General features: G+C 43.1%; 1 protein-coding gene and 1 long non-coding RNA gene across 3 annotated transcripts; one reads left to right on the plus strand and one right to left on the minus strand.

Annotated features, from left to right (window-relative positions):
- Positions 1 to 360: 360 nt before the first annotated feature.
- On the minus strand, positions 361 to 98758 carry ADAMTS3 (ADAM metallopeptidase with thrombospondin type 1 motif 3). Of its 2 annotated transcripts, XM_061345817.1 has the most exons (22): positions 98629 to 98758; positions 97754 to 97781; positions 90053 to 90453; positions 63765 to 63921; positions 34985 to 35184; positions 28894 to 28977; positions 23031 to 23187; positions 21653 to 21758; positions 20550 to 20693; positions 19265 to 19397; positions 18646 to 18759; positions 17492 to 17637; positions 16774 to 16949; positions 15742 to 15875; positions 15088 to 15211; positions 11816 to 11896; positions 9912 to 10075; positions 8716 to 8881; positions 7875 to 8007; positions 7397 to 7604; positions 5984 to 6101; positions 361 to 3104 (listed from the first exon to the last, which is right to left on the minus strand). In XM_061345817.1, the coding sequence occupies exons 1-22, from the start codon at positions 98695 to 98697 to the stop codon at positions 2557 to 2559; spliced, it is 3591 nt and encodes a 1196-aa protein (XP_061201801.1). In that variant the 5' UTR covers positions 98698 to 98758; the 3' UTR covers positions 361 to 2556. The 2 variants fall into 2 exon arrangements, with proteins under 2 accessions (XP_061201801.1, XP_061201802.1); XM_061345818.1 differs by lacking the exons at positions 8716 to 8881; positions 9912 to 10075; positions 11816 to 11896.
- Positions 80561 to 83626, plus strand: LOC133208129 (uncharacterized). The gene is made up of 3 exons (XR_009724254.1): positions 80561 to 80683; positions 81234 to 82845; positions 83381 to 83626. It is a non-coding gene; the product is annotated as an uncharacterized LOC133208129 (long non-coding RNA).
- Positions 98759 to 144179: the final 45421 nt, after the last annotated feature.

Genomic DNA, 144179 nt, shown 5'->3' on the forward strand with positions numbered 1-144179 from the left:
GGAGCCTCCTCTTCTCCAGACCAAACAAGCCCAGCTCTCAACCTGAATGTAGCATGAACAAGGTTATGCACAGGAATGCTGTAAAGCAGAGGTTTAGCTGAGACCTGAAGCCAAACTGAGAGATACAAACTTCTTTTGTCAATGCAATGGGTTGGAAATTTATGTTGTATCTTCTTAGTATTAATTATACGAGTTTTGTTTAAAAAAAAAAAGGGGGGGGGGCAAAAGAAGGGTCTTACCTTGACAGAACTGGCTGCAACAGTCATGCCTGGGATATAAACAGCCCTTCATTTTGCAGAAGACACAGCTTGAAAACACAGAAGCCGGATCCTCCCATGTGAATCAGACTAGAGAAAGGCATCTTATGTGAAAGATTTTATTGTTACGTGCTCCCCATACAACAAACGGTGTCAGTAGTGTACATTTGACAGAAAGAGAAATTAGCTTGGTAGAAAAGAAATCCAAGAGGTACAAGGATTATCTACACCCACATTGTGTACAAGTAAAAGAAAGACAGAGAAAAGAGAATTTGCTTTTGGGGGAACTGTAAAGAAACAGACACATTTCTGTTTCTGTTTGAGGCTCTGCACCATCTGCTTAAAGCTGATTTCTTGGCCCTTCAAAAGTCCTGTGGAAAGGCAGCAGCAGTTCTGTAGGGGTGTCAGTACTTTGGTAGGTTAGATGGCATACTGCGTGATGCACGCTATGACCCTGGACTTCCCCCAACAGCATCAACCTACCGACATTCTCCTTTACTTTGAAAGTCTTCATCCTTAATTTTCCACAATTTTCATCCTTATTGCTTTCTGGCAACTCTGCATAATCACTACTGAGGTTTCTAGAATGACATCTTTGGGGTCCTGATCTACTTGACAGCATTTTAGGGGGACGTACGCATTGGCATTTTAAATGGGTGGAACATGAGGGCTCTTTATGGGGAAGCAAGAATTGCTCATGAAACTTTAATAACCTGTTCAGAAATTAAAGATGCTTGGAATAAAAAAGCTGTCATAAGACTTACTTAATTTTAAAGCAGAAGATCAACAATTTCTCTACAGTAGTTTAGTTAGCTTAAATTTCTGTTCTATCCATATGACATAAGATGTACACATGGCTAATTACACATCTCTATTTTATCTTAGCAAAAAAGAATAGTCAATTGCCCTTAGTGTAAATATTTAGTACATAAAATACTATCAAGAAATCCACTTTTAATAAATATCTTTAGTTCTCAATCCTATATACAAGTACTTTACAGCAACACACAGGAGAGAGTGTGATTGGGCGGACTGTGAACACGATGGGTATTGACATAAAGTACTAGCATGTTCTTGCAGTCAGATGCATTGTGATTGTGGAGCTTTGAGGTGAACCCTGCTGAAATATAAATACCTCTCTCACCTTGAAATCAATGCTTCCAGTTGGAAAAACCATAATAAATCTGATTTCTTCTCACAGCTATTTCTTGCTAGTGCCTATTCTAGCTCTGTGATGCTTTTTCAGCTTCAGAAATTACAAAGAGATCAGCTGGAGAACAGAACTCATGTTTGACTGGTGAACACCACAGTACTTACAGTATTTACATGGCTTCTTCCTACTCCAGTCTGACCCCTTCAGGAAAGAGAGAACTACAGGATGGTACCACTGCCCTGACACCGAGGCGATGCCAGCTCAGTGCTCATCTCACAGGCACATAAAATGCTTTTTCCAGCCTGTGACTCGAATTATACTGAAGTTTCTAAACCTACTTTTCATGGGCTAGAAGTAAACCTTTAGGTTCACGTATTTTCCCCAGTTTCAAAAGAAAGCATCACGCTGTTGGTAAACACCTTTTCCTAGTGTCAGGAGATATAATTAATCTGAAAATGGAGCTCCTCCTTTCATGATAATGCTGCTTTACACACCAGCTCTTGGAATGCCAGTAAGGCAGCACTCAGTGGCAGGCACCTAGCACTTGTCTAGAATGCAACATAGGTCAACAGTTGTCTGACAGCACAAACCTCTTAAAAATAATACTGCTTTTCTGCAATATACAGGATTTACACAACGGTGCAAAGTTGCTCGTACAAGATCCATTCCTATAGATAAATTAGCAAAACAAGTCTTACAGATTCCCTTTTTTCATTGCAAAAGTATTTTGTAGAGTGTAAACATCTGGTACCTCTTGTGGTAGGGCCTTTTCTACGTGGGAGTGTTTAGAACCCTGAGGTCAGGGCTGCTTTTCTGTACTAGAGCTTGACTGATGCTCTCAGCAACATCTGCTCACCATGAGAAGTATCCTTTGGTGCATTCCTCCAATGTATTCAAGCCAGCCAGGTAATGCAGGATGGGAGAAGGACAGGAGGAGCAACTAGAAAGTGAACCAGCACTTCTCGTTCTTTGTATTTACAAGGAAAATGAGTTGATGACCTGCAGTGTCTTGCTTGTGGAAAGCAGCATGCACCATAGTGTCTAGAAGTAAGGAAATGAAACCCAAAGCACCAAACCAAGCTTCTTTCCAATGTTATCCTTCTGAGGCATTCAGATTCATTGTTCCACAGTGGAGGACCTTGAAGGTCATCTTTTCTCAATATGCTTCGCACTCTTCCTTGAGGTTCTTGATAGAGAAGGCGCCCCCACTATGGTGTTATTAGCTGCCACAGCAGGAATGGCTGCTGCTAACCCAAGAGCATGGTGAGGACTGAGACTGCTGCTGTTGGCAGGTGACTGGCGTAGCAAAGCCAACAGCCTAGAAGTCTTCTTTGCTGGAGGGACTCTCCATTGTGGGAACTCAGCCCCACTGGGCTTGGTGTTGGATGGGGAGATGTGTGGATTGGCATCTTCTTCTCCAGAAGGAAGCCTGCCCAGATTGCTCCTTCCAGACAGGTACTGTGCGTGGTGGGGCACTACCAGTGTTGGCATCATCAACATCCCAGGCAAGTGGCCCTGATCAAATGTTGTTTCCTCTTCAGCTGCAGCAGCTTCGGTGAGGAGTGATGGTGGGAGGGTGCTGCTGCGTTTACCACAGGACTCACAGCACAGCTTGTTGTAGCCAGGGATGGAACAGTATCGTGCAAGCACCTCCATCTGACAGAAGATGGATTTGTCTCCCAGGCAGGGCTCATCTGCAAAACAAATATCATGTTGATGGCAGATCTAGTGAAGAGCACTGAAATGCTCCAGCATGTTTCACAAACGATAGGCTGCTCTAAATAGACAACCTGAGATGCTTCATGCCCTGAACCACCGACAGAAATAACCCTCGTTTGGAACCAAACAAATTGGTCATCACTTGGAAAACATCAGGCTCCGCATAGATCAGAAGCAAAGAGTTGTGGAAAGGCATATTATATTTGGGCTACAGACAATTTCCAGTGCTGATCTACTAGAGCTCCCACATACCAGGCCAGATATAGTTCTACCCACCCCCAGGTCACCTCTAGTCTGAGGACATACCTAGCAATAGTATTCAAAACAATTAAACCACCCCCTAAAGAAGTAAATCCCAAGAAGTATCTCTCAAAGATGCCTTTTAGATGACATCTTAAAATGTTATAGTTGGATAAAGCTTTGTTTGCATAGTCTGAGCTTTTCAGTGACTGAAGAAGTGAAGGAAAGCTCTTAACAGATAGGGGAGATGTACGATGCCTTGAAGTTAAGTGTGTGGCATTGCTTTCAGTCAGGGAAAAGACCTTTCATAGGTCCAAGATCTGTCAGAGATGCCCAAAATGTCAGCATTTCTTTAGGCACTTGCTGGACATTTGTTCCACAAATGGAGAAAAGTACCAAGGTACAGTCAGTCCATACATGGTCAGTACCCCATACTCTGGGTGCTTTGGTATTCTGTATGGGAATGTGAGCAGAAATTTAAACTTCACTCTCATTTCACAGAAAACAAGTCCAATTCTCAGTTAGTATCTGAGCAGAGCTGTGTCACAGCACAGGGGAAGGTGGAAGGTTGGCTCTGGGCATTTGAAATGAGCTGCATATTTTACAATAAGGAAGTTTAATACTTCCTTTTTATTCTCCTCCTTGATGCTAACTCATCCTACTGCTCATTTATGCTGTTATCCATGCAGTTCGGAATACTGTGCACCTTGGCAGCATGAATGCCCAACTAAGTAATGCAGGAAGGCCTCGCAGAAGGCCACTTTGTCGAGGCCTGCAGCAGGGTCAACACCAAACAGAAAAGCATCTTCCTATTTTAAAATCAGTAATTCCCTTCCCACAGACCTCTCCAAGGACCCTCAAACAGGCTACGTGCAGCAGTGTCGGGTTCTACCCGAACATGTCTCCCTGTGAGAGACCAGCAAAGAGCTTCCACTAGCTGACTTTTTCCCAGATAACATGGCTGGCTTGAAATGCTGTTGATGGATTTCACTTACAATAGGATTATGCAAAACTCTAATGTGGAAAGCCAAAAGTTAACCCCAGCTATTGAGAAAGTCTGTTCCACGTCTTGTTTCCATTCACTGTTAGCAGTTATGTAGTCCACATCTCACTGAGCAACAGATGGCATGTGACACCACTTATTCAGCCCTGAAATGAAATTTGCTTTCTGTACTGTGGTATTTTGTCACCTGTGTACAGATGCTGCCTCACACATGTCAACACTATGTGAGGTGACCAAGTTTTCCTGTTTTCCCATATTAACTGGAGCCCAACGTCTCCATCAATGTCAGTCAGTTTAATTCCACTGAACTCAGTTGAATTCCACACATACATCACAGGGGTTGTAGGACTTTCTTTAGAAATAGCATATTATATGACTGGCAAGTCATATAAAAATTGCCCTTGCTTCTAACCCTGATGTGCTTCCTTGGATAGATGTTTGGTGGTTCTTGCAAGCTTAGCATTAAATCCACAGCTTTGCACAGGGACATACTCATTGCTGACAATTTTCAGCAGGAATTTTGCACAAATAATACAAAGACAGGGACACTTTCCACTAGACCAGGTTGCTCCAAGCCCTGTCCAACCTGGCCTTGAACACTGCCAGGGATGGGGCAGCCACAGCTTCTCTGGGCAACCTGTGCCAGGGTCTCATCACCTGCAAGAGGAAGAATTTCTTCCTTACATTTAAACTAAATTTCTCCTCTGCTACTTTAAAGCCATTCCTCTTGTCCTGTCCCTACACGCCCTTGTCAAAAGTTTTGACAATGCTTTAATATCAGATTTCTCACGGGGAAAACCAGGGGTCTGAAACTTGTACTTGTTTAGTCACAGGTAGTGGTTTGCTCCCACCTAGTGGGTAAAACATTTTATAACTCCTTAGAATTGTTTTCTGCCTGAGTTCTTTCACTGGTAGAAAACAAGAGCAAAAGCAGGCACCTTGACCAGACTTAGGGAAAAAGTTAGAATCACTTTTTGGGAGAGCACGCTGCACCTTCAAAGAATCCTTACTCTATTTTTTCCTACCAGCTAGTGATGACTACCATGAGGGATTTAAAAACCAGCTAACCCCCAAATCTCAGACAGTCAAACGAAGAAAGGCTTTGTTGTCATCAAAAGCTTAAAAGTCTGTTCAGAAAACACTACAAGAACAATGCAATGAGATTCTCAGGAACCTTACCAGTGCTCTGTGCCTCCATTTTTATGAAGGTTTTTTTTTTTTTCATTTCCTCAATTGGTGGCTTGCAAAACTTATCCTGGGATTTAGATGTCAATCAGGGTTTAATTTGGATTGACCCTCACCAGCATTTCAGCCCATGCACCTCTGGCTCATGCGTTTGACCCCCTATTTTATCATCTTTACAAAACAAGTGTGGGAGAAGCACAGGTCACCTACAGCTATGGTATCAGTAATGTGCTGGACTAAACAACAGGGAGCCTTTAGCTGGAAAAAAGTGGGATAATCTCCAAGGAAGGATGCCTAGCATCTCTACCCAGCACTGTGCTCCCTTGACAGGCTGCATTGAGGCAGGAATGTCTGTGACCCTCATCCTGTAAAACTGCTACCCACCACCCATAAAATGCCCACAATCATTCTGAGACATTCTCTTACCATTACAAGGAGCGAGTTTACAAACCCTCACTGCTTCTGGTTTTTCTCCATTGCACTGATCACCAGCACGGCACATGACCTGCCGGCTTTCAGTTCCCTCCCCACAGGTCACGGAACACTATGGAACACAAGACAAGACAGGATATTGAGCTTTCACAGCCATGTGCAAAAATTCTTGTGTCTAAAATAGCCCAAGGTTGGCTTTCAGGTCAGGCTGCACATTCCAGCAATTGGTTTCGAAAGGAGACTAGGGTGAAGGCTGACATTATGAAGAAGTAGCCAAAAGGGGATGGTTTTTCCTTTGGTTCTTGCTTTCTGTAATGTTAAATTTATTATTAGAGGATATTATTAATTTTCCTACTTTTTTTTCCTCTAAGCCAATCCCTGATCTTGACAACAGGATCAATACAAAGACAATACAAAGGGCAGAGAAACTCAGTGTTCGCTGAGTTAGCTGTAGGGTTCAGCTGTTTGCTCCAAAGTCATTACAACAATGGCAACACTTGCAGAAACTCTGATTCCAAAACAGCCCAAGTGATTAAAAAATATTACGTGACCCTCAGAAGCAGGGAAGTGAGAAGTAGGCAACTTGGAGAAAAACAAGCAAACTTCCAACATTTCTTTTGCAGGACTGTGTATCTGATATTCATAGAATCACAGAGTGTTTTGGGTTGAAAGGGACCTTAAAGCTCACCCAGTTCCAACCCTCTGCTACAGGCAGCAACACCTTCCACTAGATCAGGTTACTCCAAGCCTTGTCCAACCTGGCCTTGAACACTGCCAGGGATGGGGCAGCCACAGCTTCTCTGGGCACCCTGTGCCAGGACCCCACCACCCTCACAGGGAAGAACTTCTTCCTAGGATCTCATCTCAACTTCCCCTCTCTCAGGTTAAAGCCATTGCCCCTGTCTCCTGTCCCTGCAGGCCCTTGCCCAAAGCCCCTCTCCAGGTTTCTTGTAGCCTCTTTAGGCACTGGAAGCTGCTCTATGGTCTACCCGGAACCTTCTCTTCTTGATTCTGAACAAGCCCAGCTCTCTCAGCCTGTCTCCAGAGCTGAGGTGCTCCAGCCCTCACAGCATTTCGGTGGCCTCCTCTGGACTTGCTCCAACAGCTCCACATCCCTCTTGTGTTGCTGCCCCAGAGCTGAATGCACGGCTGCAGTGGGGGGTCTCCCCAGAATACAGTAGAGGGGGAGAATCCCCTCCCTAGACCTGCTGCTCACACTGCTAGGGATGCAGCCAAGGACATGGTTGACTATTGTGAATGTTTTCCTTGCTGATTTCTGGAGAACTCTGGAGAGCTATAGAAGCCCATGAAGCTCAAAGGCATTATCTGCTGCAAAATTCCATGGTTTTGGAAGCTGTCTGGCACAGACCTGACCTGGGAGAGATGGGATGTTCATGGCTCACCTACCTCAGACCAGGGTCCAGCCTTCCACTGTGCAGGGCACGGTACGCGGTTGCATGGCCGGCGGCTCTCAGGGCGGTCTCCACTGCAGTACTTGGAATGGACGGAGCGGTTCACACCATCATGAAGGGGCTGGATGCAGCGCACCGTACGGAGCTGGTACCCAGAATTCCCACAGCTTTTGGTGCAGTGCTCCCACTCATCTGCTGCCCAGCTGGGAAGAAACAAGGAAGGAGATGTCACGACAACTTGTACTGATGATCCATACTGCTGCCAGGTTGGGCAGCCATTAGTACACAATATTTTTGAGATGAAACCATTCAATAAGATCAATAACCTTTCTTCTATAGAAAAAAACCCACAACACAGCAACTCCAGCCTAGAAAGCTATCAGCTTCCTACCTACCCGATCTGGCATGGGTCACCTTTCGACTGCAAGGCACAACCATTTCTATCCTTAAGTACTTACTTAAGGCCTACTTACAGAGGCTGGGTGCATTCCTGAAGGTTGCACATTCTACGGATAGGCTTGGGCTTTTTGCTGGCCTCACAGAAGCTGCGATGAACCATTTTGTTATCGCTTTTCCTGCGACACCCGTATTTGGTGTACTGAAACCCTGAAAATAGTTCAGAAAAAAAAAATAAGGAAAACCAGGTCCTTGTTAGAATTTATGGCTTAAATATCCGTTTATGGACAACTGATAACACGACACTGCAATAGGTCTTTAAGGCCAGAAGGGACAGTTATGACCCCTTAGTGAAACCTCTGCACTACACACAAATCACACCACAGCAGGGGAGAAATTACCTCCTTAACATCAAGCAGTGGGTCACCAACTAACATGGGAATGAGCCCAAGTCTCCTTTTAGCATTTTCACTACCACAACACATAATCTGTTCAACACAGCACTGCACCAGCTACTAAGAAGGAGAAAAATGACTGCTACCACTGAAACCAGGACATGTATGGAAGAGTTAAAGTTATTTTGACATTTGCATTTCCTATTCTTTACGCAATAGTGATGTACATGCCATAACTAAAGTGAATGCTCAGTAGCATGAATGTCTGAGTCTGTACTTCCCCAACAGATTTGGGTATTGAATTTAAACACCTAAAAAAGACTTTTTCTTCCTAGACTGCAAACGTGACACACTGAATAATCAGCCATGTAAGATATTTTAAGCTGGGGCATGCAAAATAACAAACTGCTTTTAAAGAAATGGAAGGCCAAGAGTTGTAAATTATTCGCTTCCCCCACCTTTTACTTTTCCACTTCGGGTAACTGGTCATTCATGACCAGAAGGTGCTAAACCATCTGTTTACCTCCACCACAGGGTTTGGAGCACTGTGACCAACTCTTCAATGCCCACTCAAAAGTATCTACTTCTTCCTGAAGGACGTTGTTGCTGTTGATAGTTGGCACCGAGTCCTCATGAATGATGTACTTGTAAGTCAGGCTGGATCTTGTGTCATTCTCCCGAGGAATGATCTATTAATAACCAAAAGTAAACAGTGGTACAAAACCAGACCTATTATTTATTCCTCAGCAAAATAAAGAAAGTGAGGCCTGGCTTTTTGGGGAAACACGAAAACGGCTCGTTAACTCACTGGGGAAGCAAAATTGGGGTTTGTCTTGGAAGTTAGAACTAACAAAAGTAAGATCAACATAGAGCCGTTTAAAATGAGACACATTTCTAGGCTAGGGTTCTAAGCTGGATGAAGGGAGGGCCACGAAAATGGTCCAAGGGCTGGAGCACCTCTGCTCTGAAGGCAGGTTGAGAAAGCTGGGCTTCTTCAGCCTAGAGAAGAGTAGGCTCCAGGGAGATCTTAGAGCAGTTTCCAGTGCCTAAAGAGGCTACAAGAAAGCTGGAGAGGCACTTTGGACAAGGGCTTGCAGGGACAGGATGAGAGGGAATGGCTTTAACCTAACAGAGGGGAAATCAAGATGAGATCTTTGGAAGAGATTGTTCCCTGTGAGGGTGGTGAGGCCCTGGCACAGGTTGTCCTGAGAAGCTGTGGCTGCCCTATCCCTGGCAATGTTCAAGGTCAGGTTGGACAAGGCTTGGAGCAACCTGGTCTAGTGGAAGGTGTTTCTGCCTGTGGCAGGGGATTGGAACTGGATGAGCTTTAAGGTCCCTTCCAACCCAAACTCTTCTGTGATTTTATGATTCTACGAAAGGGTAGTGTGGCCCCATCATTATCTGACAACAGAGCAGGGCTGGTCTCAGAGAGGGTTTGACATGCAACGTCCTTTTTCAGCCCACTGAAAGCATCCCAGTGATGTCCAAGAATGCAATATGTTTGGCTGCTGCCTGCATGGCCTGCATGAACAGGCAGCAGTTTAGATGAGGGCAACAACTCATGAGAAAAGGCTTCAGGGTATTAGCCACCTCCTTGCATGCACTCTTCAGAGAGTCATTACACCACAGAGATTTATCTCAGCACAAACTCCATGCTGGCCACCCATTTTTTATAGAAAACAAACCCACCATATTCTCACTCTGTGATATGCAACCTACCAGCACAACCACCGCATCATGCAAGGGCCCATCAGTGTGGAGAGTCTCGATGTCATCTTCGATGTTGTACTCCCACTCCACACCCAGGTCGATGAAAGATCGGGATCTGGTCTCCTCCCCTTTCCCGTTCAGAATGTAGTGTCCTGTAGCCTGGTTCTTAATTGCTAAAAGTATTGAAAACAGGGCCAGTCATGCCTCACAAACAACAGCCATCATGGGCGCTTATGTGAAACTTGACAGGAGATATTACAGAAGGACTTGTGCAAAAAAACCCCAACATGCTAGCAAGCCAGGTTTGGACTTTGAGCAAGCTGGTCTCGTGGAAGGTGTCCTTGCCTGTGGCAGGAGGGTAGGAACTAGATGAGCTTTAAGGTCCCTTCCAACCCAAACCACTCTGTAATTCTATGAACTGCTACAGATGTCCTGGCTCAGAGAAAGGCCCTCCAAGGCTGTCTCATGCAGCCTTCAAATCCCAGTTTGATGACAGATGTTCTCGTGTGTTTGCTTCAATTCTGTATTTCCTTATCCACGTGAATTAGATACAGATCTAGAGCTAGACTGAAGCACCTCTTCTCATGTAATGTTCACATTTCCCATACTAGTTTAGTTCCTGAGAAGCATGGATAGTAGCAAGGAACTCAGGTCAAATCTTCATGATCACCCGCCTTCCTTATTTGCCCAAGACCAAAATCAGTATTACCCACAATGCGCAGTAGTATAACAGACACTCAGCAGACTCCAAGTGCATTTCTTATTTTCCTCAGTTTATGAAAATGACAACTTCATCATGTTGTAGTTTCTTTTGCATACATGTATGTGTACCAGATGCTACCATCAGTAAGTAAAGAGCTGAGGCACTGGAACTGCTGGGAAACTATGAGTTTTGGTTTCCTAGACCACACCTTGAAAATTAGGTAGTGTGGGAATGATGATGATGATGATGATTAGTAGTAGTAGCAGTAGTATTATGCTCCAATCAGAAGCCAATACATCAGATATGTGAAAGACAGACTCTTATGTTTTCTTTTATACAATTCTTACCAATGCATCATAAAACATGAGAAGACAAACTATGCAGAAATCTGACAAGTTCCTATGATTATCGTAATCCAAATGCAGAAGCTGTGAGTACCTGGTGAATAGCTTCAAGAAGCCACTTACTGCCAAAGCAAAGCTATGCTTCTCTGAAAGTTACTATCAGGCTATGCTTGGTCCAAAATGCTGCACTTGGATCTCAAAAAAAATTCTTTATTTTTTTTTTTAATTTTTCCTCTTTTCTTTTCTATTCCTAATTTTTTTTAGTTACTAATCCAACTCTGCCTGAAGGGTTTACAAAAGACATTGCCCTGGCACATGGGGAGCTGATTAAAAGACCATTAAAATCCATGGAAGATCTCACTCTTCTCCCTTAAGAGTTAGAAAATGGTAAGTAGTAAGATACAAACTGATTGACAACACTATGTGAGAAAAAATAAATTCAAAAATAAAAATAAATAAATAAATAAACAAATAAATAAATGGACTGCAAATCTTTGTTCCATTAAACCAGCTGTTGCGTAAAATCTGCAGCAAGTAAGAATAATTACAGGTATCAAATTTGATTCACATACCAGTAAACAGAACTTTTACCCTGGAAGCGTCCATTTAAATGCGAGTGATGACAACCTTTTGTTAGTAAACATGCAAACTGGGATCAGTTTAATATTTCAAAGGATTCAAATGAGAGGTAAATGTTTGCTTGCTGAGCTGATGCTGTAGGATACAGTCCTTGACATGCAATTCTGAGTGTACGTATTTACCCAGAATACTTGAATTTGATTATCTCATTGCTCAAGTTCTTCTGTATGACTGCCCTGTGCTTCTCATCATGCCTCAAAGCCAACCCTGAGGAGACAAACACTTACCAAGAAAATGAGGAGAAGCCTCGTCTTCTTGGATAAACACATGTCGAGCACCGGGAGGGATGTCAAACATCTTTAAGTACCCTTCAGCATGTGTAGTAGTCAATGGAGAAAGCAGAGCCAGAAAGAAAAAGTGACAGCTATGGTTAGGAGTGTGCTACATGACCCAGATTCTACTTGCAGAAGAGGGCATCCATCACCAAATGAGAAGCAGTGCCAGAAAGAAACAGAGCAAATAGTTTTGTAACCTGTTTGGCAGGACTTCCTTGCGTTTTTTCTCTTCCAGAGGGAGAAACCAGTTACAAATCTATTTGTCACTTGACTAGCTACACTGCTATAGGCTGTGTTAACCAACAAGTCAGGCAAAAATGTTTCCTATGCTTTCTCAGTACACAAGGTGAAAAACACAAGTCCTCCTGTTTATATTTTCCAAATCACTCATCAGCCAGGCTGTTAGAGTGGAATTGACTACTGACATACTATTAGATGTTAATGTCTGAAGTGTGTCTGCTTACTTCTGAGACATCAAAGACTGGAGGAAGGAGGGTGTAGCATGAAGGGTGTTGCCCCTACACATCAGAAAAGGCTCATCTGTATGGAAGCCAACACAAGTTATTTACAACTGTGAATGTAAAATTGTCCTCAGTTCAGCAGTAGCAGTCATTTTTCTCCTTCCTAGTAGCTGATGCAGTGCTGTGTTTTTGACTTTCAGCCTGAGAACAATGCTGATAACACCGATGTTTTTAGTTGGTGCTCAGTAATGTTTACTCTGATCGAGGACTTTCTGAGTCACATGCTCTGCCAGGAGGAGAGGCACAGGAAGCTGGGAGGAAGCAGAGACAGGACACCTGACCCGAACTAGCCAAAGAGGTATTCCATACCACAGCACATTATGCCCACTGTATAAACTGGGGGCAGTTACCTGGAATGGTTAGATGGGTATCGGTCAGCGGGTGGTGAGTGGTTGTATTCTCTTCCCTTGTTATTTCCCTTGCCATTATTATTATTGGTGGCAGCAGCAGTGATTTGTGTTATACCTTAGTTACTGGGCTGTTCTTATCTCAACCCATGGGAGTTACATTCTTTCGATTCTCCTCCCATTCCCTCTGGGAATGGCAGGGAGGAAAAGGTGGGGGAGTGAACGAGCAGCTGCGTGGTTCTGGGTTGCCGGCTGAGCTTAAACCATGACAAAAATGCATCAATTACTTTGCTGTTGCTTTAACTGAATTCAACTCTCTACAGTTAAAAGTAAAAAGCTGTTCCCAAAGAACATGATCCTTATTTCAAATGACAATGATTCATCAGTCCAAACCACTGGTAACTAGTATAACATTAAATACTTTCATTAGGAAAACTAAAATCTCTCCTAGTGATCTGTCAAAAGGCACTGCTACATCAAGTTTTACTCAAGAGCATCACAAGCACTCTGAGTGCACAGTATTTTAATAGTTCTATTATTTTCTCTTTACCAAATGCAGATTTAATGGTGACAAATCTCTGCAGATCCCTTTTTTTAAGAGCTGAGCAAATTTCTCTGTTTTTTTACTGGCGATCTTGAGACTAGTGAATACATTGGTAGCTTGTTGTGCACCTGTCATACTACAGCTTCTTGGAAGATCTAAGTGATGAAAAGGAAGAGCTAGGAAAATGTAAAATCATGCTCTTGGCTGACAAGTGACTGTGCAAACAGCACGTGCCAATCTTTTCACTGATCATCCTTTAAGCATATGAAACATAAAGCTTTTGCCTGATTTGGTATTATCTGTCAGTGTCAGAACAGAGATGTGAACTGCAGCAAGAACTTGAGTTGCCATGGATGCCTCTCATCCTACAAGCCTTTTGAACTTACCTAGCATGTTTTTATACTCTTTTGTTCCAAAGAGGGAAATATTGCGAGCTCCTTTAGGCAATATAAATGCTCCTCTTGTCTCCCCTTAAACAGAATGCCTGTAATTAGTGCTATGGGAGACAAGGCTTGTGGTTTCATTGACTATGTTTCTCAGCCAGATGGTCTTTCCAAGTGTAAAGTATAAGTGACATCGTGTATTCAAATGAGTTTAAACCAGAATTAGACACATCCAGCAAACGTTAATAGCCAATGAAGGCCAGACCAGTCAAAATTCAGGTAGGTGATTTTAAGTTGGATACTTGCAGATTTCATTTTCCAGAAACTTGAATTCTTTTTGGCACCTCTTGCTTAAATGTTTTCCTGTTGGAAGAGGTCAATTAGGCTTTTTTAATGACTAGATTGTCAAAGTTATGGTAAAACAATAAACATTTCATAAACACTTTATCACTTCCATAATAATTTGCAACTAAGTGGCTGATTAACAGCACTCTGCCCTGAACGATCTCCTAGCTGTTTTAGTCTTGAGCCTCAATATCAGGCTTAAGTTACACTCTTAAGTCCATTGCTACCCAAGTCTGAGTAATGCTTGCATTATTCTGTGTCCAGTCCACCATCCTCCAGGGAAATATCCTTTTTCAAAAGGCTCTCTGCTGTAATTTTGTAAGTACAATCAGTAAATTTGATCATTACAATCAGTATTTTTTTCCAATTGGTTTGTAAAAATTAATAAGAATTTCAGCAGCATACTTTATTTCATTTCCAGTTGCACACTAACTTATCTTGGTCCAAGTTTAATTTAGCTACTTGCTGTATAAATTTAATTATTAATGCTTCATGGCAGCAATTAACCAACATCTAAACCATTAATGCAGATACTGGCATTTATCTTGCCCTTAGCCTTTCTCTCCTGTCTTCTGAAATACCTTCTCCCAGCCATACAGAAGATACATTTCCCTGAGTAGCATCCTTAGAATGGACAACAATAAAAAGTGATACAGGAAAGCCTTAAAATAGAAATAGTCACAACAAAATGTTTCCTTTAGTCCTCCTACAGACAAAGGCTGTAGTGCCAGATGATGTCTTCTGCATTTTACTGCTCATTTTTGTTTAGCAAAAATCTGTGTATCCTCACTCATCACAAACATGGTCTAGTTGGGCTTCAACACTTCAAAAGAAGAACTAAACATGCTCTGCATGGTATTTCTCCATACACTGAGACTGATGAAGCTTTTTCCTAACAGTCCCTTTAAAGGACAATAATACTATCTGTCATTTTAAAGACGGCATTTCTTTATCAGGGACTAAGCTGGTTTTGCACATTAGCTCACAGCTTGCGTTTTGCTAGCTAAAGGCAGGTCTGCAAAAACAGTAAGTATGACAGAGACACCAAAAACTGTATCCAGATGCAGGAAAAGGCTGTTCCTACCAAGCTTTTTGGGAGTGCGGGTGAAGGTTCCCTTCACAGTCCGGCAATGAGAATTATCGCCGCCACAGACGCCGCACTTATCTTCAACCTTATTGGAGCCAATTTCCTTGTCACAACCCACTTTCTGCAGAAGGAAGAGCAAAAAACACAAAAAATCAAAGACTGTTTTGTCACTGGCTGTCAGTTTTAGCTATGGTGGGAAGCCAACCCAAAATTAATGCAAAGAGGGAATTAACCACCCAGTGCTGATCTATTTTTTCAAAACACCAATTACTTGCAAATCTAGTGCTGGATAATGGGTTTCATGTGATAAACAGGAGGTGATTATTGCTTTATATTCACTATCCATCAAGATTAAGATGTGAAAGGCAAACGAATAGACACAATTCTTTTCCGACATGAAACAAAGCGTGAAAAAGGGAAAGGAAGTGATCAGTTGAAGAAAAATTGAGTGTTTCCATGGACCAGGTCTGTGCCGTTGCTCTAGTTTAATTAAAATCTCAAGGCCTAATGAGGAATACGATGCTGCAAATACTTAATTCAGAAACATTAGCAAAGTTTATCTCTGCACATTGAGCTGTTGTGATTGACTCTACCCACTGTGTGCCACAGCCCAGCTCCAACTCAGGGATGACCTTGGGAAGAACCACTCACCACACATTCTCCACGAACACAAATGCTGTAGGGATCCTTATAGGAACAGCGAGTCCCATCGTGTGCCAACTGTTTCATATAGGCAACACCTCCAGTTTCTTTGGACTGGCAGTACAAGTGGCATCTCTTATTAGCTGTGTAGCAAGGAAAGGGAAGGAACTGCATAAGCTAAGAGCAATCTAGATGTGCTTCAGAAAAATATCCCACTCAAGAAGTGAATATAAGAGAGGTGGAAAGGACCTTTAGTAGACAACTGTAGGGAAAAAAAGCAGCTAATTTGCTTTTCTGAGAATTATATGCTACCACTTTGAGACGCTATTCCCACAGAAACCAGTGCCCTTAGAAAAAACACCCTTAATACTTTCATCAGCTGCTATCAAAAGTTGACACATTGCACTCAAGTGCAAGATGAAGAGCTGTACTGAAGGGAGGGTAAGAGACCCAACCAGCAGCTTTCCAAGCTTTGCCCCAGTGGCAGAGAGCTGGATCTGGGCAGTCCGGCATGTTGAATGCAATGGGCATCTACCACCTGTCCAACAGGAGCTGTGAGCTTCAAGCCTCTTGCTACACCATGTTCTCACCAAGAGCAGGATGAAAGTGAGGGGAAGCTAGTTGGCCTAAGGTGGGGAAACTACAACTGTTTCTACTCTTTCCTTATGGAGCCATCTTTTTTACATAGAATCATGGAATGGTTTGAGTTGGAAGGGAGCTTACAGCTCATCAGTTCCAAGCCCCTGCCACAGGCAGGGACACCTTCCACTAGATCAGGCTGCTCTAAGCCCTGTCCAACCTGGCCTTCAACACTGCCAGGGATGAGGCAGCCACAGATTCTCTGGGCAACCTGTGCCAGGGCCTCACCACCCTCACAGGGAAGCACTTCTGCCTAATTTCTAATCTACTTTCTGCTTTTGTTTTTCTGCTCACCTATACAAGGCTCATGCATCAATTATTTTTGTTCTCTGCATGGCTCAGGAACAAGACTCATGGGGATGCCAGGACTTACTTGTAACCAAGGCAAATAACAGAACTTACAGTCAGGGTGCTCGTATGGCAGCCAGTGGTGCTTGCTGCTCTGATACTCAAAGTGGGAATTGCGTTGCTGGCATTGCTGCGCTCTGAAGTCCTCAAAGTGCTTCGGACACTCCTCTGTATTGCAAAGTTGAAACTCAAAGTTGACGCCAGCACAATCCTCACCTCCATTAATAGGCCTGTGATGAGAAAACATTCAAAACATTCTAAAACCCTCTAGATATGAGCTCTGGGGATTTTTCTTTTTTCTTAGGTGAAACTTCATTTAAAAGAGACAGTTTCATAAAAAAAAGGGGTGGGAAGAGACAGGAATGGGAACAGAGCAGTTACACTGTGGTGTAACCTCAGCATGTGCCCATGCATCCCCAAGGCACACACTCAAATGCACCAGTGACATGTGTGCACATCTATGCTATCAGTAATAGTTAATTTACAACTAGAGGTTAACTAAGTTGATCCTGCAGCTTGCTCAGCTCACACACCATGTACTCTTCACTCTTACACATCAGCTAAATCTTTGGGATGGTTTTCTGCGGGCTTTCCTCTGGAAGTTCTTGGATTCTCCCAAAATGACCCTGGCTCCCTGCAGAAAGCTGCATTTCAAGGGGCTTGAACAGAATGTGAATTTGGGCAGACTCCATCCACAATGTAAATGCCATTTAAACTGCCACCTGTAATGACTGCCCACTGACTGGACCTGCCACCCAGCCAGAGGACCTACATTGGATTGTTACACTGGCGAGTCCTAAAGCGAACTCCAGTCCCACAGGTCCGGGAGCAGGAGCCGAATTTTGTCCAGGGTCCCCAGTTGCCATCCTGCTTCAGCTGGTTAGCATTCTTCCACATGCAGTGACCTTTATAGCACCACTGGGAGACATCAAGCAAAGAGAAAGAGACGAGATGAGAAGCAAACCCCAAATCAAATATGTAATTGCAGTGACATTTAAAGCACACAGAGGTGAACTCACAGGCTGGGAAGGGGCATCTCAGAGAACCAAGTACAATAACAGACTGTCCTGGGGACAGAGGGATGAGGTTCCATGTACTCTGGGCCCAAGAGTACCCTCCCTGAAGGCCTTCTGTTCCATCAATGAGCAGGCAGTGCTAATAAACCCAAGCCTGAACCCTGCCATGGGCAGGCATGTGAAGCTCAACATGTTCCACCCTCCTCAAGTCTTTGTTTCATCTGATCTCAGTAACTACCACTTTTTTGGAAGGGATTTTAGTATTCTGAATATTAGCAAGATAAAGGTTTTGCTGAGGATTAGATCATTTCTTTCTTTTTTGTTTTTTTTCCTCATACTGGCCAAATATCACACTTATCCAGCAGACTGGAACACAGGGCTAGTCTCTGGGCAGGATGTTGTTTTGCTGCTGGCAAGGGCACATTCAGATGGTCTGAGTGGCTCTCCTGTATCTCAAAATACATGGAGTTTGCTAAACAAACATTTATCTGAGTGTAATTTTATAATTAAAAATAAATTAGCAGCAGAACACCCACTAATGGGCATACTGAAAGAGAAACATAAAGAGCTAATCCTAAGCCTACACAAACATTTAGCCACAGGATATCTGGACCACAGGCTTTAAGAAGTGGTCCTGCAGTGATGGCATTATCTGCTACCATGGATTTGTAAAGACACTTCAAGTACACTTTGCAGATGAGACAAGAATAAAAAAAAAGATAATAAAAAGGCCACAGAAGAGGCTGAGAATGGGTTACAGCTCAACTGGAGTTTCTATGTCCAGGATTTACTTCCTCTGGCTCCACCCAGAGGATGCCAGGCAATTCCCTGTTTCCCTTCTGTGCCCTTTAACCAAAATGAATGTAATTGGCTCTTTCCAGTACAAACACAGTGAAAACACCTCACTCACTTTTCCAGGGGCACATTCAGTCCCATCAAGTGGAGGTCCCTTCTTAGTCTTACAGAAATATGGGTTGTCTGGATGGCTGCACCACAACTGCTTGCACGGATCAAAGGTTCGGAACTGAAATACAGGACATTTATGAGATCAAATTCAGCGTTAGATTACTAATATTCTTCAGATAAGGATTCATCCCACCCAGTCAATTCATCTCACATGCACAGCTATCGGTAAGTAGAGTATCTTCAGAGACAGAAGGGCAAACGTATCTTCAGAAAGAGAAGGGCAGTGCTTATTCCCTGCATCCTGTAGCTCTAAGCTGGTGAGAAGAGGAAAGGAGGAGACACCCAGAAACAGGAGGAAAATGAGACTTCTTTTCCTCTTCTTCTTTGGGTTCACCACCACAAGTCTGTGTCACGTGGACTGTGCTGCTGTCCACTTGACCATTAAAACAAATGACCCATACGACTGGGTTTCACCCATAAATATCTCACTCCTCTTCCTAGACCTGTTTAAACTACTCCGTTAAGTGCTCTTCAGTTATGAGAAAATGCATATACTGGAGCTCTTAATTAAGACCAACTTGCTGCCTGGCCATTTGTCTTTGCAGGGACTTCCTTGGACATACCGCTGTGCACATTTTATAGCCAACACCAAAATCAAAGCGGCACTGTTCATCCATGGAATAATTGATGCCTGGCAGTTCAGGAAGCTTGGGCCAGTCATGTTCGAAAGGGTCATCAAGAAGACAGTCATAAGAGCTGTGGAAAGGCAGAAATAAAAATAATGAGATTTAGTGATTTGGGTTTTTTTACCAGCACAATTGAAGTACTTATTTTTAGCAAGGCAATATTCATCTTCTCCAACCTGTTTTCTGACCTGTTGACACAGTTATTGCTCTCCAAAGCACAGAAGCACTCTTTCCACTGACTTGATGGAGCTCTGAAACAGGACAGTAGCCTGAGAACAGGCCTTCTTACCTGACATCTCCTGCATTCATGGGGATGAAGCCCTGACTACAGCAAGAATATGAATGAGGCTTGCTTTCTTCTCATTCCTGTTTAACTCTGGTGCCTTAAACCAGGAATACTGGTGGGCTGGGATATTTCACTTGAAGCTCTAAGGTCTCAACCAATTACTATTTTATGCTTTATGTTATGCACAGGGTTTCTTCTGTAGGAGATGTGGGTCAACCCATTACATTTTTACTGTTTTTATTGACAAAGCTAGGTATTTGCAATGGAGAAGGAAGCCTGAGTAAGAAATGGATGAACAGGTACATACATGGAGGGATACTACATTAGGGTAGATATTTGTAGGAGTTCTCCTTTTCTCCCTAATTCAGACGTGCATACATGTCACCTCCTATCTTCCACAACTTTTGCAAGCTCCTTTTCTGAATTCAGGGCTTCATCCTGACAGTTTCACAGCATAACTCTTAGAGAAATCAAACACCCTGGGAAAACACCAGCTACCTGAGATGAAGCCTCCATCATTGTCATGGAGAAGGCAACAGGCTTTGAGAGCAGCCCTATGTGAGGAAGCCTTATAGCTTTTCTCATATAGATTTGAAGGGGAAGAGCATGGAAAAGAAGACGATCAGAAGTGATGGTGATATCTTGCTGCTGCTGCTGCCCCAAAGCCCAGAGCATCCTACTGGGGTGCCTTTAAAGGCAGAATCCCTTTGGGCCACCCTGGGGTATCCCATTCCTCAGTACCCCTGTGTTTATCAAAAGGAGCTCCCACAGCCAAGGGTTCCCCTTATGATGCTTGTGCCTGCTGCATCACACTGGGATGGCCTCTCCTCTCTGCTGGCTAGCAGAGGGCAGCACACTGGCTCCACATCCCAGAACTGCCAAGACTTTGATTTCCTATAGGAAAACAACTACTGCCAAGTGCTGTCAGGTCCTTACTGTATGTATCTTTTGAGTTCTTGGCCGCTGCATCTGGACCAGTGGTAACGATGAAAGGCAGCCTGCACCAAGGGAGCCATCACACTTCCCATGGCTGTCTCATCCCCACATCTGTTCCCTTGCCCATCGTGCTCCATTCCCAGCCTATAACAAAGAATCAGCATCAGACCCCAGGCAGTGTCTGTTCTTCAATGTATAAAACAACTGTGAAGAGAACAGTTTCTCATGCACAAGTAATCATGCTAAATGAAATCGTTTTTTTTGCATTCTACATACACCACCTGCATTTCAAACTGATCCTCTCTGTTACCAAAACATATGGATTCTCTCAGTACTCTTTAAGTTATACTTCGTTGTATTTGTTAATACCGGGAATGAGATCACTAGATGATGATGATGATGACTTCTTATGCATCAGAGAAAGGAAAACAACAATTCAGCTCGTTAGGGAGCTCTTCATTCAGGCACTGAATTGTTCACGTTTGTATACTCATTGACCCAAAGCATTTATTTAAACACAGAGCTAAGAGTTACCCTTTTGCATCTTCAAAGAGCTAATATGGTTACCATGTCTCATCTCCAAACGTGAATCTGAAACATGTTAATATGCAAGTGGTCTGGTCATCTCCAATGGGGCTAAGTTCCCCGCAGTGAACTGAATAAGCAGCCTGTGCTGCTTAAGGAAGACAAAAATCAGATCGTCAGTACCTTGACATTAATTCATTCAGACAGCTATCAGAGACCTTTGCTTAACCAGTTACCCACATTTTATCATTCCTGATGAGATGCCAAATCTAACAAATCAGCACTTTCAGTCAATGAGAAGAAAGAAGTTATGGATGCTGGATAAGCTCCTGAATCCACTGCCTGGGCCTTCCACATTCCTCACCCACCTCTGCCTCACTCTTGAGAAAACGAACTCCCCCTCTCTCTTCTTCTTCCTTTCTTTCCTGACTACCTCTTCATTCCTTAAATCCCTATGCATTCCAAGGGAATGGAGATAAAATTAGGATACCTTTCCATTAAAATTAAACCACCTTATGCAAGCAGGAGATGCAGCACCAGATTTTGTTGGCAATCTAACTGTAAAAGTTAAGACTTACACGTGACCCGTTTCATGAGCAACAACAAAAGCTGATGAAAACCCATCCTCGTGGTTGAGGGTACAGCTTCGGACTGGGTGACACATGCCAGTAACAGGGGCATATCCTGTTGAAAGAAGTCACATTTGATTCTTTTACCCATTATATTTATTGTAAATGAGACCCCCCCCCCCCCTCAATAATCTTACAAAGTAAGAAGAACCTAGGACTATTTTCTGGACTATTTTCTTCTGATGGTTATTTTTTCTCTGCCTTTGCAATTGCTGTCAAACAGAGTAAATGGCTAAAATCTTTCTGAAGTCTGCCTGACATCTCAGTTTCACTTCAAAGCCTGGACCCAAAAGAGAACTCAGACCCTCATCTTCCCCTGCAAGGTAAAGGGACCTCAGAAGTACCAAACACAACTGGACAGCCAAAACATGGTCTAACCCGGATTCTCCTTTATCTGCATTGATATAAATCACATGCTGTGAATTTACTTCCCCTTCATTGAGTCATAAAGATTATTGCAGGTACCAAGTAGCTGGTGTGCTGTCTATAAAAACAAATCTACAGCCAAAACAAACCAAAATAAACCAAAACAAACAGCAAAACAAAAGCAAAGTTGAAAGCAAAGTGCATGGAGTGTTCCTACTGATCCCTTCACACACACACAAACTGGTGTTAGAGACAGTAAATAGCTGGTTTTATACAATGTAAAGTAGCTTTTTATATAATAATAGTTGCTATTTTTATTATATCTAATAATAACCAGAGCCTTTTCTAAAGCCAGATGAGGAAACTGAAAGTTATGATCAGTCTATCTGCCCACCCCAACAAGACCAGGCTTCAGTACATCTTTAAAATTGAACACTTAAGTATTTGCTGAATAAAAGCCTACATTGCTTTTTGTCTCAGGATCACATAACAGCTTTGATGCTCCCAACACAAGAGAGACGTGGAGCTGTTGGACCAAGTCCAGAGGAGGCCACGGAGATGCTGCGAGGGCTGAAGCACCTCTGCTCTGGTGATATGCTGAGAGGGCTTGGCCTGTTCAGCCTGGAGAAGAGAAGGCTTCAGGGAGACCTTAGAGCAGCTCCCAGTGCCTGAAGGGGCTGCAAGAAACCTGGAGAGGGGCTTTGGAAAAGGACCTGTAGGGACAGGACACAGGGAAATGGTTTTAACCTGACAGAAGGGAGACTGAGATGAGATGTTAGAAAGAAGTTGTTCCCTGTGAGGGTGGTGAGGCACTGGCACAGGGATGAGCTTTAAGGTCCCTTCCAACACAAACGAGTCTGTCATGATGCTGTAATAACACAACTGTCAAATCTTCCTCTTTTCTGACAGATGCTAGGTGAGAAACAGAAGCCCAGACAGTTATGTTCCAGGTCAGCATTACCTTGCATACCAGCAGGCCCAAAATCTTGCCTGGTTAAGAAGATGGCATGATCGTGGTGCTCAGAGTGGTTGGGGTCTGACTTCTGCTGCTGATGTGCCCAGCGGCAAACGTTCTCCAAGCTTCTGGAGGGATTCCCCCTTTCAATCAAGCTAATGGACTGAAAAAGAGCAACACATTAGACACAGGAGCTTCTAAAGCAGGGATTTCAGACAAGTCTGGATTTTCTTGGAGCACCAACCATGTCCCCACTTCTATTTTCCTAATGCCCTGTCACTGTAGTCATGACAGTCTTCTCTCCTGTGAGAAAAGAGAAGGGGTATGTTAACTGTGACCATGCACATGTAATAGTACATCTTTAGGGCTTTTTTTGGTCATGGTTTTAGCCAGGCTGGTAACTCAGAACCACACAGGCACTCATTCCCCCCACCCCAGCCCCTTCCTCCCCCCACTCCCAGAGGGATGGGGAGAATTGAAAATATGTAACTCCCACGGGCTGAGATAAGAGCAGTACAGTAACTAAGGTATAACACAAACCACTGCTGCTGCCACCAATAATAATAATGATAAGGGAAATAACAAGGGAAGAGAATACAACCATTCACCACCCACCGACCGATACCCAGCCCGACTCAGCAGTGATTTGGGCCTTCCAGGTAACTGCCTCAGTTTCTATACTGGGCATGATGTGCTGTGGTATGGAATATGCCTTTGGCTAGTTTGGGTCAGGTGTCCTGTCTCTGCTTCCTCCCCGCTTCCCCTCCTCCCTGGCAGAGCATGAGATTCAGAAAGTCCTTGGTCAGAGCAAACATTACTTAGCAACAACTAAAAACTTCGGTGTTACCAGGCTGAAAGTCAAAAACACAGGAGTGCACCAGCTACTAAGGAGAAAATGACTGCTACTGCTGAACCCAGGACAGTATCCACCCCTTATTCCATACCATTCACGTCATGCTCAGATCCCACATTTTTCAATATACCATCAATCACTCTTGTCTCGTATACATATATATACATATATACATATATATACACATCCACACACAGACGAAGAGAGAGATATTCTTTAGTCCACAGACCAATCCCTATAAAGCTGCTGAGTTCATCTGGTCCATGATGTCGGGCTCCATCTCTTGTAACAGTCTTTCAGAGCAGGACAGACAGTGTACAGTGCGGGACTACTGCCTGCTGATGACATCGCAGAACTCGTCTGGTCGCTGCTGAGCTCCTCTGGTTTCGTTAAAGTTCATTCTTTGTTGGGATAATGGTTGGAGGGAAGTCAGGGTCAGTCACTGGTGACCTGAAGACATCTAGCTGGTGGGCCATAAAAGTGCTACACAGCAGGCAACAGCATATAATTGAGTTCATTGGCTGTTTTCCCCTAAAATCAAATCCCCTTGAGGTATACATCGGACTTCCCCATCTTCCCGCATTACCCACCAAGTATTTCCGGGTCCCTGAGAAAAAGCAGTCCCACCAGTGGGTTTTCCTTTACCTGAAGCAGGAATAACCCAGACTGTCTTCCCCAGCAAATTTTTTATATGCACCACAGGAACTTTCTCCCCTTCTACAGTACGTAAAAGTTCTGATGGGGCTGGGCCAGCCCTGTTGGCAGATCCTCTGGTGTTGATCAACCAGGTGGCCTTTGGTAAGTGTGTATCCCATTGTTTGAAAGTCCCACCACCCATTGCTCTCAGTGTAGTTTTTAACAGCCCATTGTACCTTTCGATTTTCCCAGAGGCTCGTGCATGGTAGTGGGTGTGATATACCCACCCAATGCCATGCTCTTTGCCCCAAATGTCTATAAGGATGCTGTGGAAATGAGTCCCATTGTCTGACTCAGTTCTCTCTGGGGTGCCGTGTCACCACAAAATCTGTTTCTCAGGGCCCAGGATAGTGTTCCGGGCAGTGGCGTGGGGCACAGCGTACATTTCCAGCCATCCGGTGGTTGCTTCCACCATGCACTTGCCTTGGCAGGTTGGTGGCAGTGTGATATAATCAATCTGCCAGGCCTCCCCATATTTGTAATTCAGCCATTGTCCTCCATACCAAAGAGGCTTTAACTGCTTGGCTTGCTTAATTGCAGCACATTTCTCATTCGTGAATAACCTGGGCAATAGTGTCCATTGTTAAGTCCACCCCTCGATCACGGGCCCATCTCTATGTTGCATCTCTGCCCTGATGGCCTGAAGTGTCATGGGCCCACTGGGCCAAAAATAATTCACCTTTATGTTGCCGATGTAAGTCCATCTGAGCCACTTCAATATTAGCGGCTTTATCCACTTGTTGGTTGTTCTGGTGTTCCTCAGTGGACAACTCTTGGGTACATGGGCATCTACATGGTGTACCTTCACCACCAGCTTCTGCACCCAGGCAGCGATATCTTGCCACAGTGCAGCAGCCCAGATGGGTTTACCTCTACGTTGCCAGTTGCTCTGCTTCCATTGCTGCAGCCACCCCCACAGGGCATTTGCCACCATCCATGAGTCAGTATAGAGATAAAGTACTGGCCACTTTTCTCATTCAGCAATGTCCAAGGCCAGCTGGATGGCTTTCACCTTGGCAAACTGACTCAATTCACCCTCTCCTTCAGCAGTTTCTGCAGCTTGTTGTTGGGCACTCCATACAGCTGCCTTCCATCTCCGATGCTTTCCCACAGTATGGCAGGACCCATCAGTAAACAAGGCATACTGCTTTTCACTTTCTGACAGCTGATTATATGGCAGGGCCTCTTCAGCACGCATCACCTCCTCCTCTGGCGACATTCCGAAATCTTTGCCCTCTGGCCAGTCCAAGATGACTTCTAGAATGTCTGGACAACCGGGATTTCCTATTTGAGCTTGTTGAGTAATTAGTGCAGCCCATTTACTCCATGTAGCGTCAGTTGCATGATGTGTAGAGGAGACCCTGCCTTTGAACATCCAGCCCAGCGTGGGCAAGAGGGGTGGCAGAAGGAGCTGTGCTTCAGTGCCAATCACCTCCAAAGCAGCTCGAACCCCTTCATAGGCTCCCAGTATCTCTTTCTCAGTTGGAGTATAGCTTCCCTCGGTTCCTTTGTATCCCCAACTCCAAAAGCCAAGGGGTCGACCTTGAGTCTCGCCTGGAGCTTTCTGCCAGAGGCTCCAGGTAGGGCCATTCTCCCTGGCTGCGGTGTAAAGCACATTTTTTACATCTGGCCCGGTCAGGACATGTCTAAGGGCCACTGCATGAAGTATCTCACATTTAATTTGCTCAAAGGCTTGTTGTTGCTCAGGGCCCCATTTAAAATCATTTTTCTTCCAGGTTACATGATAGAGAGGGCTTACAATCAAACTGTAATTTGGGACGTGCATTCTCCAGAACCCCACAGCACCCAAGGAAGCTTGTGTTTCTTTCTTATTAGCTGGGGGAGACATTGCGGTTATCTTGTTGATCACATCTGCGGGGATCTGGTGACGTCCATCTTGCCATTTTATTCCCAAAAATTGAATCTCCTGTGCAGGTCCCTTGACCTTACTTCGGTTTATGGCAAAACCGGCTTTCAGCAGGATTTGGATTATTTTCCTCCCTTTCTCAAAAACTTCTTCCGCTGTATCACCCCACATGATAATGTCATCAATGCATTGCAGGTGTTCTGGGGCTTGCCCCTGTTCCAGTGCAGTCTGGATCAGTCCATGGCAAATGGTAGGGCTATGTTTCCAGCCCTGGGGCAGTCGGTTCCAAGTGAACTGGACACCCCTCCAAGTAAAAGCAAACTGTGGCCTGTACTCTGCTGCCAAAGGAATTGAGAAAAATGCATTGGCAATATCAGTTGTGGCATACCACTTGGCTGCCTTTGACTCCAGTTCATAATGAAGTTCTAGCATGTCTGGTAGGGCAGCACTCGATGGTGGTGTGACTTCGTTCAGGCCAAGACAGTCTACTGTCAGTCTCCACTCTCCATTAGACTTTCACACTGGCCATATGGGGCTATTAAAGGGTGAACGGGTTCTCCGATCACTCCTTGGCCCTCCAGTTATTGATCAGCTTATGGATGGGAATCAGGGAGTCTCTGTTGGTACAATACTGCCGCCAGTGCACTGTTGTGGTCGTGACTGGCACTTGTTCAGTGGTGAAGTTCCAAAGCACTGGAGAGGCCCACTGGCCTACATACTTGCCCATACTATCCCACACACCCTGTCACTCATGACTGTCCAGCCTCAGGGAAAATCTCTTGGTCCTCCTATATCACTGCCTAACCCTAGACCAGACCCAAACCCAACTCTGCTTAACTTCTGAGATCAGACGAAATGGTTGTGGGTAAAACACTCTATGAGTGCCAGCATGGTGATCCCCATCGCAATCAGCAGGCAGGTCTCAAGGGTACTCAAAGGCCATTCAAAACCTTCACAACTCTCAAATGATGCTGTAAATAGTCTGGTGGGGGATCTGGGAACATAAGGGAATGTCTCCTTCATAGGTTGACCACCCAAGGAGGGAAAAAAAGATGCGCAATTGCTAAACACTTCCATTATTATGGAATATATATATATTCCATAAATATATATACCTCCCAAAGTATAGCGCTGATGACCACACTGGGAATGCAAGTCAGATCAGTTTCATAATAAGTAAGTCTATTATATTACAAGTCATTACCATAAAGTACAGTGAAACAAGAACTTTTGCCTAAGCCCGTCTGCCGATAAACACTAAAACAGCAAATACCAGCTGTAAGTAAGGTAAGGTAGGACATGCTGAAACAAGAGCAACAACTTTGACAGAAAATAAATCAGCATTGTGATGAGTGACTATTAATCCGAAACAATGAATGCTTATCACAGGTATGGTTAGACATAAACTGGTCAGATCTGTCATTATCTCAGCCTTTTGTGCCCCACACTGGATGCCACAAAGAACTGTCCAGTTTTAAGCCCAGCCGGTAACTTGAAACCATGCAGCCACTCAGCCTCCCCCTCCCCGGCCACTTCCTCCCCCCACTCCAAGAAGGATTAGGGGAATAATCAAAAGAATGTAACTCCCACGGGTTGAGATAAGAACAGTCCAGTAACTAAGGTATAACACAAATCACTACTGCTACCACCAATAATAGTAATGACAAGGGGAATAACAAGGGAAGAGGATACAGCCGCTCACCACCCACCAACTGATACCCAGCCCGACCTGAGCAGCAATCTAGCCCTTCCAGGTAACTGCCCCCAGTTTATATACCAGGCATAACATACTGTGGTATGGAATACCCCTTTGGTTAATCTGGGTCAGGTGTCCTGTCTAATTCCCCCCCCCCCCCCCCTTCCCCTCCTCCCTGGCAGAGCATGAGACTCGGAAAGTCCTTGGTCAGAGTAAACACTACTTAGCACCAACTAAAAACATCGGTGTTATCAGTGTTGTTCCCAGGCTGAAAGTCAAACACACAGCACTGCACCAGCTACTGAGAAGGAGAAAAATGACTGCTACTGCTGAAACCAGGACAACAGTTCAATGAGTTTTTGTAACATCTATGAAAGTAACTGTCTTTTTGTGTATAGCCTGTAGTGTGCATGACTTGATATTAGGACTGAATAAAGACATTTCTTTCATTGGAACTTGCTTTCATTCTGGACTGCCAGACACCAGTGTGACTCAGTTGAGGTGACTGAGCACATAGTGACATACAGCCTATGTGGAGGAAGTCAGCAACATAATATAAACATACAGGACAATGCCTCAACTGGTGTGAAACATCCCAGAGCCAGTAAATGTGTGCTGGTGAGCACAGATTAAACATCTGGTGCTGTGAAACTTCTGCTACAGCATGTGTCTACAAGCTCAGTAAATGTAATTACAAGGCAAGCATCAAACTGGTCTTTGACATGGCCAAATTCAACTGGTTCAGAGGCTTGCTTACCTTTGCGTACCCCAGCATGATCATCCGGACCAGCATGACATTTATGTGAATGCCCAGGGATTCATCATGGTAAATTTCATTCACCTGAGGAATGACAAAAAAATAAAATTAAGAAGAAAACCCCCACTTATGATACCAAGGGAATTTCCAAGATCATCTAGATGTTATTTCAAGTGCTTATACCATTACGGTCTTCTCAGAGAGGATTCAAATCTCAAACCATCTCCATGCAGTGAGAAATGGTAGCTAACACTTCCCATCATCACATGTCAAGATTTCTCTCACGTTAAATGGCCTTTGGACCAGGGCCACTAGAAAAGGTGATCAAGGAAAAGGAGACTTCAAGTTCAAACCGTCCACATATGTATCTGAATGCCTGATGTTACTCATTTGATTAACACAATGAGGGAGATGAGGTTATTCCTGAAAGCAAGGCTATACAGTGTGTTCAAGTTCCCTGAGGGATTTAAAAGCAGATAGAGTTTGCCTTAACAACAAATAAACCCATCACCATCCATCGCACGTGGCCACCTCTGCTGTGCCACCTGGCCACTCTTAACTGCAGATAAATTCCAGGCTCAGTTCCTATTTGTTTCATGAAACATTAGTTTCACCTCCATCAGTTTAAACACATGCGATGAGTATTTTCACAGGGAAAGTGTGTGTATTTTTGTTCATGTTGTAAAAGATTCTGCTGTCAGCAGCTCTCACTCAAGAAAATGTGCTGTCAACTTCAGCTTAAGTTTGTCCTCAGAAAATACTTGAGGATTTGACTTAAAGCCATTTTTGTGTTCTGAAGGTCTAGGTTGGGAAGGCAGAATATTGAGACAATGACATGAACAATAAAGCTCCATTTCATAGAATCACAGAATAATTTGGGTTGGAAGAGACCTTAAAACTTACCCAGTTCCAAACCCCTGCCATAGGCAGGGACACCTTCCACTAGAACAGGTTGCTCCAAGCTGTCCAACCTGGCCTTGAACACTGCCAGGAATGCGTTTAGCTTTGAAAATGTGAGCAGTACTCCTGATTCTAAATCAATCTTAATATTAACAGGCAAAGCATTTCCAAACCCAAAATACTTTAGAAATTTTCATCTGAAAGTTTTGAAGTCAACAGCATTGCCAGAGACATTGATGCTGTTGTGCACCTTACAGGGTAATGGTATCTCCAAATACACTTGATTTCTGCAAGTCAGTGCCTGCCATTAAAAATATTAACTGCATGAAAGCACATAGAGTTTATGCAATCTGGAAAGATTGACTACATTGAAAACAACTGCTGGCCTGAGAAAACTCCAGTCCAAAAGACAACCCCATGAGACCTCAAGACTCTACTCCTAGTTTACATCCATCAGGGAAGAGCCAAGCCACAAGACAGAAATCCTGAGGTATCACTCCAGTTCCACTGCTCACTGAACCACTGAAATAATTCATGGTAAGTTTCACTTTGAAGAACTTTTTTAGAAACAACTAATACTGTTGCCCTACCTTTTAGAGATAAATTAGAATTATGTGGTCACTTTTGTACTAAAAAGAGTGTTTGTGGAAGTGAAGCTAAAAAAAAAAAAGCCAACCCAGAATTATACAGATGGGTCAAAAATTGTTCTTCTTGAGGGCCTTCCTTGTGTCTGGGAAGATGAGAAATGTCCTGCCACCAGAGTATACATTAAGGGGCTAAAACATCTGCAGATTCTCAATAAAGTTACTCATCCCCTTAAAAACTAAGTAAGTACTATACTATGGGTAACTGGCGAAAAATACAGAGGCTGGTATATGCAAGCAGGATTTAGAGTCTGATGTTTTTTTTTAGTCAGGCTAAACAGAACTTTCCCCCTTCCCCTCAAGGAAAAAGGTCATTTTGAGCTGTCCAGACTGTGAGACCTGGCACAATGATTTTAACCCATGGGTTTTAGAATGGCAATCCCTTTTAGGACCAGCTAAGAACAGGCTGTCAGCAGGGCAGTTTCATAAGGAATGAGCACAGAACTCAGAGTGCACATCTTGTGGAGCAAGTATTCTGAAGTTTAATTATTCGTCTCATCTTTTCACCCTATTAACACAACATTGCTCTCACAAAGGTCTGTGTCAGAAAAAAACTTTCACAATTTACCTTATGCCAAGAAACAAGTTTCACAGGACTGACTTTCTTAGAGGCAGAATGGAATTAACCTAAGGAGTCAAGCTGCCTTCAAAATTGCTCCTCAACACCATCTTATACCCCATTCTCTGCGGATTACTTTGAAGCAGGGTTTTGGCCGGCACAGGCTTGGTACTAAGAACTACTCCCAGCAGATGGAGCAGCAGGTGTTTAAGGAAAGCTGGAAGTGTTTGGGACTGTGTAACAGCTCTGCTGTTTACCAAGCTAAATGCTTTTAAAACTAAAAATACAATATTCTGAAATCACCTTTAATGAAGATTCATTGCTGTTTCATGAGGTATGTGGTGAAAAGAAAATGATCCCCTGCAAGTACTGTACCAAGAGTATTTTGTTACCCCCATGAAATAACAATTTGTCATCTCAAACTTTCTGGATTCAAAACTTCATTTGCTTCCATGGCTGCCAAAACTACCTTACCTCCTATTTCACATTCAGCAATAAAAATTACCTGTGCTGTTCAGGACAGCTGCAAAGAAGAGCAAGTGATGGAGAGATAAAGAGCTGCAGACAGTGTACATGCATGAAGACCCATGACAGAATATTTAGACTTATCCAGCACTGTCTGTTCTTATTGAAGCTCAACATGAAGCTCTCACTGACTGAAACTTGCTTACAAAGAAGGCGATGCCCACAAACCTGCAATGCTCAGTGGACAGTGATCACCAAAAGAGGAATTCTGTCAAAAGCAATTCGGAGTTTGAGAATGAATGATGCATGGAGGTATCACCTAATGGCTATAATTAATGTAATGATCATCAATCACTCTAATGGCTGATTTGGAGTTATTCTCGAGAAAAAAAAAAATTAAATTGAAAGATATAAACACTGCAAAGTCCAAACCTGCTTGGAATCCCTCAGTATGACCCAGTGCCCTCTAAGTATACCTTTCTGATCTCAGCTGCTTTCCACTGTACTTCTGCAGGGTCTCCGAGGGATGCTGCACGGGGGATTAGGAACAGTGCCAACACTGTTAACATCTGGGAGATGGAGGCTACAACTCCCCATGTCTCCTAGAAAGGTAAGATCAGGAAACGGCTGATCCTACCACCTCAAGGAATTCAGCTGTAATGTGCCTGTGATGTATTGGACTTACCCAAAACAACTCCTGGGAATGCCATTCTCTCCAACGGGTGATTTTAGCAACCTGGGCTGTGGGATAATGGTAAAGCTACACTGAAAAGATAGGGACCACACTAGATTTCATTGCTAGATTCATTATCACATTTGGGCTTCTGACTCCCAACGTGGACCAGTAACACCCATGTCAGACACACTGCTGATGCTGCATTTTCCAGCCTGCTTCTCAAGCCAAGAGTGCATAGGAATGTTAAGCATAGGGAAAAACTTCAGGAATCTCTTCAGCTGAACCTGAACCTCCAAGGCCTGAAGTTCTCAAGGGCATGGCAGGGTTGATTCCAGCAAGCCAGCTCTGGCACTGAGAGCAGTGCAGTTGTGTTGACATGGGATTGTGCCCAGGATAACCAGGTTTGGCACAGGGTTGAAGGAATACTATTCAATGCAGCTTATTTGCACTTCATCATATTCGTTCTTTTGAAGCCAGCTTGCATATGCTGCAGTACATGAGGCAGAAGTGCCCTTAACCTCCCTGCTTGGGAAGACAAGTCCCAGCGAGTTACCACCAGCCTGGCAGAAATCCCCATGAATACTTGTAACACCAATCATGAATCCCTTTTCATCTAGAATCTTCAATTATTAAGAAGAGTAAAAGATACAAGTTTTAGGTATGCAAGGTTTAGTTCTTAGACCTTCACACCACTAGATGCAAACCTAAACCCAAACCAAAAGTCAGTTTCATGTCTATCAATCAGGCAAATTGTGCTGAATTGAGCAGAACTGACTGCACCAGCTGCAGTCCTAGTGGCTGATGATCTTCTAGGAATAAGCAAAGACTTGCTCATGCGCACTTTTGACTCCCTCAAGCCTAAAAAAGAAGCTTCTACTAAGAGAAAGATAGTTACTAGATGTACATTCACAGTCATGAAAGTCTTGTGGTTGATTCACTAGTATCTCAGAGGTGATTCACAGAGCAGCCTGGGTTCAGCAGCTGTTTTGTCCTCAAAGACCTTCACCCCGACCTTCTCAACACACCACACTCAAAGGCTTCCTGTACATGTGTCAGAGGAGGGGAGGAAGTTACCCTTAAATGCACAGATACCACTCAACATCCCCTTCTCATCAAACTGAGGTTCTACAGCACCCATCCCCCTCTTATTAGAGAGCAGCTCCCCTGACACACAAAATCACCACAGTGACCTAAACCACAAAAGCTCTCCATTGCATGAACAGTAGGAAAGGCCCAAGACACAGCTCCAGGCTGTAAATAAACCCAGCACACTAAATTCTGGTTTTCAGTTACAGTGTGTGTGTGTATGTCTTATTCCAGATTTATAGCAAAGCATAATTCTGTACAGTTATTCTAATTCTACACAGAGTTATGCTGGTTTAAATTCATTTGGAGATTTTTTTCTCTTCTCAAATCCTATGGATTACATTTTTAAACTGCTGGTCCTCATTATTTTGGATGCTAATCTAACATCTAATCTAATCTAAAAGGTGGTGCTGAGGTTTGGTGTCTCACTGCACACCCCTGCAGGCAAATGGTGTGAAGCTTGGACCACAGAAAAGCATTAGGAGCAGAAAATGCTCTAGAAAAAATTATCAGTGCAAGCACATGAACTAACCACAAAGAAAGGACTGAAGGCCAAACACACTCTATATGCTGTTCACTCTGGCTGTCCCTCCTGGAGGGGAATGCTGTGTGCTAAAAGGACCTGAAATGGGGTTTGGAAATGATGGGTAGAAGGTGTTTTGAATGCTTTGCAATAGCAAAAGGATTGAATTCTCTCAGTTAGGAATGATGGTGGCTGATGGGACATAAAGAAATGCCACAAAGACTGTTTGTAAGACTAAGGAATCATTTTTAAATTACTTCAGGAATACAAAGGTGAGTGTAAAAAATACAAGAATTTCTACATTCACCAAGTCATTATTAATAGTAAACGTACTTATAATCTGTCCTTAGGATATCGTTTTTAATTTCTGGAAAACCTTATGATCCCCACCACACTGAGATACGTCTATGGAAGTTTGACACTTACATGCTTAAGAACAGGCCACACATTGCAAGGGATTATACATCCCCTTCACATTCCTGTCATGTTTTTATTTCAGATTTCCTCTAAGATAGGAAAAACCAGAAAATGTTTAAGCTTGAGCAATTCTAGCACTGAATGCTGGTATATTAACTGAATTTTAATGCACAGTGTGAACTGTGCTCTTCTGTAATGTGCATTTCCATAGAATCTGATCATGTAGCTCCAGACTCTTTATCTTTAAATATGGTATTTTGCCATTGATTTTAGAGCCAGAAATGTACATCTAGGCAAAAAAAAAAACCCAAACAAAACCACCAAACAAAAACCAAACAAACACCTTGCTAAGCCCATGAGACACTCTATGATAAAGCACTTCTGTAGATGTCTGCTCTTTTGCAGCTTCTATATGAACATGGGCATTGCCACATGAGTTAAGGAACAGACACTGCTAGAAGGTCTGTTTTCTTTCAAAGAGCCATTGGGTGTTTAAGAACACCTTTTGGCACAGCATGTTTATCCTTTAACCAGGCTTCCTTCACAACCATGTTGCAGGAGAAGCTAGGAACTATTACACATGTATCAAGTTTATATGATTTCCCCACTGTTTCTCAAGTATTTCCAAATTCTTGGAATTATCCTAAACAACTACTGTGAAAAAGATCAAAGGAACATCTTGAAAAGAGACAACTGTACCCAACAGCAGGCAAAATGATCATATTTATATTTTTACCATGGTCTCTTAGATACTCCTAAAGAGTTGATAAAAGCCTGTGTCATTCCAAAACAAACAGTACAGCACTGTGGAAGATACTCACTATGTTCATGAGGGTGAGGAGGTAGTTTTGAACGTGTTCTTTGCCATGGAATCGGATGACAGAGTCATCCACACCAAGCAGCACCTCGATGTTGTAGTCGTCATCACCCGCATGCCTGCGTCGCCTCAGGGTGCTGTTTAGCTGCTGCTCCACTCTGCTGGATAAGGAACTCAGCTCTCCAGGGACACCCAGAAAAGACTCTGCAAGAAAATGACAGGCTGAGAGCTGGGCTTGTGCAGCCTGGAGAAGAGAAGGCTCCTTGGAGACCTCGTAACAGTCTTCTAATACCTGACGGGTTTATAAGAAACCTGGAGAGAGGCTTTAGACAAGGGCCTGTAGGGACAGGACAAGGGGGAAGGGCTTTAAACTGACAGAGGGGAGGTTGAGATGAGATCTTAGGAAGAAGTTCTTCCCTGTGAGGGTGGTGAGGCCCTGGCACAGGTTGCCCAGAGAAGCTGTGGCTGCCCCATCCCTGGCAGTGTTCAAGGCCAGGTTGGATAGGGGTAACCTGGTCTAGTGGAAGATGTTCTAGTGGCAGGGGGTTGAAACTGGATGAGCTTTAAGGTCCCTTCCAACTCAAAACAGTCTGGGACTCTATGAAATATTAAGACATTAATGTCCATTCTGATTCTGTTTCAGAAACTTCTTCACTTGTGCTTCAGAAACATCCTCACCTGTAGAGTCACCATTTCCTTGGATAAAATAAATCAAGAACTCTAAAGAGATTATTCTGGTGCTACAGGAGGAGGGGAAATCACCAGATACCCAGTGAAAAAACTAATTCAACTATGTGGTTCTGTAATATATCACACACTTGTGATTTCAAGCATAAAATTCATCCCTAAGGAGATCTAGGCCAAATACTTGACTTCCTAACCCAGAATAATCCCCGCTGCTTTTCTTGCCTCAAATCAGGCCTTGAAATACTCTTCCCTGTGAATTTCACAAAATAGTGGGTGGGTCCTTGAAGACACTGGTCAAGGGGTAGGGTTCAGATGAACCATTCTGAACTGGCTTTTAAGGGGATATGTTCAACAGCCTATATCTGGAATCACTCAAATGCTGTTTCTTCCACTTAGGACAGCAAAGCAAAACATCGCCATGGACTTTTGAAGGCGAAAAAAGTCACAGCTGTTACTTAGTTCTTCCTAAATCTAAGCCAGCACACCAACAGGCAACAAGGAATTAGCAGAGGCCTGTTTGGACATCTTATGGTGTCCTCACTGGGAACCGGGGTGTTCTTGTGTCTGGCTCCACGATAGGCAAGGAATATCGCCATTCCTCCACTCTTCCATTTAGAAGAAAGAGATGATACAACACTTAAATACACATTTCTTCCTGCTCCATGAACCTGGCAAACCCCCCTGCATCCTGTGGATAGAAAGGAGTGTACAGTTTTGCCTTCCACTTGTGTTGACTCGTACTGAAAGGGAACATTTCCCCAAATGACAGCAGAGCTTTTGAGCCCTTTTCCTCTATGCTGGAGCTCATGAAAGCCAAGGTTGTTGCAAGTACACAGACTGGCCCTTCACATGCTTCCAGGCAAGACTTTCAGTAAAGTGGATGTAAGTTTTGCTTGTGGAAGGACAGCAGGACCAGACCAATGCTGCAAAACATGCTGGATGGCCACACCACTGGAAACATCAAGCTCTGAGCCTTCCACCTTGTGAAATGCAATTTACATATTCCTTTCCACAGAAGTCCCAAACCTCCCCTGACTGGGCTTGGTGGTGAAAACTCAACTGTTCACCCGGCCTGGCATGCAGTGTACTCCATGAGATGTACCAGAACTCCTGAGGATATTCATAGAACCACAGACTGGTTTGTATTGGAAGGAACCTTAAAGCTCATCCAGTTCCAACCCCCTGCTTCAGGCAGGGGCACCTTCCACTAGACCAGGTTACTCCAAGCCCTGTCCAACCTGGCCTTGAACACTGCCAGGGATGGGGCAGCCACAGCTTCTCTGGGCAACCTGTGCCAGGGCTTCACCACCCTCACAGGGAAGAACTTCTCCCTAATGTCTAATCTCAATCTCCCCTCTGCCAGTTTAAAGTCCTCTTGTTCTGGTCCTACAGGCCCTTGTCAAAAGGCCCTCTCCAGTTTTCTTCTTGGCCCCACTTGAGCTACAGCTTGTTAAGGACCCAGCAAGCCTCATACCTCACTGGGAAGTGAAAGAGTGGGGTCTTCTCCCTAAATTCACCTACTAAACTGCTGTGCCCCATCCAAACAATCCAGGGTAGTAAAAGTGCTTTATCTATTCTCACTTGTCTGTTTTCCATAACCCAGCACTTAAGGGGGTCAAACAATCAGAACCAAGCCTCAGTTACATGTACTAATGACAGCTCCTTTAAAACGCTGCAATCTGCACCCATCGCCAAGCATTTAACAGGACATAAGGGCAAAGGGATGACAGCGTGACACAGGAGAAAACAGACCAAAATGACAAGATGCAACGTTCCCATAGCCCAGTCATTAAACCACTTTCCTCATGCCATTGATCATGACTCAGCTGAGTGGTGGGGCATTAGCGGAAATTTTAGAAGAGCTCACAGAGTCAATGAGTCTTTTCATAGCATTAAAGTCCATTCCAAATGCTTTGACCAACTTCAAGTTATTTATCATAATGGATCACAATTAATTCTGGCTGATTCTTAAAGAGTCTGTTCTGTGTTTGCTGGCTTCTGCTGAGGCATATGGAAGGGAAAGTAGCAGATAGCTTTAGTGAACAGCACAGAAAGCCTCCTCAGATGTGTTCTGTTCAGGAAATGGCATTATTATTCTTATAAATGCAAAATGCACGATAAATGCAAAATGCATGATAAATCACAACTTCCCAGGCAGGTGGACACTAACACTTTAGATATTTTATCTAATTCACTCTACAGAAAGCTGTCCAAGTTTGCATCTGGACTGTACATCACAGTGCTCCAAGTAAGACTAATTACAAAGCCAACCCCAATGTTTACTATGGAGTTGTAGTGAAAACTATCCTCTATCTCCTCTCTGTGCTGAGACTTTCCCAGGTTTGGAAGGGAAAGACATCTGCAGTGCTAGGAAATGGGCTTTACCTATTGATACTGCCACACACTATCGGAGCTCATGTCACAAATCCCAGCTAAACCTCTGGAGGTCATTAGACAACGGTTAAAAAATACACAGACTGTGACTTCCCCTTGGCACGATTACAAGTTTTACATGGAACAGAGTGTAAAGAAATGGCATTCAAAGGAAAATGTACCATAATCTTTGTGTGTTAAACCATGGCTTAGGAAACCCTCAGGTACTTAAAGCTGGGATAACTCTACTGAACATCTGCAACTATTTACATCCATGGGTGGTTTCAGCACTAAGATGAACAGCTGACAGGTAGGCAATGGTGCAGCTGTGCTACCGGAACGCCACAGGAGTGCCTTTGGACACCCCCTTACCTTCCTGTTGGAGCTGCTGTCACCACATGGTGGAAAAATCCATTTTCCCTGATAAAACTCTTCTTTAGAGTACAGAATAAGCAATTCAGACACAAGGAAAAGTTCAAGGAACAATACCCTTGCTATGAGTGGGGAGAGATCACAGCAATGCTTACTGAAGGGAATTATTTAAATGAATCATCTGAAAACAAAAGTTCTTTGCAAGTTAATCTATTTGGTAGTGCCGAGTGTCTAAAACAGCCAAGAGGTGACTTACCAAACAGCAATATTCTCTGTTACACACAGAGGAAACCAGTCTGCCTGTCTGGGGATTTGTGCTAGATAGACTACTTCCTAATCCCATTATGGAATTAGCTGTTTCATTATCTCCTCCTCTTTCTTGTTTTGCTGCTTACCTGCATCTTTCACACCGTGACCTCACCTGTCAGAAAAAGATTAGTCTTTCCCCAAGTGAATCAGTCCTGCAAACATTTGGGTAGGAAGGGAAAACACACAGTGATTTATGTACATGTTCAGGGAGGCATTTCTTTTCTCACACATTCCTTTTTTCAGAAGGAAATCTCCCCCACATGCTTTGTCATTGTGTTTTGCTGAAAACCACGGCTGCTGACCTCGCCTTGTGCCACCTCTAGAGACCTAGAACCAAGGTGCTGAAATCAGATGGCAACTTTCTGTTCAGCGGATATATCTGTGAACCCTTCTACAGGCCAGGAACATTTGCCTCCCTTCTAAATCCTTTTTCAGAAACAACTTTTAACATAAACACATCAAAAATTGGGCATGACTGTTCCCCTGCTATATGCTTTCCTGTATTAAAAAAGAGACCAAAAAGATATTCTGGGTTATAGTATGTATCTTTCCTAGAGTGTAATTTTAAAAGAATGACTCTCTGCCTCTTCCCCTACTATTACATAAAGCTGGGATCTGCTCAAGTCTAATTTCATGAGTTGTCATTGGGCAAACCTCAGAATACCTAAAGAGAACCCTAAGCATGGAAGATTCTTACAATCTGATTTTATATTGTAAAATATATGGGCTGAATTTTGTGATACACTGCCACTGATACCAGCAGTATCAGTACACTGCACTGATACCTCTATTTATCCATCTACCTATCTACCTATCTACCTACCTACCTATCTACCTATATATATCTATCTCTGTATCTCTATCTATCTCTGTATCAAACTCTTACCTATCTGTTTGTCTATCCCTGTGTCTATCTACGTATATACGTTCCTCATATATGCTTACCTGCTTAAGGAATAACAGGGTCTATCTTCAGAATCTGATGGCTACAGCCCTGACTGCTTCCCTCATGTCTAAGAAAACCCAGCAAATAAGAGAACATACAGCCTCTGAGATGTACATCCAAGTACCAGCAGAGATTAGTGCAGTGTCACTATAAACCTGCCCACAGTCACTATAAACCTGCCCACAGTCCCTTATTCACTCAAAGTCACACCATGCACTGAGGAGCAAGGTGATGCCTCTCCAGGACACCAGATGCATATTAAAGACATCTGCTGCCTTGGCTTAGGGCGACCTGCATTGATTAGGCACAGCTTTAGTGCCTAGCATTAACAGCAGTTTTCTTAACAGGAATTGTGTTGCATTCTCTCCTTAGAAGGAGGAGGAAGGAAGAATCACGAAACATCAGTTTGGAACAGAGATCAGTGTCTATCCTATCTCAGTGAGTGTGTTAATGTACAAAGTGCCTTCAAGGACGGCTGCATGCTGCAGCAACTCCATTCCATGTGGGTGCTAGGGATACAGATAGTAGTAGCCTGGGGAACATAAAGACTACAGAGCCCTGGGAGAGGTGGCTAGGAGCTCTGGAGCTCAGATAGTCTTTTCGTCAATTCTCCAGGATACAGGGGAGGATCTAAAAAAGGCTAGGAGGATTAGCCAGGTTAATAAATGGTTAAAAGGGTGGTGTCACAGTCAGGGGTTTGGGTATCTAGAACACGGGACCCAAGTTTGTAGGCCAGGTCTAGTGGGGGCTGGTGGAGCTGGTCTGATAAAGAAGGGGAAGAGCAGTTTTGGTAGGAGGCTTGCCAAACTGGTCAAGGAGGCTTTAAACTAGATGTGTTGGGGGAGGGGGAATGATTGCATCCCAACACACCCAGTCAGTTGCCATCACCTATAATAAATGCTCGGAGCAATGTAGAGATATTACAGCTGCTCCAGCCAATGAGCCGGCTTCATTTGGAGCTCGGCTCAGACTCCTCTACACAAATGCCCATAGCATGGGGAACAAACAAGAGGAATTAGAGATGTGTGCACACCTACAGGGGTATGACATTATAGGCATCGCAGAAACATGGTGGGATGGCTCCTATGACTAGAGTGTTGGAATGGAAGGTTACAGACTCTTTAGAGAAGAGAAGCCTGGCAGGCACGGAGGGGGAGTTGTCCTTTATGTTAGGGATAGGCTGGAGTGTGTGGAACTCTGTCTGGGGACAGGTGAGCAGTTAACAGAGAGTTTGTAGGTCAGGGTTAAAGGGAAAATAGCTATGGGAGACATTACTATGGGGATATGTTATAGACCACCTGATCAAGGAGAACCTGCGGATGAAGCACTCTATAGACAGATAGGAAAAGCCTCATGCTCACAGGCCCTCGTTCTCATGGGTGACTTCAACCACTCTGACTTCTGTAAGAATGACGGTACGACCCGGCTCAAGCAATCCAGGAAGTTCCTCGATTGTGTGGAAGACAACTTCCTTCTGCAAGTAATAGAGGAACCAACAAGGAGAGGTGCCATGCTTGACCTCATGCTCACCAACAGGGAAGGGCTCGTTGGAAATGTGACGCTCCAGGGCAGCCTTGGATGCAGCGATCACAAGATGGTCAAATTTGAGATCTTTAGGACAGTGAGAAGAGCGTGCAGCAAGCTCAATGCCCTAGACTTCAAGAAAGCAGACTTTGGCCTCTTCAGGAACCTGCTCAGTAAGGTTCCATGGGGTATAGCCCTAGAGGGCAGGGGGGCTCAAGACTGCTGGGTATTATTCAAGGATCACCTACTGCAAGCTCAGGAGTGCTGCATCCCAACTAGAAGGAAGTGCAGCAGGAGGGCCAGGAGACCTCCTTGGATGGATAAGGAGATGCTGATGAAAATTCAAATGAAAAAAGAGGCTTATAAAAGGTGGAATCAAGGACAGGTGGCCTGGGAAGAATACAGGGATGTTCTCTGAGAAGCTAGGGACCAGGTTAGGAAAGCTAAGGCCCAGTTAGAATTAAACTTGGCTAGGGATGTTAAGGAAAACAGGAAGGCATTCTACAGGTACATAGCAAATAAAAAACAGATTAGGGAGAATGTAGGCCCCCTCAGGAAGCTCTCTAGAGAACTGGCTACCCTGGATTTGGAGAAGACTGAGGTTCTGAATGACTTCTTTCTTCACTGGCAAAGGCTCTGACCACACCACCCAAGTCTTGGAAGGCAGATGCAGGGACTGTGAAAATGAAGACCTTGGGCCCACTGTAGGAGAGGATCTGGTTTGAGACCATCTTAAAAATCTGAACGTGCACAAGTCCATGGGTCCTGATGAAATCCATCCGCAGATCCTGAAGGAGCTGGCAAATGAAGTTGCTAAGCCACTGGCCATCATATTTGAAAAATCATGGCAGTCAGGTGAAGTTCCCGATGACTGGAAAAAGGGAAATATAACCCCCATTTTCAATAAGGGGAAAATGGATGACCCGGGGAATTACAGACCAGTCAGTCTCACCTCTGTGCCTGGCAAAATCTTGGAGCAGATGCTCCTGGAAGGCATGTTAAGGCACATGAAAAACAACAAGGTGCTTGGTGACAGCCAGCATGGCTTCACTAAGGGGAAATCCTGCCTGACCAATTTGGTGGCCTTCTATGATAGGGCTACAGACCTGATGGACAGCGGTAGAGCAGTTGATGTCATCTACCTGGACTTGTGCAAAGCATTCGACACTGTCTCACATGACATCCTTATCTCTAAATTGGAGAGACATCAATTTGATTGATGGACCACTCAGTGGACAAAGAACTGGCTGGATGGTGCATGCAAAGAGTTGTGGTCAATGGCTGAATGTCCATCTGGAGACCAGTAACGAGTGGTGTCCCTCAGGGATCGGTGTTGGGACCGGTCTTGTTCAACATCTTTGTCGCTGACATGGACAGTGGGATTGAGTGCGCCCTCAGCAAGTTTGCCAATGACACCAAGCTGTGTGGTTCGGTTGATACGCTGGAGGGAAGGAATGCCATCCAGAGGGACCTTGACACGCTTGTGAGGTGGGCTGATGCCAACCTCATGAAGTTTAACCATGCCAAGTGCAAGGTCCTACACCTGGGTTGGAGCAATCCCAGGCACAGCTACAGGCTGGGCAGAGAAGAGATTCAGAGCAGCCCTGCGGAGAAGGACTTGGGGGTGCTGGTCGATGAGAAAATGAACATGAGCTGGCTTCAGTGTGTGCTTGCAGCCCAGAAAGCCAACCGTATCCTGGGCTGCATCAAAAGGAGCATGACCAGCAGGTTGAAGGAGGTGATCCTGCCCCTCTACTCTGCTCTTGTGTGACCTCACCTGGAGTATTGTGTGCAGTTCTGGTGTCCTCAACATAAAAAGGACATGGAACTGTTGGAACAAGTCCAGAGGAGGGCCACAAGGATGATCAGGGGACTGGGGAACCTCCTGTGTAAAGACAGGCTGAGGAAGTTGGGACTGTTCAGCCTGGAGAAGAGAAGGCTGCGTGGAGACCTCATAGCAGCCTTCCAGTATCTGAAGGGGGGCTATAGGGATGCTGGGGAGGGACTCTTCATTAGGGACTGTAGTGATAGGACAAGGGGTAACGGGTTAAAACTTAAACAGGGGAAGTTTAGATTGGATATAAGGAGGAAATTCTTTCCTGTTAGGGTGGTGAGACACTGGAATGGGTTGTCCAGGGAGGTTGTGAATGCTGCATCCCTGGCAGTGTTCAAGGCTAGGTTGGACGAGGCCTTGGGTGATATGGTTTAGTGTGAGGTGTCCCTGCCCATGGCAGGGTGGTTGGAAGTGGATGATCTTAAGGTCCTTTCCAACCCTAACTATTCTATGATTCTATAATTTGTTGTAAGGAATCATACTGCCAAGGATGTTTACCACTACTGTCTATAACGGCAGCTTTTTTGCCTCTCCAGTATGGACAGACCAGGGGACATGAGACAACAGGATGGACAGGGTGCTGGAACAACTAATCTAGGTAATGCTTTGCCTAGAAAGGTTGGACCAGGTGACCCTTAAGATCCCTTCCAATTGGGATTCTATGAGGACTTTTTGAACAGATGGCAATCTCCTTGAAGGACTGACAGCTGGCTATTGATCATTTGATGCTACCTGCATTTGTCAAAATGACATTTATTCTGTTTTATTCCAATTCTGAAGGGTTGACCTCCCTTGTAAACCTTCTAAGCTAACCTGATAATGGACCCCTGAAGAGGTGAGGGGTAGCCATGTCAGGACTGACCATCACTAGTACTTTAGCCCTCCCACTGGTCTCAAGAGTCTGTACTGGCAGTGGAAGCTCTAAACCTCTGGAATGACAGAAGCCATCAACAAGAGGAAATTTTCCTACTGGCTAATCAAATCAGGAAACTGAATTTTTAAGTAGATAAACTACAGGAGGCATGGGAAGAGGAAAAGCCAAGATTAGGAGAACAGTTTCTTAATCATAAAAGCTTAACAAAATGCTTCTTGGAATAGACTTTCTTAACAATATTCCCTTATGTATCATTTCCTCTCATCAAAGCTGCTCTTCCATGTTCTGCTTTGTTGGACACCTAACTGCTACTTAGTTAATTTTACTCAGATCAAGGGAGAGATCTGTCTACATACAGCTGCTTAGTTTTAAATGCAGGAAAAGGAATTTATTTCTACACACATGGAATGTGTTATTGCAGAGTAAGTGTATAACAGGAGCACAGCATGGCTGGTGCTCACCCATACTCCCAGCCACAGACACTACCTCTAACGTCTACTGTCAACAGCAATTACTCTTTGATCATGGCAAGATCTTTATCTGCCTTAAGCCTCTCAAATCTGCCAAGCCTACTACACAGTTGGGATGGAGCACCAAAACAGAAGCAGCTCCGTTTGATACAGGATTATTTGGAGCAAGGGAGCATGCCCTACTGAAAGCAGAGCAGTAGTGAATAGACAGATGATTCTCCTTAGCTCTTGTGGATGAAAGTTGTGGAGCTTGGTAACTACCTAGGGCTCCTACATGCCACCAATGTGAAATTTACAGGTGCATTTCAACTACACACCTTAAAATCTGTGCTATGGAGCAGCTCTGCAAATGACACAGAAGTCTGACCCATGCAAGGAGAAAGCTCTCATCTGCTCAGGAAAGAGTTCTTGCCCTTCTCCAGGGCAGCTCCTATATATTCCTGCCCATGGATAAGCAGAAGGAACGTTCCCCTTCACTGAGTACCTTCAGCTGATGGGCTCTGTGTTACCAACACAGCCCAAGCCAGAACTGCTGTCCAGCTGGAGAGGGGAGCTACGAATGCCAGAGCTGAAGCAGCTAAGATTTTCCATTAATATAATTATGAACAGTGCAAACACATCATAAAAATCCAAGGAAAAAATGTCAGTTCCGAAGAGGTGGGGCACAGCAACTTGCTATTTGAAAAATGCTGAGGTACAACAATATTTTGATGGCAACATACTGGAAAACCCAAAAAGGCCTTTTAAGGGTTTTCTGCTGTAAAAGGAAATAGACATGAATACACTTCTCCCTGCCTTGCACTCTATTTCTTTCTAGCTCACATACATTCACATCTGTCCACAGAAGAGGTATAACAGAAGCAATAAATGGGCCTGTTTTCCCTCTAAACTGAAAATAAGCAGGTATAAAAGGCAAAATTACTATTTAGCACCTTCAGTGTCTCTTCTTAAGGTTACAGACACAGGGATGGGTTTGTTGGTTTTTAATGTGTCCAGGTATCAGCTGTGACTGACCTGGTTGCACAAACATTACTCCCATCTTCCTTTCATACAGAACAGCTCTGGTAGATCTGGACATACACATCAGGCACTGGTCCCAGTAAATGACCATCTCTGTGTATTATTAGAAAACAGATTTTGTTTCAGAAGGGATATTTAAAGCTGCCATTTTAACACAATTGTACCTAAAGAAGTGAATGGGGCAGATAATGTGGTGTCTGTATGAACAGCCTACAATAGGTACCCAGCAGCTGCAGGAGCATTCACATCTCAGTTTAGATCAGGAAAAAACACTCTGATTGACCAGTCTTTTTTCCCTTTCATCACACTTGAGGTTTAGGCTTACTTTTTGTGCTACTAAAATTAATGAAAAGAATCCAGTTTCATTTCTAAGGGAAAATAAAATCATCCAAGCTGAGCTGGTAGAGCCAAAAGGATAAAACAGTTAACCTGAACACTGAGAAAGATGTTCTCACAGAGTATGCTCATATGGACAAGAAGAGGACCATGGCTTGGCTAACTTTAAAACAGAACTCGACCACTGATCAGCATTACCTTACTGTTCATAGCTAAAGATGGTGCTTCACTCAAGACATCATGGATGAGAAACAGTCCTTTGAAGAGCAATATATAGAGAAGTGCTTGACTGAGCACTCTGACAAAATTAAAGCATTGGAGCATTACTGCTACAGATAAAACCCGCTAGTTACACTAAGTCATTAATTCATTAAAAGACAGAGAAAGACTTAACATTCACTTGGCATAAACTACAAAATGCTGACATGGAAAGAGCATTAAAGGGTTTCATTAAACATCTGTGTTGTCCAACCTGTGTTGTTTCTTCTGTGCTCTGCAATTAATTCTATGAATGACTTTGAGACACACCACCTGGTGCACAGTGATTTTCATTTCCCAACACTCGACGTGCCACTACTTTACCAACCCCACCCCAGAGAGTATTTTTCCAGGGGAGGTTTCACAGAGCAGCACTCACTCTCGACTCCATGTGTCCTTCCCTCACATGGCCACCAGCACAGACTAAAGCTGAGGCTGCGAACAGAACGAGCAGACTCAGCTGTTGGATGGCTTATGAAGAGGTAAACATTTAAAGGAGAGAGAAGAATGGAATTCACAGTATTCAGTCACATAAAAGGAATAACTGAGTGTGTAAAGCTGGAAAAAAAAGTGGAAAGATATTTATACAAAGGAAAGAAGTTTAAACACCCTTCAAATGATGCCATGAGCCACAAATCAGGGGTTGTTGGACAATGGGTCATATCCTTCCACTATCTTACCACCAGTTACTCATTAATGTAGCTGAAAGAATAATTGTCCTTCATTGTTCACTTGTCACTAAGTGGATTCCAGCCGTCTGACATGACAAAGTCCCACAGCTGCTTTCTGGAGACTGGCCTTTGGAAGAGCCCATGCACCTGCGGCGATTCCAACCTAAGTCCGAGGCAGGGCTCTTCCATCGATAACAATGTCATGCTGCTGAAGGACATAGGGCTGTGAGCTCTCTGTGTGTACCCCAATGGATGGCAAATGAGGACAACTCTAGCAAAGTTCTCCTGGCAGTGAAAAAATATGTTTAGTCTGGAATGTGGCAATTCCTACCCTCAACATCCCCAGCTAAGACTGATTTGGGCAAATCTGTAAGACTGTGGAGCTCATCTAAAGCCCAGTGGCTTCCCTGCAAAGACTATTGGTGGGATTGGGTCAAGGCAATGCACATGGATTGTCTAAGGTATTGAGTGATGCATTTCAACATCCACAACATCCAAACCATCAACATCTCGTCCTCCAGGAAACACTGCACATTGTTACCAAAGCTGGCTTTCTTCAAGAGCATCATCTTACGTACTGCACACACATCATGTTTAGGTGGCTACGTTAGATTATGTTTAGGTATTAAGCTGTATAAAGCTGAAGTTCTGAAGACTGTTTCATTTGGCTGCCAACTCTGCCTCAAGCTGAAATGCTTCATTTTTGAACTTGTGCACAAGAAACTGCTGGAATAATGAAGATGGAACAATTCCTTTTGGAAAACCAACCAACCAACCCCTCAGAAACTTCAAGATTAAAAATATATTCCAGATAGCCCTTCCAGGGTGATAATTCTGATTCTTTGTTACAAAATACTAATCCATGTCCAACAGATTTTTTTGTGAAATCATATCAAGTCAGTTAAAGCCTCTCCTGTGCCCCAGTTATAGAATCATAGAATCATAGAATAGTTAATGTTGGAAAGGACCTTAAGATCATCTAGTTCCAACCGGGCCTTCAACACTGCCAGGGATATGGCAGTCACAGCTTCCCTGGGCAACCCATTCCAGTGCCTCACCACCCTTACAGTAAAGAACTTCTTCCTTATATTCAACCTGAGCTTCCCCTGTTTAAGTTTTAACCCATTACCCCTTGTCCTACCACTGCAGTCACTGATGAATAGTGCATCCCAAGCATCCCTATAGGACCCCTTCAGATACTGGAAGGCTGCTATGAGGTCTCCACGCAGCTTTCTCTTCTCCAGGCTGAACAGCCCCAACTTCCTCAGCCTATCTTCATACAGGAGGTGCTCCAGTCCCCTGATCATCCTTGTGGCCCTCCTCTGGACTTGTTCCAACAGTTCGATGTCCTTTTTATGTTGAGGACACCAGAACTGCACACAATACTCCAAGTGAGGTCTCACAAGAGCAGAGTAAAGGGGCAGGATCACCTCCTTCAACCTGCTGGTCACTCCTTTTGGTGCAGCCCAGGATATGGTTGGTTTTCTGGGCTGCGAGCACACACTGAAGCCAGCTCATGTTCATTTTCTCATCGACCGACACACCCAAGTCCTTCTCCACAGGGCTGCTCTGAATCTCTTCTCAGTTGTACATTTTCTGTATGAGAGAACTTTGAAATGTGTAAGGAGCAGTCCTGAGTGAAACCCAGTTCTCAAATCTCACATTCCTTATGGAGCAGAACCTCTCCCACCCACAGTTCTGGCTACAATAATATAGAATATGACCCATGTGTGACATACAAAACCCAAACAGTTTGACATGACCTACATGCTGATGTCACAGTATTTTCAGTGAAAAAACAAGCAAATAAGCATCTTTGAGTTATAATTTTGCCTGTCACACCACAAAGCTGGTTTGCAAAGAGGAGAGAATCCCACATTAGCTTTCCTGTTTCCCTTCAGGAAAGGGAAGAAAGTCTCCTGCAAGACCCCAGATATTGCACCCTCACTAATGGCTACAGAAGCTATTTCATGCGGGATTCATTACCCTTTGATACTTTCTTTTTTTCACATAGACTCTTATACAAAGCTGCACTTTTTTTTTCTATCTCATCAAATTCCTACTACTGAGCCAACCTCAACTGTACCTCGCACAGATGTGTTATGAATATAATTCACAGTGTTTCCACACAGGATATTTTCATCATTCCCCTCTCCTTCTCCCCATTCCAACCCTCTCCAAAATAGCATAGTAATAAATTCTCACATTCCAACCTCCATCTCTTTATGCCCTGAAGGATGGTGCCATTGACGTGCGCTTGAAAAAGCAGCAATTTGAATACAACATTTGAATGTTATTGATAGAACCTCACCGTAACGTGTGAATACCCCACATGCCATTTACTTGTCTCTCTCTCTATTAAGCTGCTCTGTGAAGCCAAGGATCTGACTGCTGGAGGAGTGTTGGCAACTTTAACTGGTGACCAGGGTCCCATTCTTGCACCTCTCTCCATTTCCTGTACGGTGGGCTTTAATAAACCCTCCTCCTCCTGGTTCATTAAAAAGTCTGGTGGAAAGCTAACAGACAGCAAACTATAATAATAATAATAATAATAATAACAATAGTAGTAGTAATAATAGTGGGTCTGACTATAAAAGACAGAGTCCTCCTCAAAAGACAGATTTAAATGCTAGAGGGAAAGCAGCTTTAGGGTTTCTCCTCGTACATACAACACTGCTGATAGACACAGAAGGAGCTTTTAAATTTGAGCCCAGGTATATTCTCTTTTGGGAATTTTCCTGGGAAGGTTAAACCCATTTTTATCCTCAAGTAACTTGTAACTAATACTGATGAATGGCAAAACTTCTAAATTCCCAGACTGCTGCATGTTAACATAGATACAAGCAAAGGACTCTTAAACCATACACACTAAAGGTGTCTGATATTTGGGAAGAGGAGTACTGCTAACGCTCAAAGTGAACTGAGATTCTAACCTACTTTTCTTTTCTGACTTAAAAGTCACTTTAAAAAGTGTGAGTACTTGATCTTAAAAAAATACCTACCTTGAATGAGTAAGGCAGAGAATAAACTGAACAGGTCCATACAGTATTTCTGCTCTTTGTTTTTGAAAGACCCAATATAATTTCAGTACTGTCATCCAAAAATAAAGACTCCAGTTTGGATTCAGTTACTAACATATAGGCGAGCTTATTATTCCCACTCTGGTTTCAGATTTGATTGTGTGGTTGCACTGGTGACACTCCCAAAGGAAGATGGGACTGCGAGTATCGTCAGAGTAACAACCAAAGCTAGGAGAAAAGCTGTTTAAAACGATGAGCAACCAGAAGAATAGAAATGGCAGGACAACAAATAATACCAATTTTTAAAAACGTATCCAAGTGTTAGTCACAGATAACGAGCCTCTCCTTCTTCCACATGGAATTTTAGCCATTTTTCGAAATTCCACTGGCAGAAATATAAAGGAAAAGCTCCAACTCTAAACTATCACTGAACACTGTTGAACTCAAGCTCCTGCTTTTTTTCCATTAATGCACTGTAAGTCAGCATTCCAAGACCAACAAACATCGCCAAACCTGAGCTATTTCCAAACCGTACATGTACCACGATATGCTCCAAGATAATGACAAAAATGTGTACAAAGCCATTCTCCTTGAACAGCACACAGAAAGGGGAAGGGGGAGGGGGGTGGTGACAAAACACACTGATATGCACAAAAAACCTCCTGGGTTTAAACAAGGCAGACAACAACTAGAGCAAAAAGGTCATTTATAACAACAAAAAAAAAAAACAACAAAACAAACAGCAAAACATGTTTCTCAACTGAAAGAACAACTCAGCTCCTGGTTATGCCAGTTGAAATTCAGTGTTGTCACTAGTGAGACAAAGCATCTGCTTGGAACTTCACAGAAGGTGCTGAGGGCAGCTTATGATGTCCCAAATAACTGAAAGGTGTCACAGAGTCTCCTGTTGCCCAACTCTACTATTCCAAGGAAAAGCACCTGAGGGAACTCCCTGCCCAGCAAAAGAGCTCTCTCTCCTTCCTGGAACCTGGTTTCCCTTGCTGTGGAAACAACTGCTGCCTCAGTTTCCTTCAAATTGGAGCCAGAATTCCATCTTTCCCACCTGCTACTTTACTTTATGTATGTACTGGTGTGGAGATATGTTTTTATCAACTAATTTGAAATGCTTGTGTTTAAATAGCTAGACAAAATTTATTTCCGTGCCACAATAAATGTGATTCTAAAGTCATTCCACACTGTTTCTACAGTCAGAACACAGTCTGCTCAGACTGTGATATGGAGGAAATGGTTTAATGTGGACAAAAATGGGAAAAACATAATGGCATAGTACCTGACAGAGCATTTGAATAAGTGTCATGATTTAAACTAAATCAGTAACTCAGAACCACGCAGCCACTTGCTTACTCTTTCCCTTCCTCCCCACCCCCGCTCCAGGAGGGATAGGGAGGAGAATGGAAAGAATGTAAATTTCACACATTGAGATAAGAACAGTCCAATAATTAAGGTATAATAGGAAACTACTACTCCTACCACCAATAATAATAATGATAAGCGAAATAACAAGGGAAGAGAATATAAAAGGGGAAAAGGAAAAAACATAATAAACACAAGTGATGCACAATACAATTGCTCACCACCTGCTGACCGATACCCAGCCTGACCCAAGCAGGAACCTTGGCCTTCTGGATGTCTCCCCTCAGCTTATATACTGGACATGACGTGCTGTGGTATGGAACACTTCCCTGGCTAGTTTGGGTCAGGTGTCCTGTCTCTGCTTCGTCCCAGTTTCCTGTGCCCCTCCTCACTGGCAGAACATGAGAGATTGAAAAAATCCTTGATGAGAGTAAACATTAGTTAGAAACAACTAAAACCAGAGTTATGAACATTGCTATCAGGCTAAAGTCAAAACCACAGCACTGCAACAGCTACTAAGGAGAAAAATAACTGTTACAGCTGAACCCAGGACAAAAAGACACAAGAAAACACACAAGGATTTAAACATCATGGGTCTATAAACATGATGCAAACATCTTGGCTTTGCTTCATATTGAATGTTACTGGGTTTAAGTTCAAGGCAGACCCAGTTGAGTGGTTTTGATACCATTAGGCAAGCCCTGGGTAAACGAAGATTTGCTGATAGCATTACCATCATTCAAGGTGTTGTATGACACCACAGGAAACACAGAGTTAAATAGAAGCATTCTGTTCAAATGGAAATGGATTTCCATTTTGAAATTCTCCTCTATGAGCCTTCAGAAAAACCTTAATTTTCAGTGTAATTGCTTACTGATTTTCCCTCTTTGGGGAAAATCCCAACCCAAACATCATTAGTGCATCCAACAAACTCAGGAATAACCTTCAAGCAATTAAATATTTGTACAAATCAACAGGTCATGGTTAAGAAAGGAAGGAAGTAACACTGAAATGAAGTGAAAGCTAACATCAAGCAGCAGTTTTAAATCCTATAGGTACAGATGACAAATTACCTGATGGAGACCCTGCAGCTTTTCTCCATCACTTTTCCCCCCTTCCCGCCTTCTCCCCCCCCCCCCCCCCCCCAAATGCCACAGGTTTATTCTTTACACAGGAACAAACATTAAGGCATCCTAAATACATGGTATTAAAAAGCCTGGTCAAGAAACAGGTACTTGGTTTTAGTGCCTACTGGATTTCTGTCACTATCAGCAACAGTAAATCAGCCTGGAGATGGAAAGGTAATGCATCTGCTGACTGCAGTGCTGCTAAGAAGTTCCTAAGAACGATGCAGATGTTTCCAAATAGAAAGTGGATGGGATGCCCAGATGTCTTATTTTTCCAAGCAGCCTGACAAAATTCAGATGTAAAAAATTAAATATGAATAATGAATCTGTCTCGCCAGCAGAAATAAAAAGCCCGTTGGACAAAAGAGCAAATGAAGCAGATCTGCAAGGTCAGAGCTTCGGCAGCCTCTGGCCAATTAACTTAATGAATGATCAGCCACCAAAACAGGGGTGGCATGACGTGACCTGAACTGCTGATCACTTGAATACCAGACTCTTTTAATTGATTCATCCCACCTTGTGTTCCCTATTAAAGAGCACCCAGTAACTAAAGGAAGATTTCTTTTTTTCTGGGCATCAGCAACTTGGAAGCCTTTGAAGTGCTGGAAGTAATGAAATACATTGTTACTTATTCTTGGCAGGGAAAATTCTGCAAACTGATTAAGAAAAAGGACTTGAAATAAATCAAGCATCAACCTCATGAAAGCAAATTGAGAAGTACCACGAAAATGCCAAAGCAGAGACTCAAATGCATCTGTTTGCAAATTCACTTGTGATTAAAACCCCCATCTAGTTGGCTGCAGAAGAATGTGGGCAGAACCCAGTAATGTGGTAGTGCAGTCTCAAGGGCTGCTAGGGACAAACTACTTACAAGAGTTATCAAAATTAATGATACAGCTCCTGGACACTCAGTGAGTGTTGGTTAAAAAATAAATGACGTAATAAATTATTTTGTGAACTGTATTTCTGTTGCTATCCCAGATCTATAAAAGAAATACAGGGCTTTCACTGGGAATCAACAAAATGTGATATTATTCACATAATTTGTTATGATATTAATTATGTTTTCTTCATAAGCCACAGAGCATAATGAGTTACCCTTTCATTGTAGGATATTTTTCAGGGATTTTCGAAACAGCTTTTACCAAAGATCAAATTACAGCAACAGATATACTTGGAACTACTCTCAGTCTAGAAGAATCAGCTGAGTCTTCCAGAAATACAGCAAACTGAGCTTTGGTAATAATAAAAGATGCCTAAACCAAGTAACCTATCAAGAGAAAACAACACATGAGAATGAAACAGCATTAGGAAAATCAACAAGCAAACTCTTATCTGACACTTGGAATTTGAAGCAGTGCTGCTCCCTTGCCAGAGGGCTCTACAGCCAAAAATGCAAGAAGCAAAAGACACTGATTTCTAGCTGGATTCAGGAAATCCAAGACCTAAGTGAAAAATATGTCAATGAGAACAAAAGCATCAAGTTGTAGACACATTCTTTATTAGAAGAAAGGTAATGTAGATGTGATGTGGGAGAGGTACTTCTGTTTCCAACTGTTTCAGTTGTGAAAATCAGTTACTCATGTTCTCCATAAAATGAAATTGCCACCTTCACAATTTCTTTTCAACAATACAAAAATCTTTCCTTATTGGACAAAATAATTTCTTAACTTAAATTTCAAAAACACTTTTAATAAAGTTCTGACTATGTTGCTTATCCAAGATTCTTGTGTCAGCTGGCTTCTCTGGAACTGCTTCTTGCCTTACTCCTGCCCAGCTTTCCAAGGTAGTTCCTTTTGTATTCAAGCACTGCCATAGATGTCCCAGGCACCCTGTCACTGAGCTGCATCCAGTAGTTGGAAGCTCTAGGCAGTAGAGCAAATACTGGATCCATCCCTGAATGGGAGAGCCTGCGAATCTGACTACCTGTTAGTGTTACAGAAAATAGGGAAGGATCAGAAACTATTCAGCTATCTAGTTGGAGCTAGATGAGCTTTAAGCTCCCTTCCAACCCAAACCATTCTATGATGCTCTAATGACTCTAAGGGAATACTAGAGATAAAGGCAGGCTTTCCTGCTGCTGGAAAGGTTTGTTGGTTGAGTTCTGGTTCTGCACAAGCTGCTTTCAGAGAATTCTCACCATCTTATCCTCTTGGAGTCCTCTCTCATCTAATCATCTCAGACCCTGGCTAAGCTGCTGGGAGAGCTCCGGGGCCCAAGCTGAGCCCTGGAGGCTTCTCGGGACTCATAAAGCTCATTCCTGCTTGGTCCATGGTCGCAAACAGAAATGCTGGACTGCAGGAATCTGCATCCTAAAAAACATAGGCTTTCAGTACCTGCCTTCCGTGGATCTTCTCAGGCATGGGCACACCGTTCCACAGCATATTAGAACTATGCTCAAGAAGAGGCTGAGCCTAAGGGAATAGAGTATATTTACACAACTGGTAAACAATTACAACATTAGCCTTCACATGAAAGGGAGAGGAAACACCCAAAAACTTCAGGCCCAGAGGATTAATGAGATGCTCCAGGGCAGGAAACAGCCACAAACCTGTCACTGACTGTCACACCACTCTTCAACCTTTGTAAATCGTTAATGGAGCTACTAATACCTGTTACCTTAACATCACTAACACTTACTGCTGAGCAGAGAGAAGCACAACTATAATTCCTCCTGGAACATGAGCGCTTCCTAATGTTTTCGCCTGCCATCAAGGCCACAAGCAATCAGACTCTACTGTGTCTCCAATAGGCTTGTTAACATACAGATGACACTAATTTGGACCACTGCATTTAATTTTCTACAGCAATGTTCTTAACACAGGGCTGTGCCCAGTTGTAACCCTTTTCAGGTTCACCACTCAGTGATCCTCAGCCTACCTGCAGCCTTCACAAAGACAGAAGAGCATCTGATGCCTGCCAGGACAAGAGCAACAAACACCCCAAAGCTTTATGCAGAAAAAAATACCCAATTCTGTTCTGTTCCTGCTGCAAATAGAAAGTTACTTAAAATGCCAGAACCCATCCGTGTTTAGCTATAGCTGACTAGTTCCCAAATAGAAAACAATACCACCAGAGCTCCTGAGTCCATTCCATAATCTCACTCCCATCACTCCTTGTCCCCCACAGAGGCAGAAGCGCATGAATTCAACTTGATCCAGGTGCCTAGGATAGGATATCTAGGTCCACAGTTAAGTACCCCATACAGAAATATGGGAGAAGGAGGAAAATCTTACGTTTTCTACCACCTGATGGAGAGAATCCCTTGTATTAACAAAAGCAAGAAGAGCTTTTACCTACACGTGAGTTTTGAACCTCAGCTCCTGCTGAACCCCAGACAGTCATTTTTCCCTGACATACAGAAAGGCAGAAAAGAAACGGAAGGACAGAAAACTGTGTGCCAGTTCTACCTTCGTTAGTCTACTGAGTCATTTAGGTACTCCATCCTGGTCTGGGATAAACCTGCTCTCTGACATGCATGTCACTAACCTTTCCAGTGCAGCAGCCTGCTTGTTATCTGGGTGGAGTGTTGATACTCTGGAGGACACACCAGAGAGGCACCCAAGCCTGTGCCTGTATTCCAGGGAATGCTTAACAAAAGTTACTGCCAGTCATAAGGCAAAGGGACATGCACAAACAACAAGCTTTCCTTGGCTGCCCCTGAAGGTAGGAGCCAGCTAAGTTCTTCATCACCTGCTGGGTTTTCTTCCCAAACCATGCAGTGTTTGACAGAGCTTGATTCAGGTTTCACCATGGTCAGGCTCTCCCTGTCCTTGCAGGAGAGGCCACCTTCCCTCAGATAGTAACTCATTCTTTTCCAACTCAAACTGCAGACTCAGACTTGTGTATCTTTTAATAACCTCCAGAATCCCAACTAGCTTGATGACATTATCCCACATTGTTACAATACGCAAAAGAATTATTGGGAAAAGTGTTTTGGCAAAAAAACCCCACTGTTTTCAGAGCAAACAACAGCTGGTCATGCTGTTACTCTGTAGTGTTTTACTACTTTTGGAAGGATTTATGCACTTCTGTAACCCGCAATAGAAACTTGGTCCACTGGGAACAAAGTTGATGGCAAGGACGATGTTCTCACATTAGTCATTTCCTTACACATTCCCACCAGTTGCCCAACACTGTCATCTCATGTGAGACAAGCAAGATAAGCTTGTTCTTATAATCTACTCAGTGGTTTAGTGGGACAAATGGAAGCAGGCAGACAAATAGAGCTCTAGGGGACATCTCGAGGCAATACCTGCAGTATGGCAGGACACAGAATCAATTTTCCTTTTTCTCTACCACAAACGAGGGATGACTATGTCATATCCAGACATTTTCAAAGGCATAAACTGAATTAAGTTGCCTAGTTCCTTCTTGGTTTGGATTTTATAACCTATTTCTGCACTTCTAAAAGTTTTCTCAAAATACACTGAGCGACAAAGCTGTTAAAACCTGGCCAAACCCACACAAAATCAGAAGAAGAAAACACAGCAACAGTACGAAAATTAACATTTGCTATGATGGCAAAAACTGCTGCACCTTAATTCATTTTCCCATCAAAGACAGGTTATGAAAGTCAACTGTCAAAAGAAAAGGGTCCTTTCTTCCAGTGACAGAGTCTTTTGGTGCTTTCATAGTATTACATTTCAGCACTGATTTTCTATGATGCACACGTAAAACACATTCACAAGCGCCAGCCCCCACAGAATGTGGGAGGATTCATTTCCTCATGTTCCTGACCTCTCATTCGCATAAATTGAGAAGACAGCTCTTCTGCTTCCAATTAAGAGTGTGTTCTCAGAGTCCATCTGGGTGCATACTATGTTTTATGGCCCATGGCAAGTGAGTATGAGGAGGCAGATATTGGATGGAGCTCAGGGAAGGAATCCTTCCTGCACACTGGGTACCACAGCCCTGGTCTTTCTGCTCCCATCCCTTCTTTACCCAGCCCACTGCAAAGCCTTTTTAACCACCTCGCATGCACATCTGTTTACCTGCGTGAACATTACCCTTCCCTTCGAAGTTTCTCCTCACCTCCACCTCAAACAATGGGAATGGAACTGGCAAATAGGAATGAAGATGCTCTGAGGGCTGGAGCAGCGCTGCTCTGGAGAGAGCGCTTTCTCAGTGCTGGCTAAGAGAGATGGGCTTGTTCAGCCTGGAGAAGAGAAGGCTTTAGGGAGACCTTAGAGGTGATTCCAGTGCCTAAAGGGACTACAAGAAACCTGGAGAAGGGCTTTGGACAAGGGCCTGTAGGAACAGGACAACAGAGAATGGCTTTAACCTGACAGAAGGGAGTTTGAGATGAGATCTTAGGAGGAAGCTCTTCCCTGTGAGGGTGGTGAAGCCCTGGCACAGGTTGCCCAGAGAAGCTGTGGCTGCCCCATCCCTGGCAGTGTTCAAGGCCAGGTTGGACAGCGCTTGGAGCAACCTGGTCTAGTGGAAGGTGTCCCTGCCCGTGGCAGGGGTTTGGAACTGGATGAGTTTTAAGGTCTCTTCCAACTCAAAACAGTCTGTGATTCTGTAAAGTCTTGCCAAGAGCTTATTGTTCTTTCATTATATGTTTAGCTGACACTACTAATCTCATTTTGGGAATCAGGCAGCTCTAAAAAAGGACCATCTCCAGTTAGTTACTCAGAGCTTCCACACAGTACAATACCAGCTCTGGCAACTGATGTGCTAGGGAGAAGACACAGAGTGCTCCTAGTATTTACCATTACAAAGTACCATGTGCAGCATTTAACATCTTATCATTGGAGGCAATAGTGATGCTCCTCTCTGATATGACACTGGGATTGTCCATTATGCTGAAGACATGAACAAGGGCACAAAGAGTGCTCTTTACTTTAGCATGTCTTCACTTCTAAGGAGCTTTATGAATATCATCTGTAAACAGGGTCCCTTCAGCTGCTTATAGAGTATTTAAAGAGCTCTGCTATTTGTTATTACCACTGTTTGTTGAAAGTTTCCTCTTCCTATGCAATTTGGGGCATAAGGAGTTTTTCCTGAGACACTGTATAAGCCTTGGATAGGCTGCAAGTTGCACGTACTGACCTTCTCCATCTTTTCCATTTTCCCTTCATACAGATTTCTGTGTGTTTTACTACTCTGGCTTTGGGTGCCTGTGTCTGGAATCAAGCCTTTACCCTCGGTTTTATTTAAGAACAATTTTCCTTTGTTATTGCCAAGAACTGAAGATGACTTAAGCAGATGGATGTCCCTCCTCCCAGCATCGGGAGGTGAGCACAACCTCCCTGACACAGACGGAGTACATAAGTCACCTTCTAGTGCTTTTTGATCCATTCTTGCTCAAGTTTCTTTCTTTCTTAAAAGTAATTTACAAGCTTTTCTTCAGCTATGAAGTCTAGGTTTTCTTTACCCATACACAGAGCAAACAGGATACAGGCTGTACAGCAGACTGTGGATCTTATATTAATTTCATAAATTATAATTCTCTGGCTACAATGAAGAGACTCTTTGCCCAAGCACTGCATCACTCTGAACCTTATCACTGCCTCACTGACAGCAGTGCAGTGGGTCTGAAGAGGTGCACTTTGTAAATATAACTTCTTGGCTGTACCTTGAATTTTGTTAGTTACATCTTACTAACTCTAATTTCTATTCTTAGCTTTGCCAAAGACCTGTTTGATTGCAGCAGGTTATGGTTGACTACACATTCAGCCCTGTTGTCTAACATATCACGGAAGAGCTTGTTGTGTATTAACTCAAACTTTCATGTAGGACAATTATTAAACCAAGTGTGAAAAGTCAAGGCTGGATAGTGAATCTGCCAGGAAACACTCAGCTACCTCATTGCCTACTGAGTTTCTGGACACAAGTGATCATTACTGTTCAAAAAGGTTTTACTGAATAAGAGGTATTGGGCATTACTTGGAACAAGGGAAATTCCAGTTAGGAAGGGAAAAAATATAATGGGGGAAATCAAGTGCTGGAACACAGCTGCAGAAAGACTGTGGGATCTCCATCCCTGGAAATACTGAGGACATAACTGCTGAGTTACCGTGCTTTGATTCCATGAAATGCTGAGCCACAGATGCCAAGCAGATAGGTGCACAAAGAGAACTGACAGATGTCCTAGAAGAAAGTATCTATTCAAGTCTACTGACAAGCACCTTAAATTTATTCCATCATGCCACAAATTTTGGATGCTCACCTAAGGGAAGAATTGGATTGGTTTTACATCTTGAATCTGGATATAAATATCTGCACACAGGAAGATACTGGTGTTCATGACTGAGTTCTGGCAACTCACTGCTGAACTGCACCACCCCACATGTAATATACATAGCTTCTGGGTTATGCTTTGTGGTCATCAGTTGATTCCACAGTTGTACTGGCTGATACTGTTACCCAAGCAGGGGAGGTTAAATCTAGTTCAGGTTATGCCTAACCAAGTTGAGAGAACTTCCGTCTGCTCAAGCCCTTGGAGAGGGCTCCAGTTCCACTGCACTCAAAGATATTACTCATCTACTTTCATTTCTAGAAGGGCTTGATGGTTTTCTCATTATTTTTCCTCCCACTTCTACTTCTCCTTCTTTAGATCCCATCCCTTTTTTCCTCATACATCACCAACACTTATTTTTCCTCTGTGCTATGCTGTGCTATTCCTCTTTGGAAAGTACTTTTCTGACTACTTGTCATCGATTAAGTAAACTTCCACCTGGAAAAAAAAAGCAAAAAACTAACTCCACAAACCAGTATTAAATCAAGAATCATAGAATACTAGGCTTGAAGGGACCTCAAGGATCATCTGGTCCAAAATAATTTCAGTGAATCCTATTAAATTTTGATTTTATAGGGGAAGGCTGATTTAAAAGCCAAAGCTGTAGTAGTTCTGTAAAAAGAGGAAGGATGCGTTCAGCTGAGGGCATACACAGGTTATCACCACCAATATAACTTACACAAGAACACCTACCTTGAGCATGCTACAAGATGGGGTGTCCTGAGTCTCCAATGAAACCAATCCCCATTATTACTGACGCACAAACTTAGGTGCTCTACTGTGCAGTACTTAAATACCCTCCACCACAACACAGGTCATGAAAAACTGCTGAAAAAGAGTTCACACACCTTCTGGCACGATGATGTCTGTAAGACACACTGATGTGTTGTGGAAAGTGCTGAGAGAGGTCTCCAAAGCATGCAACAGTCTTCCTATTCATCTACCTATTATTCCAGGGTTTCATTCCCAGGCAACCAGGAGCAATTCCTAAATAATTTCTTCGCCCTACGTTTCCCACCTGGGACAAAGACACTTGAACCCAGTGCCATGGCAACCCCATCAGCCACACAAGCATTATGGGTCTGTAGGGAAAATTAAAATTCTGAAAGGAAGCTGGGAGATAAAGGCTCCTATTTCTTGTTTCCCACTGGTAGAAAGTAATTACAAAAATACTTTAATCTCGAGTGCTCTTGGGGTGAATAGGTTGTCATTTAAAAAACCCACTAAGATGTGAAGACCATGATAAAATAGGAAAATGTGGAGTACAGTGTGTAACCCCCAAGCTGAAGGTTGGTTGTCACTGTTATGTTATATAACAAAAAAACTGTACGGAAAGAAATTACAAGTGATCAAAGAGGAGGAAAGATTAATCAAACTCTTTGTGATCAGCTGAAGCAGAGTACGATCCAAAACCTGCCGCATCCCCCACTGATGGAAATCTGAGTCTTCCCACTGACTCCAGTGGACTTGGATCAGGCTTTTATGTTTCTGAGAGTACAATTCAGATTTTATCATCATCCTGAGCCCAACTGGGTAGAACTTGCATAGAAGGCCTCCTGGGTGCAAATTTGATGCTGAACTTGACAGTTCTTTGCCTGTTTCTATTGTTTCTTGCATGCTTTCAAGGAATAAGGTTAATGATCCCACATCTTGGTGATGTTTGTCAGCTTATTAACAAAGGAGAACAGATTATTTTCATCCTATCCAGACAGAATAATATCATTACACTTGCAAAACCTTCCAGTTCAGCCTTTCTTTCCAGTCCTAAGTGAAAAGCTATTTTTGTGATAAAATCCTGAAGATTTATTTAAATGATGTTTTAACATGACAACCTCATGTATCCTCTAGTATTCTCATAGGTCATTCCCTCTCTGACCCCTAGACCTCAATTTGGGGTCTTTTGACCTTTGTTTCTTTTTGCCCTTAGTAATAAGTATTTTTTCTTTAACAGGAATTATTTGGGAATAACACTCACAATGCAAACACTGATCATTGAGTATCTGTAGTACCCAACTTGAATGAGAAGCACAGATGTTTGGTGTCTTTAGGATCAAGACTTGAATTACTGGGGAAGTCAAGCTTACAGAATGTCACCCCAGGGCAACCTGATGTGGAAAAGCTATTAGGAGAATAGCTCCTAAGGAATAGCACTCTTAAGGAAACCAACCTCTAACAAAGCAAATGATGACAATACACAGTTGCTCCTTAAGGAGGCTACAGCCAGCCATGGGTACCAGAAACAGGAATCAGTGTGGGGTGCTATCTCACGGGTAGGGTTATTTTGCTGCAAAATGGGAAAGACTAAATCCACGGTACCCAGTAGCTTGAGGCATTCTCACATCTTCTCCAGAAACCCAGATTTCTGGTTCCCACCTAAGAAAGTCCACTGAAACTTCATCACCGATAGCTACAATAAACAGGAAAGAGAAGTAGATATTTATATGTCCTTATTTCCATGAGAACACAGTACATGAACCAGTAAATGCTCCACTGCACTGCAATCATTACTAAAACTCAGAACTCCTATGCTCACTCTGTCCAATTATTTGAAATATGTCCAACAAATTCCCAAATGTTATAAAATCCAGCAGGAATGCCATATGTCCTATCAGACCAAAAGCTTCTTTTCGCAGACCAAAAGCTTTCGGAAGCTTTCATGACAATAGTATCTTATAGTATCGACTTTTTGTCGAGGGAGTACAAGGCAGTATGTCCTAGTCACTCCAGAGGAAAGCTCCTACACCACGTTTCCCAGTTTTTGTAACAACTTTGTTGACAAGAGGAATTTTAAGTACTTTTTTATCTTAATGTCTAGTTAATTGAGTCATCTGTCATCTATCAGTGAAACCTAAATATGTGGCTGAACCTGTAATCTGCCAGCAGCCTGTCATTAGCACTTCTGCCTCTGGCTGGAGCACTGGTATTGTGGGGTAGAAAGCAAGGGCAGTGAAGATCAAGAAAGATGCTCATCCATCTACACAGCAGACTACTTACCACTGCAAACTGTGTCACAGTGGCATAATAGCCAGGACTATTTCCCAAACTCAAATGCGTAAAACTTTAAAACTGTCAAAAGTAGGTAAGAAGAGATCTCCTGTGAACATGACTGTTTAGTTGATCACACCACAGAGATGCATGAGCTAGATTTGAACAGCCTCATCAAGATACCAAAAGCAAAGTACCTTTGGCAGCACAGGTCTCAGAGACCAGCAGGTTGATGAGCCTGCATGGTTCAGGCTGCTACTAGACCTCAAGCCTGCTGTGTCCTTGCTGTGCCATACTGCTGTCGACAGCATGGACTTACCTTCTGAAAGACTAATTAAAGTCTGGCAGGGCTGTATTCAAAATGGCTCTCAATTCCTACTTGCTTTTTCAGAGACAAAATTCCAGAACTCCACCGAATAATTTAAATCCATGAGGACTGGCCATGAGGGGGTGCTTGACTTCTCTCTGCTTAATACTCCTATCTAATTCTAGTTCTGTGTATGTGTGTGGTTATTCTAGTTCTTCTCAAACCCTTTCAAGTTCCAAGAACATCTGAATGCAAAGTACAAACAGGAATTTGAGAAGATGAGTGATGCTGAAAAAAAGGCAGAGCACTGAAGGGGAATGGAGCTGCTCTTTCATTCCTGGCCCATAGTGTCAAAACCCTGAACGTTCACCATGTAACGTGTTGGCTTCTAACAATTAATTTAGGATTAAAGGATAATATTAAAAGGAGGGAAATTTAAATATACAAGCAAATGCATTAACTACATGATGATTATTCTCAGACGGACCAACCACATAATCTTCAAGGAGGAGAGGAATCCTTGGATATGTCTAAAGTACATATCTGATCAACACAACTGCCTTCCAACTGAGTTAACTGCAACCAGCAGAAGCAGGAAAACAGAAAGTGTCAGCCATTGGCACAATTGAGCTATCACTGAGGAAGAAATAGGACCCAAACTTTAAATAGGAGTTGTATGGGCAGGCAAGCCATACTAACAGCTTACAACATTGCAGTCAGATGAGTATTTCCATTAACATCTCCTGTCCCACAACATCTTACCAACTGATGCAGAGCTCAGATTTAAATCAGTACAAGCTTTTCCCTCAGTTAAAGGAAGGGAAAACCAAGCATTTTGCAACATCTATTGACAAGAACACTTCGTGGCTGAGCTCTGGTCTACACACCTGCTGCTCTTGGCAGAGGAACTGCACATGTGACTGATGGCGGACCTCAGCAAAACATTTAAAGGCTTTCTTTTCAAACAGTTCAGTCAAAACTGCCTCTCTCAAACGCTGCTGCAGGCTACAGTCACCTGGAACAGATCTGTGAGCAACCAACACAGGTACTGTACCTTCTCTATGGACATCAGGGAGCATATCAGTGGGATGATGCGCTACAGCTGATCGCCTGTACACCATGTGGATTCTTCCCTTTTCCTCTTCCATTTGCTTTCCTCTTTCCAAAGGCTCAATGAAGTATTCATCCTTATTGGTTCTTATCATTCCAGCCTGGTGAGGAAGAAAGAAAGCATGCCAATATGTCATTTGAGAGCCTCAAGACCTGGCCTGATGGTTTAAAAACAAGTATCAAGAGGGGTGAAGCATAAAACACTCAGCATATTGCTGTACTGTAAGACTCAAATTACTCCTGGCCTTCCTGTGCATGGACCTCTTGCCAGAGGCGATACCTGCTGTGCTCTGGGGGTGCTCCTCTGGCTGAAGCCACCACTCAAAGGCATAAAGCCAATCTTGCATATGGATGAGACTCATCACCCCTTCAAAACCATAGCTAAGACCAAAGTCAGAGCAGGGTTTACTGTCAGTATGCTGTACACAGCTATTTTGTAATCTACGCATGGCATGTTGTTTAAACCTGTAACTGTAGCTCTTGACTACCCTTCCAAACCCTTTCTCTTTGTGTCTTCTGTCTGTAAGAGCTGTGGGACAGGTCTGCAGATGAGGCAGATTTATCCTAGTGCTTGCTGGAGTAAATCTCACCTGCTTAAGTCCAGTTTAAGGGAAAAGAGACTCATGTGCAGGAGGAAAAACAGTTCTTAGAAGGCACCTCAATATAAATCACAGTAAATAAAGGTGAAGTAAATCTGGTGATACATTGAAGGAAACAGTCACTTAACTCCCTGTTTTCATCTAAGGGCAGCAAGACTAAACTTCTTCCATCAGAGCCAGTAAGAGCAAGAGCATCATGCAGAGGAAAAATGGATACAGAATATTTGAAAATACTGGAAAACAGCAATGGGATATGTGTTTTGAGGAATCTGTAAGTTATTATCAAAGATACTCAATAATATCTTTGTGTAAATGTAGCAGAGCAGCTATCAAAAAGCAGTATTCTTATGATCTTCCTTCTCTACAATGCTGTTCCTCTTCTTGTGAGTGATACGGGGATGGCTCCTGGAGCCAATCTATATCATGGGGCTGATACACCTTCAGCTACAGCTGAAGCTACTTACAGCTGCCCAAGTGATGCACTGTTTTTCCCCTCAACCCAAGAAATTCCTACATGAGAGCTCCATTGCTGTAACCTTGTACCTGAAGATTTCACTATATGCAAGGTCAGAATTACAGTTATGGCTTGGAGTGAACCTGTAGACACATACAAAGCATGAATGACAAAAAAAACCACCAAACCCCATAAAACCAAAAGGAGACCATCCTGACAGCTCTGCAGTCTGCTCTAGGGCTTCCCCAGCAACAAATGGAGATTATCATGGTCTGAGTTTAGATAATTTGTCGAATACAACCAGACAGAATTGTGACAGAGAAGAAGAAATAATAAAAATATTCTAAATTCACAAACAGTTCACAATTTGTCAGGGTACTGGGCCATCTAGTCTAGCTCATTCTTTGCCGAGATGGGTTGGACCAGATGATCCTTGAGGTCCCTTCCAACCTGGGATTCTGTGCTTCTACAATGGAGTACTTCACCACAAGCCTTCCATGCTCTCTGTGTTTTCTTACATCTACACTCAGATTTTCAGTTAATGAATTTCTTCAAACATTGGCTAAACTACACAAGTCTCAACAATACATTCTTTGTTTTCATTAGGTGAGCAGCAGTAATAAGCAAGATCTGCGGTTGGAATAACTCATGCTGGCATCACAAGTCAGCTCTTCGTGTGGCTAGTACGCATAATTAGATTGGAATTAACAAGTCCTCTTCACACATTAATGGCTTATTTGCTTGCCATTTTCCTGAGCAAAATGAAGTTTCAGCCCTACAGTTGCTATGTTACTGGTACAGAACTTGTCTTGGCAAAGAGTTTTTTTGGTAAACAACCGATTTTCTATGAAACTGTTGCCTATGAGTTGAAGGCAGTTCTATCCAAAAGCAATGCTCAGCACGAAAGCCAAGCTTGGCCTCACTTTCCACCTTCAATGTGTGTGCTGCTTCTTCTTCTCTGTGTTAGATCTACAAAGGAAAAGCCACGATTGTATTTCAGAGCATGGGTGTGCCTTGCTGTAAAAGCAATATAAGAATCATCCACAAGCATCAATACAGTTTCCATTTCCAGGGCTCTCCATAAAACACTTTGACAGACCCAACACATTCCTTACTCCACAACAGTGTCTGCTCCTCAAAAGTCACCCAACTTCACAGGCACCAATAAGCCAGCCTTATTTATATGAAATAGTTGCTACTTTAAAAGTCAAATTATTCATTATGACGAGCAGTAACCAAAGCAAACATCCCATTTCACTTAATTATGCTAAGCTAATCACATGCTTCACTAGGAAAAAAACCCCAGATTTCAAAAGTACAACTGTTGAGATAAATGGCATCAAGTTCAGGAGACACAAAACACACCTGACAGAACAGACTGAACCTCAGTCTACAAAGGCTTAGGAGTATCTGGCACTGGTACTGCAGCACATGCAGACAATGTGCAGCATTCTCATTGCTTTGGAATCATGCCCAGCATCAAGTTCTGCTCCCTTCCCAAGCTGGAAGTCAGACTGTATCTCATACTTTTTTTCCTCTTTTAAGACAGCTTTATTGTTTATACAGACATAGGATGTGACTCTACCTTTTGTTCATCCTCACAGGCAGTGCCTGACTCCACTAATATCAGTAGATTTTTATGGCATTGAAGGGATTCGTACCCAAAATCACAAGTGAATGTGACACAATTTCTCCACAAAATCTGCACATGGAGCTGAAGGGCTGGATTTGCACCCAGTTGTCACCACCATAGGGTTCCTAGAAAGCAACATCCCCTACAGAACCAGTGCAAGAGCAAGGAGCCGATCTCCCGGATGACTTGTACATTCCCCTGGCACAGCAGAGAAGTTAATGAATTATACAAGCTGCCTTGGAGCTGCTCACACAGACCAGAAGCTGTGATGACCACATGCGCATGGAAGAGCAGTGATTTCTGTGGCCCCAAGTGAAAGGGGAGATAGGGCAATTTTGAGTTTGCAGTCCAAGGGCCAGACCTGAAGGGCTAATGAAGGAAAAACATGGAAAGCAAAAAGAACAAAAAAAAAAAAAGGGGGGGGGGAGGGGGAAGGGGAGAAAACAGGGAAAAGTGAGGGAAGTGGGGAGGAAAAAATTAAAACAGAGGAAGAAAAAGGGGGGAAAGGGGAGAAAATGAGGGAAAGAAGAAAAAACTGGGGAGCAAAAAAGGTGGAGCAAAAAAGAAAAAAGGGAAAAAAATGAGAGAAAGGGGAAAGAGAGAAAAGAAATAAAAAAAAAAAAAGGAAAGGAGACATGGGTGATATTGACAAGGACACATCTGGGTTTTAATCATCAGCATTTCTCACTCACTTTGCTCCTGCTTTCCCCTACAGCCTTTAGCCTTGCTGTACTCTGCTGCATTTGCAGCTATGGTTTTGTATCACCTGTGTGGAAGGTGAACACGTTTCATATGCTGTTGAGTAATGCATTTGCCCACACTTCACCACCACAGTAAACAGTACAAACATTAACATGCCCTTTCTGACACTTAAAACATGACTTACAATTACTCCAGTGGGGTTATCTTTCAAAGCATGCTGTAAATGAAAGCAGACAAATGTTTATAAATACTATTTGGGGGTTTTTTTCCTTTTACTGGAATTTGAGATTTAGAATCAACAGGGGCAGTTTGGGTCCATTTTATCAGCCTAGAGGCAAGCCTGAATGTGCAAGCCAGATTGCTGTTCATCCCAAATCCCCATTCCCCCCCATTTCACCAATAAAGAGAGCTTGACAATTTCCAAATGAAAGGAGAAGGAAGGGCGTAAGCAGGTATTACATATTCAAGTCCACCTTCAATATAAACTCTATTTTCCTTCACATTTTCTTGCCCACCAGCTGTACAGACAAGCAGCAGATGCTCAGGCTCACTTGGAGAAAAGGCTGGGGTAGATTTTCAAGCAAAAAATACATAGTGGAATTTATTTTCTTCCAAAAAAGCACATTTATAAAGCAACACAGGAAAGCACAGTCTGAAATCCTAGAATGCCATTAATTTTACTACTTTTTCTTATAAATTAACCACACAGCAGATTGCCATCAGCTGAAGGATGCAGGTTGAAATCTGTGCTTCTGGGAAGTTCATCTAGAACTGTCTTCATGATTCTCAAAGTGCTTCCCCTCCCTGAGGGGGATCATAGGGGAAATGTCCAGCACTTTGTGTGCACCCACATTACTGTGTAGTATCCATAGATATCTTTATATGATAACCATTAATGTATTTCATCCCTGCAGTATTCTTCCTTCTTCTCTACCCAGGCATAGAAAGCAGAGGGAAAAAAAACCTTAATGATGAATTAAACTGATGCAAGTCTTGTCTAGAGTTCCTAATAAAAGGTAACTGGGAGCAAGGCCAAATCTGGTCTGGCACAGGCAGCCCACCCAGGAGGACTTCCCAGAGGACACTGTTCTTTACTGGGCAACCCACTAATAAAGCAAAACCTGGAAAAATGCATTTTCCTTTTTTTTTTTTTTTTCTCCAATGCAAAAAGACACAGACAATAATGAGGGAATTACAAACAGTATAAAGCCTTGAGAAAATAGCCTACAAGGGCAGGTTAAACTAAGGAGTTGCATCCTGAGCCAAAACAAACAGCATTTAAGAGCGAACATGATTCCATATAAATATGCATGGGGTATTCGCTGCAGGAGAGGAAAGAGCCATTCATTCAGGGAACACAACAGAGAACTGTGGAGTGACCATTAAGAATGGACACATTTAACTCTAGTATTAGAGTAAACATTATGGGTGGGATTTTTCAAAGTATTTTAGGAAGTTCAATGCCCCATTGCTAGAGGTTTGCCATTAAGAGCAAGTCATTTCATTCCCAGGTGTGTTTTGAAAAGGCCACCCTCAACCGTCAGAATGTGGAAAGGTTTGCTGAGCAAGGAGCAGAGTTGCACTCTTGGCCAATATCAAGTAAAGTGCTGCTAATACTTGCCACCAAGTGTTACTAGAGAGTAGGTCATTCAAGTCTACAGTGCATTTGCTTTACAAATTAAGCCTACAGTAAAATATCCCCATCCTACCTGTTAGAATCCCAGACTGGTCTGGGTTGGAAAGGACCTTAAAACTCATCCAGTTCCAACCCCCTGCCATGGGCAGGGACACCTTCCACTAGACCAGGTTGCTCCGAGCCTCGTCCAACCTGACTTCAAACACTGCCAAGGATGGGGCAGCCACAGCTTCTCTAGGCAACCTCTGCCAGGGCCTCACCACCCTCACAGGGAAGAGATTCCTCCTAACATCTCATCTCAATCTCCCCTCTGTCAGTTTAAAACCATTCCCCCTTGAACTGTCCCTACAGGCCCTTCCCAAAGCCCCTCTCCAGGTTTCTTGTAGCCTCTTTAGGCACTGGAAGCTGCTGTGAGGTCTCCCCAAAGCTTTCTCTTCTCCAGGCTGAACAAGCCCAGCTCTCTCAGCCCACCTTCTCATGTTCAATTCAGTAAATGTTTTTATTTTTTCATCCCAACCTCCACTGCCCACCTCTATTCCAAGGTCTGCTTTTTCCTTCTTACTGTCCTCTCATACCCTAGACATGGTGGGCCAAACAGGAAAGCTTCTTTTTCTTGTTCATCTCCCCCTATGAAACACTAATTTCCCTAACTGCCTATGAAGAAAGCTTGATGGAAATTAAGATTTCTAAAAGACCTTTCTAGAGTTCTGAAAGACCTCTATCTGCTGCAGTCATCAATGATGTCTTGCTCTTCCCACCTCCCATCCTGTCTGTATCTGCTCCTTCCTAACTCTCATTAGAATCATGGAATAGTTAGGGTTGGAAAGGACCTTAAGATCATCAAGTTCCAACCCCCCTGCCACGGGCAGGGACACCTCACACTAAACCATGTCATCCAAGATTCCATCCAGCCCGGCCCTGAACACCACCAGGGATGGAGCACTCGCAACTACCCTGGGCAACCCATTCCAGTGCCTCACCACCCTTACAGGAAAGAACTTCTTCCTTATATCCAGTCTAAACTTCCCTTGTTTAAGTTTTAACCCGTTACCCCTTGTCCTGTCACTACAGTCCCTAATGAAGAGTCCATCCCCAGCATCCCTATAGCCCCCCTTCAGATACTGGAAGGCTGCTATGAGGTCTCCACGCAGCCTTCTCTTCTCCAGGCTGAACAGCCCCAAATTTCTCATCCTGTCTTCATATGGGAGGAGCTCCAGCCCCTGATCATCCTCATGGCTCTCCTCTGGACTTGCTCCAACAGCTTATGTTATGTTATGTTATCTTATGTTGAAGATACCAAAACTGTACATTGGTAAGCTCTTCACAGCAGCACCTGCCTTCATGCATCTAGCATGGTGGCCTCCAGATCCATCAGCAGGTACTACTATAATCCAAATATACTACAGGGATATTGTCATTGAAACCATTGTGTCTGCATACAAATGCGACAAGAGAACTCCAAACAACTAAGCAGGTGTGACCAAAATGATTCAAGGAGTCCATGTTTAGAGTAGATCCAAGTACGGTATGGATTGGAAGGGACCTTAAAGATCATAGAATAGAATCATAGAATAGTTAGGGTTGGAAAGGACCTCAAGATCATCCACTTCCAACCCCCCTGCCATGGGCAGGGACACCTCACACTAAACCATGTTACCCAAGGCCTCGTCCAACCTGGCCTTGAACACTGCCATGGAGCATTCACAACCTCCCTGGGCAACCTATTCCAGTGCCTCACCACCCTTACAGGAAAGAATTTCCTCCTTATATCCAATCTAAACTTCCCCTGTTTAAGTTTTAACCTGTTACGCCTTGTCCTATCACTACAGTCCCTAATGAAGAGTCCATCCCCAGCATCCCTATAGGCCCCCTTCAGATACTGGAAGGCTGCTATGAGGTCTTCATGCAGCCTTCTCTTCTCCAGGCTGAACAGCCCCAACTTTCTCAGCCTGTCTTTATACAGGAGGTGCTCCAGGCCCTGATCATCCTCATGGCCTCCTCTGGACTTGCTCCAACAGATCCATGTCCTTTTTATGCTGAGGACACCAGAACTGCACACAATACTCCAAGTGAGGTCTCACGAGAGCAGAGTAGAGGGGCAGGATCACCTCCTTCAACCTGCTGGTCATGCTCCTTTTGATGCAGCCCAGGATACGGTTGGCTTTCTGGGGTACAAGCGCACACTGAAGCTGGCTCATGTTCATTTTCTCATCGACCAACACCCCCAAGTCCTTCTCCGCAGGGCTGCTCTGGATCTCTTCTCTGCCCAGCCTGTAGCTGTGCCTGGGATTGTATGTGTGCTACAGTACCAGCAACCACTTAAACCGTTATCAGAGCCTACTGGTTTAATGATACAAGAATTGCAGGAGTCTTTGATACACTGGGAATGTGAATAAGTCTGTATCAGGAGTTGGGATCCAGGACTAGAGAGCATCATTCTTGGACTCTTCTGTCATAGAGCATTGCCGAACACAGGCGCCAAGGAAAAGAGTAGAGGAAGCAAGACGTGGTGTGGTGACTCTTCCACTTCCTTGGAAAGACCACATCACTCACTCTCACCAGCAAGGAGTGAAGACGGAGGACAGTGACCGCAACCATGCAGCTCACCCCCAAAGCTCATAAGAAAACCCTAAGAAGAGGGTGAACAGTGGCTTTGGCGACCAAGTGTCACACCAACTCCTCTGGGGATAGAATTAACTCTCCTGCTATCTCTCCAGCACTACCTCAGATGAGCAAGTAGTTTAAACAGCAGCCGGCCATGCAGAGACCCCTCTTGTGAGGATGACACCAGCACCATCATCACAGTAAGCTCTACCTCCACTGACTCCCATTCATAAGTGCTTCTGTGCTGCCCATTTTCGTACCACCAAAAGCCTATACATTTAAGTAGAATTACACTGAAGTATAGCTAAATACTAACAGGTTCAACTCCTCTCCTTTAACTTAGAGGCAGCGAGACTGTGCACAAAATAATTACTTTCAGTGAAAAATGCTTTCACCCCACCGTCTTTTTTTCTGGCTTTGCTGTTAGTTTATGTACATGTTTATCTTTACAATATTGTAGTTCAGCTGGTATCTGTATTTTGAAACCCCTGCATTTTTGTAAGACACAATGAATCTATCACAGAGAAAGTAATAATAAAAATTACATTTTTAAACTGTGCTTAGTGCCCTTGTATGACAAAGAAAGGGTTTGTAAAACACTGACATGATCCTCGGGGGACCTGAGGTGTTAAACAGCAGCTAATTCTCCTAAGCCAGCTTTGAACACTGACAGAAGTGAACATATGAAGCTGCTTGAAGTAAATTGGAAATGCAATACTGAAATATTTGAAAATGGTTTTCTTTTTTCCCTTCCACCCCTTCTTTATTTTAATATCTTCCATTTTCTCTTAGGTAATAAATAAATGAGACCCCATTCTAGAACATTCCTCACAAGGATAAACTGTTCCTTGCCCCACACCTCCTCTCTATCTTCTATCTAATCTTTCTAACAAACTCCTTTGTTACCAGACTTGTTCCAGAGTTCAAAACTCTACTATTTTTGTTAACGTTGGTATTTTTTCTTTTCTCCCTTCTCGTCTAGAAAGCAGGAGCAATATGTAAATACTTTTCCACCAGTTAATTGAGGATTACATCTTTAATCCATTATTCTTTCCATATCTTTTGCAAACTGAGGACAAACTGTGTTAGATACACCAGGCCCAGCAGGCTGGAAGCAACTCTGGATGAAGTCCTACAAACCCCTGTACAAGAGACCTACTTTAGTGGCACCTAAGGCATAAATCTAAAAACAGTCAGCCATCAAATCTATAATTGATGGCTATAATTAATTGCACCGCACCATGAGGGATGCACAATCAAGAGGACTTCATTGCATTCGCCTACATAAGCATCTTCATTTCTGTTACGAGCACCTTTTACCTGATGTAAGATATGTACACCCTTTTGTAAAACAGAGAGTAATTTGGAAATACCACATGTTGTGCCTTTACTTTGAAGATTTGAAATAGAGATGATTAAGGGATTAAAAATTGAAATTCAACATCGTGTTCAAGGCCCTACATTTATCTCTACATGGAGTAGGTTGTCAGTAATACAAAGAGCAGATTAATAAGTGGGCTGGGGTTTGCTCAGACACAGAGGTTGTTCATATGGAGTAGAGCTGCAGCAAGAGACCTTGCTAAGAAATGAGCAACTATGTAAAGAAATAAATCAGTAATAAGCTCAGGAATCCAAGGATGCAAAAAACACTTTCCCTCCATACGAACATCCAACTTGGAACCCTTGCTTAGCATATGGGTGCAAATGTGAAGTAATAGAGAGGGCCTGTGTAGGTGGACTGTACCTGGGAGGGAAGTAGAAATGAGAAGACAGCAACTCTCACCAGAGCACACGTGTGATAGAGCCAGGCAGCTATTTGCCAGTCCAAGGACAGTGAAGAATTCAGTGGCAAAAAGGAAAATTGCCTGTGCAAGAGCCACCCCTGGTTTAGGGGACAGACTGTGCTTGGGAGGATGAATCTGCTTGCTTATAAGAGTGAGAACTAAATCCAATCACTACAACCAACATGGGCAAACACAGTGAAACAAGGTTTGTCTGCACGAGTTACAGAGCCCAGGGCTGTTCAGATCAATTCTCACCTGAGTGCGATCAAAGGGACTGTCACCAGTCAGGAAAGCAGGGTCCAGACAGACCTAGGTCTGTGAAATGACAAACCTTGCTGTTCTGTTAAGTCTTTATGATAACTGTAGCGAAAGAAGTGCAGCTTGTGTTCAAACAGGAAACAAGCCTACGCAGGAAGAGGTTCCTCCACTGTCTTGACACCTGTCCTTTAAACGGAGAAGGAAACAATTCCTTTACCTGACAAAGGTAGGGCTTCTCAGGCTATGCACTGGTCAATGCTCCATATGAGCCCTCCTGTCTCACTTTCATCTGCTCCAAACCCAAGGCATTTCTTTGCGTGGAACAGTGCATGCAATGGGGCACTTAGACACAGAAGTAGGATATGGGCAGCAGCAAATCAGAGAAAGGATCAAGACGAAGAGTGACAAATTGTCCAAGACTGCAAAAATGCAAAGGGATTACTCTCCTTCTCCTGGAGACTTCTCCAAATCTTTTTTTGCTTCCTTTCCATTCTTCAAACCATGTGACAGGGCAAAAGAGGGCTTTATTTGACTGGGAGAAGGTGAGTATTGCTCTGTCTCATCAAGCCCAACAGAGGAGACAGATAACGAAGAGGGGCACTTCATGTGCCCAGTCTAGTTCCTGGCAGTGTTCAAGGCCAGGCTAGACGGGGCCTGGAGCAACCTGGTCTAGTGGAAGGTGTCCCAGCACATGGCAGGGGGTTGCAATCGGATGAGCTTTAAGATCCTTTCCAAGCTAAAGTAGTCTGGGATTCTATGATTTCCTAAGAGTAACCAAGACAGACTCCCAATAGCTTAGTGTTTTACACAGTAACTGGATCTATCACCATGCATGCTTTAAAAATGAAATGCAGAGATACAGCATCCCTAAGTGTCAGAACTGGGATATCTGAATCTATTCCCACTTAGGGCCACCAACAAAATCTCTTAACAGATTCTGCATGCATGATAACTTAAAATAAGAAAGTTGCTTGCCCTACCTGTGCAGTTCCAGCTACCAGCATCATTTACTCACCTACCACCAACACTGACTGAGCCAGAACAGCATCAAAAGCACTCAACACTCAAACCAACATAAAGCTGCTGCCTCCCAAACAAATACTCTCCTCTGACCATGCTATCCATGAAACTGGGAAAGGTTTCCAGGGCTCTCTCCCCACCCCTCTCATTTCTCCCTTTTTCCCTGTTGGACAATCACAGGTGGCTGACAGCTCTATCCTGCCGCTAACTCAATAGAAGCCCTATTGAAAAGCATCAAGAGCTCTGTGTTCCTTCAATTTAATATCCCAGAACCAGCCAAGCAGACATCGCATCCTGCCAAGACAAACATATGGGACCTGGCAAGCGGGGAGGGGGCAGTTTCTGGAAACAGCCCTCCAGTCTAAACTTCTTAAGGAGTCATTATAAACATGCTTTTTTAAAAGAAATGGTGCTGCCTCATCTAAACCCACAGATTGAGTGCAAAAACACTACCAACTTTCACCTCTCTGTTAGCTTAAGGAGTGTTCAGTCCAGTGACGGTGCAAAACCTGCGTCACAGCAACCTGCTGCTCACTTTTTTTCATTCAAAGGAGAAACCTTTTTGGAGTTGCACTGAACACTGGTTGATTTATTGGAAGAAAAATACAAGCAAAAAGGATGCTTTGCCTGCAACCATTTTCCTTTGCCTGCCTCTGCCAAACCAGACCTATGGTGGGTGGAAATGGATTATAAGTTTCCTATGTGTGTAGCTCTAGGTTTGTACCTTCAAAGCACTAGGTGGATATCATTTCTCATGCCACGTGGGCTCCGTATTTTGTCAAGAATCAACTGATGGCTTGGGTTGGAAGGGGCCTTCAAGCTCATCCAGTTCCAGCCCCCTGCCATGGGCAGGGACACTTTCTGCTAGACCTGGTTGCTCAAAGCCCTGTGGCTTTAAACTGACAGAGGGGAGATTGAGATGAGATCTTAGGAAGAAGTTCTTCCCCATGAGTGTGGTGAGGCCCTGGCACAGGTTGCCCAGAGGAGCTGTGGGACTTCTCTGTCCATCCCTGGCAGAGTTCAAGGTCAGGCTGGATGGGGCTTGGAGAAAACTGGTCTAGTGGAAGGTGGCTCTGCCCATGGAAGGGACTGGAACTGGATGAGCTTTAAGGTTCCTCCCAATAAACCAAGTTGAGGATACTATGAAGTGGCAAACAAGCATATCTGCATTGTCCTATGGCTCCATTTATTAAGCTAGCATGGATACACACCTATTGCTCTCACACTAAAGCATGTCTGTCATCTGCTGGGGTTAAAATGATGTGACAGAATGCCTATAGGTACCTTTCTGACAGTACACATATATTTTCATGCTAGATAAAACTTGTGGTAGATAAACAGTCTCCTTCTCCAGCTTCCCAAAGCATTGCTTTGTCATCAGCATCCAGAAGCTTGGTGCTCTTGTACCAAACAAGAATGATTAGCTTGGCCATTGGCACATCATATGTTGTAAATCTCAGTTCAGTGAGACTTCTGTGGGTAGACTGGGTCCAGCAATTCCAATACAGATGAGTGCCAACAGTTAAACACAAAACACACCTGGCAAACTAAGGGAGAGTTCCCCTTCTTCTCATAATGCTCCTGAGATATCTGTAACGCTGAACTGCTTTTTTAATCTTTTCCCATTTATTCTAACTTCTTTAGTTTTTGCTACCTAACTCACATATTTGAGCACAAATTATGATTAATCAAAGTGAAAGCAATCAAGTATCATACATTTTCTTCTATTTATAATGCTTCCAACTAATTCAGGCTCATCAATCTGTATTATTTTATCACAACACTGTGTACAACAGAGTGCCGATATGATAAAAGTAACTACACATAATGTAAAAATCATGTAAAGTACAGCAAAGATTTTATATCAATCTAGAAATCATACCAAAGTGACAATAATGTATTCACTCCAAATTCCAAGCGATTACCTCATATTACAGATCTTCTCTCTTAACCTCATTAAAAATGCTGAGAGAGATGTCCTCCCAAGGAGAAAGGCACAGGACATCACTCTGCCCCCCGCCCTGCCAAAATGCTGTTCTTCATCAGAAGCTTCAGGAACAGTCTTCCGTGGTTTGGGTAGGCTTAAAAGAATAAAGGTGTCAGAAAATGGACCAGCAAAGTCCTAAAAGCATGCTGATGGGTCACTGGAAAGTTAAAATCCTGCAGCATGGATGCACAGGATTCCTTAATGCAGATCAAACATATCCTTCCCCCATGTACTTGCTTGTGAAGCTGGAAGTGTCACCAGAATTTTGATGATACCCATCTAAAAATGTTGCCACCACATGAAGTTATGAGCAAACCAAGGCACACACTTAACAAAGGCATCTTGGCATCACTCTGGGAGATAGCAACAAGAACCAATGAGAGTCTGCAGCCCCTGCAGTGGTGGAGGTATCTCCACGGAGCTGAGGTTGCTGGCAGTGCTCAGAGGCTCATCTCCTGGCTCAGCAGAACTTGCTTCTCAGTCATGTAAGGGGATGTGGGCCCCTGCCGAGGTCTGTCAGGTAGGGTTGTCAGGGAAGGGGAAGAGCAGTCCAAAAGGACATACTTCTCTTGCTTGCACACCTTCTGCATGTTAAAGTATTTATGACCTCGATATACTCAGCATGTAAAAAAAATACTACACATGAGAATAATACTGGAAAGAAGGAATATGGGAGGGCTCAGGCATTCTGAGGGGCATATGTTACTGACGCAGTCACTGGGTGCCTGCACATGGAGAGAGGAGGTCTGCAGAAAGTTCTCCCCCATGGATGAGCCACCAACCACACATACCCCCTGAGGCTCATCCAGGAAGCAGGACCAGCTCATTCTTACGCTTTGGAAGATGAATGTGATATAAAATCCACGTTATATCACATTTTTATCTGCAGCAGAACTCCTGGCAAAGCATTTCAGAATGAAAGCAAGAGCTCCTGAATCATTTTAGCCTCAATTCTTGCAGGCTATTAAACACACATGGCACAGAGCAGCATTTTGTCTTATCAAGTAAGTGCCAAGAGCGAGATAGCATTTATTTAAAAACAGTAAAGCCAGTTTTGAATCAAATGAAATATTCAAACAGCACATGCTGCTCAGCCAGCTGCATTATCCACACAGCACAAGTTTGTGACTAATTATCAAATACCAGATTTTTAAAACAAAAAAAAACCCAAAACCATTTCTGCAGCAACAAAGAGAAATATTATTTATTCAACTGAATACCAGGATGAAGATTCAGAAACAGGATGAAAACATAGGAATGTTTAATATCCTCTTCCAAACTACGGACACAACTCAGGAATGAGAAGCTAAAATACTCTCGTGCTAAAATACCCAGTGTCAAGCTGGTCAGAAACAATACACTTGTTTCCTTAACTAATGAGTGCTTCCTCTGGGTAATAAACTCATTTTAAATACAAACCTGTTCTTGATTTTAGACACACCTTGCACACACAGTGCAACCTGAGTAATTCATGCTGAAATTCCTTATGCTTGGTTTTAATCCAAATACTGGGTTTCTTTTTTCCCCCCTTTCATAAAGGCTAAGGAAAAAACAAAATAAAATAAAGAAAATAATAAATGGAACCCCTTAAGAGTTATAGGAAAGCAAAAAAGGAAAAAAAACCTGTGATTTTTATGTGGAAAAGTATGAGTCTCTTTTTTTTGTTGTTCTTGGAAAACAAGATTCATTTTAATAGCAAACTGCTGTGAAAAACTGGCATGCAAAATGCTTTGTCCCTAAAGAAGGAATTGTGGTTTTGAAGTATCAGTTACTAAAACCTGAAAAGTATGCACAGAACATGCTCAGTACAGTCAAGTATCTCCCTGAGCCCAGCGTACCTCTGTGGAGCTAGTTACTGAGAATTCTAATCTTGGTAGCGGTGACAGAAGCTCTGTGCTAGTAACTATTTTATGGTGAAACAACACGGTCAATGGCAAAACTTGGTCTCTGAAGGGGACCTGAAATGGGGGATTAGAAGAGGTACCCAGGCCCTTTGCCACAGGTCAACCTCAGGGTTGCCAGTCCTTGTAGTAAACCTGGTGTTTTCACAACTCCTGGAGTCATGGAAGCACCTGAGAGTCATATCTTCCCCTAACAAGTGGAAAGGAAAACAAAACCCAAGGACACATGATAGCCTTCAAAGAAGGAAAAATAAGAACTTCAGTTCAGTATACTCCAAAACTACAAAGGAAATAAAATAACCCCAAAATAGGAGTATCCCATGATCTGGAGGGTGGAAAAGGGAACACCTGAGGTCAGCACCACCATGTCTATCGTGGTGCACAAAAGCAGTATTTATCTGCTGCCTATACACAGCAGTCACGAATGACGACACAAAATCATCATGATAGCAAAGATGTTCCTGCTTATTCCAAGGTAACAGAAAATTCAATCAAAACTAAGGGTGAAAAACCACTGTCAATTACCAGTTAGAGGAGAAACAGAAAAGGCATGTATTTTACACTGAATAGTGTTGATCAAAAACTAGGAAGCACCACTCCAAAAGTATGGAAATGCCAAAGCTAGTAATACTTACATCAAAATCTTTGTGCAAAAAACCCTCTCAACAGAAAAGTAGTTTTACACATTAGCAATTTAGGTATAAACCAAGAAAGCCAAATGACAACGCAAGGTTAGAAAGTTTACTTGCTGTTGCATTGTTGCTGCTTTTTAAAAAGAGACTCCAAGTAATTTATTAAAGTTATCAGCCAAGTTGCAGAAGTAGTCTAGGAAAAATAACTATCAGTTTAATATGGAAGTGAAAGCAATTATTTCACCCCATTAACAGGAATGTTAGTGTTGCAGCTCTGTTCATCATTTCAAGAAACTCCTGGGGAAGCATGAGGTCAGGAGGATGGAGTGACTAACTTCTATTTCCACGACTCTGTCAGAGTCTGAATCGGAGCATGGTAACTAGGGTTGCAGTGTGACATTCCCCTGCCCCATGAAGGTAGAGAGAACTGGTCCACGGAGGAGGAGCAACTACAACACACAAACCTATCTCCTCAACCTTCTCCTTTTCTCTCAATAACCCTGCATGGTATTTTCTGCCCAGTCCTATTTCTTGACTACTTTGCAAACCTCAGACCATGCAGCTCTAAGGTCAGATTCCAGACACAACCAAGTACAGTGCTGAATAAACACAGGACATCAAAAAAGGCTCTTCTGAATATGGCTTCTGTATTTCTACCCTACAAAACGCAGCCTCAAATTTAGTACAAACTCTACCATCAATAAGAACTTTTTGAGAGAGGTTACAACGATTAGGTTTGGAGAACATTGACTATTTCAGTATCTATTTACTTTCTCTTACTGAGACATGTACCACATGTGATAGGTGGAGGCACAATATGAATGAGAGCCCAGTTCATATGCACTATGGGTGTTATCAAGGGTCTGCAGAAGTTACACAATCTGGTTTTTATGACTAAAACTATAAAAAAGGGTTGTGTTGAGCGATTTTAATAAGCTTGGGCTATTTTATAATGTGTTAGCTGTGAGACTTCAGGAATTAAAAAAACATAAATTAAGAAGTATATGCTACTTCATTAACAAAAAGCAAAAATCCAAACATTCCTAGAGAAGATAACCTGATTAAAACACCTCCATATTCAGCATTAGCATAACCAGTGCAGCTTCAAATTCAAACTGGCTGTTCTTCCCACCTCCACCTACTCACAACATACTGTCAAGTGTCTTACTTAACCTTCAACTATTCCCTCCAATCTAGAAAGACAGGAAAAGGATGACTAGTAATGGTGTTAAGATTTCTTAGCATCATATTTTCCACTTGTGGCTATGCAGCACATACATGTTTTGGCAGACCTGGGGTAGTTATTCAGTTCCCAAGTTAAGTGTTTTGGGCTATTCCTGTTGGATGCTCCAGAGAGCCCCCAGGAAGCCTTCAGATGAAGTCCTCCTCTTCTAAAGATTTCATAGAGAACTTGGATTTCAACACTTCAGGTCACTCAAATGCCAATCTGAAATGACTTTACCTCCACATCTCCTCCCTTCAGCTCCTTTTCTCCTCCCAAATCCTCAACATGCCACTCGTATGCACTTGGCCCACCCATTGGGCATTAATGCTTCTGAAAACCCAATTTCCAAGGTAGGAGCTGTATCACTTGGTGTGGCAGCAGCTCCTCCAGCCCTTTGCTTCTGATGGACTTTTTGTCCAGGCAAAAAAGTTGGCCAGTTCATTATGCAGATGGTCATTCTGGAGTTTCAACTTTCTGCAACCAGATGAAATACTACTCACAGCAAGCCAGACAATGATGTCTTGCTGTGAATTCCAAATAAGGCTTTTTTAGTTTCTAGCACACTTTGTTTTGTATCGTAAACCAGTGTCACTGCACTTTCAGGCCAGACATCACTTTCGCTGTGGCTACTAGAGCAAGAGACACACAGAAAGCCAAGGAAAAAATCACTATTAGTGAAGTATTGCCTAATACCAAACAGCTTTGGTGCCAGCCATCTCCTGTCTCCTTAACTGAAGGATGAGGAATTATGCAGGACTGTCAAAATAGGTAGGATTGATTCTACTTCCATCCTGGCTTCCAATTATTTAATAACGTGCTCCCACCATCTCCTGAAGGGACCTCAAATATTACCTGGTCTACCCTTTGAGACCTTGTTTTAAGACCAATATGAAAACTTTACTTCCAGTTATCAAAAACTGTCTACAAATGAGCTCTAAGCCACCTCTACCATTTTTGAATGGATATAAGTTAAGGGAGAAAACTGAAAAAGATCCCTGGAATCTGACTTCCTCCAAAACCAACGGAAATACCTAAACCAGGTAACCAACATGACAAGCTGTAGTCTCAAATCTCATTTTCTTACTGTTACCCTCCATATACTGCACTGCTGGTGTGCCACCCAACACCTTGTGCAGCACAAGGATGGAAATAACCCCACCTAAATCAGAATCCTCCAGTTCCACTTTGGGAAGGTACTCGACTAATAATATCCACCCCAGAAAAGCTGTATTTGATACACAGCTTAAGGATAAAACAACACATTCCTGCTAAAGAAACAGACAGGGGGGACAGTTGGATTGGGCAGGAGCCCAACACCACCTCCAAACCTGACAGTGTTGTTAACTTTCAGAGCAGCCTGCTGGAAACTATTCCCTTATTCATTCCAAACTTATTTCATTCTGCAAGGATCCATCTGCAGAAGGAACTCCCAGAGGGAGTCCTTTCAGCCTGCCAAGAAGAAAAGGGGCAGGAATTCCAGCACCTTGTACAACATTATTCCGCGAAATCCCTACATCCAGAGCCCCACCATTTAGTGATATTTCAGAGGGAGCTGGGGATGAAGGAAAGCAACAGGCTATTATATGTCATTTCTATTTACGTCCTATGAGAAATTTGCAGTTTTCATCCTATCTACATTCTGAGCTTTGTCCTGGACTGAAGAAATCAGCTCCAGAGAGGGAAAATAGGAGAGCTTCGAGGTAGCATGCCTGCAGTGTAAGGTATTTCCAAGGATATTTTACTTTGGGAACTCATTTCTCCAGTCCAATGCCATCAGAAGAACAGGACAGACCCCAGACAACCCTGACTCTCAGGTCTCCAAGTGAAGTTCTGGCTCAGGGAAAATAATTCAGAGGCCAGTTGCTCCAATGGACCCACGACACAGGACTATTTCCAGGAGTGTACTGCAAGACACACATGAAATGGTGTCTGTATGTGTTCTTGAAAGTCCTGCTCTCTGTCTTGGTGATGGTATAGCATCGGCAAGGGATGCATCGTACAGTACTCTTCATCACCACTTCTGCCATAAAGTGAGGGCAAATTGCTCCTGAGGAGGCTGGAAATCTGGGATGCTACAGCAAGCTGTTGCTAAATCCTGGAAAGCTTGATGGATCTTCTTACAGCAAGTGGAAACAGCTCAAAGTTCAGATCAACCTCATTTTTCAGCCACATGCTCCCTCATCACAAATGCAAGCAGACATTCATATACTACGCAATAATCCTTATGGAATAAACATAGATGAAACATTGAAACAGGTTATTTAAGAATAGCAAGTGCCAGGATGAGGACACTCAATACTGGGGAGGTTTTAAATGAGATGCTGATGTGACACCAGAGCCAGCACTGGTCATGCCAACCCCACCACACCCACTGCTGCCTCCAACAGGGATGGTTCAGTGTTCAGCTCCTGCTCCTCTGGGCTCTGCACAGTCTGAAAAAGCTGGACTCAAGAGCAGACTCAGTGGTATTCTGGGGGTGAAATAAAGGGATAATGTTTTTGTTGGATTATATAGAAACAGGGCAACTTTATCTTTTTTTTTTTTAATTCCCCCTCTGCAGAGCACTCACACCACAGAAATGCAACTGGAGGTATTGTCCTGGGTTCAGCAGTGGCAGTCATTTTTTTTCTCCTTCTTAGTACCTGGTGCAGCGCTGTGTTTTTGACTTTCGGCCTGGGAACAACGCTGGTAACACCAATGTTTAGTCTGACTAAGGACTTTCTGAGTCTCATGCTCTGCCAGGGAGGAGGGGAAGGGGGGAGGAAGCAGAGACAGGACACCTGACCCAAACTGACCAAAGAGGTATTCCATGCCCCAGCACGTCATGCCCGCGGAGGTAACTGGGAGTTACCCAGAAGGGCGCTCACTGTTCGGTCGGGCTTGTTTTCGGTGGGTGGTATCGTATTCTCTCCCCTTGTTATTTCCCTTATCATTATTATTGGTGGCAGCAGCAGTGGTTTGTGTTATACCTTAGTTACTGGACTGTTCTTATCTCAACCCGTGGGAGTTACATTCTTTCAGTTCTCCTCCCCATCCCTCCGGGACTGGGGTGGCAAGTGAAGGGAAGAAAGGGTGGGGAAGTAGACTGCGTGGCTGACTTGCCGACAGGGTTTAAACCACGACAGGTATACTGTCCATACAATGGCAAAGGAGCAGCTTAACAAACTTTATTTCCCATTAAGATTAGCTCAAGAAGGGCTGTAAAACCGCAACTGTTCTGCAGGAACACGCTGCTAGAAGATCAGCTCAAACCTGTCCAAATCCTGCATGAGAGAGGTTTATTTTCCCATCTTCACAGCCATAAACAAGCATCCCTTTCACAGCCTAACCATCTTCTCAGCTCTGTAAGCTACACCAACAGTGACACGAAGAGTAAGCAAAGAAAGATAAGAACACAGTCATCTTGCTTTTTAGACACAAAATCTCCAGACAGGAATGTGTGGACTTAATAAAATACACTACTTTACATAGACTTCCTTCCCTTAAAATATGCCACATCAAAAATAATTTCAAATAAATAAATAAATAAATAAGCAAGCTATTTTCAAGCTTAACCTCTACACTGCTCTTGAGGAGTAAAAGATACAGAGTACCTATATAAAGATTTAGATCTAGTTTTAAGACAGATACAGACATAACTATTATCTAGTAGGTTTACACACAGTTTAAACCTGTGTTATCTTGAACTGGCTTGTGCTGCTAAGTGGGCTGCTCTGAAGCCAAATGTACACAGCATGAAGTGACGTGTTCAGACTTATTTTACCTGGTTAATAATGTGGAATGATGAGCCCTGGGTTCAAGAAAGTAATTACTGTAATCAAAGCAATGAAGGAGAAAAATGAGTTACTTCAAAGGTAGGTTTCAAACACCTTGCTCAAGTCTGCTTATAGTCCCCTTTTCTCCCTGAAACTTCACATTGTGAAAAGCCTACTGGTGAGGAAGAGGAAAAATAATCTCAAATTTGTCCAGAATCCCTTCTTTTGGAAGGGATTTCTTGGTCCTGATTCATTCCCCAAGGCTCAAAATAACTGCAGTCCCTCTGCTGATGTTCCCCAGTAGTCCCCGTACTTTTTGCCATGGCAGAAGCTGGTATCTGACCATCAGTCAGACAGACGGGGACGGTGGTGTGGGGATGTGCAATGTACTTAGAATCACAGAATGGTCTGAGTTGGAAGAGATGTTAAAGTTCATCCAGTTTCAACCCTCTGCCATGGACAGGGTACCTTCCTTCCACTAGACCAGGTTGTCCCAAGCCCTGTCCAGCCTGGCCTTGAATATTGCAAGGGATAGGGCACTCACTACTTCATCTGTTTTCATTATTTAACCACGTAAGACTATGCTCCCAGTTTTTCCTTTCCCGGAATTTTTCCCAGCACCTTTTGAGGGAACCACAGCAGCAGGCAGGGCTGCTCCGTCCCTCTCCATGCAGGAGTAGAACAGCTCTTGCAGGAGGGATTTTTTCAGGACCTTTGCTTTTGTGCTCCATCTAAAAAAATACACGACATCTTTTTCCATTTGGAAAACCTATTACCCAAACTGATGGCATATTTCCATGCTATGAAAGGTATTTGTGCAGCTCCTTATATCTTGGCTACATCAAATCCATAGCAGTACTACTGTATATCTGTTCAGTTTTTCCTATGACCATGCAATCCTTGGAACACAGGGGGGGAACTGAAGCCCATAGGAAAATTTTCAGAGGAGACTTAGCAATTCAATCAGCCTTGAAAATCTGAAGCATACAACCAAGTGGAAACTCTGAGCATAACCCTTTTTAATACTTCTTACTTTGTACAACCTCTGAAGAACAGAGGTTCCCCCCATTCACCATCCTTGAACAGGCAGCAGAAGTTGGTGTGAAGAACAGGTTTCTAAACATACCTGCTGAAGCAAAGACATTTTCTTTGCATCAATAAAAAAATCTTTTCAATTAGGTTTGATCTTGCTTTGGTCGTGGGCTGAGGTCCCATAGGAGCAAGAGCTGAGCTGGGACTTTGATCTTCTCCCTGCTCACATCATCTTCTGCAAATGCAAATGCAGTATCTGTCTTGCAGACACATCCTTTGGCAGAAAAAGCTTCACAAGAATGAGTTTAAATTAGAACTTTGGAAGAAATGGGAGATTTTACATGGGGAAGGGCAATTTTTTTTTCTAAGCAAGAAAGGGACAAATGCAAGGCAGCAGGAGAGAAGGAGACACACAGGTTAAGTGAGGCAAATCTATCACTAGCCCAGATTTGAACTTTTAAAAATAAAGAAGAAATAAATTGAGCTGAGCAAGCATCTGCATATGCTTTGACTACACTACACCAATGAAACCTGCTTGTTTTGGGTGACAGCTTCAAGAAGATGCAAGCTAGACATCTAAAGCATTTCTGTATTATATTACGTTAAACTATCTCGACATTTTCCTTCAACCACCATCACCTCCCTTCTCAACACTCTTTTTCCTAGTGTTTTATGCAAGAAACCTGAAGACCTGAATAAGCAACAAGCTGACACTGCATTTTACCAAGTTGCTGGAGCTTCTGAACTTTGGGAAATCCTCTTTAATATGGATTACTACATCCAGAAAGTGGTATTAGCCTCTGGGAAGTGCTGTGTGCTAGGGACGTGACATGGATGAAGTCCAAGCCAAGCTTGACAGCGACCAGCAGCTGCTTGGTTGACCAGGGAGGACAGGCTGAGGTTACCAGATGGGATTTGTCTATCCAAAGAGGCAGCTGCAACCCATCAAGCCCAGTCAGTAATTCTGTGGGGCTACCAAGCACAGCAAAATGCAAGTGGCAAGCACAGGCACAGCAGGTCAAGGGAGTTCACTCAAGGATGTAATCACTGTGGGAAGCATGCAGTAGGGCAGGGCAGCATGGATGGAGAAATTTACGTCAGCCTGAAGTCCTGCTACTGTCTGCACAGACCAGCACATGGTTTACTCTCCCTCACTGTTTATTCCATTTTTCTGTTTCATGGTCCCAGAAGACACCGGGTTGCCAGAGCTCTACTTGCCACAGCCTGAGCAGTAGACATGAACAAGAAACAAGCCTTAATACTTCGGTATTGATGAAACAATAGTCATAAAAGACCATTTGAAAGAAACAAAAATTGAAACTGCTTAGATTCTGGTATGCACTCAATCACATGCCTGAATTAAGCCTATTTTTAAGGCTTTTCCTGAACCAAGGCTTAAGTCTTCATGCAAGTACCTCCAGGCAGAGATACTCCAGCCTGTATTTCAAACAAATTTGCCAAAGGAAAGTCACTGTGCACATCTCTGTGTCTGGAATGGAATGCTTCCATTCAGACACTTCAGATTATTCCATAATCGTGGAATGTCAGCCTGCTTCGGGTTGGAAGAGACGTTAAAGCTCATCAAGTTCCAACCCCCTGCCACTGACAGGGATGCCTTCCACTAGAGCAGGTTGCTCCAAGCCCTGTCCAACCTGGCCTTGAACACTGCCAGGGATAAGGCAGCCACAGCTCCTCTGGGCAACCTCCATGAATACTGTGCCCACAAATACTGCTAGTTTGACCAAAACAACAGCAGAAATACACAACAGAGACCCACAGAAGCACCAGCATTCTGAAACACAGTAATAAAACCACGAGGCACCTCCTACATGAGTAAGTGCTCTTCTGCCACGACAAGTGCATGGACATGCATGCAATTCTTTACATAAACAGGGTTATTTTCAAGGGATATAAAGTAGATATGAAGACCAGAATTCACCAAACTGATGGCATGCAGATGACTGTTACTGCAAAAGTAGCTATGCAAACCATTTCAAAACAAAAGTAGTTGCATATTTTGGGTTTTAAATGCAAATTTAGATTCAGGAAAAGACCACAGGCCTGCTTTACTAGCACAAATGCCAATTACTCTATATATTTACAATCAAGCAATCAAAACTTAGCAGCCCTATGTTCCATGTTCCTCAGAGCCATGCATTTAGTGTTGAGAGCAGACACTAAATGATACAAAATTCAGCAGTGTCTATGAAGTGCACATTAGCACAACATACAACTTTGCCCAGCTATCGGTATGTGTCTTATGAGTCTTGATTATGCACAAAATAAAACTCATGGGTGGGGAGGTCTTTCACACACTTAAGTCAAGCCGTAAGTGACTGAAAGCAAGCTGTAAGTGTTCTTTTTCTGCTACTCATGGTGTCAAATTTCTTTTATAAGCTACACATCAAGTGATTTGGTACTAGCGATTCCCTCTGCTTTCTCCTCAAAGAAAAGACCTACCTGATTACACTGGAGAGCGTCTGAAGTCCTCTGAATTCCAAAATAAATCTTTCCTACAGACACATGGCCCTAGAATTTCTCACTCTTGTTCCAGTTTCTGTTAAGCTGTATTATCTCACCCTTCACATCTTTAGGATATGCTGAGGATCAAATATTCTAGCTTGGTTGAGAGACATGCAGTACAGCAATAGAGAAGCCAGAAATGCTAACTGCAAGTTACTGCTAACCTTGGAGCTGTCGGGAGGGAAAAGAAACATAAATCTGCAATCCCATCAATCCTGAGGATTGTTTATTTATTTCACACTCACTTGCTTAGTGCTCCAAAGGACTGTTACAACAGGTAGGTGAAGTGAACAAGCCAAAGTGCTTAAAGAGATGTTTTAACACAGGAGCTGTTCCAGGGTGTCCCCAGCAGGATGGGTAGGGGATAGTCTACCACAGCTTCATAGCACATCCATGCTCCAGAATAGAAAATATGGTCACACAAAGTGATATTTCATCCTGCAGGAAATTTGTCCTTAAAACCGATCTCTCACTTTCTGCAGAGATAGAAAAGCAAGCTATGATTTTGTTTTTCTAAACCCATAGGTCAGGGTAATTAAAACAGCTGTAAACTACAAAGGTGAGGGCATGTGTTCATCTACTTACGTTTATAAATATTACCCTATTAAGAGTGTTCACCTTGATTGACAATCTTAAGGTCCTTCCCAACCCTAACTATTCTATGATTCTATGATTAAGTGCCCATATTAACGGAAAAGAACTTACTGCTATTGGTTGAAAAACTCTGGCTACAGTTATTTCAAAACAGCTTTAAGATTTAAAAGGATTTTGTTCACCTGGTTTCCAACCCCACCACATGGTGGGTGTTTCAGGGGCTTAAGGAAGCGCCTCAAAGGTGGGACAAGGCAGCTTGGATTGAGAGGAGCAAAGACAAGAGCCACCCAGGAGCACTCATCCACTCCCTCCTCAAACAAAAAGCTCATGTTCTGCCAGTTCAGTCCCTAAAACCACAGAAAGCACATGAAGGGCTTCTCCTGGGTGTGATGCACAGAGTGGCCCAACGTAACTGACAAAATCCTTTACTTAGGAGCCCTATGGTATCTGCTGTGGTCTTATACACATGGAGGTTTGTCAAGACATCAACCACTTCATTTCAGTTAGCTGAAAAAACAACACCAACAGCTTGTCAGACACATGGCAATCTCTGCAAAAGCCGCTGTACTCCCAAATCTAATTCCATTTAATCCAGTTTATTGTCTTAACATGCTGTCTCAGTAAACACAAACTGCATTCAGTATTACTGCTAAAACACAGCTCTCAACCTGAGGGTCTCCATCTCAAGAACTACACCTGAAGCTGTATTCATCCAGGCAGATGTCTGTGCTGCCTTTGTAAGCACAGCACAGTGCCAACAGATTGTCCTAAAAAAAAAACCCAAATAACAAACAAAACACACCAAACTGACATCAGTTGATCAGCTCAGGTGTGAACACCACCAGTATTTCCTTTCTTTAAACAAGGATAGTTGAGGAGCTTTCTTTGTGCATCCCCTCAGCTCTGACTCAGGACTCCAAGGCAGTGATGCAGTTGCCTACGCAGTGGCTGGGGCAGGCTGCAGAGGCGGGGAGGTTTCCTAGACAGCACTTATTGCCAAAGGGAATCAAAATCTTAACCTGTGGCACATGACAGGAAAAGGGAAACCCGTTTCCAAGAAGGGATACTTGATGCAGACTTGCTCATACAATTCCTCTCCAGCAGCAGAGCAACCACTACATTAATCTTCCTGGATGTTGCAGTCGTGTTCCACCACTGCCCCTGCTACTTAAAGAGAACAAGGTGGGTATTGTTAGCTTCCTTTACCACATGATTGAATTAATGAATGGTATGCGTGCTCAGTGCATGCCCAGTCTTTCAATGTGGGATTTGTGCACCAAGCCAGTCACCCCATCTGCTAAAGCCACAACCAAATACCTCATTTTTCCAAGGAACTCAGTGCAGTTTGAAGAGCCAACCGCTTATAGATGTGAGCCACTTGGTTCTCACACGACACCTTCTGATGAAACAACATGTAAGCAAACAAAAGCCACACTTATTTTATAAATAAACCCTTGAAAACTTGAATCTGTTGCTATTCTTGGGCTATGGGGCAGGCATGACTTTGCTACCTGAGAAGTACACGGTGCCGACTAGGACACCAAATTCTACACGCACTCACGAGAAAATTATCTTTTAAGTCTTGAAATGACTTCATTATTAATTTTCCTATTTGTAACACCCCTTGACAGTAAAAAGAAAGACCAGCAAAATAAAGGTTTGATTTTTCTCTCACACACCAGCAACATTAAAGACTTTGCTCACTAAAATCGGAGAAATTACCCCACAATAAAGCAGAAAATCTGCATACATCCATATATACTGAAGCATTTTCTAGGGGCTTTAAGAAATCGAGTTCTTTAAATGGTATCATGAGCAACATGTAGTTAAAAGCAACAAAATCAGTGTACAAAGTGGTAAATCACCAGACATCAATGCCATAGTTAGCCTTACCAGACCATCACAATTGCTGATAGCCACGGAAGCTCCGGGGATGTCAGTTATGTCTCCCACATATGCGCAGTTGGTCCACAGGGGCTCTCTCTTCCATAACCTCTCTGTAGCAGTTCTACTCTGACTTGCGTTACAAGCATCGCTTCCAGTTTGCACAGAGTCTTCGTACCACTCCACGACAGCCTCAGGAGCCACTAAACGAGTGTTGGGTTTCAGCCGGAGGTGGAATTCCTGACCGAACGCAGTGACATTAAAATACAACTGTTTGAGGCTCTGGGATACCTCCCGTGTTGACCTTCTTTGGTGACTTGCAGAGAGGATATTGGAGATGTAGCTTCCGTCTGCATTGGTACTGATTGGAATCACTAACCCATACGGTCTTGGTCTGCTTTTTCGTAATTCTGCAAAACAGAAATACCCAAAACCAAGGAAAATTAGAACAGGAGAATGGAACGAGCCTGAATACTAGACATGCAGCTACAGAAGTGCATGTTACCAGGACAAATGGTAAATGCAAAGACACAATGGGCCATAGCTTGACTGCTGAGGGCTACACTCATTTGGAGAGCACTCTAGCATCTCATTCGATGCACAACACACCACAACTACTGCATGGTCAGGCCTAACACCAAATGCCACGTGCATAGAAACCCTCTTTATCACATCTCCCCTCCCAGAATTCCCAATTTAAGATTCCTATTGGAGTTACTCTAAATCACTCCACCCACAATCTCAGCTGAAGGATGATAAATTCATTGTAGCTTTGAAAAGGAAAGGGGACAGTGCCACTTATCACACCAACGTGCATTATATTAACTCCTACACAGCTAGCCTAGAAGTAAGCACACCCAAGCAGTGTAGGCAAACATTGAGTATGTGTCACTGCTCTCTTTAGGTGGAACACTCGGGCTTATAGATCTTCACTTGGTACCAAGGCCTTTAACACTCCTAATTGTTACTATAAAAATGCTTTGTGCTACTTCTACACAGACATTAAGAGGAAAAAAAAGGTAGACATGGAAAAGTGTTTAACAAATCATCACACTGAGCAAGGAACAACAAATCTGGGATGACGTGAGCAGAAATTCAAATTTCAGGGAATCATGCCGAGGTAGACAAACACAAGCAGCTGTGCCCACCTCAAGCAAACACACACCACAGACACTGGGGTACACATGAAGCACATGCAAAATACCCTCCCAAGTGCCAAAATTCTTAAGAAGTAGGTCTTTCATTACTCTATTTTCATAAAAATTACAGAAAAAAAAACTTGAAATGCTCATTTACATTTATCTGGGGAGTTTTCCTGGGATTTAGGTCTGGTTAACAGCCACAGAAGAGACAGCGACCATTTGAGTTCTCTTCTATGAAATGTACCATAACTCCTTCATATGCCTTGATCAGAATTGATTGCTTTTGTGTCAAGAACTCCATTCAGATTTTGAAAACCAAGTGCCATACTTGGTTACAACCCCAACTTGCACAGACATTTCTGTAGTCTTAGAAAACAGGGAAAAGAATCCAGTGAATATCACATACTGCTGACAAATGAATCAATGTCAGGAGAGGTACAAGCAGTAACTTCTCCCTGTACAGATCTCCTCCAACAAATCCCCTTACCCAGCTACTTGCTATTGCCCTTCCTCTTCATATAAACTTAAGTAAGAGCTCAACAGAGAAGACAATTATGAAAAAAAAAAACAAACCAACACAGAACTTAACAAATTTGTACCTAAATCCTGCACTACGTAGAAGCCATAAAACCAGCAAAACCACACTGTGCTGATAGAACCAAAGAAGTCCTCAGGTAATACTAGAGAAGCTGAATGGCATGACCCCTATCTAAGGGAATGTGCCCTAAACATAAGGTTTGCTTCCAAAAAGTCACTGCTGTAATACCTCTAAATCAGTGTGTCACAGCATCCCCAGGTGCCTGAACAGAACAGCCAGACCAGGATGTGGGCAATCAGTTGCCCTGGATATCACCACCCCAAGGCCAACCTGCTTCAGCAGATGTGTTGGCCAAGAAACAGAGCCTCAGCAAAAAACCTTAACAGCACTGTAAGTCCCATTTGTCTATAATTTTTTGGTGGTTCCCACTGGTCAGCTCAGGATTCCTACCTAATAAGCAACATTAGCTGACTGGAAGACTTCCAATTGGGATCTGAATTTGCCTATGTGAATATAATGCCCTCAAGCCTTCCAAAACCCTCTTTCTGTGTAGTCCCTTACCTGTACTTTGAAAACAGCATTATTAGCCTAAAAGAATTATTTTCCCCTTTCCTCTCCCTGCTATCCTTAGGTACTGATGAGAAAAGGAAAAGAGTTCCTTTTATGAGGAAATAACACGGTGGATGGATGATGGCAGAGCGGTGGATGTGGTCTACCTTGACTTCAGCAAAGCGTTTGACACAGTCTCCCACAGCATCCTCGCAGCTAAACTGAGGAAGTGTGGTCTGGATGATCGGGTAGTGAGGTGGACTGTGAACTGGCTGAAGGAGAGAAGCCAGAGAGTTGTAGTCTATGGGGCGGAGTCTAGTTGGAGGCCTGTATCTAGTGGAGTGCCTCAAGGGTCAGTACTGGGACCTGTATTATTTAATATATTCATCAATGATTTAGATGAGGGAATTGAGTGTACTATCAGCAAGTTTGCTGATGGCACTAAGCTGGGAGAAGTGGCCGACACGCCAGAAGGCTGTGCTGCCATTCAGCGAGACCTGGACAGGCTGGAGAGTTGGGCAGGGAATAACTTGATGAAATATAACAAGGGAAAGTGTAGAGTCCTGCATCTGGGCAGGAACAACCCCAGGTTCCAGTATAGATTGGGGAACGACCTGTTAGAGAGCAGTGTAGGGGAGAGGGACCTGGGGGTCCTAGTGGACGACAGGGTGACCATGAGCCGACACTGTGCCCTTGTGGCCAAGAAGGCCAATGGCATCCTGGGGTGTATTAGAAGGGGGGTGGTTAGTAGGTCGAGAGAGGTTCTCCTTCCCCTCTACTCTGCCCTGGTGAGACCGCATCTGGAATATTGTGTCCAGTTCTGGGCCCCTCAGTTTAAGAAGGACAGGGACCTGCTGGAGAGAGTCCAGCGCAGGGCAACTAAGATGATTAAGGGAGTGGAGCATCTCCCTTATGAGGAAAGACTGAGGGAGCTGGGTCTCTATAGTTTGGAGAAGAGGAGATTGAGGGGTGACCTTATTAGTGTATATAAATATATAAAGGGGGAGTGTCACGAGGATGGAGCCAGGCTCTTCTCAGTGGCAAACAATGATAGGACAAGGGGCAGTGGGTACAAACTGGAACACAAGAGGTTCCACTTAAACTTGAGAAGAAACTTCTTCTCAGTGAGGGTGACGGAACACTGGAACAGGCTGCCCAGGGAGGTTGTGGAGTCTCCTTCTCTGGAGACATTCAAAACTTGCCTAGATACGTTCCTGTGTAACCTTATCTAGGTGTTCCTGCTCCGGCAGGGGGATTGGACTAGATGATCTTTTGAGGTCCCTTCCAATCTCTAACATACTGTGATACTGTGAGTCTTCTCTTCTGCTTAGAGAAAGGCCATCTCCTGTTACTGCTTATCACCTCTGCAGCCCTATGGTGGGACACACACATTTCCCATTGCCTTGAAGTAATTTCACACCACTCTAAAACAAGTCTGTCAAATGAGTTTATCTTTTCTGTGAGACCTTTGTAATCTGGAAGTAATCAGGATATTCTGTGTCTGACTTTCATCCTGTAAAAGGAGAAGGAGAGACATTTCCAGGCCAGGTCAAGCTGTTGGTCAAACTGCTTAACTGTTGGCCTTACTGACTGTGTGTTAGACTGTATGAGAGTTAAAAAGATACTTAGCACAGAAATAAGTATTGCTTAGCTCTTCTCCTCCTCAGAGAACTGGCTAAAGCAATAGTAGAGTGACATTACTGATGGTTTTAATTTAATTTCATTTCATACCATGATTAAGTAGCTCAGATGCTCCTGCTGAGTGCTGCTGAGAATTCCTCAAATAAATATACTTAATTAAATGAGCTAATTTTTACCCAATCCCAGTGTGAATCATACTTGAGCTGGGAATTAAGTGGAAAAGCTCAACAGCTACCTCCTCTTTCCTGGTAGCAGTGGCTGAAGCGGAAGAGTGAGCAAGAGGCTGCGTGGTTCTGAGTTACCAGCTGAGCTTAAACGACGACAGGTACTAGTAGGATGTACATAGACATTTAAATTCCTGCACTGTAAATAACTTTACATAATACACAAATAATGCATCACAGGCAAATGTAAAGTTCCTCATTCTGACGATGTTCTCCATGTCTCACACGCACGAGTCATGCTGTAGTTTCAGAAGCAGCCAACTGCAACACAGCCATATACCTATAAGATCATGTTATACACCTGCTATCTGAATTAGGACACTATCCCTCAGATAATTCCCATCTAAAACACTGGGAATTCAGAGGCAGGATTGCTAATCTCTGTCATTAGAGAAGGGACCAAATTAAAACTCTACACTCATTTGTTTTAATTAGACAGGAGGCAGAGCTGCCGGGCTGTACATCCTAACTGGGTCAAAGCCACAATCCAGATCCCCATGCTCCCAGTGTTTCAGCGATGAGATTTCCTTCCAGACTGACTTTCCTCCTCTTACCTTGCCAAGACTCTGCATGGCTTTTTTTGGGTTGGTTTGAAAGCGGGATGCTCTGTACCAGAGACCAGTCTGGTGATCAGATTCTGTGCTCACTGCATAAGGGAGAAATTGCTCTGCACTTTTGCAGCAGCACTTCCAGAGTTCTGCTTGCAGGGGCAAAAAATACAAGCTCTTTTGCTAATAACCAGAACAGCCAGCTAGCCACAAGAGGGTAGGAACAAAGGGTGGAAAATAAGAACTGTCAAGTTTTTGAGTCAGCAAAAGCCTTTTCCAGAGCCTCTAAATGCTGAGCTGGAAGAGGAAATGCCTTTTGTTCAAATGCAATTAAAATTAAATGTGACATGCCTGAATACTGAAGACATCTCAACTCCTCCACTGACTTGCATCACCCTTTTTCCATAGACTGAATGGGCTTAGCAAACGCTATTCCAGCTGTAAGTATTCCCTTTCCTACGCTAGAATTTCACAGCTGTTTTGCTAATTCAAAGTTTACAGCAGTGATCAGAGAAGAAACAGCAACAGCAAAAGCACTTCAGACTTTCTTCTTTATCTGGCTTTAAACTGCTGCTCCTTTTCACAGTGTTTAAGTTCAAAGGAAGCACTTAAGGAAGAACATCACATTCTTTCATTGTATGCCAAAACATCATTAGTTGGAGAAGCCTGGAGGAGCACTGCCCCTACTTTCATTCCCTCAAACAGACATGAACCCAAAGAATTCATACCCCTGGCTCACTGCAGTTGTCTTTGAGCTGTATAAATGCAGACAAGGGAGGCTCAGAAGTCTTACATTTAATTTTTTTTTCAGTCACCTGCATTTGGAAGAGCATTATTTTTTAGGCATAAGAATTTGTGAAAGGCATTGATCAAAGCTTGTTCATGTCCACAGCAGAATTCCAAATGCACTGACAACCACTTCAGAACATAGATGTCGAAAGTACAGTCTAAGCTGAAACTGTGGCATCAGCAGAAAAGGAGGAATTTCTGTAAGTTCAGACAAATTATGCCTCTGTCTAAACCAAGCTATCCAAGTTTAATGATGTTACTTCTTCTTTTAAAAAGCATTTAAACCTCATTTAGTGCTCCTTGTTCTGCCTGGTTTTTGCTCACACTGCATGGATTTTGGTAACGGGACTCTCCAGCCTTCTGTGTTGCAGAAAGAGGATTGACTTGTGAACAAATGAATAACTGATCACAGGGGCTCCTTTGCTTATCACCATGACCTGTGAAATTATGTCCACTTGGTCAAAGTGTTGGCAGTATCAGTTTTGCCCCAAACATTTTCTAAGCCACAGCAATCCAGTGGAGACTAATTACTATGCGCAGTAACCAACCTTCCTCTCTATTGCTAGCAAATATTTCAATTAGGAATAGTAACGTGAAAACCCATTAAAGTTATCCCAAAGCATGTCTGGTTTGGTTTTCCAGAAAAAAAAAAACAAAGCAGCTTTGGTCCTTCTCTTTCAACAAGCTGGATCATTTCAGAAGTACAACTCTGCATTAAGGCAGCTAAGAATGTAAAGGGTAGGACAAATCCCAATGATTGTAAGTGTGAACTAGCTGTTTGTGCTTCAAAAATACAGATGTGCCCTCAACAAGTCACTCACAGCCAGCCTGGTCTCAGTAAACACTGGTCTCCTTTTCCTGCCGGCCTGCACCAAAACCCAGGGAGATGTCCTGGGGTTGCATCAGGGAGACACAGACATGCCAGCATCTTGCTCTTTGGCTGGGCACCAACCAATACCATGTCCCAACAGGGCATTTGGGACTATGGACCTGTGGATCTGAGTGCACAGAGCTACTAACTGATGTCCTCATCATCATACACTTCCCAGATGGAGGACGGAGAGATCCCATCAGCTCCAAAAGAACCAGAGAGAGTCTGTCCTGCACCATGCACCAACCATGGCTTTGTGCAGGGTGCCCAATTCACCCTCAGCCACTCCAGATCATCTCCCTCCATGGTTCCTGTTCACCCCAAATGTTCCCAACTACAATCTGTGAAAGAAAGGAAGAAGTTAAAGGACAAAGTTGTTTTCCAGACTGAGGAATCTGGTCTGATATACTGTGTAATTTAAATCATGCTTTCCTGTATAGTTTATAGTTTCTGAAATTCAAATACAATTCATTTATCATGGAAACAGAAATAAAACACAGAATCAGCATACCACTGGAAAAAAAGTCTGTTTGCCAGTGAGGTTTAAATATACCTAATGTCCCAGTTCCCAGTATCCACTGATCACAGTGGAAACCAACCCAAGCCCAGAAGGCGGCACGTACAAGACCTCCAAAATTTAGAGGAATACTTGAAATACTTCTCTGAAAAAAGCTCAGATCAAAACCTGAACCAAAGCCTCAGAACTGGAGGTCTGATGGTACCGGGAAGCAGAACTGCCTGAGGTCCAGTCCCATTGCACCTCCCTGGCTTCCCCATCTTTCCCCAACCTCTTCCACCAAGTGCTACACTAATGTCTAATATTTTAGAAGGGAAGCACAGATGTGTCAGGATGCAAAACCATGTAATGAGAGGACATGCAAACTCAAGAGCCACAGAATCCCAGACTGGTTTGTGTTGGAAGGGACCTTAAAGCTCATCCAGTTCCAAACCCCTGCCATGGGCAGTGACACCTTCCACTAGAGCAAGTTGCTCCAAGCCCTGTCCAACCTGTCCTTGAACACTGCCAGGGATGGGGCAGCCACAGCTTCTCTGGGCAACCTGTGCCAGGGACCCACCTCACAGGGAAAAGCTTCCTCCTAAGAGCTCATCTAAATCTCTCTGGTCAGTTTAAAGCAATTCCCCCTTGTCCTGTTCCTCCAGGCCCTTGTCAAAAGTACCTCTCCAGATTTCCTGTAGGCCACTTTTAGGTAGTGGAAGACTTCTATAAGGTCTTCCCTGACCTTATAACATGTCACATCACTGTGAGACTACTGGGTGGTGACAGTGTGAGGGTATAAGAGGGAATGCTCACAGCACACAGATCATTTTCCTGAAAATATAATCCTTTGTTGAGCTTACTTCTTTTATTTCTGTTTTGATAGCAGCAATAATAGTTCAAAAGGCTTACCTATTTGGGTCTGTTGTTCTTTACCAGTCTGCAGAAGAGAAAACAAACACATGCAGTAAGTCACTACTGTACTTAAGCTATGCGCGAGAGCTTCTAGGAACCTAAAAGTAAATTGGTCTATATAGCAACATTTTGTACATTTCTGCTTTTGGTTTCCAGGGAAGGCTTTTTCCTTAAACTAGCTGTTCCCATAAATATACTGAGTCCATACTAAGTTGAATGTAAATAGAGCTACTAAGAAACCCTGCTCCTGAATGACCCATTCTACACACCGTGACACCGTGCCAAAAAGCAAGTTCAGTGGCAAAAGAAATACCTCAATGCCCCTGACAGCAATGCGGGTGCCGGGTATGCCTGTTCACAGCTCTGCTCCTCTCCTGGCTGACAGCAGGGACAGAGACAGTGGTCTGTCCCGGACATGGAGGTGGCACACGGAGAGAAATCTGACTGCTGTGGGGTTAGGTCTGACCCTGGGGGATGTTGTGGGCTCCAGAGAATGCATTGGGGTCCAGCTCTGCTAGGGAGTTGCTTCGAGATCCGTCTAAAGGCTACCCGGGTTCGGTGCCGTCCCCATCAGAGAGAGCAAAGCGGGATGCAGAAAATCGGGAAGAGGCGGCTCGGGACACGGCGGCGGCAGAAAGAGCTCCCGAGCCGCCTGCCCGAACTGTCACAGCTCCCGGGACCCGTGTCCCAGCACCGCAAGCAGCGCTCCGGGCGAGGGCGGGAACGACCCGGGGCGGGGAGGGCGCAGCTCCGGCAGCTTCCCGGGGCCGCGGGCGCAGAGGGACGCCGCGGGCAGGGCCGGGTCCCGGGGCATGTGCCGGCGGGAAGGAGGGGAGCGCGGGAGCCTAAGGGCCGCGAACTCCGGCACTCACCTGCCGAGCGGCTGCAGCGCGGAGCCCCAGGAGCGCGGCTGCCAGTACCCAGAGGGGCGGGAGCACCATCCCGATTCCAGCCACCGCTCCACACGCTCCCGGCCGCGGCCGCGCTCCTCAGTCGTTGTCGTCGTCGCCCTCCTCCTCCTCCTCCTCCTCCTCCTTCTCCTCCTCCTCGCTCCCCCCCGCCCCGCCGCCGGGGCCGTCCCTGGGAGCACGGCTGCACCCCACTGGCGCCGGCGCCCCGGGGAGGCGGCAGCCGGGCGGGCTGGGGGCGGCGAGTCACCGCGCCGCTGTCTCCTGCCACTGCTTGTGCCCTGTCTGCGCCGCTCATCCCGACCTGCCGCTCTAATAAACCCGCACCGGGCCCCGCACCGCTCCGCCCCCGGCACCGCCCCTTGTTCCGTCTGGAGAAGAAAAGGCTCTGGGGAGACCTTAGAGCTTCCAGTGCCTAAAGGGGCTACAAGAAACCTGGGGGAGCTGTGGCTGCCCCATCCCTGGCAGTGTTCAAGGCCAGGTTAGACAGGCCTTGGAACAACCTGCTCCAGTGGAAAGTGTCCCTTCCTATAGCAGGGGCGTGGAACTGGATGAGCTTTAAGATCTCTTCCAACCCCAACCAGGCTGGGACTCTACATCTGCAAAAGAAAAACATCACCAGCTGTGCACCCCATCAGCTGCCCAGGCAGGGACACCAGCTGCCCAAACCGGCAGTGAGTCCAAGAGGAGCTCCCCAACCTGTGACACATCCCCAAATTTCCCTATTTTCTATTAACCCAGGGCAGCACAGCAAAAGTTGTGTTTGTGGTAAGACGCCCACCAAGAGTCCCACTGATGACAGTCCAGTCAGAAAGCGACTTCTCCATTGTGAGGCTGGGACCTCAGCACCCAATCTAATCTCTGCTACACAAAAGCCAGCATTGCCCAGCCTAGATGGAAACCCACATCCACTCACATAGGCCTTCTGCAGCCAAAACCCATCGGGAACATAGAATCACAGAATGGTCTGTGTTGGCAAGGACCTTAAGATCATCAAGTTCTAACCCCTGTGCCATGGTCAGGGACACCTCACACTACACCATTTTGCCTAAGGCTGTGTCCAAACTGGCCATGAACACTGCCAGGGATGGAGCATTTACCACTTCTTTGGGCAACCTGTGCCAGTGCCTCACCACCCTCATAGTAAAGAACTTCTTCCGTATATCTGACCTGAACTTCCCATTTCAGTTTGAACTCACCAGTCCTTGTCCTATCACTACAGTCCCTAATGAAGAGTCCCTCCCCAGCATCCCTGTAGGCCCCCTTCAGATACTGGAAGGCTGCTATGAGATCTCCACATGGCTTCTCTATGCTGAACTTTCTCAGCCTATCTTCATATGGGAGGTGCTCCAGCCCCTGATCATCCTCATGGCCTCACTCCAACAGCTCCATGTCCTTTTTATGCTGAGGACACCAGAACTGTACACAGTACTCCAAGTGGAGTCTCTCGACAGCAGTGAGAGGCAGGATCATGCTCCTTTTGATGCAGCCCAGGATACGGTTGGCTTTCTGGGCTGTGAGCACATACTGAAGCCGGCTCATGTTCAGTTTCTCCTTGACCAACACCTCAAATTTCTTCCCTGCACAGCTGCTCTGAATCTCTTCTCTGCCCAACCTGTAGCTGTGCCTGGGATTGCCGCAACCCAGCAGTAGGACCTTGCACTTGGCTTGGTTGAACTTCAAGAGACTGGCACTGGCCACTTTTCAAGCGTGTCAAGGTCCCTCTAGATCCTATCCCTTCCCTCCAGTGTATCAACCGAACCACACAGCTCGGTGTCATCACAAACTTGCTGAGGGCGCACTCTATCCCACTGTCCATGTCACCGACAAAGATGCTAAACAGGACCAGTCCCAACACTGATCCCTGAAGGACACCACTCGTTACCAGTCTCCACTTGGACATTAGGCTGTTGACCGCAACTCTTTGTGTGTGGCCATCCAGCCAGCTCTTCATCCACCGAGTGGTCCATCCATCAAATTGATGTCTTTCCAATTTAGAGACAAGGATGTCGTGTGGGACAGTGTCAAACACTTTGCACAAGTCCAGGTAGACGACATCAACTGCCTTGCCACTACCCATCAGTTCTGTAACCCCATCATAGAAGGCCACTAAATTGGTCAGGCAGGATTTGCCTTTAGTGAAGCCATACTTGCTGTCACCAACCACCTCATTGTTCTTCATGTGCACTAGCATGCCTTCCAGGAGAATCTGCTCCATGATCCTGGAAGGCATAGAAGTGACACTGACTGGTCTGTAATTCCCCGGGTCATCCATTTTCCCCTTCTTGAAAATGGGGGTTATATTTCCCTTTTTCCAGTCGTTGGGAACTTCACCTGACTGCCATGATTTTTCAAATATGACAGACAGTGCCTTAGCAACCTCAATTGGCCAGCTCCTTCAGGACCTGTGGATGTATTTCACCATGTCCCATGGATTTGTGCACATTCAGGTTCCTAAGCTGATTTCGAACATGGTCCTCTCCTGCAGCGGCCCTAAGGTCTTCATTCTTATGATCCCTGCATCTGCCTTCCAAGACTTGGGCAGTACAGCTACAGCACTTGCTGGTGAAGACTGAGGCAAAGAAGTCGCTAAGAACCTCAGCCTTCTCCAAATCCAAAGTATCCAGTTCTCCTGTTTCCTTCTGGAGAGGGCCCATGTTATCCTACATCTGTCTTCTGTTAGAAACATACTTAAAAAAGCCCTTCCTGTTACCTTTGACATCCCTGGCCAGACTCAATTCTAACTGAGCCTTAACCTTCCTAGGTGGTAATGCCACGACGAACCAAAGCAAGTTGCTGCCGGCCTCAGTCTAGCACAAAGAGGTTCTCACAATACATGTGTGACAGCCAATAATCCTTTAAATTGAATGACAATAATCCTTTAAGTTCAACTGCCTGACAGAAACCATTGTATCTACATGAAAAAATACTGGTTCTACTAACCTTGGGTTGCCTTGCAGTAGCCTTTCAGAGGAGGATACCTCCAGCCTTGATTTTCAGAAGACACCTTGACCATTTTGGCCATACCAGCCTGCAAAAAGAGACAGAAAAAAAAAAAAAGCCATACTCCTGAGAAAGTGTGAATACCTGGATATGGACCTGTTAATCCCAGTGTAAGATCATTTCTGCACATGGAATGCAGCCTGATAGGCTCAGGATGCTGTGACAGTGTGCAGTTGTGCCCTGCACAAGAGCTACTTTTTGGGAAGATGGGAATGCAGAAGGCTGAGGCCCTGTAGATTCTTACCCAGCAAGTTTGCAAAGCCACAGAGCCAGGCTTGTTCCTCCAGAGCCACCAAACTCAGGATACCAGCCTAAAGCTTGCTTCTGTTAATTAAGACTCTGACTGGCATCACTTGGTAACACTCCAACACTCCACATTTCCCACTGGATTTCTCCCTCATCCAGTGCACACAACAGGTGCCAGTCACTCAACGTGCAGCTATTTCACGTTTTATTTCCCTCTCTGATGTTCGTAATGTGACGCCGGACCTTATCTATTGCACATTATTCAACTCCCTTTTAGGGGAGTTTTCCTTATGGGTTTTTCCATAATCCAACATAGCCAAGGGCTTTGCAAATGATTCTTTTCTGTGGTGAACTATGAACCAGCACAATTCTGTGCAAGCTAATTACAGGTAAAATTCATTATTGGATCTTTGTGTCAGGGACACTAAATAATGGTCCCTGGTGAAACACAGAAAGATAGAAAAGTACAGTTTGTCCGCTTTGGCTCCTCCCCGGAAGGTCCTGCTTTGGCTGCTCCCTGGAAAGTCCAGCTTTGATTCCTACCTGGAATGTTTCGTTTCAGAAATCCCCAGAAAAGTCCCTACCCCCAGAGGCCTTTCTAGATACTGCTGGCCACTTCTTCCAACGTAGGCTGGCCCCCTGCATCAGAATGCACATGCATTTTCATTAGTATAAAAAGCTCGAGCCTCAAGCGATGCGAGGAGGCAGACCCTCATACCACCCACGTCAGCATTGGCTCCCCGGGGACACCCACCAAGGTTGAGCCTGCCACCCCGCACTGCAATGAGGATTCTCAGAGCTGGTTTCCTGATCATCATCACAGGGTCCTTGGGGTTGGTGATATGACCAAACACCAGAAGTATCCTTTACTGTCTCTGTTAGTATCTCAATATTTTCCTATATTAATAAACTAGTTGAGAGTTCTCTATTTGTGTCTCATTTCTCTCACCTGGAATCCTCAGACTCTGGAACAATCTTGTCACCCAGGTGCCATGTGGAGCACTGGTGAACTTGGCTGAGAAGGGAATGTCTGAGTGTGGCAAGCCTCACATACCAGACAGAGAGAAGCCAGCTGCTGGCATCTGGTAGTACTGTTCCTGTGATCTTAAAAACAAAAGCCGTGTGTATTAGGTCCTGTGTTGCTGAACTGTTCCCAATTACCTAAAAAGGCTCCTAATCATCAAGGAAACAAAGATACAGCAAAGACAGACCTGGAGGCCAGGGCAGATACTTTGCTCTGTGGTCTTTGGGAACAAAGAAACGAGGTTTGTCAGAACTGTAAGAGGGCAAAGCTCAGATGTTAAAAATAAGAGCCTCATCAGCTATTTCTAATAGGAAACAAGACTGAGTACTTGTAGCAAATGTAAATCAAGGTGTTCAAAAGTGTTTGAAAGTTCAATTCAAGACATTTCTCATCTCCAACAGCCATGTTTGGACATGCTGTTACCAAAGAAATCATAGATTTTCTTGTATCTCAAGTACGTGTGTACTTACATATACCTGTACATACCATGTACACATTAAAAATCTGAAGTATTTGCAGTTCTAAAACTATCCTTGCAAACACAACATCACCTCGGCTTATAGACTCTGTGGTGGTTTGGTTGATGCACTGGACTGGCAGCTGCAAACACTTGATTAACTCAAGGTTTGGCACAGTGCTGGATTATAGAGTGTGAAGACTGCGGTAGTATTTGCACAGCAAGAATAATACGTATGGGAGTAAAACGTGGCATTATCTGGTTATAAAGGCTATGGAATGTGGTCTCGGTGAAATCTCACATTCTCTCCCAGCACAAGTGCCTGCAACACAGGAGAATTTCATTTAATTGGAAGAAGAATTCAAACTGAGAACATTTAGAGAACAACATTCCCTCTATGGAACTGAGATAAATTAACTAAAGAGGAGTTTTTCCAATGCTGTTTCATGCAAGATTTCAAATATAATTTTTTTAAGACAATCCCCTAGCAAACTTAACTATAATAGGAGTAATAGATAAATCACAGCCTTCACTGATTGTGTACACACACACGGTTTAACAGTCAGTTTTGCAGTGACGTTTCCTGATATTTAGGAATCATTAGGATTTACTGGATTTCTGACCTACTATGCTGTTCCTGATCTAGTATATATTCTTGGCCAGTCTGCATCTGCTGACTTTTCTTAATTAGTGGCTGAGTTGGAAGGCATTAGTTCTCTTTCTTCCAAAACAGACATTTCCTAAAAATCAGCTAGGGGTGCAGTTGCCTGTTTGTCAGGAACTGCTGCAGCAGTGGGACCTGGAGGGCACCTTTGAAGAAAGATAAGGCAGGCTGGGTCAGAGAAAGGTATGGGATAGCCCAGATAGGGGAGTTACACATTAATTAACTTCCTTTGCCACCTCCACAAAGTGAAGAACACATCCCTTGCTTGGGCTTTTCTTTTTTTAATCTCTTTTAATCTTGATCATTAAACCCCCAGTTTGTTATTTACTTCCAGATACCAGGTCTGCTGCAATCTGGCTTTGGTTTCCTTTAATGATTCTCTTCCTTGATGGAACATGCCCTCATCTCAGTGTAAGCAAAGGGCAGATCCTCTTCCATGAGGCAGGGAGACTGGAGACCCAGATCCTGTTCCTGTGAAACCAGAGTGCATCTACATGACCGGCTTGGGTTTCCAGCCTGACACCTGCTAGCTTCATGAAAAGGAGAATATTATATTATCCAAGTCATTAGGGATGCAGGAGGCCTACAGTGTAATCACTAAACCCACAGCAATATAAACCAGTTCCTTAGCACAGGATGCAGCTGAAGAGAACACCCTCATTTTTGAACTTTGTTCCTATTTGCATTTCAGTAGTGGCCCAGGTCCCATTCATGATTCATAGACTGGAGCCTATTGTAGCAGCATTGTGAGAATACACAATAAAAAGGCCATGCATAAAGACCTTTCAGTTGAAGGGCTGTAGTCATACAACTGAAAAAACCAAACCAAACCAAACCAAAAAAAAAAAAGAAAGAGAAAAAGAAAAGAAAAAATGAACACCAAACCTACCAAAACCATCCAAACCCCACAGCCTGGATATAGAAGAACCAAATCTTAAAGGAAACCTATCCTTTCCTGCATGGTTGAATGGCCAGTGTTACAACCATCCTCATGTAGCAGGGTCTTGGCTGCAGCCTAAGGGCAATCTGACCCATCATCATTGCACATATAGGAGGTGCCACAAGCACCCCAGACCTTCTCACTGCTGCCGTGCAGGTGTAGAACGTTGCCCCTGCAACCCAAAAGCCCACCTCCTCTTTAGCTTCACATTATGATAGCTTGATTCATGCAGTCCAAACCTGCCCAAGCCTTTTTGCTGAGATAACACATTTAAAATTCTACACATCCAATGATTTCTGTCACTTGATTTCCAAAGCTGCTCAAGAAGCTTTTCTTTGGTATTACCCTTCTTGCATAAGAAAGGGATTTCAGTACCAAGGTGTCAGACACAAACTGCCAGACACCACGTGAAACATGAGCACTCTATAAATGAAAATAGCTATAGTCTCTCCTTCACAGTGCACTAAAACTGGCAATATTAAACCACACAGCCATATTTAATTGTTTTAAAGACACTATTAATCTAGCAGGTTGCTAAATGAGGAAGCATAGTAGACCTATTATTTTTAACAAAGCCGTGTAAGATTTATGGTCAAGATTTAACCATGGGAGAGAAAAATGCGAGACATGAAAATTACAGTTGTAAAATATGCTATGAAAAATAAGAAGTAAATGGAAAGAGGCTGTGTTTGTGACAGTTGCATAATAGATACGTCCCATAAAGTCATTCCTATTTTAAGGTGGTTAATTTTGAAACTGTGTGCCAAATAAAATGCAATTAAAGCCACCTTAAATCCTCAAAAGAAATGAATAAACAAATACCCATAAATCATTCTAAAAATAGGATCCAGTAAGTCCAAGCTTTTAATGGCTTGTGGTACTGATACAGAAATAAGTGGTTCCTGTGTTGCAGGAGGTTCCTGGAACTGCTGAGGCAGCAATCCTGATGCACTGTATGGATTCACAAATTATACCTGTGTGCTGGAGGTGTGGAACTGTGGTGAGCTATCCATAGTTATTTTTGCTAGCCTTTTCCTGCTAGTAAAAATTACCAGTTTACACCTTTATACATCCACCCTTTTGGTCAGCGGGGAGCTGTGCAATCTTCTTGTACATACAGGCAGCTGGATGATGAACACTTAGAGATAATGGCTCAGCACTTGCTGGATCAATGCCCAGGAAGGGCTGCTCACACCCTCTCTATATTTTTTCCACTGATAAGACAAAGAACAATTACTGGCTTCTGGGAATCCGCACTCAGAGCTCTGAAACAGGGGTTATATTTGTCAGGGATTTTTCTACTTTCAATTTCCCCTTTTAGATGCCATTGACTAGGCAGAACAGTAACTTTCCCGGGAGTCACTCAATCCCAGGACTCAAGGATGGCAGAACATGCTGCCCAGCTAGTTCTGTTTGAAGGGGTAGTCTCTGAGTAATGTAAAGTGGGAGAGCTGCTGTGACTTGAAGGACCTCAGAAGGGCAGCTCTTTTCATAGCATTTATTGCAAGCTCAAGCTTGACAGCATGTTTGAATTTTTGGCATTGTCAAAATAAATCTTTGTGTGAGGGCAGCCAACTGGGCCTGAGGAACTGGATTTCAGTAATTCCCAGGGCTTCAGAACCAATGAATGGCATAAGTAAGGGAAGTATGACAAATTTGCAGTGCTGCTAATGTCCGAAGGTAACTGTTTAGGCAGAGACTTTTACCACTTCTGTAGCCAAGTATCGCCCAACAGGGCATCTGTGAATACACCAGAACACCAGAGTTCTTCCGCAGAGGTCATCAGTCACATTTTGCAAAGACAGCACTTAAAACAATTACAGGAAAGAACAGGGAATTAAATATTGGCATATAAGCAGGTATAAGCTAAACTTGGGGTGAAGGGAGAAGGGACAGAGACGAGGAAGGTATCAGGAGGTCTGACCAAATACAGAGATACAGAGTGTAAAGCCGCCTCATAAAGGCCGTGCCCCCATGAAGCAGCTTGATACATAGTAACCCATAAAGCTGCAGGGTTAAATAGAAAACAGCCTGAAGCTGACCAGCATCTTACCTGTTGCATGTAGACCTCCCACTGGCTTCCTCAGCTTGACACTTGTCCTTTGTAACTTCTTAACAAGTGCTTGGGTTTAGTCATATTCTTAGAGAAGTTCTTGGGGAGGTGGGTGACTGCAGAGAGAAGTGAACATTTTTTTTAGTATTCTGACTCCTTTTCTGCCATTGATGCATGCAAAAAAGAAGAGTTTCCATAAGGAGGGGGGAAGTTGCATACTGAAGCCTTCCTTCCCTTATCTCTCCAACAGAATGAAAATCAACTACCCTGGCTTGAGTCCCTAAAAGCAGGAAAGACAAAAGCTGCACCACAGAAGTGAAAAACAGAATGTAAACATCAATAATGCTCCTTAGGCAAGCCAGTGAGAAAGTCTGGTTCAGCTCCAGTTTAAAGATGCCACTCCAACAGGCTATTTATGATGTTCTCTCGTTACTGCACAAAATACCTCAAATCAATCATGTCAGTAGTTTTTGTCACTTCAATTTTCTTCAGTCTGTTACAAAGGACATTCCATGTCACAATAACAGAAACCACAGCTTGAGGATGGTTGCCAGTAGGGCGTTCTGTAAGCATCTTAATGATGACTAGTTAGAACTCCAGAGCCACCACTGCTCCTTTAAGCTGCTGATGGCTCCAAGGCCACGTTAACCAGGACCATGGGAAGCTGCAAGCTGTACCCCATTCCCTACTTATCAGCCTTGCATTACATTATGTTAGTACCAATAAAGAAAATGAGAGTAATTCAATCTCCAAGTCAGTTTTAACTCTTCTATTGAACCCCTCCACAGTTGGGATGGGTAATGCTAATTTAAGTAAGGAAAAAGCTCACCCTTCTCTGGGGTGTTATATGTCACAAATAAACATACCAGAGCTACAGTACAAAGTCCTTTTGGTAAATCTAATGGATACTGACCCATTCCATTGGATTCACATAGGAGAACACTGCCTGCATCATGCATGCCTTGCAAATATGCACCTACATAATCACTTCTTTCTTAACTCTTCCAATCGACAGAAGACATTACTAAACCTCTACTTTTAGTACGGACCAGATGTGACTAAATTGAAAATACATAACTTTTTATTTGGAAAGCCTCACTTGGAGGCTGTAACACTGCTGGCACTGTTGTTACTACAGATACTTGGATAAGACTGCTCAAGTTCAGAGAAATAAGATGTTAGAGAGCTTTCTTCTCCAACAGTTCTTTCTGAAACTTTCTGAATCCTTTTGGAATCATAGTTATTTAGGTATGGAGTCAGTGTTTGGACCTACTGCCTACCTTAATGGTCTATTTGTAGTAGTATCAGGCCTTAAGCCAGATGTACTAGCTACACTGTTGGTTGAGTTTTGGGATTTCCAGCCCTAGCCCTTATATAGGTGGTCTTGTAACAAGAAAAGAAACTGCTGCCTGTGGCATCATCATTGCTTTTATGCCTGCTTAACTTAGACTAGTGGTGAAGTCACAGCCTAACTCTATCACTATCAACTGTATTTTGCCTAAATAGGCAGTTTTATGCAGAAACCCATTGCTCTCCCCCTGGTGCATGTTCTGCACTGCATGCTGACCCCAAGGCACATGGAAGGCTACCACAGACTGGATTTTCAAAGTTGAAAAAGGTTTGACCTAAGGCGCATTTAAGTGTCATACTCAGCATTCAGGCCATCAGGATGGCTAGAGAGACCCAGCTTTTTTATGCCCTCCTGAAAACCCCATCCAGGAGCTTCCATCTCTTCCTTTGTGTACACAGATCATTCTGATTCACACACTTCATGAAGAAGTACACAAGCAGGCAAGTATTACCATTCTGCCTTGAATTTGCTGGGACAATTCCAAATACTTCCATTTCCAGAAGGAATTAAAACCAGTGCTTTGTCTCTGAAAAGCAGCTTAAGCTAAAATCCTGATACCACTTACTGCTCTCACATGGGGTTATGGTCATTAAATATTTAAGCCAAAAGAACAGTAAAGTGAGATGAGAGAGCAGCAATGCTTAGCAGGTAAAACTCTGCTGGTCTGGACTTCTCTCTCTTTCTGAGGATACATCTGCTTTAAGAGAACAGCATAACCATAAGGGACAACTCCAAATACTGTTTAAAAACCAGAAGCTTAAATGAAAATGAGAACTGAGCTTCTGACCTTACCTAGGGTCATCTTACCATGTCAAGGCTGGGGTTATTTCCAGGGCAGCATGTGAGAGCTTTCACTGCAGCTGCTTGAATAGTACTTTGCCTGTGGATTAATGGATGACTTAGGCTTCTCTTTCTTACCAGCCTTTACAATTCAGGGGAACACACACAGGATTTCTTCTGAAACAGCTGAAGTAAAAAGACAAAAGTAAGCTAACCTCCTGACCTGTAAAATAACCTTGTGTAAAAACCCATTCAATGTAGCTGCTTGCTGTTTCTGGGAAAAGGAAAAGAAGGAGTTTGCAAGAGGAAGCAATAATTTGTGTACTGTTTAACAGGGGAAACTAACACAGCAATTTATTTCTGATGTATTTATTTAGCATAGAGAGTAAATCCAATACGGACCAAGTGGTGATAAAGTGTGTCATAGGGAAGGACTGGACAGATTTAAAGCAAAGGACTTCCACTGTTTTTACTGGCATTTAAGCCAAGGAAATGCTTAAGCGAGATGGCAAAGCAGCTTTTTAGGAAATAAACCTCTTCCTTCATCACTGGCCTTCTGCTTTCAAAACTCTAGCCAATGAATATTTTTTCACTCAGGAATTCCAAGCATATATCAAGCTCAGAGGAAGGTGAGATCTGCTCTGGGTTCCTAGGAAGAGCAGAGCTCCCTGAAAAACTTAATTTTTCAAACCTCACGTCTGTTGAGAGATGTCGCAAAACAGAAACACAAAACCTTATTCACTGACCTGGTGATGGTGATGCGATTCAACATGCAGCCAGACACAGAAAACAGCAACTTGAGAACAGCACAACACATCAGCCCAAGCATCCATCTAACCCCGTACCTTCCTCTGCTAGTGGCCAATAGCCATGATTTAAAAGGATGATTTAAAAACCAAAGCCAGTGTCTATTGTGAAAGCTTTCCCAGCTGCCAGGCAGGGAAGGGCAGGGCTGCTGGAAGAAGAGTGGTGATTTCTAAAACCTTTGTGGTTTGCTGCAGCATCCCACCAGCAAGAACACCTATTCTGGTGGCAGTGGCAGCCAGGGGCTCACGTGTGAAGCACACTCCCTAGCTTAGAATCCAGTACTTCTGCTCTACTTCTAGGCAGCTTTTAACAAAAGAAGGAGCACCAAGTTCCAACCCCATGCACCAAAGAGGAAGGAAGAAAAGGGAAACCTCCATGGAACTGTAATACTGTAATACTGAACTTGATGATCTTAAGGTCCTTTCCAACCCTAACTATTCTATGAGTCTATAATATGAATGGATGTGTTCAGCTTAAGTATATGAATGCTGGTGAACTTAAAGGAGGCTACGATGCAAGTTGCTTTTTGGTGTATGATAGTTTGTCATCATTTCCCAGAGCTATGCTATTGCACAAGAGCTGCAATACAGGTATTTTCTCTCTTGCATGTTTACCCAGGAATCCCCAGGACAGCTCAATGTTCTTATCTGCATTAAAAAAAAAAAAAAAAAAAAAAAAAAAAAGAATTAGAAGACTAAATAGGTATTATTTTAGGTCTGTTCCAGGTTGATTTAATTTACATCCCAATCTGTTTGCAACAAGGTGCAGGATGATATCTGAAAATCCACCTCAAGTTAGTAGCAACACACAGGTATGCATATATATACACATGAAAATATATTGAAAAACATGTATAAACAGAGTCTCAAATCTTATATATTCCCCAAATGAAATCACAGGATATTTGGCAATTTCTAGCCAGCATACCTTGTCACTTTATCTGCCTTTCTTCCTAGCAGTTTCATTTAAGTTCAGTTTAAATCCATAGAGATACTACAATAACTAGAAATGAGAGATCTCACTTTTAAATGTAGCTCTAGCTTCAGATGTTTGTTGCTTTCTAATGTTCTCATTTCTCCACTCTGCTGAGAAAAGCAGGAGAGAAGAATGGGAAGAAATGCAACTGCCTGAGCACTGGAACACGTCAACCCTGGCTTCCTGCAGGTTGCTGTCATATGGCTGCTTGTGAGCACTGACAGCAGCTTGCCCTTTGACTGGCAAAGATGCTTTCTCAAATCTCAAGTTTTGTACTTTCTCGTCTCAAGTTGTGCTTCCTCTGTAGGAACTCCGATTGTGGGTTTATCAGCTTCAGCTGAGTGAATTCAGCAGTTACAAAGGAACAGGAACAACGATAAGCTCGTAGGGGCCCAAGCATTCTGCTGGTTTCAATGGACTTCAAGTAATAATGAAGCAAGTGTGATTAAAGCATATTCCTTACTTTACAGTTTCCAACATTAATCTGAAACCTTAGCTTTCCCAGTGTCTACCTTCAGCCTCCTGTTCAGTGTTGACTTCAGGACAAGTGACAGGAGAAGGCCTAAACTCAAGTGCAGCATTCAGCCTCAGATGAAAGTTCATCATCTAAAGGAAAGTTCATCATCTGATGGGCTTCAAGACAAATTTAAACCATCAGTAACTGCTAGTACCCGTTCAATTTGCTCACAGCAACCACCAGGCACCCTGCCTTCCCTTGTCAGAGCCATAGCAATGGTACAATGTCCCCAAATAATTAGAACTTGTAAACTTGGATTCTTATTAGCAAAGAACTGCAACTTGAAGAAAACATGTATGTAAAATCTTACAGGAACAAAAGGGCTTAGCCAACCACTATTCAATATAAAGTGCCTTAGGAAAGCTCTCATCTAAAATGATTCCTCTTGAGTGCCATGCAGCATCCATTTTCTATTCAATTATTTGCTATTTGCTCCCTTGCTGCTTTGTTGGAAGAGACACTTGATATCACAGTCTTTTCATGGGCTTCATTCTAAGCTCAACTGAAACTTGGAATTCAGCACAGGAGAAAGAGGAGATTCAATACACCAGACAAAGTAAAAGTGCCAGCTCACAGCTTACTGAGTCCACGTTCAGAACAGAGTAAATACTGCTGCGGTGAACAAATGCTTAAGGTCTCTCAACAGTTTCCTTCATTTAGGGGAATAGTTTTTATCTTTGCTGTGTTTCCATTCATTCAATTGAAATAAAACTAACTTATGAACATGGAGGAGGGGACAAAGACTTAGAAACAGATATAAATTACACTTTTATACAGTTACTGGCAAAAAAAAATAACAAAAATTGGAGATATTATTCCAATATTTTCCCAGACGTTTTAGCTAGAAGTGGAAACACTCCTTAATTCTGCCAGCACCAGGACATCAGCTGATCCTCTTCACTTACCATTACACAAACCACTGACACATCAGTTAAATCACAGCTCTTCAGTCTGGTTCTTCCTATGTAACAGCACCAGAGCAAACTCTGCTGAATGAGATTGGGTTCAAGATTAGCTAAGCAGGGGCACTGAAAAAAAATACAAGAGGTAATATAAGAAAGGAGCAAGGAGGTAAGGGGGCACAGCCAGCCAGGTATGGGAAGGAGGAAGCACGGAACAGGTAAGTATTTCATTTCACCTGTCAGAAGGCAAAGTTAGATACTTGCTTAGCCAGGCAAAGCAAGAGAAGTCACCACCTCTGAGGGACAGAGCCCTCCTACCTGATATATCTTTTCTTTTCTGCTTCAGAGCAGGGATCTGCACTGGAAAAATGACAGGAGAAGTTGCTCTAAAACTTCATGTGTACCAAAGAGCAAATCAAGTGCCTTTCAGTCATCCCCAGTATGGGCAAGTGACACAAGACATGGTGTTTCAAATGGACCCAGAAGAAATACAGACATAAACTTTCAGTTTTCCTTAATAAAAATCAAAATACTTTCTGAACTTTAGCTTCATATTTTACAACCTGGGTATTTATACCTTGTAGTTGGAAAGCCTAAAATGCAAATACATAGAATACTAAAATACAACTGGAAATTTCAGGACTTTCTGGGCATTCTGAGTACTTTTTATCTTGTTTGGCAAACTCTTTGGGGCTTGCAGTCACATCTTATTTTAGCTTTTGCTGTACATTAAATCCTTACAATAAAAAGTGCAGGATTTTATAGATTTTTTTTTACAACTATATATTTCATATGATTTAAACAGCAAAAGCACTTGTGAACCTCAAGTCATTGAAAAAGTTTTCAAGCATTAGACCAGGTTTATAGAAAAGCTTTCCTAAGCTGAGACTATAATGAAATATGAATGAAGTATATACAGTCTGTGGTTTAATTGTATTTTATGTAGTTCTAACTACTACCAACAAGTGGTTCAGGATAGCATTTTATTTTACATAAACTAGATTCTGTAAAGATATGAAGAGGTAAAGGTTTGAAAAACTTCTTACATGCAGCCAAGCTTGCAACTGCATACACAGCTTCCTCAGCCAACCCCTGTATAGCAAACTGGATCTGTGAATGTCTGGCTGATCCATAAATACACCTTGTGCTAGCGTAAAAAGGTGGTGCATGTGCGATTTGACATATGCCCATGCAAAAGGCGCTATTTGCTGAGTTGAATGCTGGAAACACACGATGTAAACATTTTCCTGGTTACCTTAGGTGCTGGCTCATGAGAAGATTGCCCAAAGACTATTTAGAGCTGCTTATCTCCAAAAGGAGCTGATGCCATAATGTTTCAGCTTTTCTATACCACCCGGTCTCTACACTCAGAAGCTCTAACTCATAGCTATGCCAAGGTAGTGATGATGATTTAAAAGTCAACTTCCTCAGTTGCCTTTGCCCCTTATCAGAGGGGGACAGCTCACTTCTCGCAAAGGGGAAAGCAGTAAATAGGAACTCCTTCAGATCACCCCAGCAAAAGCTGCTAGAGGTCAGGAATCACAGCCTTGAAGGCTTTCATTTACTGTCTGGTGTTACACATGTGAATTGATTTAGTGATTGCTCTGTATTGCCTACCAAGTCATCTTTCTATATTTTACACGTTACTGTATGAAACACCAGCATGGGAAGCTCCATGTGAAATTTAATTGTACCTTAAATCTTCCTGGAGAAGCACCCCAACTCCCCACTTGTTAAGAAGACTGATTTTCCTCTCTCTACTCAGCTCTTCCAGTAGGCAAATACATCTGAGCGGTTTGGAAGAGAGCCTGTGGTTCCTTCCTTGTGTTGAGGACTGGACAGCACTGCTTGCTCTGACATGCTCAGACTCCACCTGCATTTCACATAGTTGATCTATTCAGTTGCAGCAATTACTCTGCTGTCAGTCCAAACCCAAAAGAAACGAGGCTATGGTTTGGCTTCAACGTATGTGGTGAATATGAAAAAAACCCAACCCTGTGACAGTGTGCAGAAACACTATCCCTTCATCTAGCCACAGGAAAAAACCAAGAAACCAGCACTGAAAATATCCCGAAATATTCTGGACTGACAATTACGTTTTTCCAATAAAGTATTTGTAATTTTGTCCCAAAGAGCCTCGAAAATGTTTGAAGGGTAAGTGACAGCTACCTAGTTGTTGAAAGCAAAGCTGAGTGCGATTGGTGGGCCCAGACCAAGTACCCCAGTAGGCATCATGAGGCTGGCAACTTCCCTGGATTTGGACTTCACTCTTGATTGCTGTTAAGCGCTGACAGCATCATAGAATCATAGAATCATAGAATAGTTAGGGTTGGAAAGGACCTTAAGATCATCAAGTTCCAACCACCCTGCCATGGGCAGGGACACCTCGCTCTAAACCGTATCACTCAAGGCCTCGTCCAACCTGACCTTGAACACTGCCAGGGATGGAGCATTCACAGCCTCCCTGGGTAACCTATTCCAGTGCCTCACCACCCTAACAGGAAAGAATTTCCTCCTTATATCCAATATAAACTTCCCCTGTTTACGTTTTAACCCATTACCCCTTGTCCTACCACTATAGTCCCTAATGAAGAGTCCATCCCCAACATCCCTATAGGCCCCCTTCAGATACTGGAAGGCTGCTATGAGTTCTCCATGCAGCCTTCTCTTCTCCAGGCTGAACAGTCCCAACTTTCTCAGCCGATCTTCATACAGGAGGTGCTCCAGTCCCCTGATCATTCTCGTGGCCCTCCTCTGGACTTGTTCCAACAGTTCCATGTCCTTTTGATGTTGAGGACACCAGAACTGCACACAATACTCCAAGTGAGGTCTCATGAGAGCAGAATAAAGGGGCAGGATCACCTCCTTTGACCTGCTGGTCATGCTCCTTTTGATGCAGCCCAGGATACGGTTGGCTTTCTGGGCTGCAAGCGCACACTGCTGAGTCATGTTCATTTTCTCATTGACCAACACCCCCAGGTCCTTCTCTGCAGGGCTGCTCTGAATCTCTTCTCTGCCCAGCCTGTAGCTGTGCCTGGGATTGCCCCAACCCAGGTGTAGGACCTTGCACTTGGCTTGGTTGAACTTCATGAGGTTGGCATCAGCCCACCTCACAAGCGTGCCAAGGTCCCTCTGGATGGCATTCCTTCCCTCCAGCGTATCAACCGAACCACACAGCTTGGTGTCATCGGCAAACTTGCTGAGGGCGCACTCAATCCCACTGTCCATGTCAGCGACAAAGATGTTGAACAAGACCAGTCCCAACACCGATCCCTGAGGGACACCACTCGTTACTGGTCTCCAGCTGGACATTGAGCCATTGACCACAACTCTTTGTGTGCGGCCATCCAGCCAGTTCTTTATCCACTGAGTGGTCCATTCATCAAATTGATGTCTCTCCAATTTAGAGACAAGGATGTCGTGTGGGACAGTGTCGAACGCTTTACACAAATCCAGGTAGATGACATCAACTGCTCTACCGCTGTCCATCAGTTCTGTAGCCCCATCATAGAAGGCCACCAAATTGGTCAGGCAGGATTTCCCCTTGGTGAAGCCATGCTGGCTGTCACCAAGCACCTTGTTGATTTTCATGTCCCTTAGCATGCCTTCCAGGAGAATCTGCTCCAAGATTTTGCCAGGCACAGAGGTGAGACTGACTGGTCTGTAATTCCCTGGGTTTTCCATTTTCCCCTTCTTGAAAATGGGGGTTATATTTCCCTTTTTCCAGTCATCGGGAACTTCACCTGACTGCCATGATTTTTCAAATATGATGGCCAGCGGCTTCGCAACTTCATTCGCCAGCTGCTTCAGGACCTATGGATGGATTTCATCAGGCCCCATGGACTTGTGCACGTTCAGATTTTTAAGATGGTCTCGAACCAGTTCCTCTCCTACAGTGGGCCCAAGGTCTTCATTTTCACAGTCCCTGCATCTGCCCTCCAAGACTTGGCTGGTGCGGTCAGAACCTTTGCTAGAGATGACCGAGGCAAAGAAGTCATTCAGAACCTCAGCCTTCTCCAAATCCTGTGTAGCTAGTTCACCTGAGAGCTTCCTGAGGGGGCCTACATTCTCCCTAATCTGTTTTTTATTTGCTATGTACCTGTAGAATCCCTTCCTGTTATCCTTAATATCCCTAGCCAAGTTTAATTCTAACTGGGCCTTAGCTTTCCTAACCTGGTCCCTAGCTTCCCGTACAATATCCCTGTACTCTTCCCAGGCCGCCTGTCCTTGCCTTGCATCATGATGTTTTATTCTCGTTTTTATTTCTGCTATATCATTCACAGCCTTTCTCTAGCCCCAGCCTGGCATCCTCATTTTTTAATCTCTAAACTCTCACTGATGTGATCCATCTGCGCCTCTGTTTGCATCCAGCTGGCCTGAGAACTCCAAATGCCCACCCTGCGTGAGTTAGCAAGTCATCGACTACGTACTGTGCTACTGCAGATTCCTCTTCCAAATATCCATGTAGTGATTGAGGTTAATTCCTCTCTACCTATTCTAAAACATTCCTGTTTTTTTCTACAATGATACAGGAGAAGGAGAGATCCTCAGTGAGGCTACACCAGTGTAGTTCCTTAGGAGATAACAGTGAGTATCTGACTGGACCAAGGGGTAGCACACCAAAGGGTAACAGGTCTGCAGCACCCTAAAATGAACAATGCTGCTGCAACAAGGGGAGACAAAAGGAAAAGCACCAAATGAAAAGAAGTATGGCAGGAAAGATGACTTCTTAGAGAGTTAAAGGCAGAGCCCATGCTAACACTTTCAGAAAATCTTCTGCTGATGGTGCAACACCTTATTAAAGGACACTCATCATTCTTGGTCTTACTGGTAAGATGAGAAAAAAATAATCCCTTTTTAAAGTAAGTAGCTTTCCTGTAGTCAGAACACAACCCAAGGCATGTTCTTCTGAAACTATTACAGCAGAGCCTAGGCCTCTCCTGCTCATGCAGATTAACATTTTGCCCATCATCTGCCACTATAGAAAAAAGGAATTTGTTTGGATTTTTAATAAAAGCACAGACTTACAGACTTGCTAAAGTACTCCTAAATGAATACTTACTTGGTCTAGGAATATATTTTACAAGGACAATATTAATATCTAGGAAAATATTTTTCCAGTATCTCCCAGTGACTGGAAAACTTCAAAACAAATGTACTGAAGCCCCAGAGCACCAGCAGTTGTCCAAGTTAATGATTTTTGCCTTCAACAGCTTCTAAGGAAGAAACTCACTTTTGCTCATTATTTTGGATCAGAGAGGTTTCTGTCTCCCATTAAGGGTGGCTGTTATTGTATTCCTATTAATCTCTTTCCGCACACCACTGCCAACATGAATCCGTCATTCCTTTTCCCAGTCCTCTTTTCCACTGTATTTCACATTCATGTGGGCTCTTGCTTGGGCATTAAACCTGGACGCAACACAAACACATAGAATTGTTTTCTGGATATTCTTTTCTTCTTTTTAAACTGGAGTTATTAAAGCAGATGAATATCATGCAGAAAAAGTGTCCTAAACGAAAGCCTGCAACATTAGCCTCACAGGGAAAAAAGGCCTAAAAATGTCATATACATGGAAAAAGGCTGAGTTCAAGCATTATCTTTTTAGCCTCCAAAATCAGACATCAGTGGGACACAGATCTGTTAGAACACTAGGCCTGTGGTGCTCACAGAGCTGCACATTTCTTGATAAACTCACGTACAGCAGAACTGATGAGCCCAGGTTTCCTGTGGTTGTGATTCCTGTGTTCATCTTCCAGCATACAGCTGCATCTCATGGATAAGGAGTATGCTTCAAGGGGAGCACTATGCTGAAATCTTCCTGCAGCCCTACTTTTTACATATATATATATATATATATAAGTTTTACGTAGAGATTTAGTTAATCTCTTCCCTGAGCAACAGAACAACCTTCTTTGAGGGAACTGCTGAATGAAAAATGGTGTGGTTGCCTAATGTAGATGGAGATAGAGGCAGACAGAAGGCCTCTACCTGGATTCAGGAGCACAGTGTTAATTTTAAAGATACTTTAGTATTCAGTAGTATTCCTCACTGTATGCCCTGACTGTACAGTGCAATTTATAATAGGAATACAGAAAACCACAATCTTGGTTTACCAAATCAAATTGATTTATTTCCTTTGCAAGAATTAGAATGAGAAGTCTGTTTTTCCTCCAAAATCATCAAGAAAATAGCTGAATTACTGGTAACCTCTAAAGAAATCTATCATTTAGGATTTTTTGCTTTCAAGCGCTTAGGGGAAGAGCACAGGAATTAGCTGAAAAATGAGCTGGAGTGTCTGCTACCTGGTGAGGCATGTGCTGCTTTTCTCCTGAACAGTTGTGTTTTGTCTGTGTAGCTGAATAATAGATAAGAGAGATCACTGTCCACTTCATTTAGCTGTTCACTGCTGGGGGAGAAGACTGATGAAAAGGAGCGACTCTACATGTCTACCTCTTGTAGCCCACAAATGACTCCACAGGATGATACCCATGACCTTGCCTTCCCTCACATTTCTTCTGTATTTAGCACCCAACAAACTACCATTTTCACAAAACCTGCACATCAGGTTCTGCTGGTACAAGACAAGAACTGCTTTCATGCACTGTATGTGTGGGTTTGGGCCTTCTTGCATTACCACAGCAGTGCAATGAGGCCAGATCTTGCTCATGAAAGAACCAAGAGCCAGAAGAATTTGAGAACTGAAGTCAAAGGCTTAAAGAAGTTGGGAGACTTGCACTTTCTCATTACTTTTCTGAAGGTTTGTCCTGATGCTTTTTGTACTTTTAGCAGACAGACTGAAGATGTAGTGTATCAAACTTAGAAAAAAACCAACCACCACCACCAATAGAAGCCTCCTAATAGAATGCTATGAAGATTTCTTGCTGGTTTTCCCCCTTGATTCTGAAGTCCTGATTGGAGTTACTTCTCCAGATAGCAAAGCCAAGCCACACTCAGTTTTGCCAGCTCCAATCTATACAATAAACTCACTTTTCCATGGGAGAAATCAAGGCCTTTTAAGAGAGAAAACAATTTGATTTTTTTTACTGCACACACATGAACAACCTATCAACAACCTTAACAAAACCAAAGATGCTCCCTCACATGCATTGCTTGCATGAATGTCTGGTCTCAGTTCTCCCAGACAACCATCAGTTTCAGGGCAATGGTCTGAATCTGACCAGGAAATGAACTTAGGATCCAAGACTGAGGTTTTTGGTTTTGTTTCTGAGCTATTTAAACAAATTAAAATACTTCTTTCTTTTTTTCTTTTTTTTTTTTTTTTTGAGCCACAATGTGCTTTCCCATTCTTTCCCCATCTTGACACAGAAATAATAGTTGCTTCCAGATCCTGAAGAGGAGAAGAAAAGTGCCCTTTGGTCATTCATCTCGTGGTCTATGTGCAGGCTTGGTTTTCCCATTGGGGTTTTTACCCAGTCCCAGGCATGTGCTATCTCAGCAGGTCACCACAGCCTAGACAGAAACACCAGTTCTTTACTACCTCACTGTTGATGTTGGCTGTCAAGCTACCGTGAAAACAGCTCCCCAGGAAAGTCTAATATTTGAACTTTTTCTTCATTAGACAGCAGGAAATGAAGGTTAGCTTTGTAAGAAAAAACTGTGCTAAAACCTTGTTGGGGGCTGGGGAATGCTACAAGGAACCAGATCTAAATGAAGATTCTCAAACAATGCCTACCTCTTACCATGTTTTGGTAAAGGAATAAGATTCTCTGCATGATTCTTTGATTCTATGACTCCCCAACACATAAAAGCTCCAAAACAAAAAGGAGCCAATTAACTCATGTTCATCAGAAATCTGCTTTAGCATATCAAAGCTCCATGAACTGACATTTAACCACATATGAGTGAAGTGATACTTGATTATTCAGCCTCATGAGCACTGTAGCTACAGCTGCTGGCCAAGACTATGCCTGTCATGTGCAAGGTAGCAATTTAAACATATGACAAGAGACAATCCCACAAAATCGACTGGTAAAACACATGAAAAGAAGGAAAATGGAATTAGATGTACACAGAATTAAAGAATCTCACCCAGGGTCAGGTACTTTGCATAGGAGCCCAAATCACACTCCATGTCTGTTTTTCCAACTCTTCTTCCTCCAGAAAGGTGTCTTGTCAGTAGGGAAAATTAACACTTGATGTTTTTTCCATTTTTTTGAGAACAGTTATTGAAAGCTCATGTAGAAAGACCATTTAATAAAAGCAAATTACATCCAGGGTCAAGTTACATTTCCAGAAACTCACAGGCATCTCATTCTCTGCAACTACTGACAAACGACTGGCAATGCAGGTCTTGGGGAGAACTGAGGACATCAACAGTAGAAGCAGCACTTCTATGGCTGACATTTCACATCCACGCAGCATCACACCATCTGAAGGAAAGTGACCCCTAATGGGTCACACCAAGTGCCAAAGTGATGTGATGCCCACACAAACTCACAGTGAAGGCACCACGGACGCATTCTTGTTCCTCCTGAAAGCAGACTTCCAAAGCACAAGCAATGGCAAGAGGAGCAATGCTGTGGAGGACCACCACTGTAAAGCTCTGGAGAGGAAAACAGCTGTTCTTACCAACCAAAATGACCTGGCTTAAAAAAGGCAGCTGCACTCAGCTTCTTTGGGGTGTTGCACAACAGGGAGTTGGGGCTGCCCCATCCCTGGCAGTGTTCAAGGCCAGGTTGGACAGGGCTTGGAGCAACCTGCTCCAGTGGAAAGAGTCCCTGCCTGTGGCAGGGGACTGACACTGGATGAGCTTTAAGGTACCTTCCAACACAAACCAGTCTATGATACAGAGATAACTACACTTGCAAAGGGCCTTTTGAATCCCTCGACAGGTTCCAGCACTGTTACCATACTCCCCCGGTCTGCCTGGACTTCCCACTACAATTAGTGGGATGAATCACATACACAGGGTGACTAAAATGCCAAACACAGAGAAAATTCTGCTCTAAAAATCAACACTTTGATTGTTCATACTAACAAACCCAGATGTTACCTTCAGATCTGATCCCCACTGTGTATACCATCTTTCTGTTACTGTTTCAACTGTGGTTTACTACTTGGAACTGGGAAGCGGCTCATTCCAAAGAATGTAGTCTTAAATGAAGCCTCTGCATTTTAAGTGGATGCTTCTGTTTGGAAAGCAAAGCTTCAGCAAATAAGGCAAATCACATAATGGAGAATCATTTATCAAATGGCCACATTGATTAGACTGCAGCAGGAAGGAGTAGCACAGCTGAAAATATTCCCAACACAGAGTAAGTATGAATCATCCTTGGTCTCCTTGACATTGTGGTTTGGTCCTGGAGCCAGCTAATAAACCCAAGGGCTGGGAATGCATTATCCAAACCCTGACCCTAGCTAAATACAATCACTGTAACAATACAAATTGGAAAGAGATTTAATTTAAAACAGTTTTGCATAAGATAAATTCCTAGTTTGTAAAGTATTTACTCAATAAGGAATGGACTTTGCTTTCTCAAAGGCACTGTAATTATCAGCTTCAAGCAGCTTTTTTCATGGAAAGATCATAGAATCATAGGATAGTTAGGGTTGGAAAGGACCTTAAGATCATCAAGTTCCAATCCCCCTGCCATGGGCAGGGACACCTCGCTCTAAACCATATCACCCAAGGCCTCGTCCAACCTAGCCTTGAACACTGCCAGGGATGGAGCATTCACAGCCTCCCTGGGTAACCTGTTCCAGTGCCTCACCACCCTTACAGTAAAAAACTTCTTCCTTATATCCAATCTAAACTTCCCCTGCTTAAGTTTTAACACATTACCCCTTGTCCTATCACTACAGACCCTAATTGAAGAGTCCATCCCCAGCATCCCTATAGGCCCCCTTCAGATACTGGAAGGCTGCTATGAGGTCTCCATGCAGCCTTCTCTTCTCCAGGCTGAACAGCCCCAACTTTCTCAGCCTGTCTTCATACGGGAGGTGCTCCAGTCCCCTGATCATTCTCGTGGCCCTCCTCTGGACTTGTTCCAACAGTTCCATGTCCTTTTGATGTTGAGGACACCAGAACTGCATACAATACTCCAAGTGAGGTCTCACAAGAGCAGAGTAGAGGGGCAGGATTACCTCCTTTGACCTGCTGGTCATGCTCCTTTTGATGCAGCCCAGGATACGGTTGGCTTTCTGGGCTGCAGGCACACACTGAAGCCGGCTCATGTTCATTTTCTCATCAACCAGCACCCCCAATTCCTTCTCCACAGGGCTGCTCTGAATCTCTTCTCTGCCCAGCCTGTAGCTGTGTCTGGGATTGCTCCGACCCAGGTGTAGGACTTTGCACTTGGCATGAAAGATGATGCTATTTAACTTACTTGGCATCATGCTACATTCAAACATAGTAAACCAAAGACATTATGACAGGGCATGTTTGTTGCTTCCCATATTTCTGTACATCACTTGATTCAATCCCTTCAAGAAACAACCATTTTTTAGGACAGCATTTCCAGTATGAGATATAATTGAAGAAATCCCTCCGTCAATTCATTACGGATTAACAAATATATAGCTTCTGTATAGAACAGTAGTTACATAAAATGCAACAAACCTTGGCTTGGCTTTTCTAGCTAGCTTTAACGTGTCGAAATTTTGTCAAGTAACTGCACTAGTAAAAAGAGACTTGCTTAAAGACTTTATAAAAGCCACTTAAAATAAGCTCAACTCGAAATGTTTAAAACTGCATTCTGATCTCACTGACACAATTTCACATCACTTTAACCTCATTAAACTTGGGACAGTTATTCCATTGGTATGAAGAGATTGCACCCACCTTTTTATTCAGCTGGAGTTTCACATTCCATGCTCTGGCTGGTTTGTTCCTGGATCCAAGTCATCTTGGAGAGGGGCAGAATTCAGAATAAGCAAAAGGCAATGGAAGAGGTGGGTGCTCAGTCTGCAAAAGCACACATGCAACTGACTCAATTACCCTGGAAAGGACAGAAGACGGGGTTAGAAAAAGCAACAAGATGACCTGAAGCTGTACCCCTTTTCCCAAGGCAGTGTCCAAACCACCTGAGTAATATATAGTAAACCATTCCTACATCAAGTCAAAGTGAAACACAAACCAGTAACATTTGGAGAGTAGAACAGAACATGCAGAATGCCACAAAGAAATAAACCAATTCCAAATGAGCAACACCATAATCGTTATATAATACATCACCATTATAGTTGCTTATTGGTGTCAGAAATACTGAGAAAGAACTGGAGATGAAGTTTGCATACCATCTTGTAATAAATTCGGGGGGGGGGGGGGCAACAGCAAAGAGCATTTGAGAATCACAGCTTTAGTATTGTGAAGGAAGGGACTGGTTTGATTTACAACTAGATGACTTACTGCCACATCTGGCTAGGCTATGCTGGGGAATTTTATAGGGGAGGAAATATCACTTGATGCTCTTATAATTAAGCAGACAATATCTAGATAGTTTACACAAAGTGAATATTTTCTTTGGAAACATTTACCTAAAACTTTGTGCTTGGAACAGTGGGGATATGACATTCAAAATTACAACACAGACTGCTTTGGACTTTCATTTCTAGGCTTTTCATGATCCTGAATGGTTCACAGCAGAGGCTAGAATATAACTTTTAATTCCCTCTGCTCACCTCTATGAAATTATTACAGGTAGACAAGGGGGATTTTTTTCTCAGAAAAAAATCTCAGAAGGAGTAATGAGACTAAAGATTTCTGAGAGATGGTTTCTATGGAGGCCAATTTACTGAAGGAATATGAAATGTTTCATGTATTTTATAATTGCATCTTAAAGCTGAGGATGTTAGTAACACAGCAAGGGCTATACCTCCAGGGGCAGTCAGAAAAGCCAGGCTGAACTATCCCTAATAAAATTCCTTTTTTCACTCTGGCCTCTAGAATGAGCTAGATTGAACAGCCGCATTTTCTGATCATTGCTAATCTAATGAGTCATTTGTTGCTTCATTCTCATGGAATGGCATATCCTGGAGCAAATCGATTTGGATTACTGTGAAGAGTATTACAGAGCCATAGAATCCTAAAATTGTGTTGGAAGTGACCTTAAAGCTCATCCAGTTCCAAGTCCCTGCCACAGACAGGACACCTTCCACTAAATCAGGTTGCTCCAAGCTCCATTCAACCTGGCCTTGAACACTGCCAGGGATGGAGCATATAATCATGATAAGGTAAGTAAACATTTAATGCATTTAAATTCAACTTTTTTTTTTAGTTCTTTAAATACCTAATTACCTTATTTCTAAAAGCAATGTTACATTCTCCTGGAGAATTCCCCAGTCTATTTGTCCTTAAGAAGAAGTCACTCAAAGAACGTATTACAAAACACTTTTCTTTACAGACGGGACTTGTGAACCCTGTTTCATCATTGGAAAGCTAAGCATGTCTTTTCTGCATGCAATAAGAATGAGAATTCATGTCACCACTTCAGACATAGCGAATTGTCGTGGTTTAAGCCCAGCTGGTTAACTCAGAACCATGCAGCCACTTGCTCACTCTTCCCTTGCTTCCCTTGCCCCACTCCCAGAGGGATGGGGAGGAGAATCGAAAGAACGTAAGTAACTCCCATGGGTTGAGATAAGGACAGTCCAGTAACTAAGGTGGAACACAAACCACTACTGCTGCCACCAATAGTAATAATGATAAGGGAAATAACAAGGGGGGGGGAATATAGAACTAAAAGGGGAAAAATTAAACCCAAAATCCCACAACAATAAACAGGGGTGATGCACAATACAACTGCTTGCCACCTGCTGACTGATACCCAGCCTGACCCGAGCAGCGATCTCGGCCTTCCAGGTAACCACCCCCAGTTTATAGTGGGCATGGCACGCTGTGGTATGGAATACCTCTTTGGCTAGTTTGGGTCAGGTGTCCTGTCTCTGCTTCCTCCTGGCTTCTTTTGCCCCTCCTCACTGGTAGAACATGAGAGACTGAAAAGTCCTTGACCAGGGTGAGCATTACTTAGCAGCAACTAAAATCGTCTGTGTGTTTCAGCATTGCTCTTAGACTGAAGTAAAAAATACAGCACTGCACCAGCTACTAAGAAGAAGAAAAATAACCATTACAGCCAAACTCAGGACAGTAACTCAAATATCATATGAGCAAGGGGTCTTCAGAAGCAGTGCTGGACCAGCCTTATAATGGTGCTTCTGATGTTGACAGAGGTGCTGCGCACTCTAGAGAACCTGAAACCAAACTACTTTAACCTGAAACCACAGCACTCATTAGCAGTGTTGACTGCTTAGCCAAGACTCTGTGTTTTATCTGGACAGATGCTGGTCCTTAAAATTGTGTAGGTTTTGGGAAAAATTCCAGATGAACTGAAGTAGTTTGAGCTGTTAGACAGAATTCATGCTTCTGCTTACTACAATTCACTATAATAGGCCTCTGAAGACTTTCCATTTCTGGCTAAGTCATTTCAATGAAGTTGAATCTGTACGCCTTCCATCTTAAAATATGTTAAATATGCTGTACAGAAATCTTATTAACCTTCAGGAAAAAATGAGTATTTGTAAAACAACAAGCTGAAAAACCTGTGCTAATACAATGGAAAAGAGAACAACAAATGAAGAAGGTTAAGTATTGTCCTAGTGAAGATTTCTTTTACATCCTGTCAAAGTGTCATCTGTTTCTGCTGGATGTTTCTACTAGAATGATGGGGAGATGTCCTGAAATGATACAACTGGATTTTATTCTGGATATATTAAGAATGTGTATTGACCAAAAGCATTCAGGGAGGAATTTGTTCAAACATTTGACTGACAATAAATCTTGAAAGGCTTGGCTAAGGAGGGATGTATTTGGAAGAAAAAGCTTGCATCAGATACTGACTTCTGTGAAGGTCCATGGCTGAGAAGTCTGGGTTTTAATAATGGTTTCAGAAGAGGAAAGTATTGTAATAGGTTGGAAAGCTCCGTTTATTCCACGTTCTCACTGTCTGCTGGGTACAAAAGTAGATCACCACAAAATCACAGCATAACCGAGGCTGGAAGGAATCCCTGGAGATCTCTAGTCCAACCGAGAGCAGGGTCAACTAGAGTCAGCCACTTAGCACCTTGTCCAGTTTAGTTATGACTACATTAACAAAAAAAGTTAAGACCCAATTCCACTGTTCATATGTTAAATAATTGCTTGCCCTGTGATCAACACAGAAAATCGATGCAACTGCTCTCACACACATTTCATTAGTTTGAAGAAAGCAAAGGAAAGCTGCAAGCTTAAAAGCTGCAACTGCAGAGCTAAAAACCCTTCCAGTATTAACACCTGAATTTCCCTACTTCCTAAAAAGGAAGTATAAGAACAGAAAATATGCAAGGCAACAGAGTGAAATATGAAAAAGGCAGAGATATCAGACTCAGAACATAAGAATCTAAATACAAAGATGAAAAGAAAAAGTTCACAGAAAAATAAAAATTTAGTCAGAGACAACAGACATTTCCCAAAATACTCCTACTGAGAATGTTAAAAGTGAATATATTTAAAGTCTCTTAACAGCCCCTCCAGCACCATCTATGAATCTTGGGAAGGATTTTCTGAAGTCTTCAACGTTTGAGTTCATTCACATTCAACTAAAACAGACATCATCCCAGTAACTCCACATCAAAAGGAATTAGAGAAGGCAGAATGAGTTTAGGTGCTCCTGTGCCATCATAGCTGAAGAGTGAAGTACAGGGATACTTTTCTGAGGATCTGTTTATAGCAATATTAGACTACTGCAAGACTGGACTATAAATGCAATAGTGGGCTTCCTTCATTCTCATTGAACTGGAAAAGGCTTTCTTGCTCTTAGAGATATACTATATTGTCTTTAGCTGCAATTTAATCCTGAGTGAATGGAACATCTAATGAAAAATTCATGCCATTCAAATTGGATGTCACTCAAAACCCTTCACAACACTGTCACAATTTCCACTAACGATGCAGCTCTGATCTTTCAGGAATAAAAGGGTTGTACATGCAAGAGTGTGTGAAATCACAAGACAATTGGAGGCTCTGATAGAGCAGCAGAAGGAGCTTGGCAGTGCTGTAGTTATTTCTGTAAAGGATTATGGTGTTCATGAGGTCTGACGATTCACTCTCCTACCTAACTTAGGGTAACTCTTCCACAAGTTCACCTGCAATCACATACACTTGAGGCTATATATTAATGTACTAAAGTACTCAGAGAACAGAAAGACATTCCTGTCAATTTTGATTTTATACCATCCAAGAATAGATTCCAGCCCACTCTGACACTATGTTTTGGGGTCCCCGCACACTCACTGTCATGATTATTTCAGAAATCCTTGCCTTAGCTCTGCAAAACTAGATCAGATACTGTTTGTTAAGATTTAACAGAACAATGCTTTGAGCAATTCCCATTCCCTTTTCCCCCTCCAAGACACTCCTATTTCCTGACACACACTAATAGTGACTCTGATGGCCTCTGTTCAGCAAACTTCAATCTGTTCTGAGGTTTGGTTTTGTTCTTTTATTTTTTCAAATCAACCGAGGTCAATTTTACTGCACAAGCAATTGATAAAGTAGTATTCAAATTACCATAAACCAAAGGGACACTGCCCCAGCCACTCACAGGACAAAGACAGCACAATCAACACAAGAGCAACAAGGGACAGAGCTGCTGAGGCAGCTTTGCTGCTCTTGCCTCTTTCCTTTACATAATCATTGATTTTCTCTCCTTTTTGTGGCCACCAATGATTACTTCTCTTAAGTTACCCATTTAAAAGAGATGTCCCAATCCCCCATCAAGTCGGAACAAAGGGAAGCAGTGACAGCCCTAAAGAATTTTTCTTCCCACAAAAAAATGCACAAACCAGAAAACGTAGGGCTGCAAGCCAACTCCTGCGGAGAGCCCAGGAAGATGCCAATAGTGGTTTCTCTTTGCAAGAACAGGTCGAAGCCTGAGGATGGAAAAGTGACGAAGTTTAACGTTCTTAGGTCCCACACATGACATAAATGTTCTGTCACATGCAAAGGGCTTTCTATCCTGAGGTATCTCTATGCCTCACCTACAGCAGCTGTATGCAGATGTCACATATCCCACCTGTAACTCCCATCCCACTAATAACACAAAATCACTTACATTAACCAATTTGTATACTTGATTAACATAGACTCAGCATTTGCCAAGCTGAACCACATAACTTATTTTCTTAGTTCTCTACTAATATTGGCTGCTGGTAAAATTGACCACTAAATACTCCAGACATAGGCAGCGGCCACCCTTCAACCCATGTACCACACAAGTCTTTCAGGCATTCCCTGCAGCTGAGATTGAACTGTTCTCCACATCAGAAAGTTACAGGCATGGTTATTAATCACCTAAATATGTAGCCCATTAAAAAACATAGCCTCAGCACTTCCTTCTATGATATGATGCTTAAGTCAGCTCCTAAACATCCCACGGATGTTTAGTCAGCATCTGTTCAAAGCCCACTGCCCTTCTGCTCTCTCAATCAGGTATGTCTTTGTTCTCATCACCTATGAAAGGGGAAAGAAGGATGAAATAAGCCTTGATCACTTGATACACAATCATTGCATCCCATCAAGTATTTATCCTTCCCAGACCAAGTAGATAAACTCCAGGTTCCTACTTGCCTTGTCCCTCAGTATTTGAACCATGTCCTGCTGGCTGCATCCCAGGAATACAACATAGCAGTAGCCTCTTCAAATCTCATTGATTTTTCATTTTGTAACTCACTCTGTCACTCTTTCTCCTCTTGGCTATGCTCTGGAACTGAATTTAGACTTCAGCTGCAGTCATCATCTTGGAGCTTGGGTGGTCTAAGCATCAAACCACTGCCAGGGACAGAGCTGGGTAAGGAGACAGGAAAATATTATTTCTCTATTAATACATTAATAACTCTGTCTTGATTGCTGTTGGTACCAAAGAATTTCACTCCCAGTCTAATAGGCATAACAGAACTGACACTTGTCTTTCCACAATAATAATCCTATCATCAGCCTTAAACTCTGACTGCTTCTGAAATGAATTACTGCTCTGTAAAAATGAGGTATGTTGCTGCTGCTGTTATCTGTTAATTATCACCAGTTGGTTTCTGTAAAAGTATTATGCCATCTATCTATAAATACATCTAAAAAGATATTTTTCTAAGGTTTCCCTTCAGAATCCATTAATTTAATAAAGCCATAGGCAGTAATGATGAAGAAGAGCCCTTAAGGAGCTGATCAGCTAAGACAAGGCCAAGACCTTCATCAGCTTCAGTAGTTTAAAATTAGAACTTTCCAATTTAAAGGAAGGTTTTATGATATTCTAAAATTTAGTGCTCCTCACTGGAATTCCTCTCCCCTAAAGGCTAATGCCTGCCTGTTACTCCTTTTCTTATACCTCTGATTTCTTTTAGCAGGCTTAATCCTGCTTTTTCTGCTCTTACAGAAAGCCAAATCAAAACTCTGAAGGATTTCTAATACTAAAGACACAGACAAAATAAGAAATACCAATAAACAACTCATGTGCTGAGCATTTCTTTTAAAGAAAAAGGGATTACTCACTGATTTACTCCGAAGTGAAAGATTAAGCTTGCTAGGTGTGGAAGGTTCTTCACCATACATACACCAAAGCACAGAAAGGGAAGATGGTTTAGCTCAGGAGAAGCCTGTGATAAGAACAGAGGGAGAAGTGCCATAATATAAGGGATCATATATAAACACCATTTCTAGCACTTCTTATTGGGAAGTTACTGTTTCCCCATCCATGCTTCTCCCCATTCCTTTCTTGCAGCACAAGGTTATCCGTGTGCTTCCTTTCTTGGTTCCTACGCTCTTCCCTCTGCACTCCATCCAAGTTTTTCTAGACTTGTTCATTTTCTTATCTTCTCTACTTCTAACTTCTTTGGCCACCTCTTCTCATTAGCTTACTCCCCTCCCAATCTCTGTCTCTCTAGTTGTCCTTTCAAGTGAAACATCATATCCTATCTAAACTGGAAATCAATATTCCAAATGGATGGTATTTGGGTGACTGAAGCCTGGCAGAAACACCTTTGCCTTTAGACAGCTCAGAGTGGTGTGTGCTTGCTTTGTTTTCTTTCCCATTATCTAAATTGAAACATATAGTAGGGAAGCGTCAGCAGATGAAAATGGTGTTCATGTTGGCAATATGTTAAAGGAGATTACAAAAAAGAAAAGGGAATGTTGCTTCTGCATACTTAATGCCTCTGACTTAAGAGGGACAACAGCCAACATTGCTGTGCTTCAACAAGAGGAATAAATTCCTGGGATAGCAAGGCAGAGGGGAACATGGGTAAAAGGGGAAATCATCCACGTAAATTGAGAGATCAAGTCACAGCTTGTGCAATAAAACTATTCTAATGCACACAAATCCTGTAACACAGAAGATCAAAGAAATCCAAGCAGCGAAGAGCTAGAGCTGACCCACACCAGTAATTGCCAAGTACAACATTCAACTGTATCACAGTCCCAGGACACTCAGCCAAGACTCCTGGGACTCTCTGCTTGACCCCAGAGGCAGGGGCAGAGATGTGGAATCCCTGTGGACATATACGGACATATGCCTGCTCTCCCCAGCCTGTCTCCGAAAGTATGTACTAGTACAGGTATTGGAAGCTTGCCTACCACCAAGGACCATCACCTTCCCTCTCCACACAGTCTTCCCTTCCCACCAATAAGAACAATGTCCTGAAATCCCACTGTGAAAGATTATGCTCTCTGATTCCATCTGCTTTGGTTCTTTTTATTTACACCTACAAAAAAATGAAACCTGGTCCATGTATTAAAACTCACGCATTTTCAACATGAACATCTTGGAGGCATAGTAGTTTATTTCAGTTTCCTGAGCACAGCTCAAATCCTAGTACTTAGGTACTTAAATCCTCATTCAGGGACTGAGATGACAATACATTCAAAATGTCTCTCTCTGCCCCTTCTCAATATTTAAGTCAAGAATCTACTTGACAGTTGTTTTGTAAAAGAAAACTCCCAAACCCTTAGTTTCTTTCTCCCATTCCTACACCCAGCAATCTTCCTCTTGACTTTGTTCCAGCTCTTCTCTCACTGCCAGCCCATCACTTCACAGCAAGAGTATTGCTCATAAACTGTCTGTTAGGAGTTTAAAGTGTCTGTCCATTATAAGCAAGGAAAATGGATTGAATTTCATGTTTGGTTTTGTCTGTTTTAACCGATCACCATATTTTCCCCATCAAAAATGTCTCCTTCTGTGTGTTCTATTACAGTTGTATGTTCCTCCAATGCAAAATGTAATTAAGTCAGTCAAAAGTATAAGCCAATGAATTGTCTCCAGCATCTTGGTCTTTTTCCTTTATGGAATTAGTTTAAATAATTGTATTTAGTGATTCCTTAAAACCTTCTTCTAATAAATGGACTAACTCTGGTGCAACACATTTCAGTTTTTATTAGGGTGAAATAAAATGTCTTTTTTTCCATTTTGGAAGAAGTATGAGGAGGCAGTGTGTTTAAGTATCATAAAAATCATGCAAAAATGTTAGAAGGAACAGCAGAACAGGACACGTGGATGCATACAGCAGTTTTCCCTCCAACTTTTGTAGGCTAATTCTATTAAAACTGGTACCTGATCACACACTACACATTTGTGCTGCCTTTTCACAAAATTAAATTCATTTTTATACAAATGCTATGGTCTCCAGTGACCTACTGGTAAACAAATCAAATGTATGGCTGCTGGCTAGGGGCCAGGTAAATTCAAAGTATATGGCAAGGTCTATTCTACATTTTACTGCTTCTTTTTTTTTAATTCAGGTTTATTAAAAAAAAAATATTTTGCACATCACCCGAGTACAGATTGCCTTAGTCTAAGAAATGTGTGCTTTTACCAGCATAGTTCACCAAAAAAAGGTCATATATAAATTAAGCCTTATTTTATAATAATTATTAGTATTATATTAAATTTATTATATTTCACTTGATGAATTATGATGAATGGTATGATGGTGGCAGGGGGATTGGAACTGGATGATATTTAAGGTCCCTTCCAACCCAAACCAGTCTGTGATTCTGTCATTAATCAATGAATTTGAATTATGCATGTGACTTCAGATGCATAAAATTTAAATATTATTGCATTTTTGAGAACCCTTGCTCCATAAAATAGGTCAATAGTGAATACAATTTGGTATTTGGTACTCCTGGTACCAGACTCAGCTGGTCTAACTCCAGACAAATTCATTGCCTTTAATGGAGTAATGCTGATATGTATTATCTGGGTCACTGTTTCTACTATTTGAGAATAAATGATCTCTGAGTTATTGGTTTAGGTCTTCTATATCCTCAGTTTTACAATAACATGAGAACCAGTATTTTCTATTCTGACATTATGTATTTCTCCAGCATTTTCCACTTTGCCTATTCAAAGGGCATGACTGAAATAACGCCATAGCAATCCAGTGATGACAGTAGCTTTTTACCTGGACATTCATCTGGTGTTTGAGGAAAAGCCAGGTACTCTACTTCACAGGAGTAAATGGGCAAATTTTGTGCTACACAAGCAAATGTCCTGCAAGCAAAACGCAACTGTTTACCAAGACGTTCATGTTCAGTGCAGGCATTTGAAAAACTGACCCACAAAAAGCAAGTCAAAAACCGTAAGACTGAGACACACTGACTCAAGAGAAACTGCTGTCTGAACAGATGATAGGCTACAAATTGGAATTAGTGTTTGTTTTCAGAAAACTCTCCCTGCATCTCACTTCTTATTTCTGTGTACTTGCAGTCAACAGCTTCCTTTATATATGGAAGGAACATGAAGGAGTCAAATTCCTATATGAAGATGAGGGGAAATAAGCCAAATTGTTAAGCACGGGAAATACAGTGAGGATAACAATTCAAAGTTCACCATTGGAGGCTTAGAAAAGAAACTGACCAAATAGGGTGGACAAGTTTAAGTTTCATGAGACTAAGCACTTAAAAGACCTTATGGGAGACAGAGCATCCAACTGTCACAGCTGCCTGGGGACTCACTGAAAGCAATTAGCTCAGCCTGCTGAAAAAGTTCTTTGATCCCTGGTAAATCCCACAGCCTTTTCCACAGCAGTATAATGTCAGCATTGCTGAAGACTACTCAAAGAAGTAGTTCTTTCAAAGACACCTCCTCACCCATCCCTCAGCCAATGATTTCCAAAGAAACCCAGCAACCTGATGGTTACCGAACTGGAAGACAGCTGATGCCACTTTCTCAGAAGTCCGTCCAAGAAATGGGATGGCACAGAGAAGGCAGGAGAGTAAGGAGGCATATTACTCTCCTGAAGATTTCTCCTTAAGAGCCAGACTGTTCCAAAGAATCCAGCAGAAATCCCTATAAGAAATCTGAAATAAGCTTGGAAGATTACAAGGTTTCTAGAGGCTCCAACTGCAACAAGAGGAATACAGGTTGTTGGGAGTTTCATATCCATGTGATTTGAAGTCTTGCTACAACTGCTCCTGAAAGCTTGTTCACAATTAATCCAAAGCATAGGGAAATTTCCTCTAAAGCAGTGAGTATCTATCTTCCTCTGACACTGACTGGCAGCATTAGAGGATTGCTCTGTAGATCCCAAAATGGGAGCCAGAACTGACCAGCTCATGGCAAAATAGGCTTTACCATAGAAATTAAGAAACCATGAGTAAGAAGAACTTCCCTTGGTGTCTGCAAGTCTTCCCATTCAGCCAGACAGTTGAGCTATGACTTTCAGAAATAGTACTGAAATGAAATTCATCATACAAAAATAAGACAGCAATTTTCTGATTTTTATAGTATTGTATGCAATGTTGATTATTAGATTTTTAACTTAAAGCCCTTAAACTTTTACCTGCTTCAGGTGGAGTTTTGCAACCAGAGAGATCCATATGTTGAGAAGTTGTGTATTGGTCATCTCAAAGAAAACCATTCAGCCTTAAACCAGCAAGAGTGATTTCATCAGATGCAAGGGTCACTGAAGTCCCAAACACCACTTCACACTTACCTCACCATTTACAAACAGCAAGTGATTTCATGTTACCTTTAACACTGTTGTTACACAAACATTTATCACACAGCAACTTATCATCTCATCCTAATGAGAGCATTATAAATCTGCTCATAAATACCATCTCCTGAGGCAGCAGCCTGAAGATCTTGGTGGGGTAAATAGTCTTCCTTTGCAAAGTTTCCAGTTTTCACAGAAACATCAGTTTCTGCAGCTCCCTCCCTGCTGCTTCTGGAGCTGGTTTTGATTTTAAAAGAATGTGGAAAAAATATATGGATTAAAATTGCATTATTAAAAACTTCTGAATTGGCATTATGTAAACATACACAAAAGAATTCATTAACCTCCCCTTAATTTTAACAATTACTGCCTTTTGGTATACCTTCTCAAAAAAAAAAAAAAAAAAGCAGCTTTATTTGACTGGCAACCGTTAAAATACCTCTCCTTAACGTTTAAGATTTCGTCTATACATTTCTTGACAAGGTTGAAGATGGGACAGGAAGACAAGAAGATGCTTTGAATCTCCTCATGAAATTTGAAAGAAAGTCTGCAGTAATTCCTAAAATCATTACATTACAGTATATATCACATTCCTTTTGTTTACACTGTCGAGTAATACATGCCTAAAACTCAGTGTGAGGTAAAAACATTCAAGGTACATCCACAGAAAGTGTATTTTAATACATGAATGAACAAACACATACTGTCTGAGGAACGGTGAGATTTCCAATGCTCCCAGAGTCAGCCTAACCCTCATCCCACCGATTTAAGACAGAGAAACATTAGGCTGAGGGTGAGAACTCTGGAAATCCCACCCGTATCATCCTACCAGGACATAAAAATTTTGTGGGAGAAACACATAATGAAAGCCTATCAAATCCAGAATGATAGAACATATTCCACAGCAGAAGGCTTGAAGAATAGAGCTTTCTAAGCCTGAAAAGAAAGGAACTGAAAGTAAATTTAGTTAACCAAATTGGAAAGAGGGGTGGATTTTTGTTTGTTTGTAACTGGCATCATATTTAAACGAAGGAATCTGAAGGATATTAAGATTTATACCTGAACTGATGCTGAAAATATTTTTGTAATTTTAAGAGCCAAAAATGTTCTCCTGCCAAAACCTGTAAAATGCTTTTTAAAAAAGGAAAAGAAAAAAAGGCACGGAATTCACAATTCTCATAGGGAAGTAATCATCAGCTCTAATTAGTCCCTGGCAGAGGAGTCTGAGCAAGAGCGATAGACTCAGGGCATCCAAAAATGTTTAGTCTAGACTAAAACCATGCTGGAATTCTCTGCAGACTAGACCTCAGCTCTCTGGATCTGGAACAGCCATCTATATTGGCTGCACACAACAATACAGCCTGGATCCCATTCCAGGCTTTGCTTCTGCCTCTCCTTATCTAGTCCTATTGCTATTCCCCCTCCCACAGGCACTGAGGCAACATGATTGTCACAAGCATTTCAAACCTGGTTAATGAATGTAGGTGATTCTCCCCCCCATCATCTGTACAGTACTTGTGAGCTAAGCCCAAAATAATAAAACCAGGAAAACATGTTCATCTGCTCAGCAGCAACCAGAACCAACTGTTGCCAAAAAAGAAGTCTGGAGCTGCTCTTTATAAAATTTTGTCAGCACAACTAATTCTGAAATATGCTCTGAAAATGTGGAACATGGCCCAAATGTCACAGCTCTTCCTGTGTATTTAATATCCTATTGAGAGGATCTGAAGATAAACTCAGTCCTTTCATCTACAGACCTTGCTTTGCTGTGCAAAAGATTCAGCCAGCAAACAATTTCCTCCTCAAAGTTATTCCCAAGTGGAGTTTTTCCAAGAGAAGATGCTTGCTACCTGGACTCCTTTGTCATCATCCTGCAGTGATGCACTTCAAGGATGTTGTTCAGGCTCTTCAGAATCCATGGGGAGGACTTACCTGCGGGACCAGGCAGGCTCCTTTACACTTCAGTTTATGAGAACTGGGCCCGGACTAGAAGCCAGTTTGGTCTTCCAGACCCCTCAGAGCACAGCAATGCCATCTGCTAACCCTGCTTTCCCTTACTTGATATCCTAGAGAAATAGTTCGCCACTTAGCCCAGTATCTACGTGCAGCGACAATGAAGCAATGCTAGCATAAACAGCATACTTCCACCTGAACCAGGGAGCTGCATCTATTCCTCCAGCAAAGCAAAAAGGTGACTACTGAATATGAATACCTGGTAGGCTTTATCTACTTGTACTGCTTGACTTGTACCTCTTTGGGACAATTCAGACACAGCTCCAAGTTTTCCAGGGCGTTTTCTCATGACTCCAAATCCAATGATCACCAAACTCTGGAGAAGTTCAGTTTGCTTCATCTTAAATCTTAACTTAACTTAAATCTTAACATATGAGGGTATCTAACATGAAAAGCATGTATCTAACATGCTTTGTCCTAAAGGCTATGACTGCACCCTAAGTGTGACCATTCAGAAAAGTTCAGTACTTGTATGTGTATTGTAACCTTCTGAAATTGAGATTTTTATGAATTATAGATTTTGCTGGGAAAACAAGCCCAGAATCCCATTGCAGAAAGTGGAATGGATGCATTTATTTTGCTTATAGGTTGCATTTAACTCACGTTAAAAAGATGTCTCCAGATGGACACAGAAATCATGGTTAACCAAGCAGCTATCTGTAATTACAGGATCACGCCAGTCACCCACCACTACCTCCAGTGAAGCCAGAACAGATGTTTAAAGGGATTCTCCCAGGATTTAAGAGTCCTTGCAGGGGAAAAAAAAATACAGCTTGAAGCAATCGGGCAAAGGATTGGAACTCTAATGTAAAGATAACCATTGGCAAATTGTATTAGTTAAGCAAACTTTCCTAAGGAAACAATAACTAGTTTGCTTAGACTTACATTCTTCTCCCCTTGCCCTGGGCCAGAACAGACAGCTCTATAGCCCAGCTGTCCTCACAGTTTAGGATAGATTCTGCCTTCTTTCTTGTACTAGCACCATGTCCTGGTGTCTGCTTGCACCTAGCCCTACTTACACGTGGCCTGCCCTGAGCCTCTAAAACATCAATTACCAACACATAATGATTTATACCACCAAGAAACAAACTCCAAAAGACTTCACACCGCACTATGTGTGCAAGCTGGCCTTGCCTGGTGGCCCCTCTGTGTGCAGTGAAGAAAATACCACACTTCACGTGGGGCCAGGGGGGAAAGGACTTCCAACACAGAGACAGAAAAGTGGGAAAGGGGAGGATGGAGACCAGCTGGAATGTCCCTGGAGCTCCCCAGCCTCCTCTGCGGCACGCTTTCTCCACACCATCTTCTCCCTCTGTCTGGGGAAGCTCCCTGGTTCTGCCCTCCAGAAATGGACACTGAGACATTCTCAAAATGTGTGTTCAAATCAGTGTGTACATCAAAATTTATATCAGCACCCACAGTACAACACTGAAGTTGCACATCAGACACACATTTCTAAGTGTGTTTTTCATCCACATGTTCCTTCTGGGCAAAAATAACACTTCAGTGATAACCAAGCTCTGTCTCACGATAACCTGTTATCATTCATTCACAGAATATCTTCTACATTACAGCTCCAGAAATAATGCAAGTTCCAGATAATCTTTATCTATAAAGAAAGACTCCATTCAGCAACACTCTTAGTAGTCCTGGGGCTGCTGCAATGGGGGCTGGCTGTCAAGGCTGTCACTGGATGACCTTGGGTAGGTCATAAGGTCTGTGCACCTCACCCATCTTACAAACAGAGACTGCCACCAAGCTCAAGGGCCCTTTGTGAGACTGCTACATAAACATGGAATATATTATCCCTGTATGGACTGAAAGGGTAAAAGAAAACTCATTTGAATTCAAATCCTCCAAGCTCTCTACAATATAATCAACTCCAAGGATGCACACAAAGAACTGGAGTTCATGTTAGCCTGAAAAGTCATACCAAAATGACAAAAAGCTCTTGCGAAGCCTGAAGGAATTTAGGAAACCAGAAAGGCTCCCCCTGTTATGCTTCCAGGCCTGTCAAAACCAGGAGGTGTTAGAAATCTTGATCACCACCAACTTCCAGCATGATTTCTCACTGAATATTTGTATGCAAATTTAATCCAGAGTCAATTCCTAAATTACGGCTTTATAAAATATCTGTAACAAAAATTAAAATAGCTTAAAATCTTCCATAAGCTTTGGAATTACATTTTCCATGGAGTATTCTGAATGTCTGGGGAAACATGAATGCACTTCCTTGTGGAGTATCTGTAACTTTGGTTAAACATTAGTTAGAACTGGCCACATTCCTCAGTCAGGTTTTGTGTTTTGCTGGACCTACATGGTAATATCAGGAATGACAGGATAGTCATATTGCCAGAAACCAAACTCTTGCAGAGAGTTTGCTGTTTAAACATGCACACAGGCATACATATAAACAACTCCATGGGGTGTACTGGTGAAATGATTAGGTGATTTCCCTCATGTTTTTGGGACATCATTTCCTAACAAGAACAACCATCCTCCTTTCCCCCAGCTGCTCCTATGTCACTTCTGCAAGTCTGGAAGGGCCTTATGAGTTTCTGTTTGAACCTGCCATGTGCATGAGTTTAACTTGCATCTTTCAGTACTGTAACAATATTCATCCCAGTCTCGCCTAACGCATACTCAGTAATGACATTGGAATACCATTTCCATTATCAGTGCCTTTACAGCAAGACAAGACTACCAGAAGCATTACATATTGACTAGTACCTGCTATTTTTATATCTCTCTTTTCCTTCGTACAGCAAAAAGCCATGCAACCATTCTTCTGGTAAAATAAATATATTCAAAACCATGGAAATAACAGCTACCTTTACATGCCTACCATGAAGCTTTAACACTGGAAGAGAAGAAAGCATGGATTTTTCTCTACAGTCCTGGCACTGCTGTTTTGCCCATGAGATCCAGCTCAGAATCCAACCTTCCACATCCACAGCCTACCTATATTCAAACATCAACAGTATCAACCTACCGTCATATTCCAATACTATTTCTAAACATACAAGTAAGAGCAGACCAGGGGCCTGACTTGCTCTTCTTCAAGAACAGAAATATTCTTGCTGTGAGGTTTGGCTCAAGGCCAGTTCTTTTAGACTTAAAAAGAAAAGAAAGGGGGAAAAAAGAAAAAAAAAAAAAAGGACCACAAAAGTAGGAACATACTGAATGCTAAACATTTTGAAAATGTGCATCTTAATAGCAACTACATCTGCTCTCTATAAAGTGGTATTTTTGTGCCAACAATGCAGAAAATGAGTACTATGCTATGGTAGTGCTGCTAGTTTCAAGTTGATTATGGAAAGCCTCATCAAGACCCGAATTCTCCAATGAAACCAAAGCTCTTTATTTTTTACTTCAGGCCACCTGGCTTTTGAGCAAAGAATTGTGACTTGGAGATGTATGCCCTAAAGGACCCATATTTTCATCTGCCGGGAATTTAAGTGAGCTACTGAAAGCTCTTCTCTGAATTTTCAGATCTAACTGCTATGACTGCTTCTTCCCAAAACATCACATCTCATCTAGTACTGCAGTCAACTCCTGATGCAGAACACAGTAACAACTGGCATGAAGGTGCTGTTTGTAGAAAGGTTACTGGAACTGATTGGTAGTAGGCAATAGCTGGTCATGATTTCTTCTGCTTTCACTAGGCTTTCTCATTTCTTTTACCATTCCTAGTACTAGTACTCTTATCACAGATCACAGGATAGTTTGGGTTGGAAGGGACCCCCAAGGTCACCTAGTCCAACCTCTCCACAATGAGCAAGGACACACCCCAGCAGTTCAGGCTGCCCAGAGCACATCCAACCTGGCCCTGAATGTTGACAGCCATAACCTCTCTAGGCAACCTGTAAGGACGCCTTTATGCAAGTCACAACACAACACGTGTCAACAGCATGTGCCCAACAAAACCCAGCAGCATTCCTTTTTTACCAGTTAAACAAGGTGAAATCTCACCATCATCTAATGATGGAGGGCAAACACAAGGTATAAATCCATCAGAGGAAAAGTGACTCCAAGGAACAGCTCTACGAAGAAACCATCATTCCAGACCACGTTACATGTCTTTTCAATAGGTTTTATATAACTTTTCTTTCTAAAAAGAAGATTCAAACCAGCACATGAAATACATATTTGGATGTGCAGAACATGCTGTTGATCCAGCTTTACTCTGCTGCTGGATAAAACATTGGAAGTTTAATTCTAGGAGAGATTTCACCTGATATTACTGTAAATCTATGGATAGCACAAGATAATAAAGATGCTATGGGGACAGAAACATCTTTTATGCATCTGCTAGATACTGTTTACCTACAAGGACACATTAACAAGAAGTTATTTAAAATAAAGCAACCACACTATGAAGCTTCTACATAGACTTTAGAGCATCATGGTGACATTTGCTCAGGTAGCCTCGATGCACATCATCTCTAGCAATCCCTGGCATCATTAATGTCCCTGGTATCAATAGGGGAATTAATTCAGTACATTCATCCCAAGCAAAATTATGTCAGGGCACGCTGACCAACTCCAAAAAACATGCAGTTCTTTATTTGCATTTTGAAGGCTATACTATTAACCTCTCATATCTGAAGGCACTTTAAAATTCAAGCTGATGCTTATAAAACCTGGTAGATTTACAGCTCTGAAACCTGGTTCCTTCCAATGTGACAGTGTGAATTCGACCCTTGTTGTGGCTGCTACATCCCACCCTACACTCACCAAAAGGTACGAGGACATAAAGCTCCCTCCTGCCTACTAGCTGAAGACAGAAACCTGACACACAGTGCCTCTAAAACCTAGAACAACTGTCCAGACTCCATGCAACACACATCCCCAGCTGCAGAAGCCTCAGAGGGTACTGGGAGCAATATGAAGCACATGAGGGAAGATGCCTATTGAGGTCACTTCACAAGCAAACATAACAAAGCACTGCGCATAGAATAGCCTTAAACTATGACAGACCAGATACAATTAAAACCCAGATTTACAACAGTGCATACTACTTCTGTTTCTAAACAAAAGGCTAATTGCCCATTTCATGGATGCTAGTGGAAAAATCCTGACAACATTTTGTTTTAACCTTATTTGAGCTACAAAATATAAGTGCAATTTCATTTGTTATAAATTGGCTGATAATAAGAAATGAGATGTCTGGCCGAGTGCCATCTAGACAGCAAGTAATAGATTTATTTATTTTTTGTTTAGTATAAGAAAAGACTATCTCTGTTTCCTCTATTCTGTTTAATTCTTTTCTGTTCTCACAGGGTTCTTCATCAGGGAAAAGGCCAGAGAAAAAGATATCTCATTCAGAAAATTGCCTAATTCTCAGAGTGTTTTACAGAATGGGGCAGAAAAAGATTGGAATTGTTATTCTCAGAGGACAGTGCTGTAACATTCTTGCAGGCATTAATATGTATCTCAAGAATCCAGTCCTTAGGAGGAAATTATAATCTTTTCCTGGCTATACTGAAGTGGATACTCTTTTGAGGAATATGAGATCCATCATTCAAAATTAGACTGTTTTCATGCTGATTTGTGTAAAGCGTTAGACACTGTCCCACATGACATTCTTGTCTCTAGATTGAAGAGACATCAATTTGATGAATGGACCACTCGGTGGATAAAGAACTGGCTGAATGGCCGCACACAAAGAGTTATGGTCAATGGTTCAATGTCCAGCTGGAGACCAGTTACAAGTGATGTCCCTCAGGGATCGGTGTTGGGACCGGTCTTGTTTAATATCTTTGTTGGTGGCATGGACAGTGGGATTGAGCGCGCCCTCAGCAAGTTTGCCGATGACACCAAGCTGTGTGGTTCGGTTGATACACTGGAGGGAAGGAATGCCATCCAGAGGGACCTTGACACGCTTGTGAGGTGGGCTGATGCCAACCTCATGAAGTTTAACCATGCCAAGTGCAAGGTCCTACACCTGGGTCAGAGCAATCCCAGGCACAGCTACAGGCTGGGCAGAGAAGAGATTCAGAGCAGCCCTGTGGAGAAGGACTTGGGGGTGCTGGGTGATGAGAAAATGAACATGAGCCAGCTTCAGTGTGCGCTTGCAGCCCAGAAAGCAACCGTATCCTGGGCTGCATCAAAAGGAGCATGACCAGCAGGTCAAAGGAGGTGATCCTGCCCCTTTATTCTGCTCTCGTGAGACCTCACCTGGAGTACTGTGTGCAGTTCTGGTGTCTCAACATAAAAAGGACATGGAACTGTTGGAACAAGTCCAGAGGAGGGCCACGAGGATGATCAGGGGACTGGAGCACCTCCTGTATGAAGACAGGCTGAGGAAGTTGGGGCTGTTCAGCCTGGAGAAGAGAAGGCTGCGTGGAGAACTCATAGCAGCCTTCCAGTATCTGAAGGGGGCCTATAGGGATGTTGGGGATGGACTCTTCATTAGGGACTGTAGTGGTAGGACAAGGGGTAATGGGTTAAAACTTAAACAGGGGAAGTTTATATTGGATATAAGGAGGAAATTCTTTCCTGTTAGGGTGGTGAGGCACTGGAATGGGTTGCCCAAGGAGGTTGTGAATGCTTCATCCCTGGCAGTGTTCAAGGCCAGGTTGGACGAGGCCTTGGTTGATATGGTTTAGAGCGAGGTGTCCCTGCCCATGGCAGGGGGGTTGGAACTTGATGATCTTAAGGTCCTTTCCAACCCTAACTATTCTATGATTCTATGATTTTTCTTCTTTTAAAAAAATGCACAATAAATACTTAATCTCTGTCAAACTAAATAACCTCATTTGCAGGATTCACCAGCACACTTCTTAATCCATGTCTATCACTTCCTGCTACTCCTTGCAAAATTACTCCGCTAAGGGGTAACCCAGTTTGCTCACACACCTTTGCTTCAGCCCCAAAGACAGTGTTCGATTACTCCCTAAGGGAGCATGAATTAAACTACCATGCTCTATTTCCTAAGAACTCAAATTTAGTTCATACAGGGTGACCTTAAGATAAGAATTCCCTGTAGAAGGATTTAGCTTACAACAAGCCAGTGAAGATGAAATCAGGATTTTCTATATTCCTTTGTTGCAAGAAGTGAGAAAAAGTCATCCCTACAGGATGCACTTATGGCTCAGAAATTATCCCCATGGATTAGTCTCTTACTTCTTGTGACAATGAATCCCTAGATTCTCCTGTATTCCCGCAAAGGGTCTTAGATCTTTTGGTAGTGCTTTATCCTGGTTTTTTTCATCATCAGTTCTCCCCTATTCACAGAAGGGTTCAATAGCATGTTTAACTTCCAGTACACTTTTTCCCCAAACAGGAGACTCCTAATCCCACATCATTTCTAGTCTTCTTTCTAAAAGGAATGGCATGTGTGGATTGTGCTGCTAGCCTGTCCATGCTCCTATTCCCATTCTTGTTTGAACCTACCCATTAATCTTAATCAACACTAGAGTTGGAATTGAAGTCTCAAAGTCCTGATGTATTTTGTAACAATGAGCAGCTGATACAGCACAGACCCTATTCATCCCTCCATTACTTAATTTACATGGACGCAAGAAAGCAGCAATTTTCCCTTGCCACATATAACTAACATACCTTGCAGAAGCACTCATCAACCTAAACTAGGACATTTCCAACTCATTGTATTAATTCAGAAGATACTCTGAATGTTCCCACTCAAAACCTGAAAGATGGGCAAATGTGTTCCATAACTAAAATGCAGAAGCTTCTGTATTGAGAGACTAAGGAAGAATGGAAAAGTTAACAAATTAAACCAGTTCTGCTCAGCTTTGCTAACCATGCAAACAATAAAACACCAGATCAGAAAAGATTA

Source organism: Neopsephotus bourkii, unplaced genomic scaffold, assembly GCF_033783945.1.
Source record: "Neopsephotus bourkii isolate Nb327-2 ecotype Australia unplaced genomic scaffold, CSIRO-AGI_Nbou_v1 NB_244, whole genome shotgun sequence".
In the NCBI taxonomy this organism is placed as follows: domain Eukaryota; kingdom Metazoa; phylum Chordata; class Aves; order Psittaciformes; family Psittacidae; genus Neopsephotus; species Neopsephotus bourkii.

Coding starts and splice junctions, on each gene's coding strand:
- ADAMTS3 (XM_061345817.1), bottom strand. CDS start 98,697: ATGGTGCTCCCGCCCCTCTGGGTACTGGCAGCCGCGCTCCTGGGGCTC. Junction 97,782..98,628: donor GCGCTGCAGCCGCTCGGCAG/GTGAGTGCCGGA, acceptor TCTCTTCTGCAG/ACTGGTAAAGAACAACAGAC. Junction 15,876..16,773: donor GCCATACGAGCACCCTGACT/GTAAGTTCTGTT, acceptor CTTGCTACACAG/CTAATAAGAGATGCCACTTG.